Source organism: Arachis hypogaea, chromosome 7, assembly GCF_003086295.3.
Source record: "Arachis hypogaea cultivar Tifrunner chromosome 7, arahy.Tifrunner.gnm2.J5K5, whole genome shotgun sequence".
Lineage (NCBI taxonomy): Eukaryota > Viridiplantae > Streptophyta > Magnoliopsida > Fabales > Fabaceae > Arachis > Arachis hypogaea.
In genome coordinates, this window is record NC_092042.1 from 55,122,250 (window position 1) to 55,266,428 (window position 144,179).

Sequence of the window (144,179 nt, forward strand, 5' to 3'; positions counted from 1 at the left end):
AACAACAATACCATTTAATTTTTAAACTAAGGAAATTAAGAAATTCGGTTAAAAAATAAATTTGATTTAATATCTTTAAACTTTAAATTCATTAATTTTTTTCCTTTTAAATGGTAAAGAAACAATAAATATCTTCTTCAACCTAAATTGTTATAGCCTCCAACGGTTTACGTACGTGTCTCTATGCACATAAACCGTTAGTGCTAGCAGTGTTTTAAGGCCAAGCATTGATAAACAGAAATCACGACAGCTTCTTGCGGTTTCTGTGTTCCCCATTTGCATGTAATCCGTAGCTGACTATAGCGGAATATGTGTTTATGTAAACCGCTATTGGCAGTAGCGATTTCTAAAGATATGTGAAAAAAATGTATTTGCGTCTTCATATTGGAATAAGATATTTTTAAATAAATTTAAAAAAAATTACACTTAATTTAAAAGTCGAGTGTATTTTTTAAATGTGGCCAACATTATGTAGATTGGAAACAAATTGAATTTCGTTAATTTAAATTTGATTTGTACAAAATTCAATATTTGAAATTTTAATTTTTGAAATCTTCTTAATCATTAGCCCTTATAAATTCGGAGCACCTGGATCTAATCTAGTCAAAAGTTTTTATAGTTTACGTATTCGTACAAGAAAAACCTTAGTTAATTTAAGCTTGAATTAACTATTATCACAAAAACATGTCTTCGAGGGGAAGAGTTAGGAGGCCGAGCAAGGAAAGAGCTAGATCTACCATCAATGTAACAAGCGAATCGACAGAGCCTTGTATAAACAGCATGGACAAGAAAAGGACAAAGCAGAGGAAAAGAACACTAAAACAAATAATAGATACATCATCAAAGTAACTGGTCCAATTTTGTTATAAATCTAAATATGGTCGTTATATTATGATCAGTTTATTTCAATAATAGATCTAAGTCCAATTTTGTGTCTCTCTTAACATTAATTTAATTTTTAATTACTATCCCGTATTGTTTAATATAATACCAAAAAGCTGTTTTATTATTTATTAGTACATATCTTTAGTACAAGATTTTAAGCATTTTCTGAAATTTTGTGGATTGTTTTTAATTACAATGTTTAAAACATAAATCATTCTTTCCTATGTAAATAATTATTCTGCACCAAAACTGATGAAAAAATGTATCAGATTAATATTTTAGCATATGTTTTGTGAACAACGATGTAATCATTTTTTCAACTTCAAAAAGCTACATTATTTCTGATAAATTTTTTAAAGGAATTAATTTTCATTAAATTTTATGTACTATTTAGAATACAATGTTAACGTTTATTAATTATTTAGTATATGTTGATACTTTAAATATATGTTCATAATTTGTGTGTTATGTGCAACATTTAAAATACAGCTTTCATGGAAGTTTAAATACAGGTAACAAAAAACAAAAGGAGGTGAACTCGCCCCTTAACAAGAACCATTCTCAACACGTTGAAACTCACTCACCACCTACCTACAACCAGTACCACCACCAGCGTGAAATTATCTTTACTAATGCAGTTGATAAGATGACAACAGCCATAACCTCTCTGACGAAAATCCTCGAATAACAAAACCGAATGGCTTATCCATTGTACACCGTTAATAGAACTGGATCGGACAATCCGTACATAGAAAAGTTAGCTATTAATAATACAACGAATATTAATAATTCAAAAATTGATAACAAAGTTGACATAGATAAAATAATGAACAAATTCATTCAATCTCAAGAATGTCAAAAAACAGTTGTACAACCTACCCTACACAAATTCTCCTCTATCAACAATTCTGATAACCACGTAAATGACTTTACTATCAAGGAGCTCTTCAAACCAAATATCTCCCTACAAAGATCATCTAGATTAGATTTGAATTCAAATACGGGAATATATATTGGTAAAAAGGGTACCTCATCATTTGTGCTGCCGCGGCGTTCATGTGGCCCAAAAATTCCACAGATATGTGTATAAAAACATGAACTTGTATTGTGATGACTTTGTTTAGTATTACTGTTTTTAATTTTATTGTTTAATTACACATGATGATGGTTTCGTGTTTGCAGTGGATGCCTATTAGTTTTAGACCACCGGAGGACATGATTCTAACGACGGATGAACTTGCTTGTGCCGCTTATATTTTTTGCCCGAATTTAAAGTTTCAAGTTAATCGGTAAATCCTTATAACACTATTCGATTTGATGCAAGTCTTATTTATACTTTCGTAACAACAATTTTCTGAGCTAAATATTTGCATGTGTATTCGTAAAGGGATGAAGTACTGGTATCAACTCAAACCGCATATGCAAATAGAGAAAGTTTAGCCACGTTAATTCTAGGAGAACAAGTCATCCAAGATGTAAACATTTATTTTTTATTGTATAACATTAAAAAGGTACAAAATGTTAATGTGATGTATCATAAAATTAAAAATATACCAATGTATTCGTTTGTAGGTTATAGATTCCCTTGCTTGCATTCTCACACAAGAGCATAAAAAGTTTAACAAATTGCCATCCATATGGTTTCTGCCAACAACCTTTTCGGTAAGTTTCAGTAAAAAAATTACCCAAAAAAAATCTGTATTTGATATTTTGTTTGGATTAAGTTTCAAGCAGTATATGAATAATTTGATGTATTATTTTTTTTATGACAATATAACCAGCAACTAGCACTTACATGGTCCAGACCACCCAATCAACTAAGGGAACAATATGCATATAGCTACATGTATAAGATTGAGTATTTGTCAAGGGTAAGTCTTTTAATTTTTAGTAAATAATATATGATTTATTTAATCCAAATTGTATGTTTATCTTAATAGCATCGATTTACAATCCTCGTTATTTTGTAAATAAGTAGATTTTTGTCCCCATCAACGACTTCAATGAGCATTGGTTCCTGAGGATCATAGACATGAAAAAAGAAAAGATCTTTGTGCTTGATTCTTGTAAAATACCAGACAGAAATTATGGTAGGCTATTATTAGTTGAAAACATGGTAAGTGGTCCAGTTTGATTTTGTGTATAGTAAAATTAGTTTTTCAACTTTTATTCTCTATTAATTTTGAATGTTTTGTATATAACAAAAAAAATACGACATTGTTTGAAATTACGATTTAAATTTGTATTTTAAGATCATTGTTATATTCGGTTTGTAGGTGATTTAGTAGTTTGTTTAATTTGAAATGAAGATTCATTTGTTAACATTAATATCGAATTAATAATTTTTAAATTTTTTATAATCTATCCATTTTAGACAGGTAATAAAAATTAACACGTTACATTGCTTGTACTACATAGTATCCAACCATGTTTTATGTCACACAAGCTATATTCATCAAACGAATGTTAGAACACAACTCTTTCTACAATTCTAATGAAATCAATGTACCTTGTATTTCTAAGTTTCCTATTGTAAAACCGTCTGACCTGCCACAACAGAGAAAAGGCTCGTAAGTAATATTAATTTAATTTTTTTTGCTGTCATGTCTATTGAGTTTGTTACGTACGAATCATGTGTTCGGTTAAACTGATGATGTAGTACAATAACACATTTAACTAAACAGTAATGAATGCGACATCTGGGTTGTTCAATGGATGAAAGAGTGCGGGTGGACTGATGATTTTGGCATCACGGTAACTAACTTTATTCATTTTCTAAATTTTTTATTATTATTAGAAAAAATGTAATATGTATCTAAGTATATATATATTATTCTAATTGATTCGTACTTTTTAAAATTATTAGGTCTATGACAGTGATAGGATGAGGCTAGCAATCGACTTGGTTAGCAAGGAATTCAATTTGAAGAAGTCGGAAGTTATGGATAAGGCACATGCATATATGAAAGATATTCTACAAAAACAGTCACGACTGCAAAATGATATATAATTTATTTTTTTCCATCATATTTTATATTTGCCGAGACACGTCATATTTTGTTATGCACCTTTTAGCTTAAGTGATTCTTTTATTATATGATATTTTGTTCTCTAATCGAACCTATTGTTGAGTCATTTGATGTTTATTTCTTTGTTATGGAAAATAACTAATATCATTTAACTTTAATTTTTAGCTTTCAAGATGAATCCAAAGATATAACTTTTATGAGCTGTTTTTTATGAGCTATTTTTTATTAACTTAGTTCGAAATAATAAATTGTGATATTGTTTTATAGGATTACTGACATCAAATTTTGATAATTTAGCCAAAAATTATAATGCTTTGTGTCTTAATTTTTCCAGCAAACCTTCAACAACTCATAGAAATTAACAGCATAGATGGTTGTAGATTATAGTGATAAACAAGGGTAAAAGTTGCGATGATAATACGTGGTGATAATTTATAACGATCAGGTGAAGAGAAAGTAACAGGAAAAGAAAAAAAGAAAGAAAGAAGGCCAATGTAATTTAATAAATAATAATAGGTATGTGTACAGAGATTAGTATACAGTAAGAAAAAGAATATTATTTAATATGGTGAAGAGATGTTACAAAAAATGTATATTAATGTTTTAAAGAAAATAATAAAAATAAAGATAATTTAAAAAATTAAATATAAAATTTAAAAATATTTTTCACCAATTGATATTATGTATGAATATAAAGAGACTTTTGAATATGAATTTTTATCTCTACTTCAAATCATATACTATTAAAAATAAATAAGTAAAGTTAATAACGTTTATAAATAGTTAATTATTTATAATGTTTATAAATCTTTAATTGAATTTTGTTATACATAATAACAACATAATAAATTTATTTAATATCTTATTTGTATAAAATTTATAACTTTTATACAATATAAATTAAAAAACTTTTATACATTTTTCTAATGTTTTTATTTTTAGTGTTTAAATTATTATATCCAATTAATAAGATTAAAATAAAAATTAAAAAAGTTAATATTTTAAAAATCTAGTGAATATATTAAACTGCTAATATAAGATTTAAGCAAGTCAGTCACTAGACTTGAGTAGTGTTTCATCCAATTTAAAATTATTGTGCATTACAAAAAATGTTTTATTTTACCGGTATTATTTACCATGACTTTTTATAAATTCCTGCAATATTGATAAGAGAAGTCCTTTTTTCTTTTTCATTTTTTGGAATTTAATTTACATGATTTTCTATTTTTAGTCTACAGAAGTTTTATAAACCCCTTTAAAAAATTTTAAATCTTGGGTAAATAGCCGCCTCTTTCAATTTTTCCCAAAATTTGGTGCAAAAGAAAACCTAAACCCGCCCAAACCAAAATATTCTTCTCAATCCTTCCCTAATCCATCATATATGCTTCTCACCAGAATCTCTGTTTTGCTGAGCTTTTGTTCCCTAAACCCATCGTCTATCCTTCTCTAAACTCATCTTCTCGTCAAAAACTCTGTTCCTTGGCTGCTGCTGCTAATGGTTGCGTTGCTGACGCTTTTGCTTGCTGTTCGCCTGTTGCCACACTTCTGTCCTTCTTCCTTTGTGTTTATTTATCCTTGACCACTGAGCCACAACCTACCGCACCCGTCGTTAACTGCCACTACTTCCTCTTCGTCAACCCTCCTTGCACAGCCACTACCAGCGTCATTCTAGCAACCTCTATCGCGCCACCGCATTCATCCCCTCTATGCATTGCAATTGCTAGTTGCTCCAATTCTGAGTTCAACTAGCATTCTCCTCTCCTTGTAACTCATTTTGTCAATTCGCATCAGGTTTTATTTTCTTTTTTCTGATCTTGTAGTTGATGAAATTTCTCTATGTTAATTTTGATTTTGTTGTTTGGATTTAATTTGCATTTAATTAAATCTGAATTTTTAGGTTTAGCTTACTTTGAATTAGGATTTTCACATTAGAATTAGCTTTAGTTAGTGAAGTTGGAACATGTTGTTTTAGTTCTTGAGTTTGGTATTGTTAATGATTTGGATGATAATTCTTGATTGATTTTGGACTGCTGTACTCAAAATTGAAGAATTTGTACATTTGATTTGTATACTTCCTAATTCACAATATATTTCCTGATCTGATTAAAAACACAATATGTGCCCTAATATGATTATGTGCGAGTGTAACTACTTTCCCAGAGCCTGTGAGGCTAAATTTGCACAGGCTTTTAGGATGCTGGCATAGGTAGCTGCATCTGCTGTCTTTTCAGCTCTTTGCATATCAATTAATAGCTTTATACCTTCTTCAGGGTGTCCCTTCTGAACATTACCCGAGATCATGGCTGTCCAAGGAACTGAACTTTGAAGAGCCCAATTTGCAAAAATCCTATTTGCTTCCCCGAATCACATTTAGCATACATGTCAACCAAAGAATTAACTTGGACAAAATTTATTTGAATATTCCCTAATTCTCTCTTAGTTACTCATATTGGGTATTTTTACTTTTTCTTATTAGCTTGTGTTCCTTTTTTTTTTAATATTGATGCCTTTAATATCGAGGAAAGTACAATTGCGATTGCAAGGGCTTCTATGTTAAGTTCGTAATTTTTTTCATTAGTATTTTCACGGTGGCGTTGACTTGAATGTATTGTTATTTACGTTTGTTACTTGTTACTGATTTTTCATGAGAATTTGTTGAGGAACAGAGTTTTTGAATTTAATATGTGTGAGTTGTTGTATCAGTTTAAGGAGTGTTGTTCTGTGCGGCGTTATTGTTATTATAGTTTCAGAGGTGTGAGATGGTTCCTACACTGCTTAGCTTGGGGGTGATTACAATATCTTCAATGTGTTTTTGAATCCCTAAATTCAATCCAATTCTATTATCTGGAGCTCTGTTGAGATTGAGGGTTTTAGGTAGGAGAGAAAGAGATAGAAACTAGAATTATATCAAAATTATTACGTTGAATAGGTTGGATTAGAAGTTTGTGCATTTTAGATCAAATCTATAAAATTCATATCAATCTAAAATCATTAGACATACTCTTTTATATATCAAAACTGATGGTAATATATAAGAGTTTCAAATATGCATGAATATGAGTTGTCAGTCTTATTGATGTTCAATTTTCACAAAATTCAATGCAAATTAATGGTATAATTTTGCTTAAAATAACACTGATGTGATTTGATCATATATAAAGTAAATAACAAAATTGATTCTATGCTATCTTCACAAATATGCCTTGATATTTTATGATATCTTCTTTATCTCTAATCACAACTGGAAAATGGATTAATACAGAAAAATTTACAGACAGATTTAGTCTTTATTACAGACGAATTTTTAGTTACCGACGGATTTTGTCCCGCTGTAAAAGCCTCGTCGAAAAATATTTATCGACGGATTTTTTCCGTAGAAAAATTACCGACAGATTTTTAGCAGTTACCAACAGATTTTTCCTCTGTAATTTCTACATCCATTTTTCTGAGGCGTTGAACTTTCCGACGGATTTTTCGTCTGTAATTACAGACAAAATTTTTTATGGATTTTCCATCTGTAATTACAGATGGATTTTCCATTTGTAACTACAGACAGATTTTCCGTCTGTAATTACAGATAGATTTTCCGATGGATTTTTCGTCGGTAATTAGCAACAGATTTTCCGACAAATTTTTTGACAGATTTTTCGTTTGTAATTTGAACCTTGGAAAATCATCTCACACTCTGAATACAAACAAAAAATCCATCTGTAAATCCATCAGTAAGGTAAAATAGAATTTTTTTTTAATTTTTCCATTGCAAAATAAATATTTTAGGTTTATTTTTAAAATTTTCTCCATCAAACCCACTGTAAATTTAAAAAAAGAGCAAAAATCATATAAATAAACATAATATTCATTACATGATACCTATAAAATTGGATGTTATTTTTCAACATCATTGGCCAATATCTCACTATCTCAATAAAAAAATACCCAAAAAAATAAGATGACCATCCTAATGTTACATGGATCATATGAGAGAATACAACCAGATTCTTTAGCGATTTGCAACGTGGCAAGATGAGCTTACTTGCATGGATCATGAATCAATGTATTGGAACCATAATGGAATATTTTAGCCTGCCATCAAGATTAGTATTAGTATGCTGACTAAAACCAAAATTCTTAGGCTAAAATTTTATGAACACAAACATAAATTAAGAAAACACCTTATGTATGAAATGTTTGTCAATCTCTGACTCATGAAGAAGCTAGTAACACTCCAACCACTGTTGGTACAATGTCTATTAAATAAAGTATCTGAATAAATAAATCTGATAGAGTGAAATTGCTTATGGCTATAATAAAAAGAGTGAAAGAAACTGTTACATGTCCATATTTATTGCCACGAAGAAGATACAGGAAGAAGAAACAGAACCCAACTAAAAGCAATACCCCCAATTTCAACCAAGGGAGACCAAATTTTCTATCCTCTTCAGTAGCAAGAAGAGGCTTAAGACTCTTCAACCCTTTTTCATTCTCTTCTTTGTTCTCTTGAACTAGCCTCTGACCTTCTTCATCAGCAGCATTATCCCTATTCTTAACTCCCTTAAACCCTTTCTTCCTAATCTCTTCTGACTCAGCCTTCCAAAACAGTACCCCATTTACAAGGGAAGTCTTTCCAGCATTTTGGAGTCCTATCAGAGATAGCTCCATTTCCTGCTTGAAGAATAGGTTGCAATTATATTCATAATAACATAGTAAGCTCAAACATTTCAGATAAAGTGATCCACTATTAGAGTTCAAATTAGATGATGCATCATACTAAAATATGAATCAACTTAAACAGGTTTATTGAAAACAAAAGACATTGCAACAAATAACATGCGAATAAATGGACACTTTAAAACAAATTCAGAAGTGCTATGTAAAGATCAAAAGGATGATCACCAATGCTGTGTCAATTATAAAGTCTAGTGTCTTTGTTAATCCCTACATGTATACATATATATAGCAATATTAGTCAACATTCAATTTTGAAAAAATAAATAAACATGAAATAGGTAATGCTTTTTTAATTTGTTATGCTTACTTTCATTTGGTCTTGATCAAATGAAATTACAGTTATATGCACTAAGCAAATTGAGGGCTTCATCTTCCTTAGATATGCTGGTGCTAAAAACTGTATTCAAACCAAAAGCCTTTCCAAATTTAACAGCCATGTGACTAAGTCCACCAAGGCCAATCACTCCTAGAGATTTTCCCGACTACTCATTCATCTTGTGGCAAATCATTGGTGAATAAACAGTATAGCAACTGTAAAGGCTCCTAAACAAGTAAAAACATTCCCGTAAGACTTCTTTCAAGTATGAAATATAGCAATTGCAAAGAAAGTAACCATAATTAAGAGACTTAAAATCTAGAACTCAGTCATCATGTCATGAGGTAGAAATTGTTTAAGATATTTTGTTTAAGTTCTGAAAAATCAATTTTCTGTAGGCATATGTACCTTTCTTTTTATAACAATTATCTCTTTTGTATAAATATAAGTCATTCAATGATGACTCTGTTCCTAACCTTGAATCCATGGAGACAGGAGTACTCTTATGTCATTCCTTCCTACAGATAAGAAAATCACCCGTACATCCAACTTACCTTCTTGGTCCAAAGAGATGCTTCGAAGGGAGAATGATAATTGGAAACATCTAGCCAAAACCCTATAATTGGATGCCTGACAAAGCAATTCATATCACCATTAAATTATAAAAATTAATTAAAATATGAAAACAGATTTGGATAAATAGATTTTAAAGCTAACGGGATTAGTTAAAAGGCTATGAATAGCATTTTTTTCATTTCTGTAAAGATAAATTTTGCTGTCAAAGGCTATGAAATATTCTTTTTAAGTTGCTGAAATAGCTAATTGCATTTCATAATAAATTGGAACTTGGAGGCTTTTATGGTAACCAATGTATCTGCAAAATAAATTAAAAAAAAATCATGACACTTGATATACATCAATCTCACCTTAGAACGAGTAAACAATAAAGAGATGCTAAAAGTGTGTGCCATTGCCTCAAAATTTGCAGGGCCATTTTCTACAGCGGTTGCCTGAACCCAGATGGAAGAAAGCAACAGACTCACTTGGTGACTGCTCAATCTAAGAGAACCTAAATCCTGAAAAGAATAACCCCATGGTTAGGAACAACCAAGGGTATCCATTGTTGGACAAGAAAAAATAAATGACCAAACCAACTGATAGATGTATGTAATAAAATTGAATCCAAGAAGAATCAATAAAATTTAAATATGATCGACACAAACTCCATCATATCATATGCTCGCACTATGGCACAATTAGATAATACAATTAATACCGATAAGTAGAAAATGTCATACCTCTTTTCTGTAAAACCCGGTTAATTAACGACTAATTAACCCATAAATGAGAATTTATTCTAGAAAGCCCAAAATGTGATTTTTATGGCTAAATGTGATAGAGGAGACTGAGACAAGAATTTCGGTACCAATTTTATAGAAATCGGACCAAGATTGGACCGAACGGGCCAAACCGGGCTAATCGGACCCAAAGTGGGCCCTTGGCCCAACATAACTAGACCAAAACCCTAGTTTTCAGCATTCTCTCTCCTCACTAAACACACTCACATGCTGAAAATGGAGGCCATGGAGGGAAGAACACTCTCTCAAGTTCTTTCTCTCACTTGATCTTTAAACCACCATAACTTTTAATCTAGAGCTCCGATTGCCGCACCGTTTGCGGCCACGCTTTCACCGCGGAGAGCTCTAAAAAACCCATACAATTAATCTTAAGGTAAGCCACGTTTTGCTCTTCGAAATTCCAGCCTTGTTTTCGAGTTTTATGAGCAAAAATGTTGAGATTTTGGGCTCTTTGATGTTATAGGACCCAACTCTCTTGAAGGAGAAGGTTAATCTTGTCTCCTTGGACCTTGGGTGTGGTAAGATTCTCAACCCTAGTATAATTTTATTGTTCTATGATGTTTGGGTATTGAGATGTTGTGTATGGGTATGATGATTGTGGCTTAGGTTATGTATATGTGAATATTGGAGCTTGATTGGTGATTTTGAAAAGCTTGAAAAAGGGATTTGGTGGTGAAAAATCTGTTCTTAGAGGTATTGAGGCCTTGAGAGCTTGTGGATAAGTGGTTTGGAAGTGCTCCGATTGAGCTTGGAAAATCGGCTAAGGTATGGTTTCGGTTTCCCGTATCTAATATGTAATGTGGTAGGAAATACTTAGGCTAGAGGCCCTAAGATAGGCATTGAATTGTTGATGTTATTGAATTGTTGATATATATGATGTGGTCATATATGTGATGATGATTAATGATGCCTTGATGGTATGATGTATGAGAAATATGCATGTTGTGATATATGCTTGATGATTGGTTATGGTTGAATTGTGGGTTGAACCATGTTGATGGTGAGTATGATATTGATTGTGTACAATGATGATTTAGTGGAATTGATGTTGTTGAGAATTGGCATGAGGAAGAGTATATGATATGTCAATATATTTGAGTTTGAGCCACTTGGGTAAAGTGGGTTAAAATGATGAGATAGTGGTTTTGATAAATTGCGGTAAAGTGTCAATGTGTGAGTTGAGGAGGCTTGATGTTGAAATTGATATATTTTGATTGATTTCAAAGAAAAGGGATGAAAATGGCATGTTTTGATTGATTTTGAAAAGAGTTGAATATGGCTTGTTTTGAAAATGGCATGTTGTGGTTTTGTATGAAAAACATGGTTTTTGGGCATACTTTTACGGGACATAACTTGGACTACGGATCTCTGTTTTGTGCCAAATCTATTTAGAAATGAAATTGGATCCGGGATGTCCATGCCGTTCGAAGAACGGGTGAAAAATGATTTAAAATGAGGAAGTTATGTCCGATGGAAGATTGGGGTTTAAATCTATGAATTCTGCAGCTTTTAACTTAGAAAATTTTTAGTAGAATGACCCCTCGCGCGTAGGCGCACTTGGCGCGTACGCGCCGTTCTTCCAGAAAATGCCATCCACGTGTGCGCGTGATGTGCACGGGCGGGCCGATTGTGCTGCACCCAATGCCCAGCCATTTTCCAGAGAGTTGTGCGAAAACTGTGCCAGCTTTGTGCCTGGGGCACGAGAGTACCCACGCGTACGCGTGGTTGACGCGTGCGCGTCGTTTGGCTATTTTTCAATCCACGCGTTAGCGTGCATGACGCTTACGCGTTGATGAGTTTTTGAGGCCATCCACGCGTGCGTGTGGAGTGCGCGTACGCGTGGCCCTGTTTTCATCCCAAAGTTGATTTTTGAGTTTTAAAAGCCAAATCTCATACTTCTAAGCCTCCGATCTCACCACTTATATCTTAAATCATTATGATATGTCTAGCTATGAGAAGAAAGGCTAGTGAATGTGGTAACTTGCGAGTGAAGCAAGGGAAAAATGAATGATCAATGAGGATCAAGCATGATTATGTGAGATGCGGAGGATGGTGGTGGAAGTGCTTGTTATGCCATAGGCCGAAAGGCTGTAATTGTTAATGAAACGGCTGGTTATGGATTTAACCGTGAGTCGGATGGCTGGATTATTTCCGTGTTACGGCGGAGCCATGATTATGGCTATGTATAAATGCATATATATGTTGTTGAATGAATTGTGAATGTTGCATTTCCATTATCGGAGATGAGAGTTTCCATAGGAGAAAGCAGTGGCTAGCCACCACGTGCTCCAGGTCGAGACTTGAAGCTCTTTTGACCCTATGTCGTCAGCGTAGCCGGGCACTGTGAAATTCCCGGACGAGCTCACCCCCATAAATATTCACCAGTGATGGTGATGGATAAATATTCACCAGTGATGGTGATGGATAAATATTCACCAGTGAGGGTGATGGATATGGATCATGATTATGATCAAGTTTATTTTGAGTATGACTCAAGTTGGGGAGACACGACAGAGGGACAGTCCAATGGTTAACTGCCAGGACTTGTCGGGTTGGCTCTATAACCGACAGATGATATCATCAGCCACTAGGGACAAGCATTCATCATATGCATACTATATGAATTGTTTGAAATTGCCTATTTGACTGCATATTACTTGCTAATTGTCTAAATGCCTTACTTGTTCCTAATTGTATATTTCTTGCTTGATATAACTGTGTTTGCTACATTATACTCCTGCTGGTGGTTGGGAGGTCTGAAGGAATTGGAAAGGGAAGTATTAGTTAGACTGAAGAATCTTTAGTCAGATGCCCTTTATGGTTTAGCCTGTTTATAAGCTTTGATATTATCTGGAGGAAGTTCTAGGATTGCCTTTGGCTTTCCTCCATTATTATGTATTATATATGTGGAAGCTGTTACCATGCTGGGGACCTCTGGTTCTCACCCATGCGGATTTTGTGGTTTTCAGATGCAGGACGTGAGGTTTCCCGCTGAGGCATGCTGGAGACTTCTATAATTGCGAAGATCCTTTGTTCTCGGGGCTATGTTTTGGTTTATATGCTTTGCTTAGATACTTTTATCTCCATTAAATAATACAACTGTGATGACTCCTCTTATGGGAGATTTTGGAGAATAGGTTTTATGTATTTGTGTCCCTTTGGGTTTCCTTTGGGGTTTTCCTTATTTTTATCATATGTATATATTGCTATGCTCGGACCGGTTATCTTCGTAGCCGGATTTTGAGTATTGATATTCCTGTTTTTGACACTCCTTTGTATATATATAATCACGCGTTAGTTATCCTTGTTCGTTACGTTATCGATCGGAGTGTTGCGCTTTCGAGTTGCGATTTTTGTTTACCCTTTTTTTCTACAAAGGGCTCCTAGTTATAATCAATCATTCATACTACTGTACGTACTAAATTTTTATTTTAGAGGTTGTAATACCTTGCCATCTCTGAATTATGACTTAAGCATAAGACTCTGTATGGTAGGGTGTTACATTTTCCATCAGTTAGTGCACGAGTAAAGCTATAACCACGATATGGATGAATAGCATTTTTATCCCCAGTAACTCCTTCAACCTTCTAGCAGTTTCCCATTTAAGTGTTCTGCTTCAGAGAAACTATCATGCTGAATGTGGAAGCTATTACTCTGTACCTTCATAGCCATCTTTGTTTTCTGGTCCAACCAAGGAGAAACCATTGATGGCATAAGCACCATAAAGAAGACACCATGTGCTCCAATTTGTGTTTCACGGTCCGGATGAGCCATGGCCACAAGCAATTGATAGAACAAGGCATCAAGGAAAGCCTGGAATAAGTCTAGAAAACACCCTATGTCTTTAGATAAATGAATAAAGCTGAATAGGTAGAAATGTTATTTTCAGTCTATGTAGGAATGCTTGCCTTCTTCTGATATGACACATTAGGGACAAAACTGATTAATTTTGCAGTTTGATAGACAGCAGAGATTGTTGTTCTGGCTAGGAGGGTAGAAGTAGAAATATTCTCTAAAACCACAGCCATCAAATCAAGACTGGGTCCTACATCCCCAACCTGTTCTACAAAGCACACTACTTCAGGAATTACATTACATCAAACTATTGGCAGTTCAGTATTTTAACAATCAGATTCTAAGCATGAGATCTGAAAAGGAAATAGAGTCACTATCACCTTCACAGTTTGAAGAAAGTCACTAAGGAATAATTCCTGTGTTGCCTTGAACTGGTGACTGTAGGCCAAGATTTCCATCATATGCTTGACAGCCACATCATACATCCCAAGTGAAGCATACCACCTATAATAATGAAAAGTAAGAAAGTTTAAAGAATCTAGATGCATATGTTCTACATTATTAAACAACCAGAATATGCTATTATTGAAGCAAGTCAAACTTACTGTCCTATATGAAAATGAACATGATCATTGATGTAGCTCCAAGTAGAAGGATCACTATCACACTGCAGCAAGAAGCAGCAGCAAAAGAAAAAGAGAGTGCAGTGAAAGGAAACACCAAAAATTGAAAAACCATGAGGAAAATCAATTTTATTTAAGATATGAAAAATCATCTGTAGTATTCTACATTACAATTGGCTTCCTGAAGATCCATCAAAAATGGCTGCTTCAGTAGCTGCTTTTGGATTCAGTTGACAGCCAAGGGCAGGTGCTAGTATAGTATGTATTACATAATACTCTGCAAAGTCATACAAGAAATGATGGATGATGACCACATTCCTGGATTTTCTTCTAGTAATTAATCGCTAAGTAGCATACAAGTCTATAGAAAAAAAAAATCAACTGCTCACCTGATGAATCAAAATGGAAGATGTTATAATTTATTAAGTTATTTATTGTAATCTCTGTTACCCTAATCTATCCTTTCAATGAACATATAGAAATGAGGGAAATGAACCCAAAATCGTGTTTTACTAATGGATAATGTAACGGTTCAATTCTGAAATCTACAAGTTCCCAAGTAATGAGTACTCTATAAAGATTGGAACAATAGCAGTTCATTAGATCATAAGAAGCAGATAAGATGGTTCTACTAACCAGTGGTCAGCAATTCCAGTAAAAGCAGAAACAAGATATACTAAGATTGCATGGCTGCCAAAAGAAAACAAGATTAATTCCACCACTTACATAAGCATTGTAAAGAAACACAAATTCACATATTTATAAAGTGAATTACACAAATTAGACTAACAAAACCAAAAAGTGAATAGAATGGAGGATACTTAAATAAAATACATGTCATATTTCAGATTTAAATTAGGATATCCCAACATGTTTCCTTCATTTTGATAGCCATGATGTACATAAATAACCTTGACAACCCAGTGATAACCAACAGGTGCAATGGAGCACCGCCATAAGCATTAAAATAAGAAAGGAGGGTCAAAAAGCATCGTTCCTTATCAAGAATACCTCTCAAAAAGCTTCAAGTTTCCATGAACAATAGCCAGAACTTTCTTCAGAGGGTTTACTTCTGCAATGACATCAAACAGCGCATGTAAGAAGTAGAGCGGACAACACCAACTATTGCAACCAAATTGTACAAGAAATATAAGACATGTTAGATAGAAATTTGTTGAATCAGCAGAGCAGAGATAATAGACACCAACAAATAGAGATAGATAGATAGATGGATAAATAGATAACTATTGCAAGAACTTATTGGATTCCCAGCCTCAGCAACCTCTCTCTCACACCCCTGCACAAAAACTCGAGTTATAAAAAGCAGCAAAGGAATAGTAAAAAGACAAGGAGGTTTTAATTGAGTAAACAGTTCTTATAGCATACCTCATAAATTGAGATTCTTGCAACATGTGGTCTATTATGTTCCAAAAGAAGTTTCTTTTTTTTTTTGGAGAAGAGAATATCAGTCTCAGAGAAGAAATACTACTCTATAGTAAAAGGAATTGAGTAAACTAATATCACAGCAAACGAAACTCAAGTTCCTATAATAAAAGGAATGATGAATGAAAACACAAAAATCAGCACTGAATATCAGTAGCAACAAAGCATAGAATTCAGGGTTAGTTGAAGAACCTGGCATGTATGAGACAAAGCCACCTCTATTCTCAATGCTGCCCCGCTTAGTATTAGGTTCATGGTCAGTAGTCATCTGTACAGCCTCCCCTCCCCTTGACAGAACTTGCAACATAAAAATAATTAATTAAGAGTGAAATAGCAAGAATAAAGATACATATTACTACTTATGTACACATAAAAGAAAAGCAACAAACATTTGATGTGCATGTTAGGTCAAACCAACAAATAAGCAAACCATCGAACACTTGGTGTGCACAGTGAAATTCATAGAGGGGAGGGAAGAAGAAAAAGAAAAACTCACAAGTGTTTCTCTGAATTCTGTTTGTTCAACAATCTAGATTAACAATCTAAACATTTCTCAACAAATAAGCAATTTTGTTTGTAAAATGTGCACACCTGAAAACCAAGCTCTCATAATCATTAGTAGACAACAGAATGCAAAAAATCAAGAAATGAATTTGATTTCAGGAACAAGCAACAAATTATCCACAACCCTATTTCCACAAATCACAACATTTATTTGTTAAAAAATAAAAGAGGAACAAATACTAGTGATAAATCAAAGTGATAATAATAATAATAATAATAATAATAATAATAATAATAATAATAATAATAATAATAACCTTAATTTTCTAGAGTAGTCTAAAGTTACGTCTAAGAGAACAACCCAGCATCTTCCATTGTGGCTCTAGAATCCTTATCCTCAACTGCATCAGCATCAATTTCGAAAGAAGCTTCGACAACCGAAAAATCTTTCGTCTTTGGCTTCTTTGAGGGAACATCAACAAGATCGTCGCCTTCCGAATCAGCTTCGCGCTTTTTGGGTTCAACTTCCATCGTGACGGTTTTGCCCTCTGTGATTTCGTCCATTTTCGCTCTTACAAATTCCAATCATGACAACAAAGGGTTGAAGGTTAAAATCGTTGGAAAGTGAAAACCCTAAGCCTACTACAATGATCTCTAATATCTCCTAGTCACCTATAGTTTATAGTAGTAATAATTAATAAAAGATGAGAGAAGGAGAAGGTAGCTACGGTGGTTAGGGTAGCCGACGGTGGCATTGTGGGTGAGAAAAGGAGAAGAAGAAGCTCGTCGACGGAGAGGGGAATGCTAGGTTGAGCTCCTTTGATTTGGTGATGGGAATGAATAGAGCTTGGGCACAATCCATCATAAAATGCACGATATAAGATTTTCAACGGAAAATTTTAAATTGTCTGTAACTATTTTTCAATAAAAAAATTAATTTTTTCGACGGAATTATCGATAGATTCTCTTTTCCGTCTGTAATTTATGCTAATTCATTTTTTTTGTTTTCCGAAAAAAATCCCTCTAAAATTCTGTCTGTATTTCCGTGGGATAAAATATGTCGAAAATATCCGTCTATAATAACTAATTTTCTAGTAGTGAATGGGGGCTTCAACATCAACATTTTGATCCTTTTTTTGCTTTCCTTTATTGGATTAGTGTGTTTATCAGTGAGGGTTTGATTAGCTTTCTTCACAAGTTAATTAAATTTATAATGTTAACATACTTTTTCGTTAAAAGAGCGAAAATGCTGACCTTTCATCATTTGAACTTCCAAAGACAATGAATATCTACATGCTTCATCTCCCTCCCTCGTTCAAGATAAATGGTAAAACTGATTTTAAATATTTATGTTGTTTTAGGTGATTACATTCTTACTTTATATAATCTTGGTAACATATAAGCTTCGTTTCTCGTCTTATTTTTTCATGTTATTTTTCCTTATGCATTTCATCACTTGTTTTATCTATCAAACTGTGATGATGCTAGGAGTCATCATTTGGTGGCCTTGCACTGTGGTCGTTCTATACTTTTAGAATTTTCTATTTCTGGTTCTAGTTTGTTCATATAAACTGAAGTAAACAACATTTACAAAAATTGGGTAGAGGATTGATATTTGGAAAGGGGCATAAGCAGCTGGATTTTCAGAATAATGAGAGAAGAAAAAAGATTAGGAAGTTCAAATCAGCTTGGAAATGTGTTTATTTTCTGTCAGCAGAAGTTTTTGCTCTTTCCGTAACTTATGATGAACCTTGGTGTTCATACCCTGGCCCAATAGTAAAGGCTCAGGTCCAAACAAAAGGCCTAATCCCACGGACTGAGCCTCACCCGGCACCGACCTTCGTCTTACGAAGTCGGCACTCACCACGACCTGTTCTAAAGAAGTCGGGAACGAGGGTTAGCTGGCAGATAAGCACTCATTCAGATGGGTAACTGCCCCTAAAATCTCTCTAACCACTTCCAATATCCATATCTTAACCTCCACAAGATAAAGGGACGGTTAGCACCCTAAAAAAGTGGCACTACTCCAACGGTGGTTATTGGTTCACCACTATAAATGCACTGACATTCCTCAGGTATCTCTAAATTCCAATACATTCTAAACCTGCTTAACCCCACGCTGACTTAGGCATCGGAGTGTCTTTGCAGGTACCACCCCCCATTTTTTCACATACACAACTCGGAGGCAGCTCCCAGACGTAAATCAAGTCGGAGACCACCCTTCTCCAATGCTTGGGCCTCACAAACAAGCCCAACCACCGTCCGATTCTAGGTAAGCCCCGAAACATTGGCGCCGTTGCCGGGGAACCGAGAGGTCAACCAGTGATGGCGGACAGATCCCCCGAAGAGGGTCATGTGGAATCAGATTCTGAACAAGAGAATCTGGACACCGGAAACAATGACGCAGACTTGACCCTTCACCAGGAAACCAACGATCAGCACAGAGAAGGTACCTCCGGAGTCAAAAATCCGAAGGCGAATTCTTCAGAAGGGCGCGACTCGGAGAAAGATGGACCATCCCACGCAACTGAACTCATGGGACTAGTCCACGTCCACCAAAGTCGCTTGGAACAGTTAGAACAGGAGCGGGAGCTACAAAGGGAGACTGAGAAGAACCTAAAAGAGGAGATGGAACGACGAAAAGAGTTAGAAAGAAAACTCTTGAAGTTGGAATCCTCCCTCAAAGGCCGGAACTCCCGCGACGAACGAGAAGAGCCGCCCATAGAAGGGGAGGACCCTTTTAGTGAGGACATCATGAGGGCAAAAGTTTCAAGGAACTTCAAAAGCCCCGATATGGACCTCTATGGCGGAACCACGGATCCAAAGCATCACTTAAGCAATTTCAAAAGTCGGATGTACCTGACTAATGCTTCCGACGCTACGCGATGCAAAGCTTTCTCGACTACCCTATCGAAAGCAGCAATGAAGTGGTTCGACAGCCTCCCTCCAAGGTCGGTCACCAGTTTTGAAGACCTCTCAAGGAAGTTTTTGATGAGGTTCTCTATCCAAAAAGACAAAGTGAAACATGTGCCAAGCCTCCTGGGAATAAAACAGGAGGTCGGAGAATCCTTACGAGCCTATATGGAAAGGTTCAACAAAGCATGTTTAGAGATCCAAGACCTGCCCACCGAGGCAATCATAATGGGGTTAGTCAATGGGCTTAGAGAAGGTCCTTTCTCACAGTCCATATCCAAAAGACACCCCATCTCTTTAAGTGATGTATAGGAAAGAGCTGAAAGGTACATCAACATGGAGGAGAATGCTAAGCTGAGAGATCCAAGTTGGCGACCCGGACACCTTCCCTCAACAAAAGAGAGGGAGAGGGAGCCCAGGAAAAAGGAAGAACTCGGCCTCGATAGACCAAGGAAATATCACTCTTATACTCCTCTAAAGGTTTCTATAGTGGATGTATACAGAGAAATTTGCAATACCGAAAGGCTGCCACCTCCCAGGCCCATTAAAAATAAAAAAGGGGGGAGCCGCAGCGACTACTGTGAGTACCATAAGATATATGGTCACTCCACAAACGACTGTTACGACCTTAAAAATGTGATAGAAAATCTGGCTAGAGAAGGTCGGCTTGACAGATATCTCATAGAAAGGTCGGACAGTCATGGGAAGAGAAAGCGAGACGATATGGATAGAAGAGACCCACCACCGCAGACTCCGGAGAGACATATCCATATGATCTCAGGAGGGTTTGTGGGAGGGGGACTCACCAAATCCTCTCGTAAAAGGCATCTCAAGAGAGTCTACCAGGTCGGAGGAGAATCATTCGACCTCCCTACCATTTCATTCACAAAAGAAGATGGGCAAGGAATAATCCCTGGACACGATGATCCAGTGGTAATAACTATGATCCTAGCAAATGCCCATCTCCACAGAACCCTAGTAGGCCAAGGAAGCTCAGCGGACATCCTTTTTAAGCCCGCTTTTGACAAACTAGGGTTGGAGGAGAAATAATTAAGAGCTTACCCCGACACCTTATACGGATTAGGCGACACGCCAATAAAGCCACTGGGATTTTTACCCCTCCACACCACTTTTGGAAAAGGGGAAAAATCAAAAACTCTGAGTATAGACTTCATAGTCATCGATGTAGGGTCAGCATATAATGCTTTAATCGGCAAAGCTACCCTTAATCGACTCGGAGCGGTGGTATCCACTCCCCACCTTTGTATGAAATTCCCGACCCCAGCGGGGATAGCAACGGTAAGGGGAGATCAGAAATTGGCAAGGAAATGCTACAATGAAAGCCTAAACCTGAGAGGAAAAGGCAGAGAGATTCACACAATAGAACTCGGTGGTGCAAGGGCTAGAGAAGAGCTGCGACCACAGCCAGGAGGAAAAACCGAGGAGATACAGGTAGGCGAAGAGGAAGGAAAAAATACTCACATAGGAGCCAACCTAGGGGAAACCCTAAAACAAGGGTTGACTAAGCTTCTAAGAGACAACTCCGATCTCTTTGCCTGGAAGGCCTCCGACATGCCCGGGATAGACCCCGAGCTCATGTCCCACAAACTCTCGATCTACTCGGGGTCCCGACCCATGCAACAAAGAAGGCGCAAGCTCGGCCCAGAACGAGCCCTAGTAGTAGAAGAACAAGTACAGGCGCTCCTAGAAGCCGGCTTCATCAGAGAAGTCAAGTACCCAACATGGCTAGCCAATGTAGTGCTAGTCAAAAAACAAAATGGCAAATGGAGAATGTGTGTCGACTATACCGACTTAAATAAGGCCTGTCCTAAGGACCCTTGTCTACTACCAAGTATTGATACCCTAGTAGACTCCAGCTCGAGGTATCAATACTTGTCGTTCATGGACGCCTACTCGGGGTATAACCAAATCCCGATGTATGAGCCAGACCAGGAAAAGACATCCTTCATCACACCTAGAGCAAATTTTTGCTATGTGGTCATGCCATTTGGATTAAAAAATGCAGGGGCCACATACCAAAGGCTGATGAACAAAGTGTTTGCTCCCCACCTTGGGAGCCTAATGGAAGTATACGTCGACGACATGCTGGTGAAAACCAAGAAAGAGGTCGACCTCTTGTTAGACCTCTCGCGAGTCTTTGACACCATAAGGTTACACGGGATGATACTAAATCCCGCAAAGTGTGCCTTCGCGGTAGAGGCGGAAAAATTTCTAGGGTTCATGCTGACACAAAGAGGGCTTGAAGCCAATCCCGATAAATGTAGAGCTATCCTGGAAATGAAAAGCCCGACTGTTTAAGAGAGGTCCAGCAGCTAAATGGCCGACTCGCAGTCCTCTCCAGATTCTTGGTGGGATCAGCACTAAAATCCCTTCCACTGTTCTCCTTATTGAGAAAGGGATGTCAATTCGAATGGACTCCTGAATGCGAGGAGGCATTTCAGGAGTTCAAAAGATTCTTGAGCCAACCTCCGATTCTGACCCGACCTGTAGCTGGAGAAGACCTCGTCCTATATTTATCTGTAGCAGATAAGGCTGTCGCGTCAGCCCTGATAATAGAAGACGAGGTCGGCTAGTGACGTTAGGATTTTTGCCAGTAAAGAATGTCATAAAAATAGTCGTGTTGTAGATATAGTCTCTAAACCGACAGAAATCCCTTCGTACAAACGTTTTGGTTGTCACAAGTAACAAACCCCTTTAAAATTGATAACCGAGTATTTAAACCTCGGGTCGTCTTCTCAAGGAATTGCAGGGAGGTATGTTGGTGCACGAAATTGCAATCACACTTTTGTAATTCCGCACAACTAACCAGCAAGTGCACTGGGTCGTCCAAGTAATACCTTACGTGAGTAAGGGTCGATCCCACGGAGATTGTTGGCTTGAAGCAAACTATGGTTATCTTGTAACTCTTAGTCAGGATATCAATAATTATCAGGATTAATTGTGAAAAGTAAAAGAACATGAATTACGTACTTGTTTGCAGTAATGGAGAACAGGTTGAGGTTTTGGAGATGCTCTATCTTCTGAATCTCTGCTTTCCTACTGTCTTCTTCTTCATGCACGCTGGGCTCCTTCCATGGCAAGCTGTATGTAGGGTTTCACTGTTGTCAATGGCTACCTCCCATCCTCTCAGTGAAAATGTTCAACGTGCTCTGTCACAGCACGGCTAATTATCTGTCGATTCTCAATCGGGTTGGAATAGAATCCAGTGATTCTTTTGCGTCTGTCACTAACGCCCAACCCTCAGGAGTTTGAAACTCGTCACAGTCATTCAATCCTCGAATCCTACTCAGAATACCACAGACAAGGTTTAGACCTTCCGGATTCTCTTGAATGCCGCCATCATTTCTAGCTTATACCACGAAGATTCTGATTAAAGAATCCAAGAGACATTCACTCAATCTAAAATAGAATGGAGGTGGTGGTCAGGCACACGTTCATAAGCGAGAATGATGATGAGTGTCACGGATCATCGCATTCATCAAGTTGAAGAACAAGTGATATCTTAGAATAGAAGCAAGCGTGATTGAATGAAAAACAGTAGTAATTGCATTAATCCATCAAGACACAGCAGAGCTCCTCACCCCCAACCATGGGGTTTAGAGACTCATGATGTAGAAGATACAATGAGAAACGTGTAAAGTGTCATGAGGTGTAGATACAATGTCAAAAGATCCTATTAATAGTGAACTAGTAACCTAGGGTATACATAAATGAGTAAATGACGTAAAAATCCACTTCCGGGGTCCACTTAGTGTGTGCTTGGGCTGAGCATTGAAGCTTTCATATGTAGAGACTTTTTCTGGAGTTAAACGCCAGCTTTTATGCCAGTTTGGGCGTTTAACTCCAATTTTTATGCCAGTTCCGGCGTTAAACGCTGGAAATTCTGAAGCTGATTTGCAACGCCGGTTTGGGCCATCAAATCTCGGGCAAAGTATGGACTATTATACATTGCTGGAAAGCCCAGGATGTCTACTTTCCAACGCCATTGAGAGCGCGCCAATTGGGCTTCTGTAGCTCCAGAAAATCCACTTCGAGTGCAGAGAGGTCAAAATCAAACAGCATCTGCAGTCCTTTTCAGCCTCTGAATCAGATTTTTGCTCAGGACCCTCAATTTCAGCCAGAAAATACCTAAAATCTCAGAAAAACACACAAACTCATAGTAAAGTCCAGAAAAGTAAATTTTAACTAAAAACTAAAAAAATATAATAAAAACTAACTAAAATATACTAAAAACATGCCAAAAAGCGTATAAATTATCCGCTCATCACAACACCAAACTTAAATTGTTGCTTGTCCCCAAGCAACTAAAAATCAAGATAGAATAAAAAGAAAAGAATATACTATAGACTCCAAAATATCAAAGAAACTTAGCTCCAATTAGATGAGCGGGACTAGTAGCTTTTTGCTTCTGAACAGTTTTGGCATCTCACTTTATCCCTTGAAGTCTAGAATGATTGGCATCCATAGGAGCTCAGAACTCAGATAGTGTTATTGATTCTCCTAGTTAAGTATGATGATTCTTGAATATAGCTACTTTATGAGTCTTGGCTGTGGCCCAAAGCACTCTGTCTTCCAGTATTACCACCGGATACATACATGCCACAGACACATACTTGGGTGAACCTTTTCAGATTGTGACTCAACTTTGCTAGAGTCCCCAATTAGAGGTGTCCAGGGTTCTTAAGCACACTCTTTTTGCCTTGGATCACAACTTTTATTATTTATTTATTATTTTATATATATATATGTATAAATTTTTTTTTGAATTTTGTATTCACCGCTTTTTCTTGCTTCGAGAATCAATTTGATGATTTTTCAGATCCTCAATAACAGTTCTCCTTTTTCATCAATCTTTCAAGAGCCAACAATTTTAACATTCTTAAAACAACAAATTCAAAAGACATATGCACTGTTCAAGCATTTATTCAGAAAACAAAAAGTATTGTCACCACATCAAACTAATTCAACTAGTTTCAAAGATGGATTCGAAATCCTGTACTTCTTGTTCTTTTGTGATTAAAGCATTTTTCATTTAAGAGAGGTGATGGATTCATAGGACATTCATAGCTTTAAGACATGAACCTTAAATTTTATTAATCATGAATTAAGAACAAGACTCAAAAATAGATATAAGATAAGAATAATAGTAATAGAAAACAAAAATTCAAATAGGCTCCTAATGATAGAGGTTATCACAGAGTTAGGACTCAACAACCTTGATTTTGAGAAGTGAATGCTCCTTCAACTTGAGGGGAGAACTTTTGGCGTTTCAACTCTTGAAGTTCTCGCCCCTGCTTCTCTTGTTCCTTCGGCAATTTACAGAGCATGCAGTTCTGATTCTACTATTCTTCCTTAAGTTGTTCCATAGTTTCTTGCAACTTGGTGATAGATGCTTCTAGGCTGGCCCAGTAGTCAATTTCAGGAAATTCAGGGAGGAACTCCTGCGCCCTCTTTTTGATAGAGTTGTCTTGCATTTGTCCTTCCATTGACTTCTTGGTGATTGGATGTTCAATTGGTATGAATTCATCTACTCCCATCTTCACCCCAGCCTCTTTACAGAGCAAGGAGATCAAGCTTGGGTAAGCCAGTTTGGCTTTAGTGGAATTCTTGTTTGCAATTGTGTAGATCTCACAAGCAATCAGATGATGAACCTCCACTTCTCTTCCAAGCATAATGCAATGAATCATCACTGCTCTCTTGATAGTGACCTCAGAATGGTTGCTAGTGGGCAATATGGAACGCCCAATAAAGTCTAGCCAGCCTCTTGCAATTGGTTTGAGGTCTCCCCTCTTGAGTTGGTTTGGGACACCTTTTGAATTGGTTATCCACTTAGTTTCAGGGAGGCAAATGTCCTCTAGAACTTGATCCAACCCCTTATCTGCTCTCACCATTCTCCTATTAAGGATTCAGGATCATCTTGCAGTTGAGGCAATTTGAAGACCACTCTTATTTTGTCCAGATGGAAGTAGATAACTTTCCCTCTGACCATGGTTCTGTAAGTATGGAAAGCAGTTCCAGTCATTCTTTGCTTATCTGTCAGCCACAGATTTGAGTAGAATTCCTGAACTATATTTCTTCCAACCTTTATCTCAGGATTGGTTAGAACTTCCCATCCTCTGTTTCGAATTTGCTCTTGGATCCCTGGATATTCATTTTCTTTTAGATCGAATTTGACTTCCGGGATCACTGACCTCAGACCCATTATTTTGTGATAATGGTCTTTATGTTCTTTGGTTAAGAACTTCTCTTGATTCCAAAGACTCTTTGGATTATTCTCTTTCTTGCCTCTTAAATTGGTTTGTTTTCCCTTAGGAGCCATGATCTTGATGAATCTTGGCTTAGTGATCACGGAAAAGCACACCAAACTTAGAGGTTTGCTTGTCCTCAAGCAAAAGAAAGGAAAGAGGGGAGAGAGGAGGAGAGCAAATTCGAATGGTGGGGAGAAAGGGATGGCCGAACATGTATTTATAAGGGAGGGGGAGAGAGTTCGAAAATTTTGAAGGAAATTTGAGAAGATATGGAAAGAATTTGAGAAATATTTGAGTTTTTGAAGAAGATTTGGGAAGGATTTGAGAGAGATTTGAAGAATGATTTTATTTTTTTGAAAATCTGAGGGTGAATGATGAAAGTTTGAAATGTGTTTATGTAGAAAATTATGGATCAAAACAGGAAAGTTTGAAAAAATTTTAATTAGAAAGCAAAATCTCTGTCCCCCACCTTTCTGGCGTTAAACGCCCAGAATGGTATCCATTCTGGCGTTTAACGCCCAAATGTTGGCCATTGTGGGCGTTTAACGCCCAGGTAGGTACCCTGGCTGGCGTTAAACGCCAGAATTCCCTTCATCACTGGGCGTTTTGCTAAACGCCTGACAAACCCCAATTTGACGGTTTATCTTGTATTGATTTTAGGGGATTTTATAACCTTTTACCCACATTTATTCAATGAAATAGCATGGTTTTGTAACTTCTCCCTTAATTGTGCTTAAGAGTGAAAACATGTTTTTTAGGACTTAAAATAGCTAAATCTAATTCTCCTTGATTCCATTAGATGCCTTGATATGTTTGTTAAGTGATTTCAGATTTAGGAGGCAAAGATTGGATCAAGGGAATGAAGAAAAAAAGCATGTAAAGTTGGAGAACTCATGAAGAAATGAAAGAACCGGAAAGTTGTCAAGCCGACCTCTTCGCACTTAAACGAACATAACTTGAGCTACAGAGGTCCAAATGATGCGGTTCCAGTTGGGTTAGAAAGGTAACATCCGGGGCTTCGCAACGATATAATATTTTCCATAGTTGCTACACGTATGGTGGCGCGCACGCGCATAGTACGCCCACGCGCCGTTGCTGCCACCTAGTCCACTTGAAGCAAAACGTGGCCAGCGATTTTAGAAGCCTTGTGGGCCCAATCCAACTCATTTCTGATGCTATTTAACCCAAGGAGTGAAGAGGGAAACACATGTTAGTTACCATTAGTTTAGTTTTAGTTTTAGAAGTAGTTTCTAGAGAGAGAAGCTCTCACTTCTCTCTAGAATTAGGATTAGGATTAGGATTAGTTCTTAGATCTAGGTTTTAATCTTTGCTTTCTTCTACTTCTACATCTCAATTCCTTGTTGTTAGATTCATTCTTCTTCCATTCTTTTGTTGTAATTTCCTTTATGTTGTTCTTATGCTTTGTTGTAGATCTACTATTGTTCCTTCCATTTTCTTTCAATTCAATAAGAGGTAATTCACAATAATTGTTCTTCTTTACTTTTCTATTGTTGATCTCTTGTTTTTGTAGTTGTAGATTCCTTTAATTCTTGCATTTAATAATGTTCACTTCTATTGCACTTTATGTGTTTGTTGAAATGTCTCTTTTAGTTTTAGTGTAGAATTTGTTCCTCTTGGTCTAGGTAGAGTAATTAGTGACACTTGAGTTATCTAACTCCTTTGTTGATTGATAATTGGAGAGATTGCTAATTGGTTTGGAGTGCACTAAAGCTAGTCTTTCCTTGGGAGTTGGCTAGGACTTGTGGCTCAAGTCAATTCATCCACTTGACTTTCCTTTCTTTAGTAAGGGTTAACTAAGTGGTAGCAATGAACAATACTCATCACAATTGAGAAGGATAACTAGGATAGAACTTCTAGTTCTCATATCTTGCCAAGAGCTTTGTTAGTTGTTAGTTTATTTTCATTGCCATTTACTTTTCATGCTTCTTATCCAAAACCTCAAAACACATCACAACCAATAATAAGACACTTTATTGTAATTCCTAGGGAGAACGACCCGAGGTTTGAATACTTCGGTTTATAAATTTTAGGGGTTTGTACTAGTGACAAACAACTTTTTGTATGAAAGGATTATTGATTGGTTTAGAAACTATACTTGCAACGAGAATTCATTTGTGAAATTCTATACCATCAAAAATCTATTCGTCAAAATGGCGCCGTTGCCGGGGAATTGCAATGGTGTTGTGTTATTGGTTATTGTATATATGTGAATATTGTGAATAGCTTGATTTTTGGATTGCTTGCTAGTTTTTGCTAGTCTTAGTATTTTGTTTCATTATTTCTTATTAGTTTTTGTTCCTTATTTTCTCTTTCCATTATGAATTCTCATTTTGGCTATGAGTGTGATTACAACTATGTTGTAGGTGATGAGGACTATAATGGAGATATGTATCAAGGATGGGACAACCAAAGGTGGGAGGAGCCATATGCATATGATCAATATTCTTGGCAACAACCTCCACCAATGAACTATGAAGAAGAGCCATTCCATGATGCATACCAATCAAATGGCTATGGTGAATCTCCTTGTGACTTTCAAGAACCACCACCATATGCTTATGAGTCATATCCTCAACATGACCCTCAACCACACTCACAAGCCTATTTTCAACAAACACCTCCATATGACCATGATCCTTACCCACCATACCAACCTCCTTTTGAACCATATGAGCCATACATGGAACCACAATTCCAAGATTACTACTCCCAAGAACCACCTCAATACACACCACCACCTTACCAAGAAGAACCACCTTCCTATAATGAACCCTTTCTCCAAAATGATGAACCCTCCCATCCACCCCAATCTCTAATGGATGAAACCCTCGGTGTTCTTCTTCAAGGACAAGAGGAGATGATAAGGGATGTGCAACAATTCATGACCGCCTTGGATGAGGTGGTAAACCGGCTAGCATCCAAACTTTTGGACACTCAAGAAACTCCCATAGCTACATGTGGAGAATCTAAAGAGGAGCATAGCTTAAAGGAGAGATTGGAAACTTCGGTGGAAAAGGAGGAATGCTACTTTGTGTTAGAACAATTGGAGGAACCTATGACCATTGAAGAAAAGGAAGAAGTGGTTGAAGACTTAGGAGATGCGGAACTTCCATGGGAGCCTAGAGTTATAGAAAACCCCTCCAAGAAGATTGAAGTTGATGTTGAGGAGGACTGTGCACAACCTCCAAGGCATATCCCATATGAAGACTTGGAAGGAGTAAAGCAAGAATTGAGTTCCCTTGGTGATGAAGATCATGCATCCAATCTTCTTGGTGAAGAATCCTTTGAATTTGAAGAACCTTCTCCCAATGAATTTGAAAGTGATGTGGAGGTAGATTTCTCTCAACCTCCCATTTATGACTTGAGTTATGGAGAAGAGTTAGATGAAGTTGATGAACAAAGGATTGAGAATGAAGAAGTTTATGAAGAGGTGGAGATTGACAAGGAAGCAAACAAAGGAGTAGAGCTTGCAAGCACATTGGAAATACCTCTCCCCAAGCCACCACCATCCACTCTCTCATTCAAGTGGGTAAATTCCTTATACTCAAGCTTTATTATTCCCCTTGAATATGGTTTGCTTGAAACGGATGGTCAACTTAGATATATTTGTCGCTTTAAGAGTAAAAAGGAGATGGTTAGTGGTTGGAAATTCCATCCTAGGTTCACCATGGTTACATGTCCAAAGCTTGATAGCAAAGGTTGGTGTATAACTAAAGTACATGGGTCTAGAAGGATGTTTTGTCACTTTGTTGAGAATTCACCTTACTCACCACCCACATGGATTAATGATAATCAACTTGGAGATGGGTGTGAAGACAAAATATGGGATCCGGGAACACATGAGGATCAACATTGGGAGCCCATGGTTTGTGAAGAACTCCATCAAAGCTTGGAGATATTAATCTTGAATGATGGAGCTTATTGGAAGTCCAAGCATTGGTGGAAGTTCCAAGATGAGTACAAGCACAAGCCACCTTGAGAGGAGCTCCCCATAAGTCCAACTTAAGGACAATAAATAAAAGTGCTAGGTGGGAGACACCCCACCATGGTAAAATCTTTTCATTTTCTCTTTTGAATATATGGGTAGAATTAGTTTAATTCCATGTTTTGGTAGTTTGTTAAGTGCATTTGATAGTTTAGTATGTTAAATAAGGTTTTATGGTGTTTTGGTAGCTATTTGGAAGTTTGGAATGCTTGGATTGGTGTAAAAACATACCAAAAAAATTTTTTTTTTTGAAAAACAGAGCACCATCCACGCGTACGCGCACTGCACGCGTACGCGTACATTGAGCATTTTCGACCATCCACGCGAGCGCGCCATGCACGCGTACGCGTGGGTTGAGAAGTTCCACCTTCCATGCATTAACCCGAGAGTTAGGCCCGCACTGTGCGCGCGTCGTGCCTTTAGCACAACCCCACTTGCGCGTACGCCCACATGACGCGTACGCGCCACTCTTGAAATAAGCCATTGACGCGGGCGCGCCATGTGCGCGTACGCGTGGATGCCCTTCCTTCACTACATTTCTTTTCTTCTCATTTATCCATTTCTTTCCTTCTCCTTTCTTCTTTCCTTCTTCTACCCCTCATCTAACACTTCCAAACACCATGGATAACCATTTATTTTAGTTAGTTAATTAGTTAGTTTTAGTTTTGTTTTCATTTTATTTTCTCTCCTTTCATCATAAGTGTTGGATTATTGACTTTGTTTACTACACATTGTTGCCTCCTTATTGCCTAAATGCTAATTTAGAATTAATGTTCTTAGATAATCTTTGTTGGATCCTATGATTGAGGTTATATTTTGCTACTTGGTCTTGAGTTTTTCATGCTTATCTTTTGAAAAATACCAAGTGATAAGAATTGCCTTCGAGCTTGTAACTCTTCTTGAATTACATGATTTGGCCACCATGTGATTTGAGCCTTATTTTGTGATTAGGCAACCTCTTGATGATGGATGATGATGTGCATTTACTTTAATGCATGGTATTTAATGATCATATGCATCCATATACTTTAGCTTGAATGCTTCCATGCTTCTTTAATGCTTGTTTTACCTTACAAGTTTACTTAAAGCATCTCAAGCACACTAGAATGAGTAAAGTGCATGCTTCTTTTGTGACATAACTTTTATGCTAATGTGTGTTCTAAACCGCGCAATTTAGAATTCACACACCTAATATTTCTTAATGTCACACTAATTCACTCACTCAATTCTAGTGATTTACCTCACTCCAACAAAGTATGCTTCCTTGATTTTGTATTGTCTCATCTTATGGTGTTATATTTTTGTTTTTCATGACGAATGCACCACAAGCAATAACGGAAGCAAGACTAAGAACACGTAGTAATCCGGAGAGTCGCCGTACCCCCTTGCTCATCTTTGAGTGCACCGAGGACGGTGCAAACTTTTAAGTGTGGGGAGGTCGTCCGACCGTTCGGCGATTTTGGGGTGACGAGTTTCTAATTCCAACACTTTTGCATTTCATTTTAAGATTTTAGGATTTTTACTTGTTTTCTTAATTTTTGCATATGTATACACAATAAGCATAGTCAAAATAATGAAAATTTTCAAAGATTTCTATCTATAGGGCACCAATTGATTTGAGTGAAAACTTTTCATAGAACTTGCTTGAAATATATATATTGTGGATCATATTTTTGAGCTAAGAACACAAGCTTGTGAGTTTTGAGCCTAATGGTGTGGTTACACCTTATAACCACTTATTTTCCATTCTTGTGTGTATTATTCTCTTTCTATGATTGTAATCTTTGATTTGTTTGATTCTTTATGTCCATTATTTTGTGTATTCATGCATTTATATGATTGAGGCCATCATTTCATTTAGCTCACTTACCCAAATAGCCTTACCTTTGATCTTCCATTGTTAGCCAATTTGAGCCTACGCTTAACCCACTTTGTTCTTATTTTAGCACATTACAAGCCTAACGCGGAAAACAATAAAAGTCCTTATTTGGATCTTTGATTAGCTTAGGCTAGTGTGTGTGAGTATCATTCAAGTGTGGGAATCTTGGGACATTGGGTGAATAAAAGGGTGTATTTTGTATTATTATTGGAAATATTGGGAATTGGGTACATACTCATGTATTAATCAAATGTAAAACCTTATGCATTGAGGTTCTTGTATATAGAAAAAAAATGAGAAAAACAAAAGAAAAAAAGAAAAAAATAAATATGGAAAAGAAAAAAAATATAGAAAAAGAAAGAAAAAGAAAAAAAAGAAAGGAATAAAAAGGGGACAAAATGCCCCAAATCAAAGTATAGTCCAATAAAATCAATGCATAGGTGTTGTGAAATTAAAAAGGAATACATGAGTATGTGAAAAAGTGAGGAATGGGTAGTTAGGTTAGAACTTAATTGTATAGGATGTCATAGGCTAGGTGGGAAGTTTAAGCTTATCAAAGATTCAAATTCCAAGCTCACTTAACCAAATATGCATCCTACCTTGACCCTAGCCCCATTACAACCTATGAAAAGACCTCATGATATATGTATGCATGCATGAAATATTTGTTGATTGTTAGAAGAAAAACAAATCTTAGAAAGCATGATTAGGAGAGAATTGAGAGAATCGACCCTAAACACTTGAGCGAATAGAGTGCAAACACTACCGGTGAGGGTTTGAAGCTCAATTACATGTTTTCACCTATGAGCATCTCTTTTCATGCAAGTTTGTAAAAATATTTAATAACTCTATTCAATTGTGGAATAGACTTGCTAGTCCTTAGCCCTTGTGCATATATGCTTCTTGGAAATTGATTTATTTTGACCAAGCAATTGCATTCATGTAGATAGTTGCATATAGGTAGATTGCATTTAGTTAGTTTCCATTGAATAAATGCCATACCCTTACTTCATTCTTGGTTTAAGCATGAGGACATGCTTGATTTAAGTGTGGGGAGGTTGACAAACCCCATTTTGACGGTTTATCTTGTATTGATTTTAGGGGATTTTATCACCTTTTACCCACATTTATTCAATGAAATAGCATGGTTTTATAACTTCTCCCTTAATTGCGCTTAAGAGTGAAAACATGATTTTTAGGACTTAAAATAGCTAAATCTAATTCTCCTTGATTCCATTAGATGCCTTGATATGTTTGTTAAGTGATTTAAGGTTTAGGAGGCAAAGATTGGATCAAGGGAATGAAGAAAGAAAGCATGAAAAGTTGGAGAACTCATGAAGAAATGAAAGAACCGGAAAGCTGTCAAGCCGACCTCTTCACACTTAAACGACCATAACTTGGGCTACAGAGGTCCAAATGATGCGGTTCCAGTTGGGTTGGAAAGCTAACATCCGGGGCTTCGAAACGATATAAGATTTGCTATAGTTGCTACACGTATGGTGGCGCGCACGCGCATAATACGCGCACGCGCCGTTGGTGCACGTGGTTCACTTCATGCAAACTCGTGGCTAGCGAATTTACAAGCCTTGTGGGCCCAATCCAACTCATTTCTGATCCTATTTAAGCCAAGGATTGAAGAGGGATGGACATGTTAGTTACCATTAGTTTAGTTTTAGCATAGTTAAGTTTTAGAAGTAGTTTCTAGAGAGAGAAGCTCTCACTTCTCTCTAGAATTAGGATTAGGATTAGGATTAGTTCTTAGATCTAGGTTTTAATCTTTGCTTTCTTCTACTTCTACATTTCAATTCTTTGTTGTTACATTCATCTCCCTCTATTCTTGTGTTGTAATTTCCTTTATGTTGTTCTTATACTTTGATTGTAGATCCACTTTTGTTCCTTCCTTTCTCTTTCAAATCAATTCAAAGTAAATCATAATAATTGTGTTCCTTTTGATTTGTGTTGTTAATTCCTTTCAATAATTGTTGTTAGATTTTGTTCTTGTTGTTGATTTACTATGTTTCCCTTTTATGCCTTCCAAGTGTTTGATGAAATGTTTGGTTGGATTTTAGAGTAGGATTTTATACTCTTGGCTTGGAAAGGTAACTTAGGACCTCTTGAGTTACTAATGTCCAAGTGATTGATGATTGGGAGCCATTGACTCTAGTTCTCACTAATTGAATTAGTGGAGAGTTAGGACTTATGGACTAGGATTGATATAGCTCATTTGACTTTCCTTTACTACTAGTTAGAGGATGATTTAATGAGATTAATCCTTGCCAATTCTCATATTGTGCTTAGTGATTAGGATAGAGATCCTTGACCACCAACCCTTGCCAAGACATTTTTAGCCATTAGTTTACTTTCTTGCCATTTATCTTTCATGTTTCTTATCCAAAACCCCAAAATAACTCATAACCAATAACAAGACACTTTATTGTAATTCCTAGGGAGAACGACCCGAGGTTTGAATACTTCGGTTTATAAAATTAGGGGTTTGTTACTTGTGACAAACAATCTTTTGTATGAGAGGATTATTGTTGGTTTAGAAACTATACTTTCAACGAGAATTCATTTGTGAAATTCTAAACCATCAAAAAATCAATTCATCAAAATGAATAGATTTTTGATGGTATAGAATTTCACAAATGAATTCTCGTTGCAAGTATAGTTTCTAAACCAATCAATAATCCTTTCATACAAAAAGTTGTTTGTCACTAGTACAAACCCCTAAAATTTATAAACCGAAGTATTCAAACCTCGGGTCGTTCTCCCTAGGAATTACAATAAAGTGTCTTATTATTGGTTGTGATGTGTTTTGGGGTTTTGGATAAGAAGCATGAAAAGTAAATGGCAATGAAAATAAACTAACAACTAACAAAGCTCTTGGCAAGATATGAGAACTAGAAGTTCTATCCTAGTTATCCTTCTCAATTGTGATGAGTATTGTTCATTGCTACCACTTAGTTAACCCTTACTAAAGAAAGGAAAGTCAAGTGGATGAATTGACTTGAGCCACAAGTCCTAGCCAACTCCCAAGGAAAGACTAGCTTTAGTGCACTCCAAACCAATTAGCAATCTCTCCAATTATCAATCAACAAAGGAGTTAGATAACTCAAGTGTCACTAATTACTCTACCTAGACCAAGAGGAACAAATTCTACACTAAAACTAAAAGAGACATTTCAACAAACACATAAAGTGTAATAGAAGTGAACATTATTAAATGCAAGAATTAAAGGAATCTACAACTACAAAAACAAGAGATCAACAATAGAAAAGTAAAGAAGAACAATTATTATGAATTACCTCTTATTGAATTGAAAGAAAATGGAAGGAACAATAGTAGATCTACAACAAAGCATAAGAACAACATAAAGGAAATTACAACAAAAGAATGGAAGAAGAATGAATCTAACAACAAGGAATTGAGATGTAGAAGTAGAAGAAAGCAAAGATTAAAACCTAGATCTAAGAACTAATCCTAATCCTAATCCTAATTCTAGAGAGAAGTGAGAGCTTCTCTCTCTAGAAACTACTTCTAAAACTAAAACTAAACTAATGGTAACTAACATGTGTTTCCCTCTTCACTCCTTGGGTTAAATAGCATCAGAAATGAGTTGGATTGGGCCCACAAGGCTTCTAAAATCGCTGGCCACGTTTTGCTTCAAGTGGACTAGGTGGCAGCAACGGCGCGTGGGCGTACTATGCGCGTGCGCACCACCATACGTGTAGCAACTATGGAAAATCTTATATCGTTGCGAAGCCCCGGATGTTACCTTTCTAACCCAACTGGAACCGCATCATTTGGACCTCTGTAGCTCAAGTTATGTTCGTTTAAGTGCGAAGAGGTCGGCTTGACAACTTTCCGGTTCTTTCATTTCTTCATGAGTTCTCCAACTTTACATGCTTTTTTTCTTCATTCCCTTGATCCAATCTTTGCCTCCTAAATCTGAAATCACTTAACAAACATATCAAGGCATCTAATGGAATCAAGGAGAATTAGATTTAGCTATTTTAAGTCCTAAAAAACATGTTTTCACTCTTAAGCACAATTAAGGGAGAAGTTACAAAACCATGCTATTTCATTGAATAAATGTGGGTAAAAGGTTATAAAATCCCCTAAAATCAATACAAGATAAACCGTCAAATTGGGGTTTGTCAACCTCCCCACACTTAAACCTTAGCATGTCCTCATGCTAAACCAAGAATGAGATAAGGGATATGACACTTTATTCAAAGCAAAGAAACTATATGCATGCAACTAAATGCAAAATGATTCTACCTACTTGGTTAAAAATAAATCATTCTCCAAGACATACATGCACAAGTAGGGCTTAAGATCATATAACGATTCATGAATCCTACCAATTGAAGTATAAATATGAAGTTCACATAGACTTGCAAGAAGAACGCTCATGAAAGCCGGGAATCAAGGATTTGAGCATCGAACCCTCACCGGGAGTGTTTGCACTCTAGCCGCTCGGTGTTTGGGGTTGATTCTCTCAATTCTCCCCTAATCATGCTTTCCAAAATTTGTTTTTCATCTAACAATCAACAATTATTTCATGCATGCATACAATTATCATGAGGTCTTTTCTTTAGGTTGTAATGGGGCTAGGGTCAAGGTAGGATGCATATTTGGTTAAGTGAGTTTGAAAATTGAATCTTTGATAAGCTTAAACTTCCCACCTAACCTATGACATCCTATACAATTTCAAAGCTAACCTAACTACCCATTTCTCACTTTTTCACATACTCATGCAATTTCTTTTCATTTCACAACACTTATGCATTGATCTTTATTGAGCTTCGCTTTGTTTTGGGGCATTTTGTCCCCTTTTTATTTCTTTCTTTTTCTATATATTTTTTTCTTTTCCTTTTCCATATTATTTTTCTTTTCTTTTCTTTTCTTTTTCTCATTTTTTTCTTTCTATATACAAAAACCTCAATGCATAAGGTTTTACAGTTGATCAATACATGAGTATGTACCTAATTCCCAATAATTTCAATAAAAATACAAAACTACCCTTTTATTCACCCAATGTCCCAAGGTTCCCATACTTGAATGATACTCACACACACTTGCCTAAGCTAATCAAAGATCCAAATAAGGACATTTATTGTTTTCCGCTTTAAGGCTTGTAATGTGCTAAATTAAAGAACAAGTGGGTTAATCGTAGGCTCAAATTAGCTAACAATGGAAGATAAAAGGTAAGGCTATTTGGATAAGTGAGCTAATGAAATGATGGCCTCAATCATATAAATGCATGAATACAAGGAATAATGGGACATATAGATTCAAACAAATCAAAGATCACATTCATAAAAAGAGAATAATGCACACAAGAAGGAAAATAAGTGGTTATAAGATGTAACCACATCATTAGGCTCAAATCTCACTTGCTTGTGTTCTTAGCTCAAAAACCATGTTCCAAAATACATTCTTTCAAGCAAGTTCAACAAAAAATTTTCAAATTGGTAGGTTGCCCTAAAACGGTTTCTTGGGAAAGAAATCATCACCCTAACCAAGTAGTCCTAATAAGAAAGAAGTGGCAAAAATATGTACAAATTCTAACTAACATGCAACCTATCATGCCATGCAATAACTAACTAACATTGGTGTTGAAAAAGAAAATTGTTACCCATGGAGATCGGTCGACGACCTCCCCACACTTGAAGATTGCACCGTCCTCGGTGCATGCAAAGAAGAGCAAGGTGGACGGGTTGCTACAATTGATGAGCTCCTTCAAAAGGTTGTGCGTATGACTTGTTTGTTGCCCTCTTTAGAAACTTTCCTTTCCTTCCGTATTGGTGGCCAACCTAAAAGGATAGAAAAGGAAAGGAATATTGAGCCTATGACAAAGATATCAAAGCAAATAGAACATAGGCGAGGGCTAATGCCAAATAAAGGTGTGGTTCTCTACTACATGGTAGCTACAACATGTAGAGGAGGAAACAATAAGAGAAAATGGCATATCAATGATACTTGATGCAAGAGTAAAGTTAAAGCATGAAGAGTGTATTGAGCATCAAGTTCAAATGAGAAGAAGTGGGTCATGAAAGACAATATGAGGTCATATCAATGCACAAAGACACAAGAGTCATACAAGATGAGGCATTGATTTAAAAGTTTCATCACCCAACAATATCAAACAAGTCAAGAGGCACCAAAATAATGCAAGAATTTCTCAACAATTGAGGGTAAGAATCCAACACCATTATTGAAATGACACTTAGAAAAAAAACGGAAAACATGCTATAGAAACAAAATGAAAATGGAAAGAGAAGAAGTATGCGAATGCAGTGAACAAAAGAAAATGGAAGATGAGAGAAAAAAAAAACTCTTTTTTTTTACCGACGCGTGCGCGTCATGCGTGCTTACGCGTCGATGGGTATATTGGTCGAAGGACGCGTCCGCGCCAGGTGCGCGCACGCGTGCGTCGAGTTAGGCCGGAGGCATAGTGTCGGCCCAAGTCTGGCACAACTCTCGGGTAAAAGTACCGGGGGTGCAGATTGTGCAATCGATGCGCACGCGCACAGTGTGCGTGTGTGTGCATTGCCAATTTAAGATCATATGCGCGTACGCACCAAGTGCGCGCACGCGTGCATAGACTTATGCCTTAGGCCCAATGTTCGCACAGTGCAGGCCTAACTCTCGGGTTTTTGGCTGGAGTCGAATTTTTTGCATCCACGCGTACGCGTACAGTGCGCGTCCGCGTGGGTGGCAAAACATGCTCGGGTGCGCGTACGCGTCATGCGCGCGAACGCGTGGATGGTGTTCTGTTTTTCAAAAAAATTTTTCCAAGTTCTTGCACCAATCCAAGCATTCCAAACCTCCAAACAGCTACCAAAACACCCTAAAACCTTATTTATCATATTATACTTCTAACTAAACTTAACAAACCAATAAAAACATGAAATCAAACTAATTCTTACCAATATTTACAAAAGAGAAAATGAAAAGATTTTTACCATGGTGGGGTGCCTCCCACCTAGCACTTTTGTTTATTGTCCTTAAGTTGGACTTATGCGGAGCTCCTCTCAAGGTGGCTTGTGCTTGTATTCATCTTGGAACTTCCACCAATGCTTGGTTCTCCATTGTGCCCCAAGATTCTTTATGGATTGAGCCAAGTGTTGATGGAGTTCTTCACAAGCTTGGGGCTCCCAAACTTGATCCTCTTCTTGTGATCCGGGATCCCACACTTTATTTTCACACCCGTCTTGAGGTTGATCATCATTATTAGTCCATCCGGGTGGTGAACAAGATGAATTCTCTATGAAGTGCCCAACAATCCTCCTAGACCCATCTATTTGAGCACTACTCCAACCTTTATATCTCATGTTTGATGCATCAACCATAATGAGTCTTGATTTGCAACGCCAACCACAAAACATCTTTTGCTTACGCTTCATCCCACAAAGCATCCTAAGTTGACCATCCGTATCAAGCAAACCATATTCAAGTGGGATAATAGAGCTAATAGAAATGAACTTCACCCACTCAAATGAAGGTGTAGATGGCAACCTAGGCAAAGATGATTCCAAGGTTCTTGACAAAGCATATTCCACCCCCATCCTCCTTTTTCTAAGGATCTCCACCTCTTCACAAGATTTCTCTAATTCAATCCTTTGTTCATCAATACTATCTAAGCCTTTTTCCTTAATCAAACTATAATTGGGAGGGTGAAAGAAGTTTACTTCCATAACATTTTCAAATGCACCGGGAGAATGTTCTTCAAGTTCAAAGGATTCTCCACCACTAGGACTTAATGCTTGCTCTTCATTGCCATGGGAACTCAATTCTTGCTCTATCCTATCCAAGTCTTCATATGGAATATGCCTTGGAAGGTGTGCACTTTCCTCCCTAGCATCAATTTCAATCATCTTGGAGGGGTTTTCTTCAACTCTATGTTCCCATGGAGGCTCCGCATCTCCTAAGTCTTCTACCACTTCTTCCTTGTCTTCAACAATTAAAGCTTCCTCCAATTGTTCCAATACAAAGCAACTTCCTTCATTTCCCACTGGAATTTTCAATCTCTCATTCATGCTATGTTCTTCATTTAATTCTCCACATGTAGCCATGGGAGTTTCTTGAGTGTTCAAGCATTGGGATGCTAATTGATTTGTTACCGCATCCAAGGCGGCCATGAAATTTTGCACATCCCTTTTCATCTCTTCTTGCCCTTGAACAAGAACACCAAGGGTTTCATCTATTAGAGGTTGGGGTGGGTGGAAGGGTTCCTCATTTTGGGGGAAGGGTTCATAGTAAGAAGATGGTTCTTCTTGGTAGAGTTGTGGTGGTTCAATATTCTCCACTCTTTCCATTTGTTGCACAACACACTCCATGGTTGCTTGAAATTGATCCAATGCTTCCTTGAGACGATCCCTTGACTCTTGTTCCTCTTGGATATCATGAGTAGGACCATAAGGCTCTTGGATTGAAAGACATGAATATTCTTCCATGGGAGGTTGTGGTGAAAGGTAGAATTCATCTTGTGGTTGAAAATTTTCATATATTGGGGGTGGTTCATCTTGGTAATAATATGGAGGGGGTGGCTCTTGAAAATGTTGATGTTGGAATGGTGGTGGCTCTATGTGTGGTTCATATTGCTCATATGGTTGTTGGTAGGATGGATATGGATTAGGGTCATATGAAGGTGGTTGGTGAAAAGGGGCTTGTGAGTGTGGTTGGGGGCCATGTTGAGGAGGGGGTTCATAAGCATATGGTGGTGGCTCTTGAAAGTCACAAGGAGATTCACCATAGCCATTGGATTGATATGCATCAAAAAATGGCTCTTCTTCATAGTGCATTGGTGGGGGTTGTTGCCATGAAGATTGATCATATGCATATGGCTCCTCCCACCATTGATTGTCCCATCCTTGATGCATCTCTTCATTGAAGTTCTCATCACCTACAACATAGTTGTAATCACACTCATATCCAAAATGAGAATTCATGGTGAAAAGAGAAAATAAAAACAAAAACTACTAAGAAATAATGAAACAAAGTCCTAACTAGCAAGCAATCCAAAAAAAAAATCAAGCTATTCACAATATTCACATATATACAATAACCAATAACATAACACCATTGCAATTCCCCGGCAACGGCGCCATTTTGACGAATTGATTTTTTGATGGTTTAGAATTTCACAAATGAATTCTCGTTGAAAGTATAGTTTCTAAACCAACAATAATCCTCTCATACAAAAGATTGTTTGTCACAAGTAACAAACCCCTAATTTTATAAACCGAAGTATTCAAACCTCGGGTCGTTCTCCCTAGGAATTACAATAAAGTGTCTTGTTATTGGTTATGAGTTATTTTGGGGTTTTGGATAAGAAACATGAAAGATAAATAGCAAGAAAGTAAACTAATGGCTAAAAAGGTCTTGGCAAGGGTTGGTGGTCAAGGATCTCTATCCTAATCACTAACCACAATATGAGAATTGGCAAGGATTAATCTCATTAAATCATCTTCTAACTAGTAGTAAAGGAAAGTCAAATGAGCTATATCAATCCTAGTCCATAAGTCCTAACTCTCCACTAATTCAATTAGAACTAGAGTCAATGGCTCCCAATCATCAATCACTTGGACATTAGTAACTCAAGAGGTCCTAAGTTACCTTTCCAAGCCAAGAGTATAAAATCCTACTCTAAAATCCAACCAAGCATTTCATCAAACACTTGGAAGGCATAAAAGGGAAACATAGTAAATCAACAACAAGAACAAAATCTAACAACAATTATTGAAAGGAATTAACAACACAAATCAAAAGGAACACAATTATTATGATTTACCTTGAATTGATTTGAAAGAGAAAGGAAGGAACAAAAGTGGATCTACAATCAAAGTATAAGAACAACATAAAGGAAATTACAACACAAGAATAGAGGGAGATGAATGTAACAACAAAGAATTGAAAGGTAGAAGTAGAAGAAAGCAAAGATTAAAACCTAGATCTAAGAACTAATCCTAATCCTAATTCTAATTCTAGAGAGAAGTGAGAGCTTCTCTCTCTAGAAACTACTTCTAAAACTTAACTATGCTAAAACTAAACTAATGGTAACTAACATGTCCATCCCTCTTCAATCCTTGGCTTAAATAGAATCAGAAATGAGTTGGATTGGGCCCACAAGGCTTGTAAATTCGCTAGCCACGAGTTTGCATGAAGTGAACCACGTGCACCAACGGCGCGTGCGCGTATTATGCGCGTGCGCGCCACCATACGTGTAGCAACTATGGCAAATCTTATGTCGTTTCGAAGCCCTGGATGTTAGCTTTCCAACCCAACTGGAACCGCATCATTTGGATCTCTGTAGCTCAAGTTATGGTCGTTTAAGTGCAAAGAGGTCGGCTTGACAGCTTTCCGGTTCTTTCATTTCTTCATGAGTTCTCCAACTTTTCATGCTTTCTTTCTTCATTCCCTTGATCCAATCTTTGCCTCCTAAACTTAAATCACTTAACAAACATATCAAGGCATCTAATGGAATCAAGGAGAATTAGATTTAGCTATTTTAAGTCCTAAAAAGCATGTTTTCACTCTTAAGCGCAATTAAGGGAGAAGTTATAAAACTATGCTATTTCATTGAATAAATGTGGGTAAAAGGTGATAAAATCCCCTAAAATCAATACAAGATAAACTGTCAAAATGGGGTTTGTCAACGCCCTGGATGCTGCACACCTGGCGTTAAACGCCCAGAATGGTGCCCATTCTGGCGTTTAACGCCCAAAATGACACCTTTACTGGCGTTAAACGCCCAGAATGGTGCCCATTCTGGCGTTTAACGCCCAAAGTACCCCTTACTGGCATTTTTTCGCCAGCAAGCTCTTTTTCTATGCTTTTTGCACTGAATCCTTCTGTAACTCTGTGAATTCCTTCAATTTTGATAATTGCCCTTTGAGAATATGTATCAAACTTTGATTAAACAAGACAGATAACCTGCTAATGACTGGATTGCCTCCCAACAAGCGCTTCTTTATTGTCTTTAGCTGGACCTTCACTGAGGATCATTCAAGCCTCAGTTTTGAGCATACTTGCTCAAAATTGCTTTTAAGATAATGCTTGATCCTCTGTCCATTAACAATGAACTTTTTGTCAGAATCAGTATCCTCAAGCTCAACATATCCATATGGTGACACTCCTGTAATCACATACGGACCCCTCCACCGGGATTTAAGTTTTCCTGGGAACAATCTGAGCCTAGAGTTAAAGAGCAGAACTTTTTGTCCTGGCTCAAAGACTCTGGATGACAACTTCTTGTCATGCCACTTCTTTGCCTTTTCCTTATAAATCTTTGCATTTTCAAAGGCATTGAGTCTAAATTCATCTAGCTCATTTAGCTGGAGCAATCTTTTTTCACCAGCTAACTTAGCATCCAGGTTTAGGAATCTGGTTGCCCAGTAGGCTTTATGTTCCAGTTCCACGGGCAGATGACAGGCCTTGCCATACACAAGTTGGTATGGAGAGGTTCCTATTGGAGTCTTGAATGCTGTTCTGTATGCCCACAGAGCATCATCCAAGCTCTTTGCCCAATCCTTTCTTCGGGCAATTACAGTCCGTTCTAGGATTCTTTTTAGCTCTCTGTTAGAGACTTCAGCTTGCCCATTTGTCTGTGGATGATACGGGGTTGCCATTTTGTGGCTAATTCCATATTGGACCATAGCAGAGTAGAGCTGTTTATTGCAGAAATGAGTACCCCCATCACTGATTAGGACTCTGGGAACACCAAATCTGCTGAAGATGTGTTTCTGGAGGAATTTCAGCATGGTCTTAGTATCATTAGTGGGTGTAGCAATTGCTTCTACCCACTTAGATACATAGTCCACTGCCACCAGAATGTAAGTGTTTGAGTATGATGGTGGGAACGGACCCATGAAGTCAATCCCCCATACATCAAACAATTCAATCTCTAAGATCCCTTGTTGAGGCATGGCGTATCCGTGAGGCAAGTTACCAGCTCTTTGGCAGCTGTCACAGTTACGCACAAACTCTCGGGCATCTCTATAGAGAGTAGGCCAGTAGAAGCCACATTGAAGGACCTTAGTGGCTGTTCGCTCACTTCCAAAATGTCCCCCATACTGTGATCCATGGCAGTGCCATAGGATCCTTTGTGCTTCCTCTCTGGGTATACATCTGCGGATCATTCCGTCTGCACATCTCTTAAAGAGATATGGCTCATCCCATAGGTAGTACTTGGCATCTGAAATTAATTTCTTTCTTTGCACCCTGCTATACTCCTGGGGTATGAACCTCACAGCTTTGTAATTTACAATATCTGCAAACCATGGAGCTTCCTGAATGGCAAAGAGTTGCTCATCTGGGAAAGTCTCAGAGATCTCAGTAGAAGGGAGGGACGCCCCAGCTACTGGTTCTATTCGGGACAGATGATCAGCTACTTGGTTCTCTGTCCCTTTTCTGTCTCTTATTTCTATATCAAACTCTTGCAGAAGCAACACCCATCTTATGAGCCTGGGTTTTGAATCCTGCTTTGTGAGTAAGTACTTAAGAGCAGCATGGTCAGTGTACACAATCACCTTTGATCCCACTAGATAGGATCTAAACTTGTCAATGGCATAGACCACTGCAAGTAACTTTTTTTCTGTGGTTGTGTAATTCTTCTGTGCATCATTTAACACACGGCTGGCATAATAAATGACATGCAGAAGCTTGTTATGCCTCTATCCTAACACTGCACCAATGGCATGGTCACTGGCATCACACATTAGTTCGAATGGCAAGGTCCAGTCTGGTGCAGAGATGACTGGTGCTGTGACCAACTTGGCTTTCAGGGTCTCAAATGCCTGCAGACACTGTGTGTCAAACACAAATGGTGTGTCGGCAGCTAGCAGGTTGCTCAGAGGTTTAGTAATTTTCGAAAAATCTTTTATAAACCTTCTGTAGAATCCTGCATGTCCCAGAAAGCTTCTGATTGCCTTAACATTGGCAGGTGGTGGTAATTTTTCAATTACCTCTACCTTTGCCTTATCCACCTCTATTCCCTTGCTTGAAATTTTGTGCCCAAGGACAATTCCTTCAATCACCATAAAGTGACATTTCTCCCAGTTTAAAACCAGGTTAGTCTCTTGGCACCTTTTCAGGACAAGTGCTAGGTGGTTAAGACAGGAGCTGAATGAGTCTCCATACACTGAGAAGTCATCCATGAAGACTTCCAGGAATTTCTCCACCATATCAGAGAAGATGGATAGCATGCATCTCTGAAAGGTTGCAGGAGCATTACATAGACCAAAAGGCATCCTCCTGTAGGCAAACACGCCAGAAGGGCAAGTGAATGCTGTTTTCTCTTGGTCTTGAGGATCTACTGCAATTTGGTTGTAACCTGAATAGCCATCCAAAAAGCAGTAATAATCATGACCAGCTAGTCTTTCTAGCATTTGGTCTATGAATGGTAAAGGAAAATGATCCTTTCTAGTGGCTGTATTGAGCCTTCTGTAGTCAATACACATACGCCACCCTGTAACTGTTCTTGTAGGAACCAGTTCATTTTTTTCATTATGAACCACTGTCATGCCTCCCTTCTTGGGGACAACTTGGACAGGGCTCACCCAGGGGCTATCAGAAATAGGATAAATAATTCCAGCCTCTAGTAATTTAGTGACCTCTTTCTGCACCACCTCCTTCATGGCTGGATTTAGCCGCCTTTGTGGTTGAACCACTGGTTTGGCATTATCCTCCAATAGGATCTTGTGCATGCATCTTGATGGGCTAATGCCCTTAAGATCACTTATGGACCACCCAAGAGCTGTCTTGTGTGTCCTTAGCACTTGAATCAGTGCTTCCTCTTCCTGTGGATTTAAAGCAGAGCTTATGATCACAGGGATGGTGGTAATGGTTTGAGCTCGGGTTTGGGAGGTTTCTCCTCTTCCTGAGGGATTTTCAGAGGTTCTATTATTCTCTCTGATTCCTCCAAATCAGGCTGAACATCTTTGAAGATGTCCTCTAGCTCTGATTCTAGACTTTCAGTCATATTGATCTCTTCCACCAAAGAGTCAATAATGTCAGCGCCCATGCAGTCATTTGGTGTGTCTGGGTGCTGCATAGCTTTTACAGCATTCAACTTGAACTCATCCTCATTGACTCTCAGGGTTACTTCCCCTTTTTGTACATCAATGAGAGTTTGTCCAGTTGCTAGGAAAGGTCTTCCTAGAATGAGAGTTGCACTCTTGTGCTCCTCCATTTCCATCACTACAAAGTCAGTTGGAAAGGCGAATGGCCCAACCTTGACAATCATGTCCTCAATTATGCCTGATGGATATTTAATGGAGCCATCAGCAAGTTGCAGGCATATCCGGGTCGGTTTGACTTCTTCAGTCAACCCAAGCTTTCTGATAGTGGATGTAGGTATTAGATTGATACTTGCTCCAAGGTCACACAGGGCTGTTGATGATTGGATTTTTGACGGTTTAGAATTTCACTAATGAAATCTCGTTGAAGTATAGTCTCTAAACCAATCACTAATCCTCTCATACAAAAATTTGTTTGTCACAAGTACAAACCCCTAAAATCTATAAACCGAAGTATTTAAACCTCAGGTCGTTCTCCCTAGGAATTACAATAAAGTGTCTTGTTATTGGTTAGAAATGTGTTTTGGGGTTTTGGATAAGAAGCATGAAAAGTAAATGGCAATGAAAATAAACTAACAACTATAAAAGGCTCTTGGCAAGGTATGAAAATTAGAAGTCCTATCCTAGTTATCCTTCTCAATTGTGATGAGAATTGTTCATTGCTACCACTTAGTTAACCCTTACTCAATAAAGGAAAGTCAAGTGGATGAATTGACTTGAGCCACAAGTCCTAGCCAACTCCCAAGGAAAGACTAGCTTTAGTGCACTCCAAACCAATTAGCAATCTCTCCAATTACCAATCAACAAAGGGATTAGATAACTCAAGTGTCACTAATTACTCTACCTAGGCCAAGAGGAACAAAATCTATAATATATCTAGAAGAGGCATTTCAACAAACACATAAAAGGCAATAAAAGTAAACAACATAAATTGCAAGAATTAAAGAGAGATCTAACTACAAAGGCAAGAGATCAACAATAGAAAAGCAAAGAAGAACAATTATTATGAATTACCACTTATTGAATTGAAAGGAAATGGAAGGAACAATAGTAGATCTACAACAAAGTGTAAGAACAACATAAAGGAAATTACAATAAAAGAATGGAAGAAGAATGAATGTAACAACAAGGAATTGAGAAGATAGAAGTAGAAGAAGATGAATTAAAATCTAGATCTAAGAACTAAACCTAATCCTAATCCTAATCCTAGAGAGAAGTGAGAGCTTCTCTCTCTAAAAACTACTTCTAAAACTAACCTATGACTAATGGTCAAACGCATGAGAGTATGTTCATTCCCCCTTCAATCCTTGGCTTAAATAGCATCAGAAATGAGTTGGATTGGGCCCACAAGACTTCTAAAATCGCTAGCCACATTTTGCTTTAAGTGAACCAGGTGGCAGCAACGGCGTGTGCGCGTACTATGCGTGTGCGCGCCACCATACGTGTAGCAACTATGGAAAATCTTATATCGTTTCGAAGCCCCGGATGTTAGCTTTCTAACCCAACTGGAACCGCATCATTTGGATCTCTGTAGCTCAAGTTATGGTCGTTTAAGTGCGAAGAGGTCGGCTTGACAGCTTTCCGGTTCTTTCATTTCTTCATGAGTTCTCCAACTTTTCATGCTTCTTTCTTCATTCCCTTGATCCAATCTTTGCCTCCTAAACCTTAAATCACTTAACAAACATATCAAGGCATCTAATGGAATCAAGGAGAATTAGATTTAGCTATTTTAAGTCCTAAAATGCATGTTTTCACTCTTAAGCACAATTAAGGGAGAAGTTATAAAACCATGCTATTTCATTGAATAAATGTGGGTAAAAGGTTATAAAATCCCCTAAATTAAGCACAAGATAAACCCTACAAATGGGATTTATCAACCTCCCCACACTTAAACCAAGCATGTCCTCATGCTTAAACCGAGAATGAAGTAAGGGATGGCATTTATTCAATGAAAACTAACTAAATGCAATCTACCTATATGCAACTATCTAAATGAATGCAATTGCTTAGTCAAAATAAATCAATTTCCGAGAAGCATATATGCATGAGGGCTAAAGGACTAGCAAGTCTAATCCACAATTGAATTGAGCTATTAAATATTTTTTTTACAAACTTGCATGAAAGGAGATGATCATAGGTGGAGATATGTAATTGAGCATCAAACCCTCACCGGATGTGTTTGCACTCTATTCGCTCAAGTGTTTAGGGTTGATTCACTCAATTCTCCCCTAATCATGCTTTCCAAGATTTGTTCTTCTTCTAACAATCAACAAATATTTCATGCATGCATACATATATCATGAGGTCTTTTCATAGGTTGTAATGGGGCTAGGGTTAGGGTTGGATGCATATTTGGTCAAGTGAGCTTAAAATTTGAATCTTTGATAAGCTTAAACTTCCCACCTAACCTATGACATCCTATACAATTTCAAAGCTAGCCTAACTACCCATTCCTCACTTTTTCACATACTCATGTATTCCTTTTTATTTCATAACACTCATGCATTGATTTTATTGAGCTACACTTTGCTTTGGGGCATTTTGTCCCCTTTTATTTCTTTCTTTTTCTTCTTTTTTCTTTCTTTTTCTATTTTTTTTCTTTTTCATATTGTTTTTTTTCTTTTTCTTTTCTTTTTCTCATTTTTTTTATATACAAGAGCATCAATGCATAAGGTTTTACATTTGATCAATACATGAGTATGTACCCAATTCCCAATATTTACACTAATAATACAAAACTACCCTTTTATTCATCCAATGTCCCAAGGTTCCCACACTTGAATGAAACTCACACACACTAGCCTAAGCCAATCAAAGATCCAAATTAAGGACATTTATTGTTTTTCGCTTAATGGCTTGTAATGTGCTAAAATAAGAACGAAGTGGGTTAAGCGTAGGCTCAAATTTGGCTAACAAGGGAGATAAAAGGTAAGGCTATTTGGATAAGTAAGCTAAATGAAATGATGGCCTCAATCATATAAATGCATGAATACACAAAATAATGGACATAAAGAATCAAACAAATCAAAGATTACAATCATAGAAAGAGAATAATGCACACAAGAAGGAAAATAAGTGGTTATAAGATGTAACCACACCATTAGGCTCAAATCTCACTTGCTTGTGTTCTTAGCTCAAAAATATGATCCACAATATATATATTTCAAGCAAGTTTTATGAAAAGTTTTTACTCAAATCAATTGGTGCCCTATAGATAGAAATCTTGAAAATTTTCATTATTTTGACTAAGCTTATTGTGTATACATATGCAAAAATAAAAAATGCAAGTAAAAATCCTAAAATCCTAGAATGAAATGCACAAGTGTTGGGATTAGAAATTTGTCACCCAAAATCGCCGAACGGTCGGACGACCTCCCCACACTTAAAAGTTTGCACCGTCCTCGGTGCACTCAAAGATGAGCAAGGGGGTACGGCGACTCTCCGGATTGCTACGTGTTCTTAGTCTTGCTTCCGTTATTGCTCATGGTGCATTCATCATGAAAAACAAAAATATAACACCATAAGGTAGGGTAATACAAAAGCAAGGAAGCATAATTGTTGGAATGAGGTAAATCACTAGAATTGAGTGAGTGAATTAGTGTGACATTAAGAAATATTAGGTGTGTGAATTCTAAATTGCGCGGTTTAGAACACACACTAGCATAAAAGCTATGTCACAAAAGAAGCATGCACTTTACTCATTCTAGTATGCTTGAGATGCTTTAAGTAAACTTGTAAGGTAAAACAAGCATTAAATAAGCATGAAAGCATTCAAGTTAAAGCCTATGGATGCATATGATCATGAAACAAAATGCATTAAGGTAAATGCACAACATCATCTATCAAGAGGTTGCCTAATCACAAAATAAGGCCCAAATCACATGGTGGCCAAATCATGTAATTCAAGAAGAGTTACAAGCTCGAAGGCAATTCTCATCACTTGGTATTTTTCAAAAGATAAGCATGAAAAACTCAAGACCAAGTAGCAAAATATAACCTCAATCATAGGATCCAAAAAAGATTATCTAAAAACATTAATGCTAAATTAGCATTTAGGCAATAAGGGGGAAGCAATACATAGTAAACAAAGTCAATAATCCAACACTTATGATGAAAAGAGAGAAAATAAAATGAAAACTAAACTAAAAATAACTAACAAACTAACTAACTAACTAATTAACTAACTAAAATAAATGGTTATCCATGGTGTTTGGAAGTGTTGGATGAGGGGTAGGAGAAGGGAAGAAGAAAGGAGAAGGAAAGAAATGGAAAGAGGAGAAGAAGAGAAATGAATGGAAGAAAGGACATCCACGCGTACGCACGCATGGCGCGCGCGCGTCAATGGCTTATTTCGAGAGTGGCGCGTACGCGTCGTGTGTGGGTGCGCGCGAGTGGGGTTGTGCCAAAGGCACAACGTTGGCGCGGCATAGGCACAACTCTCTGGAAAATGTATGGAATGTGGAACTTCTCAATCCACGCGTACGCGCCATGTACGCATGCGCGTGGATGGTCGAAAACGCTTGATGCACGCGTACGCGCACGGTGCGCATACGCGTGGATGGTGCTTTGTTTTTCAAAATTTTTTTTTGCTATGTTTTTGCACCAATCCAAGCATTCCAAACCTCCAAACAGCTACCAAAACAACATAAAACCTTATTTAACATACTAAACTACCAAATATACTCAACTAACTAAACAAAACACGAAATTAAACTAATTTTACCAATATTTACAAAAGAGAAAATGAAAAGATTTTACCATGGTAGGGAGTCTCCCACCTAGCACTTTTATTTATTGTCCTTAAGTTGGACTTATGGGGAGCTTCTCTCAAGGTGGCTTGTGCTTGTACTCATCTTGGAACTTCCACCAATTCTTGGACTTCCAATAAGCTCTATCATTCAAGATTAATATCTCCAAGCTTTGATGGAGTTCTTCACAAACCATGGGCTCCCAATATTGATCCTCATGTGTTCCCGGATCCCATATTTTGTCTTCACACCCATCTCCAAGTTGATTATCATTAATCCATGTGGGTGGTGAGCAAGGTGAATTCTCAACAAAGTGACCAAACATCCTTCTAGACCCATGTACTCTAGTTATACACCAACCTTTGCTATCAAGCTTTGGACATGTGACCATAATGAACCTAGAATGATGCTTCCAACCACTAACCATCTCCTTTTTACTCTTAAAGCCACTAATTTTTCTAAGTTGACCATCCGTCTCAAGCAAACCATATTCAAGGGGAATAACAAAGCTTAAGTATAAGGAATTTACCCACTTGAATGAGAGAATGGATGGTGGTGGCTTGGGGAGAGGTATCTCCAATGTGCTTGCAAGCTCTACTCCCTTGTTTGCTTCTTTGTCAATCTCCACCTCTTCATAAACTTCTTCATTCTCAATCCTTTGTTCATTAACTTCATCTAACTCTTCTCCATCACTCAAGTCATAAATGGGAGGTTGAGAGAAATCTACCTCCACATCACTTTTAAATTCATTGGGAGAAGGTTCTTCAAATTCAAAGGATTCTTCACCAAGAAGATTGGATGCATGATCTTCATCACCAAGGGAACTCAGTTCTTGCTTCACTCCTTCCAAGTCTTCATTCAAAAGTTGCCTTGGAGGTTGTGCACTCTCCTCCTCAACATCAAATTCACTCTTCTCGAAAGGATTTTCTATGATTTTAGCTTCCCAAGGAGGTTCCGCATCTCCTAAGTCTTCAACCACTTCTTCCTTTTCTTCAATAATCATAGGCTTCTCCAATTATTCTAATACAAAGTGGCATTCCTCATTTTCCACCGGAGTTTCCAATCTCTCCTTCATGCTATGCTCTTTAATTGATTCTCCACATGTGACCATGGGAGTGCTTTGAGTGCTCAAGCATTGGGAGGTTAAAATGCTTACTACCTTGGTCAAGGTAGCCATAAATTCTAGTGTCTCCCTTTGCATTTCTCCTTGCCCTTGAAGTATAAGGCTAAGGATTTCATCCATTAAGGATTGGGGTGGATAAGAGGGTTCATTGTCTTGGAGAAAGGGTTCATTATAAGAAGGTGGTTCTTCTTGGTAAGGTGGTGGTGTGTATTGAGGTGGTTCTTGGGAGTAGTAATCTTGGAATTGTGGTTCCATGTATGGCTCATATGGTTTAAAAGGAGGTTGGTATGGTGGGTAAGGATCATGGTCATATGGAGGTGTTTGTTGAAAATAGGCTTGTGAGTGTGGTTGAGGTTCATGTTGAGGATACGACTCATAGGCATATGGTGGTGGTTCTTGAAAATCACAAGGAGATTCACCATAGCCATTGGATTGATATGCATCATAGAATGGCCCTTCTTCATAGTGCATTGGTGGAGGTTGTTGCCAAGAGGATTGATCATATACATATGGCTCCTCCCACCTTTGATTGTCACATCCTTGATACACATCTCCATTATAGTCCTCATCACCTACAACATAATTGTAACTACACTCATAGCCAAAGTGAGAATTCATGATAATAGGAGAGGGCAAAAACAAAAAATAGGAACAAATAAAGAGAACAAACTAAAAACTAACAAAGAAGCAAAAAGCAAACATATTCACATTATTCAAATATATACAATAACCAATAACACAACACCATTGCAATTCCCCGGCAACGGCGCCATTTTGATGATTGGATTTTTGACGGTTTAAAATTTCACTAATGAAATCTCGTTGAAGTATAGTCTCTAAACCAATCACTAATCCTCTCATACAAAAATTTGTTTGTCACAAGTACAAACCCCTAAAATCTATAAACCGAAGTATTTAAACCTCGGGTCGTTCTCCCTAGGAATTACAATAAAGTGTCTTGTTATTGGTTAGATATGTGTTTTGGGGTTTTGGATAAGAAGCATGAAAAGTAAATGGCAATGAAAATAAACTAACAACTATAAAAGGCTCTTGGCAAGGTATGAAAATTAGAAGTCCTATCCTAGTTATCCTTCTCAATTGTGATGAGAATTGTTCATTGCTACCACTTAGTTAACCCTTACTAAATAAAGGAAAGTCAAGTGGATGAATTGACTTGAGCCACAAGTCCTAGCCAACTCCTAAGGAAAGACTAGCTTTAGTGCACTCCAAACCAATTAGCAATCTCTCCAATTACCAATCAACAAAGGGATTAGATAACTCAAGTGTCACTAATTACTCTACCTAGGCCAAGAGGAACAAAATCTATACTATATCTAGAAGAGGCATTTCAACAAACACATAAAAGGCAATAAAAGTAAACAACATAAATTGCAAGAATTAAAGAGAGATCTAACTACAAAGGCAAGAGATCAACAATAGAAAAGCAAAGAAGAACAATCATTATGAATTACCTCTTATTGAATTGAAAGGAAATGGAAGGAACAATAGTAGATCTACAACAAAGTGTAAGAACAACATAAAGGAAATTACAATAAAAGAATGGAAGAAGAATGAATGTAACAACAAGGAATTGAGAAGATAGAAGTAGAAGAAGATGAATTAAATCTAGATCTAAGAACTAAACCTAATCCCAGTCCTAATCCTAGAGAGAAGTGAGAGCTTCTCTCTCTAGAAACTACTTCTAAAACTAACCTATGACTAATGGTCAAAAGCATGAGAGTATGTTCATTCCCCCTTCAATACTTGGCTTAAATAGCATCAGAAATGAGTTAGATTGGGCCCACAAGACTTCTAAAATCGCTGGCCACGTTTTGCTTTAAGTGAACCAGGTGGCAGCAACGGCGTGTGCGCGTACTATGCGCGTGCGTGCCACCATACGTGTAGCAACTATGACAAATCTTATATCGTTTCGAAGCCCCGGATGTTAGCTTTCTAACCCAACTAGAACCGCATCATTTGGACCTTTGTAGCTCAAGTTATGGTCGTTTAAGTGCGAAGAGGTCGGCTTGACAGCTTTCCGGTTCTTTCATTTCTTCATGAGTTCTCCAACTTTTCATGCTTCTTTCTTCATTCCCTTGATCCAACCTTTGCCTCCTAAACCTTAAATCACTTAACAAACATATCAAGGCATCTAATGGAATCAAGGAGAATTAAATTTAGCTATTTTAAGTCCTAAAAAGCATGTTTTCACTCTTAAGCACAATTAAGGGAGAAGTTATAAAACCATGCTATTTCATTGAATAAATGTGGGTAAAAGGTTATAAAATCCCCTAAATTAAGCACAAGATAAACCCTAAAAATGGGGTTTATCAGCTGTCTTGGTGCAAGCACCTTCTAATTTGCATGGTATCATAAAGCTTCCTGGATCTTGAAGCTTTTCTGGTAAGCTTTTCAAAATGATTGCACTGCATTCTTCAGTGAGAAACACTTTTTCAGTTTCTCTCCAATCCTTCTTATGACTTAAGATCTCTTTCATGAACTTAGCATAAGAAGGTATTTGCTCAAGTGCCTCTACAAACGGAATCTTTATTTCAAGAGTCCTTAAATAGTCTGCAAAGCGGGCAAATTGCTTATCCTGTTCCGCTTGGCGGAGTTTCTGAGGATAAGACATCTTGGCTTTATATTCATCAACCTTAGTTGCTGTAGGTTTATTCCTTACAGAGGTGGTTGGAGAAGCCTTTATAGAGGGGTTACTATCAGCACTCTCAGGTGTCTGATTCCCCATTGGCGTTTGAACGCCAGGATTGGGTGAAGAATGGGCGTTTAACGCCAACTTTTCCCCCTTTTCTGGCGTTTGAACGCCAAAACTGGGCAGGGAATGGGCGTTTAACGCCAGCTTTTCCCCCCTTTCTGGCGTTTGGACGCCAAGAGTATTCCTCTCTGGGCTCTTACTGTCCTCAGAGGGATTTTGGACAGTGGTTTGGTTATCCTCTGTCAATTATTTCTTTATTGGCTTCTTGCTATTTTGAGCAGTGTTATTCAATGTCTTCTCACTCCTCAGTTGAACTGCTTGGCATTCTTCTGTTATCTGTTTAGATAACTGCTGTTTTGCCTGATTCAACTGTGATTCTATGTTCTTGTTAGCAATTTTAGTTTCTTGGAGCATCTCTTTAAATTCTGCTAACTGTTTTATCATCAGGTGTAATTGCTGATTAAGCTCAACCATCTATTCTTGAGGATTAGGATCAGTGGCTACCGCCATAACTTCTTTTTTTGTAGAGAACTCATTGCTAGAGTACAAATATTGATTTCTAGCAACAGTATCTATAAGCTCTTGAGCCTCTTCAATCGTCTTCCTCATATGTATAGATCCACCAGATGAGTGGTCTAGAGACATCTGAGCTTTTTCTGTAAGCCCATAGTAGAAGATGTCTAACTGTACCCACTCTGAAAACATTTCAGAGGGGCATTTTCTTAGCATACCTCTATACCTCTCCCAAGCATTATAAAGGGATTCATTATCCTCTTGTTTAAAGCCTTGGATGTCCAGCCTTAGCTGTGTCATCCTTTTTGGAGGGTAAAATTGATTCAGGAAATTGTCTGATAATTGTTTCCATGTCTTTATGCTTGCTGTAGGTTGGTTATTCAACCACCGCTTAGCTTGATCTTTTACAGCAAATGGAAACAGTAATAGTCTGTAGACATCCTGATCCACCTCTTTATCACGTACTGTGTCAGCAATTTGTAAGAATTGTGCCAGAAACTCAGTAGGTTCTTCCTGTGGAAGACCGAAATACTGGCAATTTTGCTGCACCATGATAATGAGTTGAGAATTTATCTCAAAGCTGCTTGCTTTAATGGGAGGTATACAGATGCTACTCCCATATGCAGCTGTAATGGGGTTAGCATATGACCCCAGAGTCCTTCTGGACTGTTCAATTCCACTTAGGTCCATGATGGAGAAAGGGAATATGATATGAATTCACAAGTAAAGCAAAAAAAAAATTTGACAATTTTTTTTATTAAAGGTGCACGAAAACTAAAAAATAAGATCAAAACAAATTGAAAACTAAATCAATTAGTAAAAAAAAAGATTTTGGAATTAGCAATTGAAAAGATATGATTGAAAATTATTTTGGAAAAGATTTAATTTTTGAAAAGAGGAAAGAGAAAAACAACAAAACGACACCAAACTTAGTATTTTTAAGGATCAAGACAGGACTAAGGACATGCAAATACAAAAAGTAAAAGAAAACAAAAGCATGCAATTGACACCAAACTTAAAATATGAAACTAGACTCAGATAAAAAACTCTAAACCAACAAAAATAAAACAGTCCTAATCTAAGCAACAAGATAAGCCGTCAGTTGTCCAAACTCGAACAATCCCCGGCAACGGCGCCAAAAACTTAGTGCACGAAATTGCAATCACACTTTTGCGATTCCGCACAACTAACCAGCAAGTGCACTGGGTCGTCCAAGTAATACCTTACGTGAGTAAGGGTCGATCCCATGGAGATTGTTGGCTTGAAGCAAACTATGGTTATCTTGTAACTCTTAGTCAGGATATCAATAATTATCAGGATTAATTGTGAAAAGTAAAAGAACATGAATTAAGTACTTGTTTGCAGTAATGGAGAACAGGTTGAGGTTTTGGAGATGCTCTATCTTCTGAATCTCTGCTTTTCCTACTGTCTTCTTCTTCATGTACGCTGGGCTCCTTCCATGGCAAGCTGTATGTAGGGTTTCACTGTTGTCAATGGCTACCTCCCATCCTCTCAATGAAAATGTTCAACGTGCTCTGTCACAGCACGGCTAATCATCTGTCGGTTCTCAATCGGGTTGGAATAGAATCCAGTGATTCTTTTGCGTCTGTCACTAACGCCCAGCCCTCAGGAGTTTGAAGCTCGTCACAGTCATTCAAGCCTCGAATCCTACTCAGAATACCACAGACAAGGTTTAGACCTTCCGGATTCTCTTGAATGCCGCCATCAATTCTAGCTTATACCACGAAGATTCTGATTAAAGAATCCAAAAGACATTCACTCAATCTAAAATAGAACGGAGGTGGTTGTCAGGCACACGTTCATAAGCGAGAATGATGATGAGTGTCACGGATCATCGCATTCATCAAGTTGAAGAACAAGTGATATCTTAGAATAGAAGCAAGCGTGATTGAATGAAAAACAGTAGTAATTGCATTAATCCATCAAGACACAGCAGAGCTCCTCACCCCCAACCATGGGGTTTAGAGACTCATGCTGTAGAAGATACAATGAAAAACGTGTAAAGTGTCATGAGGTGTAGATACAATGTCAAAAGATCCTATTAATAGTGAACTAGTAACCTAGGGTATACATAAATGAGTAAATGACATAAAAATCCACTTCCGGGGTCCACTTAGTGTGTGCTTGGGCTGAGCATTGAAGCTTTCATGTGTAGAGACTTTTTCTGGAGTTAAACGCCAGCTTTTATGCCAGTTTGGGCGTTTAACTCCAATTTTTATGCAAGTTCTGGCGTTAAACGCTGGGAATTTTGAAGCTGATTTGCAACGCCGGTTTGGGCCATCAAATCTCGGACAAAGTATAAATTATTATACATTTCTGGAAAGCCCAGGATGTCTAATTTCCAACGCCGTTGAGAGCGCGCCAATTGGGCTTCTGTAGCTCCAGAAAATCCACTTCGAGTGCAGGGAGGTCAAAATCCAACAGCATCTGCAGTCCTTTTCAGCCTCTGAATCAGATTTTTGCTCAGGACCCTCAATTTCAGCCAGAAAATACCTGAAATCTCAGAAAAACACACAAAATCATAGTAAAGTCTAGAAAAGTGAATTTTAACTAAAAACTAAAAAAATATAATAAAAACTAACTAAAATATACTAAAAACATACTAAAAACAATGCCAAAAAGCGTATAAATTATCCGCAAATCATATGTTCTTATTATTGGCTATGAAAAAGGTAAAATTGGGGTTTTGGAAGTAAGGTGCGAATATATTATATGACAAGTAAAATAAAATAATAATAGCTGTAAAATAAACCTTTGGCAAGGTATAAGAACTGGAGGTCCTTTCCTAGTTATCCTTATCAATTGTGATGAGAATTGGATTTTTCTCCAACTTTGTTAACCTCTAACTATGAAGGTAAGTTTAGTGGATGAATTCTAATTTTCAATCAACAATGAGTTTGATAACTCTAGAGTCACCAATTATTTAACCAAGGACAAAAGGGGAAAAAGTAAAATTGCTAGAGTGAAAATATCCTCAGACGGGAAGCAACAATAACATAAATCAAAGAGAGCAATAGTAAACTGAAATACCTCAATTATCATTAAATAAAAATGTCAATTCTAACACAGAAAATATCAACAGCCAATTGGGCAACATCAATCAAACATAATAAAAGCTTCAGAGTAATCAAAATATAAAAGAGAGATTTAAATAGAAAAAGGAATATTGAACCTGGATTGAGAGTCACTCTAGAATGCTAAGAGAAGTCCTAAATCCTAGTTTCTAAAAATCCTAATTTCTAATCCTAATCTTAATTCTAAGAGAGAGAGGAGAGAACCTCTCTCAAAACTAATCTAAATCATGAGAAGTAAATTATGAAAAGCCCTATTATGAATGGATGCATTCCCCCACTTTATAACCTCTGGTCTATGCTTTCTGGACTTGGATTTGGGCCAAAAAGGGGTTTAGAACTCGCTGGGGCGTGTTCTGTAATTTTCTGGTGCGTGGCCTCTGTCACGCGTCCGCGTAGGTCACGCGGTCGCGTCATTCGGAGCTTTTCCTTGCCACGCAGTCGCGTCAGTCATGCGACCGCGTCATGTGCGATCTGCTTAAGGCGCGCGGTCGCGTTAGTCATGCGGCCGCGTCACTGAATCTTCGCTTCTGGCACGCGATCGCGTCGTCCATGCGATCGCGTGAACACCAGTTTCCTTAAAGCTCCGTTTTGCTTTCTCCTTCCATTTTTGTATGTTTCCTTTTCCATCCTCTAAGTCATTCCGCCTTAGAAAATCTGAAACTACTCAACATACTAATCACGGCATCGAATGGAAATAAAGGTAATTAAAATAATTAATTTTTAAAGCTTAGGAAACAAGTTTTTCACAATACGACATAATAAGGAAGGGAAAGTAAAACCATGCAATTAATGTGAATAAGTAGGTGAAGGATTATATAAATCACTCAAATTAAGCACAAAAGAACTCACGAAATATGGGTTTATCAGCCAGCATCCAGTGTATTTCATCAGCAAAGTTCTACAAGGACCCAAGCTAAGATACCACAAACTAGAAAAGTTTGCCTACTCTTTAGTAGTAGCCTCACGAAGGCTACGGCCTTACTTTCAAGCTCATACAGTAAGAGTTTGCACGAACCCACCCATGAAGCAAATCCTCCAAAAAACGAATGTCGTAGGGAGAATGGTTCAATGGGCAATAGAGCTCTCCGAGTTCGACTTGAGGTATGAAACGCGGACGGCGATCAAAGCCCAGTGCCTCACCGACTTCATCGCAAAATATGCAGGAGATCAAGAGGAAAACCCAACTACATGGGAACTCTATGTAGATGGATCCTCAAATAAAAAAGGAAGCGGTGCAGGCATAATATTGGTGGATGAAAGAGGAACCCAAATAGAGGTTTCCCTCAAATTTGAATTCCCAGCTTCAAATAATCAGGCCGAGTATGAAGCCCTGATTGCTGGATTGAAGCTGGCAGAGGAAGTCGGTGCTACAAAGGTGATGATATACAGCGACTCACAAGTGGTGACCTCCCAGATAAGTGGAGAGTATTAGGCAAATGACCCAAATATGAAGAGGTACTTGGAAAAAACTCTGGAACATCTTGGATGCTTTGCGGAAACCGAGGTCAAACACATAACTCGGGATCTGAATAGCAGAGCAGACGCCCTATCCAAGCTAGCAAGTACCAAGCCAGGAGGGAATAATAGAAGCCTGATCCAGGAAACTCTCTAGGAACCCTCCGTGGTAAAAGAAGACAAACAAGAGGTCCTTGAGGTAGCCGGTTCAAACCTCGGATGGATGAACCCCTTGGTCGAATACATGAAATTTGACATCCTTCCCAAAGAGGAAAAAGAGGCCAAGAAAATCCGGAGGGAAGCACAACATTACACTTTGGTGAGAAATATTCTCTACAGAAGGGGGATATCAACACCATTGTTAAAGTGCGTACCGACCTCAAGAACCACCGAGGTGTTAGAGGAAGTTCACAGTGGGATCTGCGGAAATCATCTTGGAGCAAGGTCACTAGCCAGGAAAGTGATCCGAGCTGGATTCTACTGGCCGTCCTTGCAGAAAGATGCCACAGAATTTGTGAAAAAGTGTCAACCATGTCAGATGCATGCAAATTTCCATGTGGCTCCCCCGGAAGAGCTCATCAGTATCACTTCTCCATGGCCCTTTGCAAAATAGGGAATGGATTTGTTAGGTCCTTTTCCCCAAGCGCCAGGACAAGTCAAATACCTGATCGTGGGAATAGATTACTTCACAAAGTGGATAGAAGCAGAACCATTAGCCACCATCACCGCTCAAGGAAGTCGGAGGTTCCTCTACAAAAATATCATCACAAGATATGGGATACCTTATTCCATTACTACAGATAATGGAACCCAATTCACCGACTCTACCTTCAGAAGCCTAGTAGCCAGTATGAAAATCAAACACCAGTTCACCTCAGTAGAACATCCGCAAGCCAATGGACAAGCTGAGGCAGCCAACAAAATCATACTGGCAGGACTGAAGAAAAGATTACAAGATGCAAAAGGAACCTAGGCTGAGGAGCTCCCGCAAGTGCTATGGGCTTACAGGACAATCCCCCAATCCGCCACTGGAGAAACACCCTTCCGACTAGTCTATGGCGTAGAAGCCATGATACCAATAGAAATCAATGAACAAAGCCCAATGGTGACTCTCCATGACGAGATCGGAAACATACAGGGGCACAAAGAGGAGCTCGACCTGCTCCCCGAAGTTCGAGAGCAAGCCCAGATAAGAGAAGCAGCGTTGAAGCAAAGGATGACTAGAAGATACAACAAAAAAGTTATTTGAAGAACATTCACCCCAAACGACTTAATCTTGATCAGAAACGACATTGGAGTCAACAAATCAGGGGAAGGAAAGCTCGCTGCTAATTGGAAGGGACCATACAAAGTCAATGAGGCCTTAGAAAAAGGTTATTATAAAGTGACCAACTTGAACGGCACCGAGTTATCGAGGTCGTGGCATGCTTGTAATATGAAAAGGTACTACAGTTAAAAGCGAACTCTACTCCCTGGTGTACTCTTTTCCCAACTTCATGATTTTTTCCCAAAATCAAAGGATTTTTTCTGGAGAAGGGTTTTTAACGAGGCATCATAGTAGGGGCTAAGGGAAATAGATTGGCAAAAACCCTTAGTAGCAATAAAGTACCCCCCAATAAATAAAGATCTTTTCATTTTACAAATATCTCTTATAAATTCCTTTCTGTTTTCTCTTTCTTTCGATGAAACGCGCCGACTTAAGCTCGACAAAACGTGAAAATCCCATGAACCGACCTAGATGGTCGTCAGGATAAAACGACGAAGTACAAGTCGGTGTAAAGAGGTTATAGAAGTTGATCGTAATAAACTTGGAAACATACCGACTCATAAATCGAAATGAGAAACCGAGTAAAACAAAAACGAATCACAAAAGTAGCCTAAGTCATAAAAGCTCAATAAAACAAAGTTGAGTACAAGGAATAACCAAAAAGAGATCAAAAAACCTAGGAGAAAAGCTTAAAAGCTGTCCTAAAGAAAACCTTGAAAACCAAAAAGCTTAAAAAGACAGACAAGCCAAGAGCTTTCAGAAAAGATCAAGGGAACTTCTGAGAATCAAAACCAGAAAAGTACGCACGCATAAGCCTTAAAAGGCCAAAAAGAAAATTGTTCAGTAAACCACCAACAAACAACAAATAAAAGAGTTTAAAAAAGGGGGGACCCACAAGCCGGGCCCCCATATAGCCAACAAAATCATTTTTTCACAGGAGTAGACGGATCACCACCAGAGGGAGTAGTAGGAGCAGCATCAGGACCAGGGAGAGGGGCATCCATAGGAGATGAAGAGGAAGTCGGAGGAACTACGGAAGAGCTCGGAACTTCTTTTGGGTGAGGAGGGGACTCAATGATCCTCTGCCCCCGAGTCTTCAATTCTGACTCGGAAACGATCACGGGAGCAGGAGGATCCACTATGGCACCGTCGATAACGACTTTATCAGGATCCAAAGGAGAAAGATCCAAGTCAGGAGCGATGACTCCGACTTGCTCCTTAAAAATCCTCCAAGCCTCCTCGGCCCCGTCAGCAATTGAGTCCTCCAACTCGGCATATGCATTCCGAGAATTCAGCAGATCCTTCCTCACAGACACAAGATCTTCAAATAAACTTTGATAACTCTCCTGTGCTGTTTTCCTCAAGCCCACCTCTATGTTGCATTGGGCTTGCAACTTACTCTCCTTCTCCCGGAGATTATCTCTCTCCTCCCTCAGCTTGGCGACTTCCTCCTTCAACTCCCTCTCATGCTCTTGATATATAAGAAGCCTTCCCTCCAGCTCTTCAACCTTCGAGGTTAAACCCAAAGAGCTAAGAGGAGTCTTCTAAAAAATATCTAAGAGTTTACCACAAACACCCGCCGCCCTGAGACTCTCCTCAGCCAGAGTGGTAAGGTGGTTTCGAACAGAAACATCATCCATACTTATACGAGTATGGGGGTAGATATACCTTCGGACGAATGCAAGAGCATCCGCTTTAACCTCACCTTCAAAAGAAGAGCCAGACTCTAAAGTCTTGCGCTTCTTCTTCTCTAGCTCAGGAGGAGGTCGGGCGGAGAGGAGCGGCCGAGATGAAGCTGAAGAAGAAATCACAATGGGATGAGAAGGAGTCCCCGTATTTCGGAGAGGAGGAGGGGGAGGAGATATAATCGCCTTGGTGCTACCAGTCCTGGCTCGAGACCTTGCCTTGGCCTCCTGGACTCTCTGGTAAGATTTCTGAGCGTTCTTCTTCGCCATCTCTGTACAAGAAATCACGAGTCGGAAGCAAATTAGAAAAACAAAAGCTACCTAGTTGCGCCTGGATAAAAGTCAGAGACCCCTGAAGGAATTTCTTAGTGTCCAGATATGGGGCCCTCCCCCACACTTCTCGGAAGAACCCCACAACGGCCGCCTCCACTTCGTCTAGGTCGTCCAGACCATATTTCTCACAGGGGGAAGCCTCCAACCAATACAGGGGAAAGCGAGGAGAAGAAAAAGGGGTGGTGACCCTCTACAGCTTGAACTTTGAAAAAATAACTTTTAAAGTCATGGAAGGATTCGTCAAAAAGGGTGAAAACTCTCCGACTTTGTATGGCCCAGAAAGACACCCACTGTTGCTTATTATTTAGCCCACTAAAGGGTTTGGTTATATGAAAAAGATAGAAAAAAATCTTCAGAGAGGTCGGGAACTCCAAAGCCTAGCTGATAAATTGATAAATTTTCAAAAAACCCCAAGAGTTAGGGTGAAGCTGAGTAGGGGCAACTCGGCAGTGACGCAACACAGACATCTCAAAATTTGAAAAAGGAAGAAAAACACCCAAACGGGTGATCATACATTCATACATAAAGAAAAAATGAGGGGCCGTTTCATTGGCCCTCCCAAAGCAAACCCGCTCTTCTGGGCCCAGGACTACCAACTCATACTTCGGCTCATCCACCTCAGAAGTACAAATTCTGTGGCGAGTACGAAGGTGGGTGATAAATTCAGTATCGACCGAGGGTTCCTCCCCTAAGACTGTAACATCAACCCACTGGGAAAGGATATACACGGAAGACATTTCTTTTCTTAAAAGGTGACAAAAACCTACAAGGGAAAAAGAAAAGAAAAATAAAAAAAAAAGCACGGTCTCTAAAGGGAGGGAATACGGAACCAAACAGAAATCTACATACCAACTTATCTATTTACAAAAATAAAGGCATGCAAATAGAAAGCATGTTACAGAAGAAGAAAAAGCTAACCTTTATCTGAAAATCAGGATTGGAGGAAGTAAAGGCCTTCGAACACAAGAATGCAGCACGAACAAATGAAGAAGAAATTTGAAAATCGCAGAAACGAAGCAACGAAAGAGAGGAAAAGTATTTATAAACATGCTAGGGGCACAATGGTAAAAGCGGGGCAGTCATTAATGAGAATGCACCATTACCAAGACCATCAATCACTACGCACATCCCTAACGGACGCGACGTTTGATTAGACGTAACTGTCAGAACCAAAAGGTCACGAAGAGTCACGTCGGTTTCAGACCATCACGTCAGTCCTCCAACAAGTCGGCTACGACCCCGAGTAGAATACTCGAATCCAAATCTTGAAAAGAAAATTGGGCTCGAGTAGGGGCACTGTTCAAACCCGGCCCAATAGTAAAGGCCCAGGTCCAAACAAAAGGCCTAATCCCACGGACTGAGCCTCACCCGGCACCGACCTTCGTCTTACGAAGTCGGCACTCACCATGACCTGTTCTAAAGAAGTCGGGAACGAGGGTTAGCTGGCAGATAAGCACTCATTCAGATGGGTAACTGCCCCTAAAATCTCTCTAACCACTTCCAGTATCCATATCTTAACCTCCCCAAGATAAAGGGACGGTTAACACCCTAAAAACGTGGCACTACTCCAACGGTGGTTATTGGTTCACCACTATAAATACACTGACATTCCTCAGGTATCTCTAAGTTCCAATACATTCTAAACCTGCTTAACCCCACGCTGACTTAGGCATCGGAGTGTCTTTGCAGGTACCACCTCCCATTTTTTCACATACACAACTCGGAGGCAGCTCCCAGACGTAAACCAAGTCGGAGACCACCCTCCTCCAACGCTTGGGCCTCACAAACAAGCCCAACCACCGTCCGGTTCTAGGTAAGCCCCGGAACACTTGGTTTACTAATAAAAGAAATTTTTGGGTGGGGCCAGGGAGCCAGGTCTGGCCAGATCAAAAGATTAAGTAAGATTATTTGCTTACAAACCCAGTTATTATCATTATCCAGTTGCAATGTTTAATATCTTTTTGCAATCATTTTCCCCTGCTATAAATTTTGTGTTCAAATTAAGTCTTGTGATAGAGTTGTAAGCTCTAAACATTTTCAGGTTGAAATTGAATGCACTCTACATGTATGCTACTGGATTTTATTCTTACTCCATCTTTGCTTTAATATTTTGTAAGAACACGGTGCTCTGACTTTGGGGTGTCCATGGGTCACCATGTGGCTACTTTTATTCTCATTGTGCTGCCTTACATTTTTAGGTGTGTTAATTTCTTATTGTCTTGTCATGCAAGTTTTTTTTTAAATTGTAATTTTTGGAGATACAAATCTATAATTTTCTTAATTTGTTTGTGTTCATTTATATTTCGCAAACTTCAAACTGAAAGGGTTATATCTGTGACGATTCTTAATTACATCATGCTAATTCCTTTTCATTTTAAAATAATGTCCTCTTTTCACAATGACCTTGTTCATAATGAGTTGAGTTATATGGTGAATTTTAACTTGCTAAGGGAAATCTAAAGGATAATTACTGTATTAAAATCTTAAGCATCAATGGTAAATACAGTCATAGACACCATATTAACCATAGGTTCATAGTAAAACACGAGAGAGATTGTGGTCCTATTGCGCACGCTAGTTCTAATGCTAATTGATATAAATACACTTCGCTTTGATATTTTTATACAACGGTATCATTTTTCTCTTCTATGTTAACACCTTCAGGTTTGCTCGCGTTGAATCTGTTGTTTTAGCTCTTCATGATGCTAGTGATGTGTTTCTAGAGATAGGAAAAATGTCCAAATACAGTGGTGCTGAAACAATTGCCAGCATTGCATTTATTCTATTTGTTTTATCTTGGGTCTTATTGCGCCTCATTTACTACCCATTCTAGATTCTTTGGAGTACAAGGATTGTATTACTTGTTTCTCAATATGCATTAACTTTCCTTCGTCTTTCCATTATAACTTTATGGGACAGACTGAAGTATGAAACACAGTCAGATATGCCTAGGGTCATTGTTTGCATTATTTTGATTCTTTAGCATAGAATTCACCCAAAAACACATGGAACTCCAATTCTGAACAGAATTATAATTATTTTCCGAGGAATAGTTTGTATATAAATCTTGTGCAATCTTATTATATGAACAAGTAAAATAAGGATTTCTCTTCCATGGTATTTTGGTTTATTATTTATTTATTTGTCTCTGAGTATTTGTGTGTGTGTGTGTGTTTTTTTTTTTTTGCAGAAGAAAAAAGAAGAAAAGGGGGTCGGGGTATCATTTGTTTTCCTTTAGCTTTGTGGTTTCTTTTCAGTAACCTTTTATCCTATGTTGTATTTTCCCCTTCCTATCAAATAATAGCTCATATAAAAGATTCACTAAATTAGAAAGAAGATCTTTCCATGCATAAATTTCAACAATTGATTACGAAGTGTAATGCTACAGTTGTTGGTTGTCTGTATAATCTTACTTTTCGATGCTCAGTAGTTTTAAATCTTTCTTTGCCAGCTATGAAGTTTTGCTCACATTGGATAAGGAAAGGCACAAAGTGGAGGGTCCAATATATTATTATGTGTTCAACAGTCTTCTATATTGCTTGCTTGTTCTGCATATATACAGGTAGATGCTGATATTTCGGATGCTTGTTAGACAAATTCAAGTAAGAGGAAAAATTAGTGATGATGTTCGATCTGGTAAGTTGAAAGATCCTGGCTTGATAATGTAAACTCTTGATTCAAAGAGCATTGTTCTATATATGTTTTGCATGCTTAGTGTGTTCATGGAAGTAGACATGCTTTAGAAGTTCTAGCACGAGTTATTAATTTATGTCATCTGAATCTGGTATCTGTATTGATATGGTAGCTAGGTTTTGGTTCACTTATTCCCTTTAAATTGCTTCCTTTAATGTAATTGTATATGATTGTAGGACATCTTTGTGCCTAAACACATTGATGTCTGAAGTTTACTTTTATTCAATAAATCTTGATGAATTTACGTCAACTATATTGCTTTATTTTTAGTAGTAGCTTCAGCCTGTAAAAGTTTCAAAAGCTTAATATAAATTTCTTCCAACTGATTATTTGATTTCAAACTGCTTCATTTCCATTATGCAGATTTGGAAGATGAAGATAGCCATGAAGATTGAGATGGAAAGCAAGACCATAATGTAATCTTAAGGCAAAGGTGAATATTGACTGGTGGCAACTGACAAGTTGTTTCACACTTTGGAGTTCTACAAATATAGTCACATTTTTATGTGGAATCATGTTTAATATAGTAGTTAATTCTATAACATTTAAAAGGTTTAGAAGGGTATTCCACAAGTAAAATGGCTTGAGCCATTGACACTCAACAAGCCATTGCCTCTCTCGTGATGTATGTTTTGAACATTGTGTTTCTCTTTGAGGCAAGATGGAATTCAAAATGTCTATTGTGTTAGGTTTCAATATAAATAGATATAGAAATTATAGGCATCTATATTAGTTTTATTTAATCTTGTGTGTGTTTTCCTTAAACTGAGGTAGATGTTGCCTGGTTTCTTTCTTGCAGAAGAATTGTCTTAGCTTCGAAATTCTTTGGCACTCTTGGCCAGGGATGCTAAACGTTTTTCAAATGTTGATTCAACTTTTTTGAGTTTGTTGTTTGCGGGGGTGGGGGGGTATTCATACTGATTTCAATTCAGGCAATAGATGCTAATTTCAACAGGCAGAAAGTTGGAGAGAATTTTTAATGTTTTAAACTATTGGTTTATGCATTCCACCTCCTCGGATTGAGGTTTAGTGTCTGACATTTTGTTGTGATGATAATGTCTTTCTTTTTACGTGCTTTGATATTTAATTTCCTCATTTTAATTAAGTGTAAAGCACTAGAAACATGAATGTTTGCTGGTTATTTCTTGAAAAAAATTGTTTTAAGACTTGGTTGTCATAGATATTAGTGGTGCTGAACTTGGCCAACATTATGTTGATTTGAATATTATAAATTCTAATTCTAATGAAAGAAAAATAAGTGAAAAATGTTTGGAGCAATGTTACAGGATCAACACGATTTATTGTTTTTATCCAATAATTAGTCAATAATATTTAAAAGTGTGCTTAAAGAGTAAAGACTAAAGTATAATAATCATATTCTGCTTAACAAATATGTTTAGCCAAAGCCTCAATGATGCTACCAAAGAATTTGGAACCTAAAGACAATTTTTCATAACCATTTGTTATTATACCAAGATAATTATGGATTAGATCACTTAAAATATCAAGCAACATTCTAATTGTTTTAATATGAAAGCCGAAAGAACTATATAATCCGAAATGAAATAAATATACTTTTACCAGTCCGATGAGTATGAAGTAAACCCAACTACAGTAGAACAGAGGAAAGGGCAAAATGATGTCATGCAATGGGAGTGTAAATTTGCAAAATTAAATAATCTTATAATCAACTACTGCCTTGTGCGTACAAGTCGTTGGCCAAAAACAAACTCTTAAATGAAACCTTGATTTGTAACAGATTAGTTTTTGGCCTCTCAGATTGAGATAACAGGTTAAGATTAATTAAATCATTATTCAGTTGGGTGTTAACTCTGACGCATAATTCCTAGGAACCATATCAAATATTGACAAAGGTGCCTATCTTTTTTGTGCATTGGAGCTAGGGGGCAGACAAAATCCATCAGATAACTAGGTTATCGAAATATCTACGTATCATAATTCTTTTGTTCAAATTAGGGCAGTTAAAGAAGAAATGCTTGGATCACTCAAGCAACATATAGTACGAGAAAGCCCAAACTAAAGGAATACTAATGCTAATGACATTTGAGGAATTAAAATCCAAAATAAAAATTTACAATTGAAACTCTACAATAAAGGTTCTGATTCCTACTCGATGCTGTGGTAGAGGCGGTCTCTTTTCCAACATTTCATAATGTAGAACAAAGTTATCCTGCAAGGATTTTTTTATTAGAGGCCTAAAATAGGATCAGGGATAAAAGGAAAACAATAAACGTTGGACCACGAGATATCATTTTAAGAACACTACGAATACTATTATGTATAAAGCTAACCTTGCGAACAGTTTCAAATGTGTTTGGATCGAAACAGAGATAAGATCCTCTCTCGTATGTGTTCGTTCTAACAAGCGGCTCCATGTTGGGAACTCTTATAAACTAGAAACGATTGTCTTTGTGATAATACCATCCTCTATTGTGCCTGAAAGCAACAATCACCTACCTTGTTAGAAATTATTAATCAGAGGAAAACAATTTAGATTTTAATTTAGGAGTTCCTGCCAATACAAGTTTTGTTGTAAGAATACTTAAAATCTGTGATTGATAAACAAAGAAAGGTTACCAAGTATTGACTGATTTAACCATTAATTGCTCCCAAATTGCAACAATCCTGACATAATTTGGAAATAAGCCCTAACCACAGAAAAATAAAATATAAATAACAAAAAAAGGATGAATTAGAGGGTATGTGCATACAGCTCATTTAATTTGCAGCATATAATTGTGCTTAGTCTTTGGGCATGCTGCAACCAAGGAAAAAAACTAGTTAATTATAATACTAAGCAAGCCAATTAGAAATCAAGTAAGATGTAATTGAAAACCTGTAGAATATGTAAAACAATGTTTCCACCGGAAACTTTGAAAGGTAACCATGCTGCATCATGCAACAAGCAGTAAGCCTAATGAAGGATTTTCAAATAAAGAAATCGATTCTATGGCATAATTAAAAAACCTCACATGTAAAGCAGGGGGTTGCTTCGCGTAATAACATTATGGCACATTAAACTCTGGATCACCCTTTGCAGGTTCATCGGACCATGGAGACCCAAACGTCTTGTGTAGATTTTCAGATGAATTCAAATTTAATCCAACTGTAGTAAGACCAATCCAAGTGCAAGAGATGTCAAGTCTGAATCACTCATCCTGATCACACTTAAATTCAGAAGATGTCAAGTCTGCTTTGCCCAATGATAGCAACAAGTGTCCCTTCTTCTATAGCATCAGCATCATCAAAGGCAAAATCAATCTACAATGGAGCAGTTGCTAATGATTCTGAACTAAGATTTCAAGTATTAGAGGAATAGAATGAAAAGAAGAAAAAAACCACTTTACTTTACACATTTCCACCTTTTACTTAAATTCATGTTTCAGGCAACCAAGATCCTCTAAAACAAGAAATACTCAACATTAAAGGAAAATGTAGAAGCTAATTATTTTTATGCACACTTGACTACTATCTTAGTAGGTATCTAATGGTATCCCAAACTTTGCTGCCTCACTTGCACTTGCAATAGACTTGGAACAACCGATGCATTAAGGTTCAACAGTTCATTGGTTTGATTGAAATTCCCATTGTATAAAGATATTTCCATTGCAGAAAGTGACCAAAATTCAGAATATGGCTAATTCAAATAGCTAACATCATTAAAACAACATAGTAATGACTAATAATATAAAAAAGGAAGGGAAGAAGAAATGTAAAGTGCCAAAGAGGAAGAACTCACATGGGAATCCCTACTATGTCCTTCAAATTACCGGTACGAAGTTGGCGACCCAAATGCTGAATTGCCATACCAGAAGCATGACCAGACCCCAATCCTACAAACATTCCACTTTTCACATATGTGTCTACCTATCAAACAGCATATCTACAAAATCATTCATCTTCCAACAATATGGAAAATCACTATGCATAAAAAAGGAGTTTTAATCCCAACATAAGCCTAGTAACCCTCAAATCTGGACAACAAAGAGCTGCATACATTACAACACTAGGCATCAACAACAAGAATGCAATACTGTATTAACTAATTCACAGAAAGCAATGACGTTAGAATTTTTGCTAGTAAAGAATTTTGTAAAAATATAGTCGCGTTGTGAGTATAGATTCTAAACCAACAGAAAATCCCTTCGTACAAACATTTTGGTTGTCACAAGTAACAAAACCCAATAAATTTATAAACCAAAGTATACAAACCTCGGGTTGTCTTCTCAAGGAATTGCAGGGAAGTATGATTTATTATTGGTTATGGAAAAACAATGTTTGGGTTTGAAAAAGGTTTTAAGCAAGAGAAATAGATTGCAAGAATTAATAAATTAATAACTAATAGAACTCTTGGCAAGGTATGAAAACTGGAAGTCCTATCCCAGTTATCCTTATCAATTGTGATGAGAATTGTATTTTTCTCCCACTAAGTTAACCTCTAACTATGAAGGTAAGTCAAGTGGATAGAATAAGTTTGGTTCCTCAGGTCCTAGTCTTTCCTCGGAAAAGGCTAGAGTTATTGGAACTCGAGTTAATTCTTGAAGAATTCCAATTTTTAATCAACAATGAGTTTGACAACTCAAGAGTTACCAATTAATCAACCAAGGCCAAAAGGGAAGAAAATCTACTCGAATGAAAATAATTTGGATAAAGCCAAAGTATCCATAACATATAAGTCTGAAATACCTCAATTTATATTAAATAAAGAAAATCCTAACATGAATGGCTCAAAAGCCAAATAGGCAACATAAGTAACACAAGCATTAAAGTATCTGAAAATAAAAGAGAAATATAAAGTAAAAGGAATATTGAACCTGATGAAGAGTTGAAATCCTAAATCCTTTAAGAGGAATCCTAATCCTAAATCCTAAGAGAGAGGAGAGAACCTCTCTCTCTCTAAAAACTACATCTAAACCTAAAATTGAATTATGATCTGATATGAATTCCTTCCTTGAGTCTCTACATGTTTCCTGACTTTAATCTGTGTTTCTGAGCCAAAAATTGGGTCAAAAATAGCCCAGAAGTCACTCCCAGCGCTTTCTGGTCCGTACAGGTCGCGGCAAAGTGACGCGGAGGTGTCGTCCACGCGTTTGCGTGGATTGAAGCTCGCAGATGCAACGCGGACACGTCATCCACGCATTCGCGTCGCTTAACTTCGGGGCAGCTATGGTAAATTACATATAGTTGCGAAGCCCTGGATGTTAGCTTTCCAACGCAACTTGAACTGCATCATTTGGATCTCTGTAGCTCAAGTTATGACTGTTTTAGTGCGAGAGGGTCAGGCTGACAGCTATGCAGTTCCTTCAACTTCTTGTATTCCTTCCACTTTTGCATGCTTCCTTTCCATCCTCTAAGCCATTCCTGCCCTGTAATCCCTGAAATCACTTAACACACATATCAAGGCATCTAATGATAACAAGAGAGGATTTAAATAAAAGAAAATGAAAGGCAAAGAAGCATATTTTCAATCATAGCACAAAATCAGAAAGGAGAATGTAAAACCATGCAAATCATATGAATAAGTGGGCAAAGGCTTGATAAAAACCACTCAATTGAGCACAAGATAAACCATAAAATAGTGGTTTATCAACCTCCCCACACTTAAACATTAGCATGTCCTCATGCTAAGTGATGAGTGGATAATTTATACACTTTTTGGCATTGTTTTTAGGTAGTTTTTAGTAAGTACAAGCTAATTTTAGGGATATTTTCATTAGTTTTTATGTTAAATTCACATTTCTGAACTTTACTATGAGTTTGTGTGTTTTTCTATGATTTCAGGTAATTTCTGGCTGAAATTGAGGGACCTGAGCAAAACTCTGAGAAGGAGGCTGACAAAGGACTGCTGATGCTGTTGGAATCTTACCTCCCTGCACTCGAAATGAATTTTCTAGAGCTACAGAACTCCAAATGGCGCGCTCGCAATGGCGTTGGAAAGTAGACATCCCGAACTTTCCAGAAATATATAATAGTCCATACTTTATTCGGGAATTGACGACGTAAACTGGCGTTCAACGTCAGTTCCATGTTGTTGTCTGGAGTCAAACGCCAGAAACACGTCACGACCCGGAGTTGAACGCCCAAAACACGTTACAACTTGGCGTTCAACTCCAAAAGAAGTCTCAGCTCGTGGATAGATCAAGTTCAGCCCAAACATACACCAAGTGGGCCCCGGAAGTGGATTAATGCATCAATTACTTACTCTTGTAAACCCTAGTGGCTAGTTTATTATAAATAGGACTATTTACTATTGTATTAGTCATCTTTTGGCCATTCAGTCTTTTGATCATTCAGGGGGCTGGCCTCTCGGCCATGCCTGAACCTTTCACTTATGTATTTTCAACGGTGGAGTTTTTACACACCATAGATTAAGGGTGTGGAGCTCTGCTGTACCTCAAGTTTTAATACAATTACTACTGTTTTCCTTTAAATTTCATTTATTCCTGTTCTAAGATATTCGTTGCACTTCAACTTGATGAATGTGATGATCCGTGACACTCATCATCATTCTCACCTATGAACGCGCGTGATTGACAACCACTTCCGTTCTACCTTAGGCCAGGCGCATATCTCTTGGATTCCTTAATCAGAATCTTCGTGGTATAAGCTAGAATTGATGGTGGCATTCATGGGAATCCGGAAAGTCTAACCTTGTCTGTGGTATTCCGAGTAGGATTCCGGAATTGAATGACTGTGACGAGCTTCAAACTCCTGAAGGCTGGGCATTAGTGACAGATGCAAAAGAATCAAGGGATTCTATTCCAACCTGATTGAGAACCGACAGATGATTAGCCGTGCTGTGACAGAGCATTTGGACCTTTTTCACTGAGAGGATGGGATGTAGCCATTGACAATGGTGATGCCCTACATACAGCTTGCCATAGGAAGGAATGAAAGAAAACTGGAAGGAAGAAGTAGGAAAGTAGAGATTCAGAAGGAGCACAGCATCTCCATACGCCTATCTGAAATTCCTACCATGGAAATACATGAGTAAATTTATCTTTATTTTAAGTTTATTATTTATTATTTATTTTAGAAAATCCATAATCAATTGGTTAAATCCGCCTGACTGAGATTTACAAGATGACCATAGCTTGCTTCATACCAACAATCTCTGTGGGATCGACCCTTACTCACGTAAGGTTTATTACTTGGACGACCCGGTACACTTGCTGGTTAGTTGAACGGAGTTGTGTCCATACATAGCAAAGAGCCATTATGATAAATTTCATACAAGTACAAAGAGTCCAACTTTGATGATCACAATTTCGTCCACCAAGTTTTTGGCGCCGTTGCCGGGGATTGTTCGAGTATGGACAACTGACGGTTCATCTTGTTGCTCAGATTAGGTAATTTTCTTTTTATTTTCTTTTCAAAAAGTTTTCAAAATTTTTCTTTTATTTTCGTTTTTCTAAAAGAATATTTTCGAAAAAATAAAATAAAAATACAAAAAAAATTAGAAAATCATAAAAATCAAAAATATTTTGCGTTTCTTGTTTGAGTCTTGAGTCAATTTTTAAGTTTGGTGTCAATTGCATGCTTTAAAAATTTTTCTTGCATTTTTCGAAAAATTCATGTATTCATAGTGTTCTTCATGATCTTCAAGTTGTTCTTGGTAAGTCTTCTTGTTTGATCTTGATGTTTTCTTGTTTTGTATCTTTTGTTGTTTTTCATATGCATTTTTCGTTTGTTAGAGTCCATGCATTAAATATTTCTAAGTTTGGTGTCTTGCATGTTTTCTTTGCATCAAAATGTTTTTTTCAAAAATATGTTCTTGATGTTCATCATGATCTTCAAAGTGTTTTTGGTGTTCATCTTGACATTCATAGTGATCTTGCATGCATCATGTGTTTTGATCCAAAATTTTCATGTTTTGGGTCATTTTTGTGTTTTTCTCTCTCATCATTAAAAATTCAAAAATAAAAAAATATATTTTCCTTATTTTTCTTCAAATTTTCGAAAATTTGAGTTGACTTAGTCAAAAAAATTTTAAAATTAGTTGTTTCTTACAAGTCAAGTCAAATTTTCAATTTTAAAAATCTTATCTTTTCACAATCTTTTTCAAAAATCATATCTTTTCAATTTTATCTTTGTTTTTCGAAAATTTTCAAAAATATTTTTCAAATTATTTTCAAAATCTATTTCTTATCTTTATATTAAATTTTCGAAATTACACTAACATCTAATGTAATTGATTTAAAAATTTGAAGTTTGCTACTTTCTTGTTAAGAAAGGTTCAATCTTTAAAATTCTAGAATCTTATCTTTTAGTTTGTTGTTAGTTAAGTAATTAATTTTAATTTTAAAAATTAAATCTTTTTCAAAATATCTTTTTCTTAAAAATCTTATCTTTTTATCTTATTTAGTTATCTTATCTTTTTATCTTATCTTTTTCAAAATTTTATCTTTTTCAAAATTTGATTTCAAAATATCTTATCTAACTTATCTTCTTATCTTTTTCAAATTTGACTTTAATATCTTTTTCAACTAACTATTTGACTTTTTGTTTGCTTCTTATCTTTTTCAAAACCAACTAACTACCTATCCCTCTCTAATTTTCGAAAATATCTCATCTCTTTTTCAAAAATTCTTTTTAATTGTTTTAAATTTTAATTTTAATTATATATTATCTTTAATTTTCGAAAATCACTAACCACTTTTTCAAAATTATTTTCAAAAATTTTCTATCTCTCCTCTTCTTCTATTTATTTATTTATTTACTAACACTTCTCTTCACTTTTCTTTATCTCAAATCACCACCTCTATCCTTACCCATTCTTCTTCACTCTTCTTCCCTTTCTTCTTCTACTAACATAAAGGAATCTCTATACTGTGACATAGAGGATTCCTCTTTCTTTTCTTGTTCTCTTCTTCCCTATATGAGCAGGAACAAGGAAAAAGACAAAAGCTTCCACCTCTGAGTCATGGGAGATGGAAAGACTCATCTAAAGGGTTTATAGCTCAGTGGTAGAATATTTGACTGCAAATCAAGAGATCCCTGAGATACCTCAGGGGATAAATGGTCCTCCACACAACTATTGCGAGCAACTAAGGATAGGAGCACTAAAATCACTAGGGATCATGCAACAGAAGCAAGGAAGAGACATAGAGGAGCTCAAAAAGCACCATTGGTCCTTCAAAAAGGTGCCACCCTCACTAAGGTGGACTCATTCCTTGTTCTTATATTTTTCTGTTTTTCGATTTTTATGTTACATGTTTATCTTTGTTTTGTGTCTCTACTTCATGATCATTAGTAGTTAGTAACTATATCTTAAAGTTATGAATAATTCTATTAATCCTTCACCTCTCTTAAATGAAAAATTTTTTAATTCAAAAGAACAAGAAGTACATGAGTTTTAAATTTATCCTTGAATTTAATTTAATTATATTGATGTGGTGACAAAACTTTTTGTTTTCTGAATGAATGCTTGAACAGTGCATAATTTTGATCTTGTTGTTTATGAATGTTAAAATTGTTGGCTCTTGAAAGAATGATGAACAAAGAAAAATGTTATTGATGATCTGAAAAATCATAAAATTGATTCTTGAAGCAAGAAAAAGCAGTGAAAAATCAAAGGCTTGCGAAAAAAATGGCGAAAAAAATAAGAAAGAAAAAGAAAAAGCAAGCAGAAAAAGCCAATAGCCCTTAAAACCAAAAGGCAAGGGTAAAAAGGATCCAAGGCTTTGAGCATCAATGGATAGGAGGGCCCAAGGAAATAAAATCCAAGCCTAAGCGGCTAAATCAAGCTGTCCCTAACTATGTGCTTGTGTCATGAAGGTCCAAGTAAAAAGCTTGAGACTGAGTGGTTAAAGTCGTGATCCAAAGCAAAAAAGAGTGTGCTTAAGAGCTCTGGACACCTCTAACTGGGACCTCTAGCAAAGCTGAGTCACAATCTGAAAAGGTTCACCCAGTCATGTGTCTGTGGCATTTATGTATCTGGTGGTAATACTGGAAAACAAAGTGCTTAGGGCCACGACCAAGACTCATAAGTAGCTGTGTTCAAGAATCAACATACTTAACTAGGAAAGTCAATAACACTATCCGAAATTCTAAGTTCCTAGAGAAGCCAATCATTCTAAACTTCAAAGGAAAAAGTGAGATGCCAAAACTGTTCAGAAGCAAAAAGATACAAGTCCCGTTCATCTAATTAGAATTAATATTCATTGATATTCTGAGATTGATAGTATATTCTCTTCTTTTTATCCTATTTGATTTTCAGTTGCTTGGGGACAAGCAACAATTTAAGTTTGGTGTTGTGATGAGCAGATAATTTATACGCTTTTTGGCATTGTTTTTAGGTAGTTTTTAGTAAGTACAAGCTACTTTTAGGGATGTTTTCATTAGTTTTTATGTTAAATTCACATTTCTGGACTTTACTATGAGTTTGTGTGTTTTTCTATGATTCAGGTAATTTCTGGCTGAAATTGAGGGACCTGAGCAAAACTCTGAGAAGGAGGCTGACAAAGGACTGCTGATGCTGTTGGAATCTGACCTCCCTGCACTTGAAATGGATTTTCTAGAGCTACAGAACTCCAAATGGCGCGCTCGCAACAGCGTTGGAAAGTAGACATCTAGATCTTTCCAGCAATATATAATAGTTTATACTTTATTCGGGAATTGATGACGTAAACTGGCACTCAACGCCAGTTCCATGTTGCTGTCTGGAGTCAAACGCCAGAAACACGTCACGACCCGGAGTTGAACGCCCAAAACACGTTACAACTTGGCGTTCAACTCCAAAAGAAGCCTCAGCTCGTGGATAGATCAAGCTCAGCCCAAACATACACCAAGTGGGCCCCGGAAGTGGATTAATACATCAATTACTTACTCCTGTAAACCCTAGTGGCTAGTTTATTATAAATAGGACTATTTACTATTGTATTAGTCATCTTTTGGCCATTCGGTCTTTTGATCATTCAGGGGGCTGGCCTCTCGGCCATGCCTGAACCTTTCACTTATGTATTTTCAACGGTGGAGTTTCTACACACCATAGATTAAGGGTGTGGAGCTCTGCTGTACCTCAAGTTTTAATACAATTACTACTGTTTTCCTTTAAATTTCATTTATTCCTGTTCTAAGATATTCGTTGCACTTCAACTTGATGAATGTGATGATCCGTGACACTCATCATCATTCTCACCTATGAATGCGCGTGATTGACAACCACTTCCGTTCTACCTTAGGCCGGGCGCATATCTCTTGGATTCCTTAATCAGAATCTTTGTGGTATAAGCTAGAATTGATGGCGACATTCATGGGAATCCGGAAAGTCTAACCTTGTCTGTGGTATTCCGAGTAGGATTCCGAAATTGAATGACTGTGACGAGCTTCAAACTCCTGAAGGCTGGGCGTTAGTGACAGATGCAAAAGAATCAAGGGATTCTATTCCAACCTGATTGAGAACCGACAGATGATTAGCCGTGCTGTGACAGAGCATTTGGACCTTTTTCACTGAGAGGATGTGATGTAGCCATTGACAATGGTGATGCCCTACATACAGCTTGCCATAGGAAGGAATGAAAGAAAACTGGAAGGAAGAAGTAGGAAAGCAGAGATTCAGAAGGAGCACAGCATCTCCATACGCCTATCTGAAATTCCTACCATGGAAATACATGAATAAATTTATCTTTATTTTAAGTTTATTATTTATTATTTATTTTAGAAAATCCATAATCAATTGGTTAAATCCGTCTGACTGAGATTTACAAGATGACCATAGCTTGCTTCATACCAACAATCTCTGTGGGATCGACCCTTACTCACGTAAGGTTTATTACTTGGACGACCTAGTACACTTGCTGGTTAGTTGAACGGAGTTGTGTCCATACATAGCAAAGAGCCATTATGATAAATTTCATACAAGTACAAAGAGTCCAACTTTGATGAACAATTTCGTCCACCACTAAGCTCAAGAGAAGCTATAAAGGAGTGAAGACAGAATGGTAGGATGTATGAAATGCAACCTATCTATATGAATGCAACTATATGCAAAATGTTTCTACCTACTTGGTTAAAAGTAAATAAGTTCTCTAAGACAAAAATAATTCAAATTTCACTAATTCAGATCATACAGTGAAAACAAGTAAACTTGTAAGAAAATAGCTCACGAAAGCAGGGAACATAGAATCAAGCATTGAACCCTCACTGGTAGTGTATGTCTCACTCTAGTCTCTCTAGTGTATAGGGTAATCACTCTATTCTTCTCTAATCATGCTTTCTAAACTTTGTTCTTCATCTAACCAATCAACAAATATTCAATGTACCAATGCAAACATCATGAGGTCTTTTCAAGGTTGTAATGGGGCTAAGGTAAAGGTGAGGATATATGTATAAGGCTAAGTGAGCTAACAAAGTGAATCCTTGATTAGTCTAAGATCTCTCCTAACATACACACTTTATATAATTTAAAATGCTTTACCTAGCTACCCAAATTTTTTCCACTTTTGTATTACACGCTCATGTATCAAACTTGTTTTTGAGTTTTGTCCCATGTGCATTGATTCTTTTTATTTTGCATTTGGGGTAATATATTTTTTTTGTATCTCCTTATTTAATTACTTAATAATTTTTTTTATTTTTTTTTATTTTCTTATCAATGCACATGGTAATTTAATTATTTTGATTTCACATGAGCATGCTTCCCAAATTTTCAAATAACTTATTCAATTCAATTCCCTACTTTTTCTATCATCCCATGTTCCCATAAAATTTCCTACACTTAAATTATACACAATATCTATCTTAAGCTAACCAAGAATTCAACTTGGGATTTTTATTTTGTTTTTCTGCTTAAGGCTAGTAATGTGGTTATAAAACAAAAGGGGAGTAAAAAGATCAAGGTGGCTAACAAGGGTGACATAAAATGGTAGGCTTTATTTGGGATAAGTGAGTTAATAATCAAATATGGCCTCAATCATATGCAAGCATGTACATACACTAAATAATGGACATATAGAATGGCACAAAGCAACGATTGCAATCATAGAGAAGAAAACACACAAGAATAAAAATTTATGGTTAAATGATGTAACCATGTAAATAAGCTCAAATCTCACAGGTTGTGTGTTCTTTGGCTCAAAAACCATGTTCCAAATACAACTTTTCAAACAAATTTAACACATAGAAAATTTTAATTTTTAATTTAAATTAGTGAAATATTATAAAATAACGTCTTGAAAAGAAATTTATTACTTCAACCAAGTGGTGGTAAAATATGCACAAAAATCTAACTATAATGCAATCAAACATGCAAATGCAAGAACTAACTACAGAGAAGTTTAAACATTGGTATTGAGTCAGAAAATAACTAACCCATGGAGATCGGTATCGACCTCCCCACACTTAAAGATTGCACCGTCCTCGGTGCATGCTAAGATGTATAAGTGGACGGGCTACTCTAACTGATGCCTTTCGCTATAGATTGTGCAGATTAACTTGTTTGTCTCCCCATTTAGAAGCTTTCCCTTTCCCTTCCTCGGTGGCCATCCTGAAAGAAGAGAAAAAGAAGGAAAGTAACCCATAAGTAAAGATAAGAACATAAATGAAATATGGGTGTTAATGCCAAATAATAAAGGTCTCAATTACATGGTAGCTACAACATATAAAGGAGAAAATAGTGGAAGCAAATGGCATATCAAGAGTGCAAAAATTGCAACAATAGGGAAGAGAGTGGGTAAAGAGAGATAATATAAATTCATGTCAATGCAAAAGTAATACAGGTATAAAAGATAGGCATTGATTTAATTAATATTACCTAACAAGAATAAAACAAGTCACTAAGCACCAAGATAATACCAGAAAAGATACAACAGTTGAATAAGAAAATTTAACACCAATAGAAAAGAAAAAGAAAGTAAGAAATGAGGAAGAAAGAAGAAAAGATAGAAGAAATTAGGATTAGAAAGGAAAAGATAAGATAATTGGCGCTGGTCTGGATAAGCTGTGTGTCGCATATGACGCGGACGCGTGGTGCACGCGGACGCGTGGGGTGTGATAAATTCAAGTGACGCGGACGCATGGGGCACGCGAACGCGTGACTCGATTTGTGCTAGTGGCGTGAGAGTAGCCTCGCGTACGCACAACTCTCTGTTTAAATGCATTTTTGCCAAAAATCTGGGGTGACGCGGTCACGTGGTTGACGCGATCGCGTGGATGGCCTAAATTTGAAAACGGCGCGGACGCGTGGCAAGGCTTGTGCTTCTAACACGAGTCCAGCCCAATTCTAGCTCAACTTTCGGCCATACACCCTTTTTATGTTGATTTGGAGGCACGCGTTTGCGTGGGTGACGCGAATGCATGGGAGGCATTTTTCCCACATGACGCGGACACGTCAGTGACGTGGTCGCATCGGTCAAATTGTGCCAAAGGCATGCCTCCAGCCACGCTCTCGCGTGACTCTCTATTCACATTTCTTTTTTTCCAAACGCACATATGACGCGGACGCGTCGGCGACGCTGTCGCGTCGCGTGCGAAATTATTTTTTTAAATATATGCAAAAATGTAGAATGCAGTATGCAGAATGTAATGCAACGGCACCATTTTGACGTTAGGATTTTTGCTAGTAAAGAATTTTATAAAAATACAGTCGCGTTGTGAGTATAGATTCTAAACCAACAAAAAATCCCTTCGTACAAACGTTTAGGTTGTCACAAGTAACAAAACCCAATAAATTTATAAACCGAAGTATTCAAACATCGGGTCGTCTTCTCAAGGAATTGCAGGGAGGTATGTTCTTATTATTGGTTATGCAAAGGTATATTTTGGGGTTTTAAAAAGGGTTGAACAAGTAATTTAATTGACAAGAAAAATAAATAAATGACTATAAAATAAACTCTTGGCAAGATATGAGAAATTGGAAGTCCTATCCTAGTTATCCTTATCAGGTGTGATGAGAATTGGGTTTTAATCCTACTTAGTTAACCTTTACTAAAGCAAAGGAAAGTCAAGTGGACTAATTAGTTTGATCCTCAAGTCCTAGTCAATCCCTGTGGGAAGACTAGCTTTAGAGCGATCTAGATCAATTAGAATCTGCCAATTTCAACCACTGCTGAGTTTGACAACTCAAGAGTTACCAATTAATCAACCAAAGCCAAAAGGGAATAAAATCTACTTGAATGAAAATAATTTGGATAGATCCCAAGCATCAATAACATAAATTAGAGAAAACAATCATAAGTCTGAAATACCTCAAATTATATTAATTAAGAAAATCCTAACATGAAAAGTTCATAAGCCAAATAGGCAACATAAGTAATACAAGCATTAAAGCATCTGGAAGTAAAAGAGAAATATAAAGTAAAAGGAATATTGAACCTGATGAAGAGTCGAAATCTAAATCCTTTAAGAGGAATCCTAATCCTAAATCCTAAGAGAGAGAGGAGAGAACCTCTCTCTCTAAAAACTACATCTAAAACCTAAAATTGAATTATGATCTGATATGAATTCCCTCCTTTGAGTTTCTGCATGTTCCCTGACTTTAATCTGTGTTTCTGGGCCGAAAACTGGGTTGAAATGCGGCCTAGAAACTCTGCCAGCGACTTTTGTAATTCTGCAGATCGCGCACGTCACGCGGCCGCGTCGTCCACGCGATCGTGTCACTCAACATTTTTCGTACCACGCGTGCGCGTCATCCACACATTCGTGTCATTCGTGCAGCTTCCAGTCCACGCGGTCGTGTCAGGCACGCGAACGCGTCACTCTGATTTCTTCCATTTCGTGCAGTCGCGTGAACCATGCGACCGCGTGACTTCTCGCTGGTCATCTCCTCAATTCCTTGTGTTCCTTCTATTTTTGCACACTTCCTCTTCATTCTCTAAGCCATTCCTGCCCTTATGAAGCCTGAAACACTTAACACACAGATCAAGGCATCGAATGGTAATAAGAGATGATTAAGATTATCTAAATTAAGACCAAGGAAGCATATTTTCAATCATAGAACTAAACTAGGACGGAATTGTAAAATCATGCAAATCATATGAATAAGTAGGTGAAAAGCTTGATAAAACCACTCAATTAAATACAATAAAAACCATAAAATAGTGGTTTATCAACCTCCCCACACTTAATCATTAGCATGTTTTCATGCTAAGCTCAAAGAGACAAAATAAATGAGTAAGGAAAAACAGGACTCATGCAATGCAACCTATGAATGTGAATGCAACTACATGCTAAAATGATTCTATCTACTTGGTGAAAAAGTAAATAAATCCTTCAAGAATAAATATGAACTGGATTTCACTAATTCAAATCACAAAATACAATACAAATAACTTTCAAGAAGAAGATAGCTCATGAAAGCAGGGAACATAGAATTAAGCACTGAACCCTTACTGGTAGTGTATATCATTCAAACTCTCAAGTGTCTAGGGTCAATTCTCTCAATTCTCTACTAATCTTGCTTTCTATAGCTTGCTCTTCATCTAACAATCAACAAAAATTTAATGCACCAATACACAAATCAAGAGGTCTTTTAAAGGTTGTAATGGGGTTAGGGTCAAGGTAGGATTGTATTTGGCCAAGTGGACAAAAATTTGAATCCTTAATTAACATAAACTTTTCCCACCTAACTTAAAACAATCCATATAATCACAATACAAGATCTAACTTCCCATTAACTGTGTTTTCCACATATTCATGCATCCTAAATTTGAGTTCAGTACATTGCATTGATACCAACACTTACTTTGGGGCATTTTGTCCCCTTTTATTATTTGCTTTTTTTTCTTTTCTTTTTCACTTTTTTCTTTTTATTTTTCTCTTCTTTTTTTTATTATTTTTCTTTTATTTTTCTCAATGCATATGATTAAAGTATTGAATGCAATAATATGTGCTCAACTATTATTTTGCACATTTTCACTAAAATATACAACACCCAATTACTCAAACCAAATATTTTCAAATCCAACTTCCCCACACTTAAATCATGAGCACGTTTACTAATCTAAACTAATCAAAGATTCAAATTAAGGACATTATTATTTTCTGCTTAGAGTTAGTAATGAGCTAAAGTAAAGAACAAATTGGTAAAATAAGCTCAAATTGGTTTGCAAAGGATAATGGAAGGGTAAGGCCATATGTGTATGTAAGCTTAGTGAAACAAGGTCTCAATCATATAAGTGCATGCATACATCGAACAGTGGAAATATAGAATTAAGCAAGACAAAGATTACAATTTTAGAGAGAATAACACACACCAAAAATAAAATATTGGTTGATAAGATGCAACCAATTAAATAGGCTCAAAATCTCACTAGTTTTGTGTGTCGAGCTCTAAACCATGTTCCAAAATAATATTTCTTCATACAAGTTTTTTCAAAAAGTTTTATTCAAATTAGTGGAATACTATAAAAATTATCTTGAAAAAGAAAATGTTACTTCAACCAAGTGGTAAAATATGCACAAAATCAAGAAAATATGCAATCAAATATGCAAATGCAACAATGAAAAACAAAAATTAGTGTTGAGAAGGGACTAACTTACCCATGGAGATCGGTATCGACCTCCCCACACTTAAAGATTGCACCGTCCTCGGTGCATGCAACGATGTGCAGGTGGGCGGGGGTTGTGGTTCCTCAGCCAGTGCTCATTGTAGAGTCTTTCTTTTTACCCTTCCTGGTGGCCATCCTGAAAAGGGAGAAGAGAAAGGGACATGAAGTCAAAGGTATAGAGCAAAGGAGAAGGCAGTACGAGTAATAATCATGCCAAAATAAAGAAGAATATCGTTAACACATGGTCGTGACTCCATGAAATTAGGACAACAATGTAAACAGGGCATGATAAATTGAGGTAATTAAATGCAAGATGTTTATTGGCATGCTGGCAAAGGCATGAGTAGCGTAAATAAAGCATTAAAAGCCTTCATGTATTATTAGTCGTGAGAAACTAACAATAACGTTTATATTGACAATTATATTTAATTAATAAAATATTGAAAACGGTTTTGTGAAAAATAGGCATTAGAGTAGAAGGATAGAATAATTAAGAATGCACAATGCCATACGGGCTTTTTCACAAACACAAAGCATGTATATTAAATAAGGTATGGAAAGTATTAAATTGAACATGCAAGCACCCTTAAAAAAATAATATATAATTGTCAAGTAATTTCTTAACAATCCACAAGCAAAATAATGACCCAAATAAATTTCCAACACCAATTAAAAGAAAAAAGAAAGAAAAAGAAAGGAAGGAAGAAAGAAATAAGAAGGGAAAGAAAAGATTTAGATTTGGGAAAGAAAAGATAAGATATTTGACTGATCAGGATAAGTTATGCGGCGCTTGTGACACGGACGCGTGAGTGACGCGTTCGCGCGGATAGTTTTTCTATGAAATGACGCGGACACGTCATCCACGCGGTCGCGTGGATCGATTTGTGCCATTAGCGCGAGGGCAGCCTCGTGGTCGCGCAACTCTCTATTTGAAATGCATATTGCCAAATCTTTGGGTGACGCGATCGCGTGGTTGACACGATCGCGTGGATGGCCTAAATTTGAAAACGGTGCGGACGCGTGGGGCATGCGTGCGCGTGGCAAGGCTTTTGCGGCTAGCATAAGTCCAGCCCAATTCTAGCTCAACTTTCGGCCATACACTCTTATACGTTGATTTACAGGGCACGCGTTCGCGTGGGTGACGCAGACGCGTGGGAGGCATTTTTTCCCACATGACGCGGACGCGTCAGTGACGCGGTTGCGTGGATCAAATTATGCCAAAGGAACGCCTCCAGCCGCACTTTCGCATGACTCTCTGTTCAATTTTGTTTTCCTCCCAAGGCACCTATGACGCGGACGCGTCGCGTGCTCTCTTGTTTTTTTTTTCGTTTTTTTTATGCAGTATGCAAAATGCAAAATGCAGTGAATGTCATGCAAAGATTCAGGTTCAAACAAAATTCAAAAACAGAGCAAAATAGAGAGAGGGAACGATCATACCATGGTGTGCTGTCTCCTACCTAGCACTTTTAGTTAAAGTCCTTAAGTTGGACATTTGATGAGCTTCCTGTTATGGTGGCTTGTGCTTGAATTCGTCCAAAAATCTCCACCAGTGTTTGGAATGCCAACATCCTCCGGGGTCCCAAACAAGGTACGTAAAGCCCTTAGGTGAGTTCACACAGGCTTGCAGACTCCCGGAGTGTTGAATGGTAGAATAGATTCCAGGATCCCAAACTCTACTTTTACACCTATCTTTGTCTTGATCTACATCTTTCCAGCCGGGTGGTGAGTAGTCTGAATTCTCACTGCAGTGACCAAATAGCTTCCGAGATCCTTTCAATTGAGCTTGACACCAATCCTTGCACCTCAAATTGAAGTGCGAAGCCTCATTGAATCTTGCGTACCAGCTCTGAGTGCGAGTCATTTCCCTTTTGCTCTTGAAGCCGCAAAGAGCTATAAGCTAGCCATCTGTTTCAAGTAAACCATATTCAAGTGGAAAATTGAAGATAAAGGTCAAGAATCGTACCCACTTGAAGTTTGTGTTGGGTGGTAATGGCCTTGGGATCAGTGTTTTCAGTGGTTCTGCAAGCTTCACTCCCTTGTGGTCTTCAGTGAATTCCTCCACTTCCTTGCAAATTTTCTCAATTTCAACCATGTCTTGATCAAAGTCACCGATATCTTCCTCATCACTGGAGTCATAATTAGGAGGTTGAGAAAAGTCGACCTCTGCATCATCTTTGTATTCACTTGGGGAAGATTCTTCTGTCTCAAAGAATTCACTCGCGGATGCAAGTTCATCACTAGGAGGACTTGACTGGTGACTATCATCATCAAGGAAACATGCGTCTTGGGTTACTCCGTTCAGTTTTTCATAAGATATCTGCATTGGAGGCTGTGCAACATCCTCTTTAGCGTCAATTGTAACATTCTTGATGGAATTCTCCACAACTCTGGATTCCTGTGCAGGTTTGGCATCTCCTAAATCTTCAACCAACTCTTCTTCTTCTACAATGACAGCGTTCTCTACTTGTTCCAGTACGAAGTTATGCTCTATGCTGTCCACTGGAGTTTCTAGCGTCTTCTTTGTGCTGCGTTCTTCATTGGATTCTCCACATGAAGCCATGGGAATCTGTTGAGGGACTGAACGTCTGGAAGATAATTGATTTATTGCTTGCTCCAGTTGATGAAGGGTTGCATTAAATTGGTTTACTAATTTTTCGAAGTGAACCTATGATTCTTGGCTTGATGGATATGGACATGGTGCATAGGGGGGTGGTGGTTCTTGGGAGTAATTGGATTGGCGTTGGGGCAGATAAGGATCATATGGTGGTGAATGGTGGAAAGAAGCTTGTGAGTGTGGTGGTTCGAAGTTATGTTGAGAGGATGATCTCTGAGCATAGGGTGGGGCTTGTTGGTAGCTACAAGGCGGTCCACTATATCTATCAGCTTGGTATGCATTATAAAATGGTCTTTGTCCATGATATATAGGAGGATGTTGTTGCCTAAAGGGGTGATCAGATCCTCGTGGCTCCATCCATCTTTGATTGCTTAGACCTTAATGCATAGTCCTGTTATAGCTTCCATTCCTTGCAATAAAAGTAGAACCAAACTCAAAGCGAGAGGGGTGAGAATTCATAGTAGTTATTAGAAATAAGGGGGAAAAATAGAAACAAATAAACAAGTAAAAGAGAAATATTTACAATAACCAATAATAAGACACACGTTTGCAATTCCCCGGCAACGGCACCATTTTGACGTTAGGATTTTTGCTAGTAAAGAATTTTGTAAAAATATAGTCGCGTCGTGAGTATAGATTCTAAACCAACAGAAAATCCCTTCGTACAAACGTTTTGGTTGTCACAAGTAACAAAACCCAATAAATTTATAAACCGAAGTATTCAAAACTCGGGTCGTCTTCTCAAGGAATTGCAGGGAAGTATGATTTATTATTGGTTATGGAAAAATAGTGTTTGGGTTTGAAAAAGGTTTTAAGCAAGAGAAATAGATTGCAAGAATTAATAAATTAATAACTAATAAAACTCTTGGCAAGGTATGAAAACTGGAAGTCCTATCCCAATTATCCTTATCAATTGTGATGAGAATTGGATTTTTCTCCCACTAAGTTAACTTCTACCTATGAAGGTAAGTCAAGTGGATGGAATAAGTTTGGTTCCTCAAGTCCTAGTCTTTCCTTGGAAAAGGTTAGAGTTATTGGAACTCGAGTTAATTCTTGAAGAATTCCAATTTTCAGTCAACAATGAGTTTGACAACTCAAGAGTTACCAATTAATCAACCAAGGCCAAAAGGGAAGAAAATCTACTCGAATAAAAATAATTTGGATAAAGCCAAAGCATCCATAACATATAAGTCTAAAATACCTCAATTTATATTAAATAAAGAAAATCCTAACATGAATGGCTCATAAGCCAAACAGGCAACATAAGTAACACAAGCATTAAAGTATCCGAAAATAAAAGAGAAATATAAAGTAAAAATAATATTGAACCTGATGAAGAGTTGAAATTCTAAATCCTTTAAAAGGAATCCTAATCCTAAATCCTAAGAGAGAGGAGAGAACCTCTCTCTTTAAAAACTACATCTAAAACATAAAATTGAATTATGATCTGATATGAATTCCTTCCTTGAGTCTCTGCATGTTCCCTGACTTTAATCTGTGTTTCTGGGTCGAAAACTGGGTCAAAAACAGCCCAAAAGTCACTCCCAACGCTTTCTGGTCCGTACAGGTCACGGCAAAGTGACGCGGAGGCGTCGTCCACGCGTTTGCGTGGATTGAAGTTCGCAGATGCAACGCGGATGTGTCATCCACGCGTTTGCATCGCTTAACTTCGGGGTAGCTTTGGCAAATTATATATCGTTGCGAAGCCCCGGATGTTAGCTTTCCAACGCAACTAAAATCACGTCATTTGGATCTTTGTAGCTCAAGTTATGACTGTTTTAGTGCAAGAGGGTCAGGCTGACAGCTTTGCAATTCCTTCAACTTCTTGTATTCCTTCCACTTTTGCATGCTTCCTTTCTATCCTCTAAGCCATTCCTGCCCTGTAATCCCTGATATCACTTAACACACATATCAAGGCATCGAATGATAACAATAGAGGATTTAAATAAAAGAAAATAAAAGGCAAAGAAGCATGTTTTCAATCATAGTACAAAATCAGGAAGGAGAACGTAAAACCATGCAAATCATATGAATAAGTGGGCAAAGGCTTGATAAAAACCACTCAATTGAGCACAAGATAAACCATAAAATAGTGGTTTATCAAGCAACCCAACAAAAAGAGAAAGGATTTTTGACAAACATTACTAAGTAAAACATGAAACTAGGGATTATGATAACAAAGCTAGTTAATTCTGAATTTGCATGGATTAAAAACCTACATTGATCACACATAGTAAATTGAAAAGTTTCAAACTTTGAAAGATGCAGAACTGGGAATTCAAGTTTTATAGACATACAGTGTATTGAGCTGCTCGGAGAAGTGCGAAACTATCATCGAGACAGGAACGAGTCACCATTCTTAGAAAATCGTGGTTGCTTCTTCTTCTTGTTCTTTTTAGAGGTGTTGAAGAATGAAGAGGAAACTTTGTTGAGAAGAATGAAGATGATGAACAAGTTAAAGAAGCCATTTGATTCATGTTCATCACACTTGGTGGTTATTGCAGAGTGGATAAGGGATTCTGCAACGCAATTTCGTGAGAGGGAAGGATACCGTGAGGAAGGAGGTGCTATTTGTGACGGCGACGGCGGCGATGCTTTCGAGCACGGAGATGGCACGACAGACGGAGAGAATGGACACTCAATGAGGCGGTTATGCTCGGATGGCGGCGATAGTGCCAGAACGGGGAGGAAATACAGAAGATTAGGGTTCATTGTGTGGGAGCATGATTTGGGAAAGAATCAAAAGACTGAATTTTTAATATTTTAATAAATTATATAATTACCCACTTTGCGCTATAATTTAATTATCAATAATTTAACCATAATTAACATAGCAACCAATTAAAAGATGACATGTCACAGAAGATAATATACATGTTATTATAAAAAAGGTAGAATAAAATTTACCTATATATATATAGTTGTCCCACCTTCTCGTCTAGCACTCCCTGTTTCCATCTCCGAGGAAAGCACACTCACTGGTTCATAACTAAAAAATTGAGCCCTATAATTATGTGTATATCTTGCAAATTATATATCTTGAAAATAATTTCTTGGGTCTTTATCCGGCGCCCATAAAATAATGGTGATGAGTAGTTTGCTTGCACAAGAGTAAAACCCTTTCAGAATATGACAAAGTCTCTACCCCGTCCCTTCCAGTGGAATGAAAGCCAAGAAATTCAAAAAAGAATGCAAGAAGAAAAACCCTACAAACGAGATAGAGTTGCTTGTACAATTATTTTATAAATTTTAATTATCATTCCATTCGGATCCATGCATATATATAATAATCGTGAATATCAGAGCTCTCAATCTGAAGTGACAACTACTCTAATGGATAATATGGCGTCTTCAAGGTCCAACAAGAAGAGAAAGAGCTCCGTCAACATTCTAGATGTTCGTCAGGTTTCGGAGCTGCATGCCGTTGAATCCTTTCGCCAAGTTTTGATTATTCACCAATTGCTTCCTCAAAAATATGATGATTACCACATCATGCTAAGGTGCTGCAAATATACGTTTACTATGAATATATAGAGAGAGAGATATGAACTTAAATAATTATTTAATTTATTTGACATACTACATATCCATACATATTACAGATTTCTAAAGGCAAGGAAGTTTGATATTGAAAAGGCAAAGAAGATGTGGAGGGATATGGTGGAATGGAGAAGGGAGTTTGGAGCTGATAGCATCATGGAGGATTTTGAATTCAAAGAGTTAAATGAAGTAGTGAAGTATTATCCACACGGCCATCACGGTGTTAATAAGGAGGGAAGACCTGTTTACATTGAGAGACTCGGAAATGTTGATCCAAACAAACTCATGCAAGTCACAACTCTCGATAGATATCTCAGGTATCACGTTTACGAGTTTGAGAAAGCTTTTGCAATCAAGTTTCCTGCTTGCTCCATTGCTGCTAACACCCACATAGATTCAAGCACTGCCATCTTGGATGTTCACGGCCTCGTATGTTCCTTTTATGATGATCTGAAATTCACTTATTATTACCATACTCATAATAAACATGAGACTTTCAATAATTTTCAGGGCCTTAAGAATCTTACCAAGCCTGCACGAGACCTCATTACACGATTGCTCAAGATTGATGCTGATTATTATCCTGAGGTTTCACACCAGTAGTAGCTAGCTAGTTATTGGAATTTCAAACTATCTTTATTATTTATATTAATTTGTTCATGATACAGACACTATGCCAAATGTTTATTATAAATGCTGGTCCTGGATTTAGGCTGTTATGGAACACTATCAAGTCTTTTCTTGATCCCAAAACAACTTCAAAGATTCAAGTAAGTTTGTAAAGTTGCTGATGACTTCATTGATCACTGCTTGTTGATTCAATTCTATAAAAACAAATTTAGGTTCTTGGAAACAAGTACAAGAGCAAATTACTTGAAGTAATTGATGCCAGGTATACTATACTCACTCGCTCCATTCGAATCTTTGTAATTAATTATTCTTTTCTATAATCAATTCATTATTATATTGTTCTTTTTTCTTTACGTATCCTTTATAGCATATATATATAATACTCAATATTTTGTGCACTTGATGAAGCGAATTGCCAGAATTTCTAGGGGGGACCTGCAGTTGTGTTGAGCATGGAGGTTGCCTTAAATCAGATAAAGGCCCTTGGAGAAACCCTGATATATTGAAGGTTATTTATAGCTGTACATATACGTTTTAGTCACTGAGAAATATTTTACTATTCTTTTGTAATTATTCTAACAGTTAATTGCAGATGATTTTCAATGGAGAAGCACAATTGGCAAGACAAGTAGTCAAGGTTATAAATAGTGAAGATAAAGTCATTACATATGCCAAAGCCAAAACTCGACCTCCATTGGTAATTGGTTGTACTAAGAGGATCCAAAAAGATTTGAAGCATGCTTTCCAATTAACTCTTTCTCACTATCTCCTTTAATTGTATATAGTTATTTTTAATTAATTTTTTTTTTTTTTTTTTTTTACCTTCAACCTTATAGAATGTAAAAGGCAACGATACAACCATAGTTGAATCAAGCTCAGAGGATGAAGATATAACTTGTCCAAATGCCATGAATAACTGCTACTCGAACCTTAGTTTGAAACCTGTTCATGAAGAAGTAAGTGTTCACTAATTGTAAATGCAAGTTTACATTAACTTTCTATATTTGTGTATTCATTTAAATGCATAACTCAACTTACATCTTCCCTTTACACAGGACTAAAATAAATTAAATTTTGTATATAATAAGAAATTATTTAATAAAAAAATTAAAAATTAGTATTAAAATTATTATTGTTTAGTTATTTAAAAAACTTAGTGTTTAATAAAAAATACTACTTACATATATTAACTAATTATTTACTTGTGGTAATTTTCATTAAAAGAATAATACACTCTTTTGTTGAGAAATTTTAGAATTATAAAAGGTTAAATTTCTTATCTTTTGTTTGAGTTTTTTCTATCTTTATAATAAATTTAAGTTTAGAACTTTATAAAACTGATGGTTTCGGTGGCTAAGAGAATGGGGTTGAATCTTAGCCCTCTTTTTACTTGATTACACTTTTTGGTCTTTGAGGAGACTACTTTTCTGTTTTTGTCTCGTCCCTAGCCACGAGACTTTTATTTTTGTCTCGTCACTTGGCACGAGATATTTTTAGTTTTAGCTCCTGTGCAGCAGAAACAGAAATGGAGTAGTAGAGAGAGAAAATTACACCCAGATATATCCTGGTTCAGCTGCTAAGTGCAATGCAGCCTACATCCAGTCTCCATCACAACAATGATAGAATTTTACTATAATCAACCTGATTACAAACTGTAAAGTGCTAACCCAACTTACAAGGGGATTCCCACAGAATCATGAAACACAACATAGACGTACAAAGGAACTCTAAGGACATCTATGGCTTTTTCTTTTAATTTTGCACTCTCTGCCTTTTTCCGCTCTATGGCTTTTTCATACAAACCTCACTGTTTTCTTTTTTCCATGAGACTCAAGACATGACAAAATTAAATAGAAAAATACAAAACAGAATACATTGAAGGAGAAGAAAATTTGTAAGCTTAGGTAGCTATGAGACTTCTGTGCCTTGCACTCTCACTGCTTACTTCTAACTCCTTGAATCAAACCGTGGCTGTTCACCCTTTTTATAGAAGAGGGAAGCCTCCACAGTTGAAACCAAAATCCAAGCTTAACTTCTTTTCCTTCACACAAAACTGGTTCGGCCAAAGAGAGAGAGATGAGGTAATCCATGCAAAACCCAACATGCAAATACCTCTAGTTCTTCCTTAGTCATCACTCTTCATCAATCCGAGCTCTCCATCCTTGGCTTGCTCTCCAAGATGGGTTTCTGGCCCTTGATGCTTCATAATGATGATGACTTCATCTTCTCCAATCTCTACCTCTTCCATCACTTCGCCACTCTAGCTACTTCCTGTGGTGGTTGAGCAGAATCAAAGACAAGCCATGCCTCCAAGGATCTCCTCCTTGCTGGCTGAATCTTCTTCTTTCTTTTTGGTATGAAGAGCTCGAGATTACCTCACCAAATCTTACCATTTTTTGTGAAAATCTCAGCCACAACATACTTTTATTTTGATATGTTTTCTTGCCATCATCATGATGGTCTTCATACTTGCTCTTCCTTTATTTTGGTAGCTCATTTTTGCTTCTATGGTTTCCTGGGTATTGACCGAAAGAAAGAAAGAAATGAGAGAGAAAATGGAGTTTGAGAGGAAAGTAATTAAATGAGTTAAACAATTCAATTGAAAAAGTTACTTTTACTTCCCTGAGTAGCGTGTAGCTTCCAATGCCATCAATCATATCAATGACACACTCTCTCATGTTTCCAATGCTAGTATTAAATTCATTTTAGTGAAATTTAAATTCCACTAGAAATGGATTCCGTTAGAAGCTCAAGGCAAATGGTAACATTTGCTTTCCTGATGGATTTTTGGATCAAGCATTGGATCACTTGGCATAGATCATAATTAGGCTTGGAGCAATAAAATTCATTCTAGCCCAAGTGACATATCTCCCATTCAGCCATAAGAGACTAACTTTATATTAATGCTGAATATTTAACATCGGGCTAACAACATTTTCTTTTTATTTCGGCCCAAATATAAACCTGCATTGCAAAATTATTTTAATAATCATTTAATCCAAAATTAATTTTGCAATTAATTATATTAATAATGTTTAGTCATCACAAATATTAATTTAGAGTTTTCCAAACTCATCAATCTCCCCCTTGATGACAAACATTATTAAAATTGAAATGGAAAGAATTTTGAGATTAGAGTATGAAGTACTCCCTTTGAATTTGAATTTCTCCCCCTTTCAAATTGTCACATGGCTCCCCCTTTAATATGTGCCATTTTTACCAAGGAAAACACTAACATGTAACATTTTAATCAAACTTCAAGTAACAATGTTATTTAGCATATTCATTCCATGATGCTAAATGCTTGATTTATGAGCAGATTTGAATGATATACAAAACTTATTTGCTATCATAAATTTAATTTTCTGCTCAATCTTAATCAACCAAAAATCTTTGAAAATAAATTGCTGTTTAAAATATTTTCCAATCAAATCAGAGTAACATACTTATGGAAAGAAAATATTTTTAATCATGACATGATAACAGCAAATTTTTCAGCATTTATTTTAATACCAAATGCTTAAAGGAACTGCCAAAAATAACTTATTCTGCAAACATATTTACCAAGATGAATCAGAATATTCCTATTCCACTAGTAGTAAGCATATTCATCAAGATAAGACTTTCACAAGAATCAATTAACAACCAGGCAGCCATGATATCAAAACAAATGCATCAAAATAATAATCAACTCAAAATGATAATCAACCATGCACTATCAAGTGTATCATTCTAACAGGAGTGATCATGAATTCTCAAGGAGAATTTCATCCCCTTTCCAGTTTCAATTTTTTTAACATTTATTCTCCCCCTTTTGTCATCAGAGGAGCACCTGCAAAACAGATTTGGATATAGAGAACAAGGTATGCAAAATATAACCCAAGAGTATCACAGAGTATCACAAAGTATCAAAAAGTATCAAACCCAACAAAACATAATATCAGATTAAGCCTACTTAAGCCAATATCCTAAACTAAACAGATAATTAATCATCAGATAGATGAAGGTCAGATTCCTCAGTCCCGTCTTCACTTTCATCTCCCAGATCCTTTTCCAAATTTTTTAACATCAAACCGACCCTGTCCTTGCATCTCATCCAAACTCTTTCACTTTCATATGCCAGTTTGCGTGCAGCCTTGTGAGATTGGACCATGAATTCGGACATAGATAAAAATTCGGTAAGAATTTCTTTGATGGATTCGGTGGTTTTGGATGACTCAGGTCTGCTCTCATAGTCACTCTCCGAAGCCATGGATTTCTTGCTTTTGGTTCCTTTAACAGCTCCACCACCTTTGACCATTGACACTTTGTTTTCCACTGTCTCATTCAAAAGGTCAACTTTAAAAAATTCAAAGATACTGGTTAAGAACATACCATAAGGCAGATTTTCCTTTTTGGTGCTTCTTACTGAGTCCCACATATGGCGGATCATAAGATAACCGAAAGAAATAGGAGTAGAGGTAACAAGTGCAAATAAGATGAGAGAGTCAGAATATGTTACTCTATTGTGAGAGCCACTTTGAGGAGTCAAGATGTGGGTGATGATGCTGTGCAATAGCGAATTGAAGGGACCAAGGGCTTTATGGGTGGAGGTAGTGCCATCCAAGCCTGAGAGATTCTCACATATGTGTTGAAGAACAACTTTATAGGTGACGCCTACTTGTGAGTCCCACCTTTCGGCCATGTAAGCTCTCGACCCTTCTTCTTTATATCCCAAGGCCGTCCCAATGGTGGCAGTGTCAAGAGTGATATGAACTTTCTTCACATATAAGTGGATGGTGCCATCAATGAGTCTCATGTTAGCATAGAACTGTTGGACTAAACCAGGGTAAACCGGTTTTTGAATGTGAAGTAATGGAGTCCATTGAAGCAATTCAAACAGAGGAGACACATTTATTCCTTTGTTGGAGAGATTGTCTAGGTTGACAAGGTAGGTTTGACAAAGATGACGCCTTTTCAGAACATCTTTGTGGAATTCAAATAAGGCGCATGAGTTGAATCTGGCAGGGTCATAGTGGGAATGTGTTTTACTGAACTTGTTCTTGAATTCCATGGATTCCAAGTTGGCAGGTTCGGTGGGGTCGTGTAGTGCAAAACTGTCTGTCTTCTGAGTACTCTTTCCAGGAGTAGCCTTCTTGGGTGGTGAATGCGGTGGTGATGGAATGGAGGATGTTTGTGATTCCTCTTCTTCTTCCTCAGGTTCCTTTTCCTTCTTCCTCCTTGAAGAAGTTTTCTTGGCTATGACTTTTCTTCTCATGGTATCTATATGTTTGGAGGGAGGTGAGGGTGATGATAATGTGGTGGAATGAATGTGTATATGAGTATGAGATTGGGGTGTGGACGGTTTTTGAGAGAAAAGAATCTGTTCGCTTTTCCTAGGGGCGGTTTTCTTTTTCATGGTAGAGAGAATGGAGAAGTGGGATATGAGGAGGTTGGGTAGGAATCGAATAGAGTGAGGGAGGAGGGAAGATAGGAAGCATTAAATGTGGATTGGAGAGAGAAGGTGAAGGAAGTTAATAACCATTAAGAGCACGGTTAATAACCAGGAGATTTCCAAGAATTTGAAAAAGTAGTTTCCTTAAATCAAGGGATTAGTTGAAAGAAAAGATTTGATTTGACACTATGCCTCTTTCAACTAGATTTGATAAGACCACAAAAGATTTTGATTTTCAAAAGATGAAAAACTAACAAAATGGTCATGGTGGGTCAATGAGATTTTGTGGGGCCCATGAAAAATAAGTTCTACGCAGCCTCCCCCTTGATCACAGCCTCTCCAACATGCTTTTATTTTTATCTCGTCCATTCCTATGAGACAAAACTGAACAGAATCAAAATTTCACAAATTTCAACAGAAACAAAATCAATCATTCCCAAGCTTTTTCTTAATGAACAGAATCTGTCTTCACAGAAGGGTTTTGTAAAAATATCAGCAAGTTGATCTTCAGGTTTTACAAATTGAATATCAATAGTACCCTTTTGCACATGTTCTCTAATAAAATGATATTTGATCTCAATGTGCTTTGTTCTTAAGTGCAAAACAAGATTTTTTGAAATATTTATAGCACTCATGTTATCACAAAATAATGGTATACTATTGATCTTTAATTTGTAATCTTCCAACTGCGTTTTTAACCAAATTAATTGTGAACAACATGCAGAAGCGGATATGTATTCAGCTTCAGCTGTGGATAGAGCTATTGTGGCTTATTTTTTGCTTGACCACATGTTGAGTGAGCTTCCAAGAAAGCAACACATGCCGGAGGTGCTCCTTCTATCCACTCTATCTCCCGCATAATCTGCATCACAAAACCCTACTGCGCAAAAATCATCAGATTTTGGATACCACAAGCCATAATCACTAGTTCCCTTAATATATCTAATGATGCGCTTAACAGCCGAAAGATGGGATTCTTTTGGGTGAGATTAAAATCTTGAACATACACCCACACTTTCAACAATATCTGGTCTAGAGGATGTAAGATACATTAGTGAACCAATCATTCCTCTATACCTTGTTTCATCCACATCTTTCCCACTATCATCTTTTTCAAGCTTAGTATTTGGATGCATTGGAGTTCCCATTGGTTTGGAATTTTCTAGGCCAAACTTTTTGATTAATTCTTTAGCATACTTTCCTTGGTGAATAAAAGTACCACTAGGAGTTTGTTTAATTTGGAGGCCAAGAAAGAAAGTTAGCTCTCCCATTAAACTCATCTCAAACTCACTAGTCATGAGTTTTCCAAACTCTTCACACAAGGACTCATTGGCCGATCCAAACACAATATCATCCACATAAACTTGAACTAGAAGTATATCATCATTAGATGCTTTAATGAATAAAGTTGTGTTCGTAGTACCCCTTTGAAATTTATTTTCCAATAAGAAGGCACTAAGCCTTTTATACCAAGCTCTTGGAGCTTGCCTAAGGCCATAGAGGGCCTTTGATAATTTGAAAACATAATTTGGAAAATCGTTATGTTCAAAACTGGGGAGTTGAGCCACATACACTTCTCTATCAATAAAGCCATTAAGGAAAGCACATTTAACATCCATTTGAAACATTTTGAAACCCTTATGGGCAGCATAGGCAAGAAGCAACCTAATTACTTCCATTCTAGCTACCGAAGCAAAAGACTCATCAAAATCTATACCCTCTTCTTGATCGTAACCTTGGGCCACTAATCTAGCCTTGTTACGAACAACTTGTCCATCCTCACTAAGTTTATTTTTAAACACCCATTTAGTACCCATAACTTTCTTACCATCCGGATGAGGTACTAGTGTCCAAACCTTATTCTTGTCAAATTGAGCAAGCTTTTCTTGCATGGCTTTGATCCATGATGGATCTTCAAGAGCTTGTTTGACATTGTTGGGCCCCATTTGTGACAAGAGTGCAAGATTGCTTGGTTCGGATTGTCTTTTGGTTGAGGATCTTGTTGTCACACCTTGAGAGGGATCTCCAATGATAAAGTCATGAGGATAACCCCTCATAGACTTCCATTCTCTAGGCTTCCTTTGAGATGTTGAGCTTTGATGAGCTTCTGTAGGTCTCACTGTTTCAGTTTCTCTTGCTGGCTCAGGAGATAAAATGGAAATGTCTCCTCCATTCTGACGAGACAAAACTGGACTGGCAGATTCTTCATTTTGGACAGACTTGGGATTCTCTTTTCTTGTTCCAGCTTCTTCACAATCTGAATCATTATCTATCACAGTACTGGGAATTAAATTAGAATCACAAAAAGTAACATGTATGGATTCCTCTATGGTTCTATGTTCTTTGAGATAAATCCTATAGGCCTTGCTAGTGGTAGAGTATCCAACAAATATTTCTTCATAAGATTTTGGATCAAACTTGCCAAGATTTTCTTTGTTATTAAGCACAAAATATTTGCATCCAAAAACATGAAGGTACTTAAGATTTGGAGGGGTTCCTTTCCATAGCTCATAAAGAGTTCTTTTCAACCCTTTTCTAATTATTGTCCTATTCAAAATATAGCATGTCGTATTTACGACTTCAGCCCATAGAAATTTAGGAACCTCATTCTCACATAACATAGCCCTAGTCATTTCTTGAAGGCTTCTATTCCTTCTTTCAACAACCCCATTTTGTTGAGGTGTTCTAGGGCATGGAAAATTATGAGTAATTCCAAAGTCATCACAGAATTTTTCAAAGTCTTGGTTTTCAAATTCTTTTCCGTGATCACTTCTCAAATGAGCCACTTTTAAATCTTTTTCATTTTGAACTTTCTTGCAAAGGGTTGAGAAAGCATGGAAAGCATCATTTTTATGAGCAAGAAAAAGTACCCAACCAAATCTAGAGTAATCATCTACCACTACCAAACCATAGTGTTTACCTCCTAGAGTTTGTGTTCTTGTTGGACCAAAAAGATCAATGTGTAACATCTCTAATGGCCTTTTGGTTGAAATTCCATCTTTTAGTTTAAAAGAGGATTTAACTTGTTTGCCTAATTGACAAGCATCACAAGTAAGATCCTTATCAAATTTGATTTTAGGAATTCCTCTAACCAGATTTTTCTTTACTAGCTTAGAAATTTGGTACATGCTAGCATGAACCAACTTTCTATGCCATAGCCACTTTTCAGATTCAAGAGATGTAAAACATGTTACATTTTGTTCTTTCAAGTCCTCAAGAGTTAATCCATACACATTGTTACATCTTTTAACTTCAAAAAGAATATCCCCAATTTTTTCACAAACAACCAAACACACAAATTTTCTAAAAATCACTTCAAATCCTAAATCACACAATTGACTTACACTAAGTAAATTATATTTCAAACCATTTACAAGAAGAACATCATTTATACAAGATGAAACGCTTTTACCAACTTTTCCAACGGCCACTATCTTTCCTTTACCATCATCACCGAAAGTGACAAGTCCTCTATCATATTCATCAAGCTTTATGAAGAAGGTTGTCTTTCCGGTCATATGCCTAGAGCATCCGCTGTCCATGTACCACATATTTTCTTTCCTCTTGGATGCTAGGCATACCTACAAAATAAACTCAAGTGACCTTAGGTATCCAAATCTTCTTGGATCCTTTCACGTTAAACCATCTCCTATGTCCCAAATCATTATGATCAAAAACAACTTTGTAGACTTTATCACCAATCATTCTTTCACCAAAAACACATTGAATGGGAAAATGACAGTTTCGGTTGCATAGCCTACAAAACCTTGGAGTTGCTGTTTTGTTAAAGTAGGTGGGATCTTGAAACCTTGTGTCATTAGAGGAAGAAGCTCTATTTTTAAAAGAAGGTTTCTTATCAGATTTATAAAACCCCAAACCAGGTTTATCAAAGAGTGGTTTTTGACTAGCCAATATTTGATTTAAATTTTCAGAACTTTGAGTAAACTTGGCTAAGTCATTTTCAAGACTTTTAACCCTTTTTAGCAACTCTTCATTTTCCTTGAAACAGTTTACATATGCAACTACCGAATGATCACTTTCACAACCTCTAAGTTGAGCTTTTAACAGCTTATTTTCTTCCACAAGATCACAAGCAGTTTTGGCCTCCCTTAGCTTTTCTTTGAGAAAATTATTTTTAGCTTTAAGAATGTCAATTTGTTGTTCAAGATCTTGATTATCAAGCAGAAAACACCTTATTTTTTCAGAAAGGTGATCTATCATAAGATGAAGGTCTTCAGTGTCAGGGTTCTGAAAGAATACCTGATCTATATGATTTGCCATGAGACACTGTTGTGACTTGGTCTCAGATTCTTCATCACTGTCTGAGTCATTTTCCAAATCTTTCCATGATGCCATCAGACCCTTCTTCTTCCCCCTTTTTTGCTTCTCCTCCTTCTTTAACTTGAGACAGTCAGATTTGAAGTGTCCCATTTCCTTGCAGTTGTAACAAGTTACTTTGCTAAGGTCTTTCTTCATTTTTCTTGAGCTGCTGCCTTTGCCTTTGAACTTTACCATTTTCCTGAATTTTTTGGCAAACAACACAAATTCATTTTCAGAGGAGTTATCACTGGATTCATCATCTAGGGGGTTAGTTACAGAAGAAAAAGTAATTCCTTTCTTTTTTAACTCTTTTATTAAATAAGTGTTTTCAAAAGCAAGAAGATGTCCTCTCAAATCATCAAATGTCATGGAATCAAGACTACTGCTCTCATAAATAATTAAAGCTTTTGTTTCCAACTCTTTAGTGAGACATCTCAGCACTCTTCTCACAAGCACAGAATCGGAATGTGTTATTCCCATAGCATCCAAGCCAACAATGATGGTGTTGAACCGTTCGAACAGTTCATCAATGGATTCTCTTTCCTTCATTGCAAACATTTCATACTCCCTGTTTAACATGTCTATCCGAGTCTTCTTTACAATGGTGGTTCCTTCATGAGTGATTTGCAGTTTGTCCCAGATTTCCTTTGCTGTTGTGCATCGTGACACCCGTCGGTATTCCTCGAAACTGATAGCACAGTTGAGCAGATTTACAGCTTTGGCATTTAGCTCTACTTTCTTTCTATCTTCTTCGGTCCAGCTTGCTTCAGGCTTAAGAGTGACTAGTCCTTCAGCACTTGTGTTGATTGGAAATTGAGGACCCTCCAGGATAATCTTTCATAGTCTGTAGTCTACTGCTTGCACAAAGATCTTCATTCTCTCCTTCCAATAGGTATAGTTTTTCCCATTGAAAAGAGGCGGTCTGTTGCTTGACTGTCCTTCTGTAAGGTTATAGGACACCAGATTTAAGCCAATACTTTCTGCCATGAGGATCTTTTCTCCAAGCTGCAAAGCTTGATCTCTTTGAGACCAAGCTCTGATACCAATTGATGGTTTCAGTGGCTAAGAGAAGGGGAGATTGAATCTTAGCCCCCTTTTGGCTTGATTACACTTTCTGGTCTTTGAGGAGACTTTTCTGTTTTTGTCTCGTCCCTAGCAATGAGACTTTTATTTTTGTCTCGTCACTTGGCACGAGATATTTTTAGGTTTAGCTCCTGTGCAGTAGAAACAGAAATGGAGTAGTAGAGAGAGAAAATTACACCCAGATATATCCTGGTTCAGCTGCTAAGTGCAATGCAGCCTACATCCAGTCTCCATCACAACAATGATGGAATTTCACTATAATCAACTTGATTAGAAACTGTAAGGTGCTAACCCAACTTACAAGGAGATTCCCACAGAATCATGAAACACAACATAGACGTACAAAGGAACTCTAAGGACATCTATGGCTTTTTCTTTTAATTTTGCACTCTTTGCCTTTTTTCGCTCTATGGCTTTTTCATACAAACCTCACTGTTTATCTTTTTCTATGAGACTCAAGACATGACAAAATTAAACAGAAAAATACAAAACAGAATACATTGAAGGAGAAGAAAATCTGTAAACTTAGGTAGCTATGAGACTTCTGTGCCTTGCACTCTCACTGCTTACTTCTAACTCCTTGAATCAAACCGTGGCTGTTCACCCTTTTTATAGAAGAGGGAAGCCTCCACAGTTGAAACCAAAACCCAAGCTTAACTTCTTTTCCTTCACACAAAACTGGTTCGGCCAAAGAGAGAGAGATGAGGTAATCCATGCAAAACCCAACATGCAAATACCTCTAGTTCTTCCTTGGTCATCACTCTTCATCAATCCGAACTCTCCATCCTTGGCTTGCTCTCCAAGATGGGTTTCTGGCCCTTGATGCTTCATGATGATATGACTTCATCTGCTCTAATCTCTGCCTCTTCCATCACTTCGCCACTCTAGCTACTTCCTGTGGTGGTTGAGCAGAATCAGAGACAAGCCATGCCTCCAAGGATCTCCTCCTTGCTGGCCGAATCTTCTTCTTTCTTTTTGGTATGAAGAGCTCGAGATTACCTCACCAAATCTTACCATTTTTGGTGAAAATCTCAGCCACAACATACTTTTATTTTGATATGTTTTCTTGCCATCATCATGATGGTCTTTATACTTGCTCTTCCTTTCTTTTGGTAGCTCATTTTTGCTTCTATGGTTTCCTGGGTATTGACCGAAAGAAAGAAAGAAATGAGAGAAAAAATGGAGTTTGAGAGGAAAGTAATTAAATGAGTTAAACAATTCAATTGAAAAAGTTGCTTTTACTTCTCTGAGTAGCGTGTAGCTTCCAATGCCATCAATCATATCAATGACACTCTCTCTCATGTTTCCAATGCTAGTATTAAATTCATTTTAGTGAAATTTGAATTCCACTAGAAATGAATTCCGTTAGAAGCTCAAGGCAAATGGTAACATTTGCTTTCCTGATGGATTTTTGGATCAAGCATCGGATCACTTAGCATAAATCATAATTGGCCTTGGAGCAATAAAATTCATTCTGGCCCAAGTGACATATCTCCCATTCAGCCATAAGAGACTAACTTTATATTAATGCTGAATATTTAACATTGGGCTAACAACATTTTTTTTTATTTCGGCCCAAATATAAACCTGCATTGCAAAATTATTTTAATCATCATTTAATCCAAAATTAATTTTACAATTAATTATATTAATAATGTTTAGTCATCACAAATATTAATTTAGAATTTTCCAAACTCATCAAAAACAATGATTATTCGTATCAAAGGAACAAATTAGTACCTATGAATTTTTTTATGATTTTTTAGAATTGATTTAATGATTATCTTTTAAATTAGATTTTAATAAATATTGTTACTGTTAACTTATCTTTCGTAACCTATTATCAGTTAATCACCTTAGAAGGAATAAATAAAGGAAAAAATGTTAATATTACGTACTATATATAAATTAAAGGAGGAAGAAGAAAATACTAAATAAAAAAATATATATACCAACTTCATTATTAAAATGATACAGCAATACCTCACAATATTATGTATCTTTCTCTTAATAATATAACAATATTTGATTTTAGCTGTTATATACTATATAAATATATATTATAGACAGATAAGTTAATATGGTTTTTGCCATATTCCAAAAAAATTAATTTGGCCAGGCTAAGGTAGCTGGAACGTCAAGCCATGGCATAAATAACTTGTCTGGGTATGATGATTGCATTATTCCAATGGTGGACAAACTCGTGGATGCAGTTTCGAAGAATCCATCTCAACAAAGTTCTTATACTTTAAAAGGTTTATAATTAAACCTCTTGATTTAAAAATAGAATTCATTTTACTTGTTCACTATGAATTACACATTTTAAAAATGTAGATTGCAAAAATGTACATAGAAACCAAACTAAAATTTGGGATACAGGTAGAGGTACAGATGGAGCTCCAGAAAGGAATGAAGCTCAGATTTGGATAGAGCTAATAACTGTGTTGTTGTTTACTCTATTTACTTGCTTCCGTTCAATTGCACTCCGTTTGAACAAGAGACTTCCTCATATATCATCATCTAATAATGTTGATCATAGTGGTTTAGAGTCCACTCTTGATGCAACAAACAAGGAGCTTCCTATTACACCATCAAGTTCCACAGATACAAAGGAAAATGTTCTTCCTTCCATGTTGGAGAGGACATGTGAGCTTGAAGACAAGGTTGAGATGCCTCGTGACAGAGAAGAATCTTTAAATGCTGCTGTCTCCAACGTGGATACATTGGAAGCAGAGTTAAGTGCTACTAAAAAGGTACAACTCTATGTTGCTATATATATAAAAGATACAAGGACAAAAGAATCAGTAGAGCAGGCTTGTTTGTGCTAAGAATTTGGATTGAATGGACTTTTTCATAGGCTCTGGATGAAGCGTTAATGAGGCAACAAGAGTTGCTTGATTACATTGATCGTCAAGTTGAAGCCAAGTTTCAGGTAAGTTGGCAATGGCATGCATTTCGTTAATAAGTCAATTTTATTAGAGATAATTATCCAAACGGTTTTCAAAATTGGATATTTTTAGTCTCTCATATTTTAAAATATATAAAATAATTTTTAACATTTATTTTTGTTAGACAATGTAATCATTTTTTAATTTAATTGAAAGGGTGAAGTATATAATAATTTTTAAAGAGTTTAGAAAGTAATAAAATGGTTTCTACAAAATTTTAAAATAAAATTTTTAAGAGAAATTATAGGAAGCCAATGGAATATTTGTGCAATATGTATAATGAGGTATAAAAATATTCGATTCAGTAAGATATCAGATGTTTATTATCCCTGGTACTTGTATGGTTATTCTGAATAATATGAGTGTATTGTGTTTGAGAAATTAGTAGTATTTTATCTTGTATGTTCATTTTTTAATTCATATTGGGTCAAATAAATAATTTATTGTACACATTCTACAAATACTCTATTAGCTCCATAATGAGATTCAATTTTAAAATAGTCATTTCAATTTAATGAATCAAATTAAAATAGATTGTGTTGTCTAATAAAGATAAACTATAAAAACTATCTTATTTATTGTGAAATCAAAAAAGGTAAAGTATCCGATATTAAAAACTAGATAAACTGATTTAGATTATTATTCTTTATTTTATTGCAATCTAAATAATAATTCATCTGAGTTACCTCATGCATATAATTATTTCTTTTGTTTTATTGTCTTTTATCAGAAAAAGAAGTTTTGTTGGTGCTGATAGAAAGAGACGTTCCGCCAAACCAGATGCTTCTTTGAGCACACACTTGTTTAAGCATATAAGGAGTATTTGACCTTGCACATGATTTAAATCTTTGTATACTACTCTTAGTTACCACTTATTTTTGTTCCAGTGTACCATGGAGTAAATAATAAAAAATGCATGGCTTCAGTTATATGTATATTTATCCGCTCAATTCTGCTAAGCAACTAACAGAAGTATAGACAATAAGAAGTTAACAGACATGTTTAAATTGCACTCTATACTAATTAATTATTATTAATTATTGATTATTTAAATTTTATTTTTTAACAAATACAAAATTAATGATTATCAATTATCTCTTCTTACTCTAATTCATTTTTTACTATTTATTATGTAAATCCTAATTTTTCTTTTTTAAAAAAAAACACTAAAATATAGTATAACGAATCATCCAAGAAAAAAAATATACAAAACATAAAAAAAAATCATTCAAATCCTAAAGAAAAAAACATACAAAAAAGAATCATTTAAAACTAATAAAAATAATCATCCGAAATTTAGGAAAAAAAACATAAAAAATTAGTTAAAAAGTCATTCAAAATAAAAAAAAAGGAAGAGAAGAAGAAGAGCCGTAGGGTGACCGAACGACATCTTGGACGGCATTGTGTATAGAGTGAGGGACTCGCGGTGGCGCGTTGCAAGGAGGAAGTCACGGAGGTTGCGCATCGCTAGTGGAGGAGTCGCCATGTATCGGAGTAGTTGATCGCACGTTGCGAATGGGATCCGCCAGTGGCTGCATCACAACGGATGGGGCCGCGGCGGTGGTCGGTGGGTGGCAGCATCGAAAACTGCGTGGAGACAGTGGGTTTGTGGATGGAGAGATTTGATTGTTTCCAAGTGAATGGAAAGATATTAGGTTTTTTTATGGATTGTTATTATTATGTATTATAAATGTGATTAGGATAAATGTAGAAAGATTTTTTTTATTTTGAATTTTGATTTTTAAATTTTTATTTTGTTTATAAAATTTAAACTATAATAAAGTTGGCTTATGTTGGCTTGTAGGCTATGATGCACGGACACTAATATGGGCACGGGACACGACACGATATGGGACGCGCCAACACGTGAATTTTAAAATCTTATATAACACAGGGACACACATACGTATAAAATATAAAGTATTTTTTAGACAAATCGTAATATATTTTGATATTTTATTGATATTAAAATATAAATTAAATTTTTTAATTATTTTTAATGTCTTATTTTAATTATATCAAGTATTTAAAATATTTTTTTGTTTTAATAAATAATAATATATACTATATCTAAATTTATTTTAAGAATATATATTAAGAATAAGACGGCACTGACACGTGATGGTATTTAAGTGTGTTCAGACGTGTCTAAACATTTTTTTTTATTTTTTATTAAGACACGATTGAATACAGCAGACACACGTATCGATAAATATCATGCCTAAAATATATCCAACATGCGAACGCGAGAACTCATTAAAATGTCCGTACTTCTTAGCTTGTAGGAGAATTGTTTCCTATACCTTTCCTTATCCACTTGAATCTTACTTGAATACAAAATGTACATCTAGAAATAGTTGTTTATACTAACCTATGAAGCTATGCACTCTAGTCTTACCTAATCTGTGAAATCATGTTTTGTTACTCTATAAAAAATTTTCCGCTTATTATATATTAACTTACACGTTATTTGTTTTGATCTTTTTCCACAATAACTTGGAAAGCAAACAAAACTAATCTTTTTTCTTTTTCACCTAAAAATTGGACATTTTGTTTATGTTATATTTATATTATTATTTTTATACAACACATACACAACTGTCAAGGAATAGGCACACTTCATAATGTACAGACATTTGAGCTGGTCAGGTAATGTATAAAGCTCAAGAGAAAATATTGGTAAAGGAGTAAACTGATCAAAGAAGACATCCTATGACGTAACGAAGCCCCTAACTTTAAAGCTCTGGAGCTCTCAGAGCAACACCACCCCATAGGCATCACCTCACTCACGGTAGCAAAACTGAAAGCAAAAAACCCAAAAGATGTGTATGTGTAAGTGAAAGCACTAAAATAGAGAGGACTTTATACGTTTATATAAATTAAAGCATATAATAAGACGTACCAACTTCTTCAACTTATTTTTCTTCTTCCTTTTCTTGTCTATTTCGGATTGGAGCTCAATTTGTTTAGCAAGGGCTTCATCAAGTGCCTAAACTCAGCAACAAAGGAAGTAAAGCACATGAAGCTATCCATCTAACTAAACATGTCATTTCAATTCAAGTAGTATAAACTATAAAGGAAAGACTATAATCACCTTTTTGGTTGCAGCTAAATCTTGTTCCAAAGTACTAACTCTGCTTACAGCACTGTTTAGTAGTTCCTCCTTTTCAGGTGACATGATTGGCCTTATGCTGAGAGCATTCATTTTTTCTTCTAGTTCAGCCATGCGCTTCATCATGGTCATGTGATCGTTAATTGAGACTTTGGGGGCTCTCATCATAGCACCATCATAGTATACTGCGCCACCATATAGGGCTGCTTCTGTGATTTTCCTTGGCATGTTCCTCGTGAAGCGGACCATTGTTATAAAACTCATGAAAATGGCCATTAGTCCACCAACTAACTGACTAGTAAGTTTAGTTTTCTCAGCTGTTTAAGGAGGAGAAAAAAAACAATGCATAATCTCTGTGTAGCTTGCCTGTTAATGACAAAAAATTGCTGCTTATATTATCAAGAATGAATACCTGTGGAAAGTGTATATTTATTAGTGTCTACTAACTTCTTCAAAGATGGATCAAGGTCTTCATACTTATACACACTGTACTGCTTTAAGGCCTGTCATATATAGAGTGAAATTAATTAATATGATAGAAATTTATTTTCCATTCTATCATGTATTCTACACTGTCCTTTTACTTTCCGATAGGATCACGGAAGCAATTACTGATATAAGCATAGGAAACTTACTTCTGGAAAAGCAGTGTATTCAGATTCCACTATTTTTGAGTATGCAGCGTGTTCAGTAGGAGCTACAAGAACAGATTCTTGGCATCCCTTTAAGATAGATTCTTGGCATCCCTTTAAGATAGATTCTTTGAATCCCTTTAAGATTGTTTTGGCGAAAACACAGAGAGTTCAAAGTAATAAAAACGGTTCTCACAAATGAAATAAATACATAGAGTTTTCAGAACAAATTATTTTCAGTACCTGCTCTTGTGTTACCGCATTTTCTGAAAGTGGTTTCTCATTGATCCCAGATAAGGTTCTTGTATTGTATCTGCCCTTGCCATTTTGTACCATCTAAGTCATTGAAAGGAACAGTTTTTATTGTTTTTTACCCCACCCCTTTATAATGAAATATGAGTAAAGAAATTGATCTTTTAGCAGTGAACTATACCTGAAAGATCATTGGATCATTCCATGGTCCCTTGTCAGAACGCATGCAACCACCTTTATCAGCACAAGTACAAGTGCCACCCAAGAACTCTGGAAGTTCACTGGCAAATACAACAGAAAAACAATCGTGTGTTATTCATGGAAGTGAGTTAGTACTTCTAAATTCTAAAATATGTGACAGAGATTGCCTTTAGCTTGTTTTCTGTAGAAATGAATATGGGATGAAATGATAAATGAAAAAACAATAAAAGAAAAAAGGGGTTAACCTGGCATCAATGATTTCAAGCAATTTGCTCTGGTATTTGTTACCTAGCACCTAAACAATGCATCATAAACATGTTTGAGTTTTCATGAGCTTAGCTAAAATTGTAACATCTTTACTATCAGAAGACAATGTTTAAGTCATGGTATCACTAATAGCAAAGGTATTACGCATATTCACTTATATAATTATATACATATATATAGTAGTTATACAGGTAAGTCACCGTAATATCATCGCCATCAGCAATATCATGACTCAAGCAAGCGAGGATGTTATAAAAATCAATTTTGGTATAAATTAAATATATTAAAAATATTTACATGGATTTTTGAGGTGGTCTTGGGGTCAAGGAATGTCTTAACGGTATTCCACAGGAGCCTAAATCCTGGTCCAGCATTGATGATGAACATACGGTTCAGGGACTATATGTGAAAAGAAACATTTAGTTAGAGGAAAATTTTAGAAGGCTATTTATTTAAGCTAAGGGAATATAAAACAAATAACATGTCTATGTAAATGAAGCAATACCTCAGGATAATTGTCACCATCAATCTTCTGAAGACGCTGAATGAGATCCCTTGCAGCTTTGTTCAGACTTTTGAGTCCCTGAGAAAGCATGCTAAGTTAGCTATTGCATGAAACTTGTTCAGAAAAGCAGAACATATGTAGCAATTACTATTATACATACCACTCCTTGCACATCCAAAATTGTTGTGCTTTGGTCAATGTGCTTTTTTGCAGCAATAGAGCACGCTGGCATTTTAATTCTGAAGGTCCTCTCAAACTCTTTTACATGGTACTTAAGATAACGGTCGATAGTTGTTACTTGCAACAATTTTGTAGAATCAACTTGACCCAATCTTTCAATGTAAACAGGTCTTCCATCCTTATCAACTCCATGATGCCCTTGTGGGTAGTATTTCAGAACATCATCTATTTCTTTGAATTCAAAGTTCTTAGCAACATAAAAATGTTTTTGTTTAGAAAAGTATACACAAATAAATTACATATAGTAGAAAGATATTTTAATTTTTTTGCATATATAAGAATACCTCCATGATAGTGTCTGCTCCAAATTCCTTCCTCCATTTAAGCATATCTGCCCACATCTGTTTTGTTTTCTCCACATCAAACTTTCTTGCTCTCAAGAATCTGAATCATCATGCAAGAAAATTATAAGTAGTTCACTAAAAAAAATAAATAACTTGAAGCACAAGAAACCATGTAGCTACCTTAGCATTGTGTGATGATCATCATGCATTGAGGGCAAGAGCTCTTCCAAAACAAGTACTTGGCGAAAGGCGTCGACCGCCTTCAACTCTTCTGCATCAAGTTCATCGTCGATAGAGACCGACATCACCCTGCTGTGTCGTCGTCCCTTCTTCAAGGAATTCCTATAGTTTTTTGAGGCACTAATTGCCAACTTCTTCACGGAACCAAGCTTTTTCTTCCTTTCTTCATCAGAATACTCACTTTCTGGACCTATGAATGCAGCAAGGGAAACAAAAAACAATTTGAAATTATTTTTTTATTGTGTTTCTTAATCAAAGACAGGATTCATTTATTGAAACTTGAAAGAAAGAAATTCACAAGCTAATTAAAGATCTTCATATGCCTATGATATAATATATGGATCTACAAACCAGAAATTCCATTATGTAAATCAATCTATTAATGATCAAGGCACAAACATTGTTGGTATGGAAATGCAAGAAATGTAATTTAGACTCACCCTGTTTGATTGATCGATCAGAAGGGCATACTATAGTGTTGCTCATGATTTGGGTTCTATGAAAATATGATAATTGATAAGCTAAACACGGATGAGAGCCCCTAAGGCACAACAACTATCAAATGCCCCCACAATATGTGAGCCCTCGCGTGCACCTGCATAGCCATGAATCACATGTTTTCAGAAACACAACAAAGATGAGGAGGAAGAAGAAGAAGATAGAATGATAGGAGATAGATACCTTTCCCTACCAGAATGTAGGAGTTGCAAATGAAGAGAAAAACACAAATATAAGATCATGATCATCCGAACAAATCTGAAAGGATAGTTGGCCAAAACGGGGAGCCAGGTTGGTTGAACCACACACAAGACAATTTTAGACTTATAATTATATTTATTGATTGATATCATTTAATGTGTGTTTGACTCTTGATTTCATCTGATATACTATAAATATTGACAAAGTCATCAGTGTAATAACAAAATTAATTAGTTAGTTTGAACAAAGGCAAAACTGTTTTAGAAGGAGTTGGCGTTGGCGTTGGCATTGGCGAGCGAGATGCATGGCACTCAGTTCTTTCTTGAACAATGACCAACTCATCATATCATCATCATTTTTTAATTATTATACTTTCCATTGCATTGCATTGCACATTTATGCTAAGCACGTATAGGTTTTTTTAGCCAGCTAAAATCTTAGAGGATAACTTGTCCAAATAATGTAATTTTAATTAGAAAATGCTAAAAACAAAATTTTTGTTGAAATTTTGGAGCATTTATCATTATATTAATAAATTAAGCAAATCATATTAGTCATAATTATTATTCTTCTCATTAAAAGAAGGTTCCAAATGTGTCCGAATAATTCCAAAGAGAACAGTTGAAAACACACAAAAACGTACTAACTTTTAAGAGGTGGAGTGAGATGCAATAAGGTCTGTCTTAATTATCGTGTGGGATCCATCTTTCAGGCAATAATGCACGCAGAACACAACGCATACATCACATTTTCAATGGCTATAAGGTGGAATTAGAATAAGTTCTTGAAGTGGGTGTTTCACATGCTTTTAGTCTAGTGGAAAAATAAATAAAAGGCACAAACAAAACAAAACACACACAAAGATGTAGAAGTATTTCTTTTTTTTTTTTTGTGTGGTCTTGACAAAGATGTAGAAGTTAACTTATATGAATGTCACTACCCACTTGGGCCTAGGCTGATTAGCTTGATAACAAGCCTAACATTCAAATCAAACCCATTCCATTTCCATAACAGGTTCAAACAAAAGAATCAGGTAGGATGCTCTGCTCTTTTGGGAAAGTCATGACACGTGTACGGTGGTGCTTCACTCTTCAACTGACTACCAAGTACCAACCATGTGCTTCCTTCTTTCTTTCTTAAAATGCATTGAAGCCCATCCCTGCATCATGGGCCCATGCCTCCTTCCACGCGATCCTCATATTATTCTCGTATATTCATTCATTGTTTTCATTCATCCCAACCATTATTCTGTATATACTTTCTCCCCAGAGCTATTACCATAATCTTTTCTTTATTCTATTGTCAACTATATAATTTGAATCCAATGCAATTCAAATTAAAAATAAAATATACTAATAAGGTAGTTAAACTCCTATTAGTTTCGAACAAAATTTATTTTTTTAGTTAACCACATTATTTTTTAAGTTAAGGACTAATTTGTTATTAATTTAACTATTTGAGCTCTATTCAAGAATTTATTATTGACTAATGAATTGCAGTATGCACAGGACAAAATTTAAATCCTCAATACTTATTTAAACGAACAAATGAAGTGACCAATCGATCAATCCAAATTTATTTCAAACAAAATCTATTAATTAGTTAATTTTAATTATTCAACTATTTGAAATTTTGTATTCAACCGTGCTAAATGATCAAGGTCGCCAGTTAGAGCATTTGTGATGCATGGGATGGTGGGTTGCAGGGGATCCAGAACCATAAACACACTAACACAGATACTATCATGGGCCCACTCACTTTAACGATTTGATTTGGGCCCCACCGGGACAAAAACATTAAAATAGGGAAAAAAAATCGAACTATGATCAACTCAAATGCTCAATTCAAATGCACGGAATTGGAATAAGGTTCCTTCTCAATCTTAATTTTATTTTGAAAATACTTCCATTATAAAACACTTGCAATCAAGCAACTCGATCAGGGCAATTAACCGCTCAATAAATTTGATAATACTAAGAAAACAAAATAAACAATAAACACTTATTTTATTTAATATTTATTAAATAAATTTATTTTATTAAATATTAAATAAAATAAATTTTGACCGTTTATTTTATTTTTTTAATATTATCGAATTTTTTAAACAGTTGATTGTTTTGATTGAATTACTTGATTACAAATATTTTATAATGAAAATATTTTTCAAATAAAATTAAAATTGAGAAAAAATCTTTATTTTAATTTCATGCATTATATTAAATAAGATAAATTATAATTGTTTTTAACTGATTTTTTTTATTATCAAACATTTTTACAATAAATTATCTGGTTGGATGAAAATGATTATACTTATGTTAAGAATTAACATATATGCATAAACATATACATTCGTCTAGTTAAATAACTAATTTTTAACTTAAATAATTAATTTAAATTGATCAAGTGATTAGTTCACTTGTTCAGTTAAATAAGTGTGAAAGATTTAAATTTTATTTTGGATATGCAACAATCCTATATAGATATATTATATATTTATATAAAAAATATGTTTTAAGTAGATGTTGAATTAAAAACATCTCAATAAATACAAAAAATTTAATGATAAAGAGATCATTAATTAATAATTTAATATATTTTTTTTATAAAAATCAATTCTATTTTAAATTATCAACCTACGAATAGAATTAAAATTAAATCCAAATCATATCCTACCTTATATATTGTCATCCCTACCATCTATTAGCCGACCATTAATTATTAAATAGAATTCATATGACAATATATTAAAACGAAAGATAACATGAATAACCAAAAAAAAAAACTTTTAACTTAAATATCAATCAACATCACAACCAATCTTACATCTAACATATGATTAGCTTGGTTCATAATCAAGCTCAACAAAAGTAAAAAATCTCAATCTATCAATGCATAGCTCTAGCTCGCATGCACTGTTGCATACTTGCACATGTGACATGTACAAACCCCACTTTCCAATGGAAATGGTGACACGCGAACGAGTAAAACCAAATAACAACCGTAGGAATTAGAACAAAGATTAATTTATATACGAAAATGGCATTGCATTTCGTCGGTTAATGGGTTGGCCATGTGTAAGAGACGCCTAGAAAATTGGACTAAGGGAATTCAGAGCCATGGGCTATAGTGAAAAAAACAATCAATACGGGTCATTCATTATTTTTCTACTATTGTCTTTTCTTTTAGGGGATTTCACGTTACCAAAACCAGAAGATTTTTTTCCCCCAACCGTATTATATCAAAAAAATAAGTCATCCATTCATTCATTAGTCATAATAAATTAGGGTCTCTCTCCCTGGCTCACAAGCCAATAAAGGCAGCCATTACTAGCCTTCAAAACCACTCGATCGTTCACATTCACATTCCCTCCAATAATTTACCTTCAAAATTCTTAACTATTACCTCTTCTGATTGCTTCTCGGGATCCCCATTTTTTCGTTGTATCAAACTCTTCCTACTTCATTTGTTTGGTTTTTGTTTCATCTGGAGGTTTCTTTTCTGCAATGGCGTCTGCATGTGTGACCTTCCAAGCCAATACCCATTTACCAAACACAGAGAAAGGTGATATCTTTCATCAAGAGAATGGCTTCTTCGGTGAAAGAATCAAAAGGAGCTTCAATAGCAGCCCCTGTGTCGTTAAAGCTGCCCACAAGTGGGTCAAGCCTGGCGGTGTTTCTGCTGTTCTTACTTCAAAAAATTCCACCAAACAAACCCTGGTAAGATCAGTTCTGGAACGGAAAAAAAAAAAAAGATTATTCTTTTGAATGATTGTAGAATTATGTTCTTTGTTTCCTTGGCTGCATTTTTATTTTTATTATGCACTTCAATTTCAGAATCAGACACTACAAGTGCCTTCTTTCCTTAAGAAAAAGGTTGGGGCTGACCCAAACAATGTTGTTTCCATCATACTTGGAGGAGGATCAGGGGCTCATCTTTTTCCTCTCACCAAACGAGCTGCAACCCCTGCTGTAAGCGCAACGATCTTACCCTTTTAATCTTGGCGGTACAACGTTAATTTTGTGTGCATTTTGCAGGTACCTGTTGGTGGATGCTACAGGCTCATAGATATTCCAATGAGTAACTGCATCAACAGTGGCATTAACAAGATATTTGTGCTGACACAGTTCAACTCTGCTTCTCTAAATCGTCACATTGCACGCACCTATTTTGGAAATGGCATCAGCTTTGGGGATGGCTTTGTGGAGGTATGTCACCACCCCTTAACATGGACATTGGGCGGCAACTCTACTAGCTTTTATTGATAGACAAGTAGAAGCCACTAGAGTTTGTTTCTATTCATGAGGACTAATCAAATTCAACTAAGTGCCAAACAGGTTTTGGCTGCTACTCAAACACCAGGAGAAGCTGGAAAGAATTGGTTCCAAGGAACTGCAGATGCTGTGAGGCAATTTACATGGGTGTTTGAGGTGGGGAACTGATTTTATTTGTCAATTGATTATATGCCCTCTCTTCTTTGTATTTTAATAGAATATTTTTTGTAGGATGCCAAGAACAGAAATGTTGAGAATGTATTGATCTTGGCCGGAGATCATCTATACCGAATGGATTACATGGATCTCGTGCAGGTATATATTCAGATTGTTATATCAGGTTCATAATTACTTCATATCATTTTCCAAACTTCTCTGATGTGTCTACAACAAATAAACAGAGTCATGTTGATAGAAATGCTGATATCACAGTTTCTTGCGCTGCCGTGGGAGAAAGGTATTTTGAGTCTTTTGCTGCTATTATAATACAAGTATTTTACTTAAATTTCACTCTAAAGTGAATAGAAGCAACTACTTTTTTTTCAAAATAAAAATTCCAAATTTGTTATTTTTTTTTTCTGTTTAATTGCCATTTGCCTGCTTTCTGTTCAGCCGTGCATCAGATTATGGACTGGTCAAAGTAGATGACACAGGCCGAGTCATTCAATTTTCAGAAAAACCAAAGGATGATGATCTAAGAGCAATGGTAATGCACCTAACATGGCAAAGCTTTGCTAGTATTGACTTAAAACATACACAGATTATATGGGCATCACTTGCAATCTTAAACTTTCATTTGTATCTATGTTTGATTCTTTGCAGCATGTAGATACCTCTTTTCTTGGGTTGTCACCTCAAGATGCATCAATGTCACCATACGTTGCCTCTATGGGGGTCTATGTATTCAAAACAGATGTCTTACTCGATCTTCTGAAATGGAGATATCCTGCATCCAATGACTTCGGATCTGAAATCATTCCTGCAGCCGTGGAGGAATACAATGTCCATGTAAGAGAAATTCTACGAAATGTTTTTCTATCCATTCTACAAGGAACATTATCTACCATTTATCAGGAGCTAACAATGTAAAGTTGAATTTTTGCAGTCATACTTTTTTGGAGACTATTGGGAAGACATTGGAACAATAAAATCCTTTTTTGATGCTAACCTTGCTCTTACCAAAGAGGTGGGTTTGGCCAAGCCATTTTTCTCATTTTCTTATCCTCATTCTGCGATACAATGAACCTGCTAGAATGACAAAATTTGTTTGTTGTAGTTCAGTTTATTAGAGCTAATATCTGCTTTGTGCTACTATCTTGCAGAATCCAAAGTTCGAATTTTATGATCCCAAGAAACCCATTTTCACATCTCCAGGATTCCTACCACCAACAAAGATTGAGAATTGCAAGGTACAATAGTCTATCTTATAGAATCTTAAGTATAAAAAACATCATCATAAGATCTCTCTCTCATTGTATTTGAGTTTTTCTTTGGCAGATTGTGGATGCAATTATCTCTCACGGATGTTTCCTTAGAGAATCTACAGTCCAACATTCCATTGTTGGTGAACGTTCGCGGTTGGATTATGGCGTTGAGCTTCAGGTAAGTTACCATAAATTCTTGACCAAGGACGGTCCAGTCCATGCAGCACAACACTCATTTTAAAACCATGTTTTACAGGACACTGTAATGATGGGAGCAGACTATTACCAAACAGAAGCCGAAATTGCTTCTTTGATGGCAGAAGGGAAAGTCCCAATTGGGATTGGAAGGAACACCAAAATTAGGAACTGCATTATTGACAAGAATGCAAAGATCGGGAAAGATGTCATCATTGCAAACAGAGAAGTAAGCATAGCTACCCTTTTGATCACTTAGCAGTTATTCCGGTCCAGTGTGTGTGTGTGTGTGTGCGCCTAACCGAACCAATGCATTGCTTTCTCTGTATAGGGAGTTGAAGAAGCAGATAGGTCAGCAGATGGGTTCTACATTCGATCAGGAATCACCGTTGTAATGGAAAAGGCAACAATACAAGATAGCACCGTCATATGAACAGAGTTTGGGGGATGGTAGTGCTGCTGTACATGTAAATAGAAGCTTCCCCTTTCCCCCACTCCCTACCATGTAAAATTAATAATAAAAGCAATGAATGAAAATCATGATGCATTCAAGTTAAGTAGTTTGATGAAATGTTTTTTTTTTTTTTTGTTTTTTACAAAAGGAAGCTCGACACATGAGAGTGTAGCATAAAACAAACAGATACAAAAGCAAATCTAAACACAAAAGTTAACAATCTTATGTCATCTCCAACATTGCTATCAACAACCAATAGAATCAATATCAGTCCACTCTTTATAGCTCAAAAATGTCCTGTTTTGTATGACATCAACATTTACTTTTTTATTGTTGAAAATTCTGTTATTGCGTTCTAACCAGACATTCCAAATAATTACAAAGAATCCAGTCAGCCATCTCTTCTGCTCCTCTTTTCTATTAGGCGTGTCATTCCAACTCTCAAACAAGCTTTTAATGCTTCCTGAGATAGCCCAAACTCTATGAAAATATCTCAACCAAACGTTTTACACAAGACACAAATAGTATCATGCTGGTGAATTATGCCTAATCTACTCAATCTTTCTTTAGTATTCACTCTACTCACTAAAACAAACCAACCAAACAACTCAATTTTAGGCGGAACCAACTCTTTTTAGATCGAACTTGTGAAGCTATAACTCGTAATCTCCTCCGAAAGAGTCTCCGATTGCAACACCTGCAAAAAAGAGTTAGTAGAAAAAATATCTTTATTATCAAATTTTCAAACAAGATTATCTTCTCTGTCAGCTGATAGTTTCACTGGTCTTAACCTATCATGAAGTTGGTGAACTAGTTCCAACTCTCATTGAAACAACTCTCTCCTCCAATGAAAATTCCAAATCCACTCTAATCCATCCCAAAACCCACAATCTCCTATCACAAATCCTTGTTGGTTTGAAACAGAAAAGAGCCTTGAAAAACTTGCTTTCAAAGGACCACTCTAGACCCAGTTATCTTTCCAAAATAGTGTCCTTCGTCCATTACCAACTTCCATTGCTAGCCCACTAATAATTTTTTCTTTTACCTGATGTGCTTTTATATTCAACTGACAGATGTCTTTCTAGGGGCCACTTTTTACCGGTAGAGTCTAACTAAAAAGCATAACCTTATGATTCAAATTATTACACGAACAGACAATCTTCTTCCATAACGGACAATCTTCCTTGAAAAACCGCCACCACTACTTAAACAGCAACGCTGTGTTCCTGAGCACTGCATCCTCGACCCCCAACTCCTAGCCTTTTTAGGTGCTTGAACCACTTCCCACTTCTCTGTAAGGCAATCAACTTGTCAGTGACCGCCTTCGACATCTTGTATAGGCTAAGGTAATATACTAGCAGGCTATTCAACACCGATTTAATAAGAACTAGCTTGCCTGCTTTATTTAGAACCTTCGCTTTCCATAAGCTGAGCTTCTCTTCCACCTTATCTATGACTGGTTTCCAAGTCTTTACCAAATGCGGGTTCGCTCCTAGAGAAATTTCGAGATACCTAACAGGTAAAACAGCTTGCTTGTACTCTAGGAGGCCACACACCTGCTCCACCCACTCCTGTTCACAGTTAATTGAGATCAGATTCGACTTATCAAAGTTGATGCTCAACCCGACATTAGCTCAAGACAGCGCAACAACTTCTTATAATTTACAATTGTCTCTGTCTCCGGAGAACAAAATAAAATAGAGTCATCCGTAAATTATAGATATGACAGTTCAATATGATCTCTCCCAACTAGTAAAGGAGTAATACACACATTCCTTACAACTTCTCCCAACATCCTGCGTAGTACATCCACCATAAAAAAACAGAAGAAAAGACAAAAAATTTTATTGTCTTAGACCCCTCTGACATAGTGGCCGTACACACACTCCTTCACCCATATTCTATAACACAATATCCACATAGCTATGAAATGCTTTTTTATAATGAAAAGGCGATTAGTTCAATGGTTGAAACGTGAATGCTTCTCAATGGCCATAAAAATGCCTCGTGTCATGATGAGGGTAACTTGCACTAAAAAGATTGACACGTACTACTTTTGCCTTTGAATAAAACTTTGAAGAGTAATCTTGGCCCCTTAAATGGCGGTGATTGGAAGCGTGAGAGTGGAATATGCAAAATGCAATCAAGGCGAATATCAGAGGTGTTGAGCCTGTCGGAAAACGAGCACACTGCTAGTTGCTCATTCCTCAACGAGAGTGATGAGCGGAAACAACATGATTCAGCCTCAGCACTCCAACAATTTCTTGATCGCGTACCCGTTGGCTCTATATCCGGCATAACAGATTCACATGGTACTTTAGCTTCATATGCGTGTTCTGTTTGAAAGCAATACAATACCATGTATCCTTTACTTACGAATTATTATTAGTTTTGGAAGTGAAAGCTGAAAACACTCTAAAAGACGCGATTCATATGCTGTACGAAAAGGACGTGTTGGGTGCAGTCATTGTGGATGATCATGTATTACAATCAGAGGGCTGCTCTACCATGAGATTCTCTGATCGCTTCATCGGTTTCATTGATTTCCCAAGCATGGTTCTCTGGTGTCTCCGGGTAGCCTATTCACTCATTCATTCATTAGTACTAGAAAATATTTTTCTTTCGATAAATTTAATTCTAAAATTAACTAACCTATTATTTATACGGACATTTTTCGTAAGTACTTATTATTTTGGTGTATACGAATTGTAAATAATCATAAATAAACTTAATACTGTAAATAAAACACTAATCCCAACATATCTGCTCTCTTCGTCCCTCATACATAGAATGTCATAGGAATACGACAAGAAGATGATGGAAAATCCCACGCAAAAGGATATAAAGAGCGGTGGGTTTTTCTCCATCATTCTAGAGCAAATTCACGAGATTGGTCAAACCAAGATTGGCGAGTTGGCCAAGTCATTCCTATGGAAACCATATTTCCCAGTGCGCATGGATGACTCCGTTATGCACGCGCTGCTGCTTCTTTCGAAACATCGCCTCCATGTTTTACCAGTCATTCAGCAAAAGCATTTTGATCCTACACTCATCGCTCTTGTTACACAGGTATGTATCTATCTCCCTACTTTTGTGCTGTGAATTTTGTTTTAAGATACTTATGGTTGATGATGAAGGGCATATTTGGCTTTGTGCTAGAATGCTCTAGTCCAATTTCTTCTTCAATCGAATGGACTAGAGTGGTTCGATAGCATTGCAGATAACAAGTTTTCAGATTTGCGGTACTCTCACAGTCCTTACACGCATATATGCTTCTTTAAGTGAAATGGATTGGTCCATCATGTTGTATGTTGCTATTTTGGTCCACAGAGTTGAAGATCAAGAACCTCCTATTTGTGTATATGGGAACCAAACTGTTGCAGATGCTTTCAAGTTGCTATGGGAGAACCATAATACTTGTGCAGTTGCAGTTGTAGATCAACAAACTAAGAAGATTATGGGTAATGTGAGGAACAGTGACGTTTATCATCTCCTGAAGAGTGATGAAATCCTCAAAAATAGAACGTGAGTACAAAACTTGTCCTGTTTCTTTTTCTTACTTTCTCAACGTGAAAAAACGCGGGCTTGTGCGCTGTTGTATGACAGGATTTTAACTTTGAAAGAATTCATTCACATGGAGAGTGAAGCAAGAATGGAACCAGCAGTAACCAACAGGGAAAACGAAACAATGAAGCAAATAATGGAGCACATGATTGAGAGGAACAGCAGTTTCAGCTTTCTCGTGAATGAGAAGGAACAAGTCGCAGGTTTAGTGACGCTGAGAGACATTATTTTGCAGTTTGCACCACCGTGCGTGGATTCTAGCATTGGTGGAGGTGGTTTCTTCGAATTGGCGTTGGAACAGAGTGGTTGTTGTGTGAAAAATGGAACTATTGTTCCCAATTCAAGTAATACTAATTGACGAGGCAATATGCCAATAATGCCCCCACTTGCCTCCCTCGCCAAACGGAACCTTTTTTTATTGTAACTTCTTACCACATTATTTTAAGGCCAAGTTCATCCATTACTTACTTTTTGTCCTCCTTTCTACCATTAAATTATTCAAAAATGTTTGGTAGCAAAAAATAATTAATCAAAAACATTTAAAATTTATTTATTTAATATTAAATAAAGTAAATTTTGACTTTTTTTTAGCAATATCGTAAATTATTATTATTAGTTTATTATTCGTAGGGTCACACTCACACACTGTTTATAAAACAAAAATTAGTTATTTAATCAATCATAGTGTATTTTTATATTTTTATATATATACAAATCTGATATAAGTTAGTCACTCATCTCATATGTTACCTGTGCGTCGAATCACTTTTTTAATTCCAGTAAATACTTTTGTAGATGCACACTCATCTAATGCTCAATCAAAAATTCAAATCACTCTAGTTGCATTATCAATCCTGATTCATTGTATCGTGCTTTTTTCACTTCTCATCACGTTGAATTTTCTTCATCGTATCTTATTATCTTCTCTTCTCAATGTATTATGAATCATCATCGAGTCTCATCAAGAGTGTGATTCTCTTCATTTGAGCCGTTCTATTTTTTTGATAATATCATAATTTCAATTTTCATTCTCTGTTTTTCTTTTTAAATTTATTTTTTCTGTTTTTATTGTGTTTTTTATTCTATTTTGATAGTAGAGTTTTGATTTTTTTTTAATTATGCAATTTGGCTAAAATTGTAGTGCAAGGCTATGTAAAAGAAGGGATCTATTGTTAAAATTGATTCTTGTAACACCCTACTCTATAAAACTTTACACCTAAGATGTAAACTGAAAGTGACAAAGTGCTACGACTTCTAAAAGTATATATATATATATATATAGGAGCCTTTGAAGGAAAGCTAAAGTAAAAGCGTTAAACCGAGAAGCGCAGTACTCACAGTACTCACGTAAACGTTAATGTAACTGAAGCAAGCTAAGAGTAAACTAAGCATGAATATATATAAGAGAGTTTCAAGATACAAATAACAAGGCTTCTGACTCCGCTTGCGAAGTTGAAACCGGACAGAGCATATAAACATATATACATATAGAACTTGTTTATAGAACCTGTTTTTCCGAATCAACCTCTAAGATGGATAAAACATAATATATACAAAGGAGATTTAAAGTATCTATATATACATCAAAACAAAAATAAAATCCCAAAACACAAAGATCTTCGCTTTCAGAAGCTCCCAGTATGCCTCAACGAGGTGTCTCACGTCCTGCATCTAAAAATCACAAAATATGTATGGGTTAAGAACCAGAAGTCCAAGCATGGTAATGGTACTCACATAATTAACATATAATGTCTCAGAAAAGGCACAGGCAATCTTAGAACTTCCGACAATAGATTCAAATTTAAAACTAACATTTGAAACCATAAACAGGGTGAGGTATCTAAGGATTCTAGATTCCATCTCAATTTCTAACTTAACCCCTAAGTTCATCACCTTTCTTCCAATCCTCCGAAACACCGATGCACAGACAAACAATGCATACAAAGAAAATACAAGTAGTTTATAGTTACAGCAAACAGAACATATAGCAGTTAAGCATGAATATCAATTACGCAAATCCAAGAATGCAAAACCAAACAAGTCACTCAAATGCATATGATGCTTGCCTTCCCTACTGGCCGTGAGCTCATGTGTCGGTTACTTTGCCAGAATCCGACACATCCAGTAGATAACCCGGATATTATCCTCTTGAAAATTGGTGGGTGGTACACCACCACGAACCCCACCTGGCTGGCGGTACACCACCACAAATCCCACCATTGGGAGCGGTACACCACCACGAATCTCGCAAGATCTTCAGTTGGAAAAACATCGGCGGTAAATCACCACGAACCCACAAAACATTTTCTTTTAAAAATATACATGGGCGGTAAACCACCACGAACCCCACAAAACATTGTCATATCAAGTTCGTTATCAGTACAATCTAGTGTTTCAACACTTCTTATTCATAATTCACCACTTCTCAAACTTTCTTCATCTCTAAGTTTCCACTCCCCTTACATTTTTCTCACCACGCAACATACAACTAAGGTTTAGGGGTTAAAAGAATAAAAATAAGGATTTCAAAACATAAAATTCACTTTGTTGAAAACAGAGGTCACGTGTACGCGTGGGTGCGTTTTTCCTTGCTCGCATATGCGAGACACCAAACCCAAAGGGAATGGCCGCATCGCATGCGAGGCTCGCGTACACGAGTTATGCAGGGTGGCCAAAATGGTAAATGCTGCAGAATTTTAGTTTTACACATCAAACTTCCGACGCGCATAACTTTTTCTTTTTAAAATATTTTTCATCCGTTCTTTGAACGATATAAACCTTTTAGATTAAATTTTCTTTCTAGACAAGTGTGATAAAAATTGGAGGTACGGAGGTCAAGTTATGCTCTATCAAAGTTGGTAAAAAATTCAGAGTTTTCATTAGAAATACTAAACCTCAATTTTTAAAACACCTCTATTTCAACCTTTTCAAAGCTTACCATAACCCCATCAAGCCAACTCCAATCATTCCTCAATACACCATTTTATTCCATACTACACCAATTTCACAATTTCAATCATTTCTACACAATAAGTCATATCCAAAGCATCTTTATACAAAGTTATCAACAACATGCATATACACTTCATCATTCTCCATAAAATTGCATTATTTCTCCAACAACACCCTTAATTAGCTAAGCCTCATAAATACCAACCAAATCCAAATCATAAATAACATCAACATTTCAATAACATCATCATTACCACTTACCAATTTCAAGCATCAACAACACAAATAATTCAATCTTATCTTGCGGTCAACTAACCTAAATTTTCACGACACATTACATTTTAGTTACAAGAAATCAAAACCATACATTGGCCAATTTATCCCTATTCTCTAATGCTCGAAACACCACAAATTATCGTCGTTTTGCAAATACCCAAAGCTCCAAACCTCTTTCAAACAGAAATTCAACAACAATTGTCTGACCTCAAGCTTTTAACATCGTCAATTGACCACCAATTTCATCAATTTACCTCCATAACATATAATTCAATCTAATATCACATATATATCATTAAATCAACACTCCATATTATATATGAATAATTTCAAAAGGGTTAGAGGTTTCTTATCTTACCAACGGAAGCTAGGGACAGAACCAGTAAATCTACAAAGCTAATTTGCTCTTAAACACCAAAATTTAACAAATTCTCAAACCAAAGCTCAACAACTTTCGAAATTGAGATGAGAAAATCTGGGTGAGAAAACTCAAGTTTTTTTTACCAAATTGTTATAGAGGATTTCGATACAAACGTGTGGCCACTAACGACTCGTCAATTAGAACTTCAGATAGAAAGATATATGAATTTGAATGTGTGGTTAGGGTTTGGAGTCTTTTCTCCCCCATTTCCTTGTATTTAGTGTATGTGTGCTTGAATGGAGAGAGGAAATGACTGAGGCTATAAGTGAGGGTGAGTTTGCGTTGGGCCTTGGGCCCAAAGTGGGTTTGGTCTAATCGGTTCAGCCTGACGGTCTAATTTTAGGCCAAAAAAATTAAAATTAGTGTTAAAATTTGTATTTTAATTATTTTTATTTTTCTAAACTATAAAATTTAATTTTTTAATTTTTCGAATAATAATTAATTTATTAGTTAATTATTCATTAATTACTCGGTGTTTACATTAAGATTGCAAAAGAAATGTTACTATCTAAGAAAATATTACCATTCAAAAAATTTTAAAAAAATTTAAAATTTAAGTTTACCATCGAATTCACTAGGGGATTAATCCAACGGTAACAAGCTCAATTTTGCTAAATGAAAATTTATATCTGCAGCTAAATTCGCTGGTAGTTAGCGACAAACAAAAAAATTTGTCGGTAAATAATTATCGGTGAGGTTTATATCATCGAATTTATTCTGCCACTAAATCGATGGTAAACATATGACTGTCAGATATTTTTGGTAAATCCGTCGATAAATCTAACGGCATTCGACAAATTTCTTATCGTTGTCCAACATTTTCCTATTGATTTTCATTTACATAATTTACATTATTTGTAGACATTTTTATTCATTGCATTGTGTTTTTAAAGTTTCTTTGCAATATTGTTTATGCAAAAAATCATTTACCAAGGATAAGATTGAGATTACATCAAATTATATTTTATACAAACTTTTTTCTTTTAATATTCAAGTGAAATTTGTAAAGTTGAATGACAAAAAACATATATTATAATATTATTGTATAATAATTGAATTTTCAAATTTGATTTTAGTTTTGGAATTATTGATTATACTATATATTTATAGAATTCTCTAGAATTTTTATCTTGTTTCATAAAAATAAATATTTAGATATTATGATGAAGAATTCTAGAAAATAAGTAAATAAATTAAGTAACTAGAAAGATCTAGGAAGATAATATCTAGAAATATCTATAATATCCAAGAACTAGAATTATCTAAAAATTGTAATGAACCCAACTTGTGAAGCCTATAAATAGGCATCATTAAACTCATTGTAATTAACTAACAAACACAAATTATACTAGTCTTTATACTCTCTCCTTAATCCAACAATAATATAACTATCAATTTTTTCAAACTATTCATCCAAACTACTTATTCATCAAAACTATCCTTGCTACAATATTCAAATCCATAATACACTAAACCAACATCAAACTATTTCATAAAACTAACAGTGGCATCAGAGCTACGTTCGGTCATCTACTGGACATAAAATCTTTCTTCCTAACCTATCAACTATACATATCTATCAGATTATAATCCACTAAAAAAAATTATCTTTAACCATGAAAATTTCAACTATAAATATTCCGTTTTCATATTGTCAGAAGATAATTATGAGGACTGAAATTCTCAAATGAAAACCTTTCTATAAGTATAAGACTTGTGGGATATTGTCCACGAGGGTTCATCATGCCAGAGAATCAATCACACTTTCGCTACAGAAAAGAAGAAGTTGAAGGAAGAGCAACAAAAAAATTATATTGCTCTATGCTTCCTCTAACAAGCTATAATGAAAAAAATCTTCCCAAGGATAAGAGAAATATCGTCAGCTAAGAAAGTGTGAAAAAACTTGGAGCAAGTGTCCAGAGGTGACACAAAAGTACGCACAATCCTCCTTCAATCTCTAAGGAAGAAATCTGCAAATATGAAAATGAAAGATTTTGAGAAAATAAAAAATTACGATACAAGATTAATGAGCTTAGTAACTGAAATGAAAGCTTATGGGGAGAATTTGCCCGATGAAAAGATAATGAAAAAATTACTTATTGGTTTGCCTTCCAAATTTGATCATAAAGTGTCTACAATTGAAGAAACTAAGAATTTATCAACGCTAATAATATCAGAGTTAATAAGCTCATTACACACTTTTGAATAAAGACTGGCAAGTCAAGATGATGAAGATTCAATAGAAAATAAATTTCAGTCTAAGATAAATATAAAATCTCATAATCTAAATAAAATCGGAGAAAAAAAATTCTAGAAGTTCAGCCACTTCAAAAAAATAGAAAATAAAACTGATTATAGAAAACATATTGTCTATGTGGTATATGCAAGAAGACCAACCACCTAGAAAAAGGTTATTTGCATTGTGGAAAATCACAATGCCGTAATTGTAAAAGGTTTGGGTATATGAAGAAAGACTGTAGGATGAAGATCAATCATTGCGCAAACTTCTCTAAAGAAAAAGAGGGAGAAGAGTGTCTCTTCTATGCATCATCTCAAGAAGAGTGCAAGAAGAAAGATGACATATGGTATTTTTGATAGTGGTTGCAGTAATCACATGACAGGTGAGTAAAACCTATTTACTGACATCAATAAATCTGTTCGATCTGGCATCAGACTTGGAGACAGAACGATTGGTGCACGGAATTATGATTCACACTTTTCACAACTCCGGTGCCACTAACCAGCAAGTGCACTGGGTCGTCCAAGTAATACCTTACGTGAGTAAGGGTCGATCCCACGGAGATTGTCTGCTTGAAGCAAGCTATGGTTATCTTGTAACTCTTAGTCAGGAGATTAATGATAAAAATGATTTTGTTTCAGAAGACTAAATAACATGAAATAAAAAGTACTTGTGATTCAGTAATGAGGAACAGGTTGAGGTTTTGGAGATGCTCTGTCTTCTGAATCTCTACTTTCCTACTGTTGTCTTCTTCATGCACGCAAGACTCCTTCCATGGCAAGCTGTATGTAGGTGGATCACCGTTGTCAATGGCTACCATCCATCCTCTTAGTGAAAATGGTCCCCTACGGTTTCCCGCATGGCTAATCATATGTCGGTTCTTACTCGTGCTGGAATAGGATCCATTGATCCTTTTGCACATTGTCACTGCACCCGGCATTTATGAGTTTGAAGCTCATCACAGTCACCCCTTCCCAGATCCTACTCGGAATACCACAGACAAGGTTTAGACTTTCCGGATCTCAAGAGTGCTGCCAATTGATTCTAGCTTATACCAAGGAGATTCTGGTTTCACGGATTTGAACATTCTGTTCTCAGGAGAATCAACCAAACTCGTGAACCAGGAACCCAAGAGATACACACTCAATCTAAGATAGAACGGAATTCGTTGTCAGGCACGCGTTCATAAGTTGAGAATGGTAATGAGTGTCACGGATCATCACATTCATCATGTTGAAGTGCGAATGAATATATTAGAATGAAAACAAGCGTGATTGAATAGAAAACAGAAGTAATTGCATTAGCCCATCGAGACACAGTAGAGCTCCTCACCCCAACCATGGAGTTTAGAGACTCATGTTGTAGAAGATACAAAGACAGATGTAAAATGTTATGAGGTGCTGAAAACAATCTCTAAAAGTAGTTTTTATACTAAACTAATAACCTAGGTTTACAGAAAATGGATAAACTAAGATAGATAGTGCAGAAATCCACTTCTAGAGTCCACTTGGTACGTGCTTGGGCTGAGCATTGAAGCTTCCATGTGTAGAGAATTTTCTTGGAGTTAAACGCCAGGTAACTGCCTGTTTCTGGCGTTTAACTCCATTTTTTATGCCAGTTCTGGCGTTAAAATCTAGTTTGCGTGATCTCATATCGGGTAAAGTATGAACTATTATATATTGCTGGAAAGTCCTGAATGTCTACTTTCCAACGCAATTGGGAGCGCTCCAATTGGGTTTCTGTAGCTCCAGAAAATCCATTTCGAGTGCAGGGAGGTCAGAATCCAACAACTCCTGCAGTCCTTTTTCACCCTCTGAATCAGATTTTTGCTTAGGTCCCTCAATTTCAGCCAGAAAATACCTGAAATCACAGAAAAACACACAAACTCAAAGTAAAGTCCAGAAATGTGAATTTTGCATAAAAACTAATGAAAACATAATAAAAAGTGAATAAAATATACTAAAAACTACCTAAAAACAATGCCAAAAAGCGTATAAATTATCCTCTCATCACAACAACAAATTTAAATTGTTGCTGGTCCCCAAGCAACTGAAAACAAAATAGGATAAAAAGAAGAGAATATACTATAAATCCCATAATATCAATGAAGCTTAGTTCTAATTAGATGAGCGGGGCTTGTAGCTTTTTGCTTCTGAATAGGTTTGGTATCTCACTTTTTCCTTTGAAGTTCAGAATGATTGGCATCTATAAGAACTCAGAATTAAAATAGTGTTATTGATTCTCTTAGTTTAGTATGTTGATTCTTGAACACAGCTACTTTATGAGTCTTGGCCGTGGCCCTAAGCACTTTATTTTCCAGTATTACCACTGGTTACATAAATGCCACAGACACAAAACTGGGTGAACCTTTTCAGATTGTGACTTAGCTTTGCTAAAGTCCCAAGTTAGAGGTGTCCAGAGTTCTTAAGCACACTCTTTTTGCTTTGGATCACGACTTTAACCACTCAGTCTCAAGCTTTTCACTTGTACCTTCATGCCACAAGCACATGGTTAGGGACAGCTTGATTTAGCCGCTTAGGCCTGGATTTTATTTCCTTGGGCCCTCCTATCCATTAATGCTCAAAGCCTTGGATCCTTTTTACCCTTGCCTTTTGGTTTTAAGGACTATTGGCTTTTTCTGCTTACTTTTTCTTTTTCTTTTTTTCTTTTAATTTTCGCCACTCCCTTTTTTTTCGTAAGCTTTGTTATTCACTTTTTTTTCTTGCTTCAAGAATCAATTTTATGATTTTTCAGATTATCAATAACATTTCTCTTTTTCATCATTCTTTTAAGAGCCAACAAATTTAACATTCATAATCACCACTATAAAAAATATGCACCGTTCAAGCATTCATTCAGAAAATAAAAGTATTGCCACCACATCAATATAATTAAACTAATTTCAAGATAAAAATTGAAATTTATGTACTTCTTGTTGTTTTGTAATTAGGAACATTTTTCATTTAAGAAAGGTGAAGGATTTATGGGACATTCATAACTTTAAGGCATAGACACTAGACACTAATGATTATGTAGTAAAGACACAAAACATAGTCAAACATAAAGCTCAAAACTGAAAACAGAAAAACAAATAGACAAGGAGATTAAGGAACGGGTCCACCTTAGTGAGGGTGGCGTCTTCTTCCTCTTGAAGAACCAATGGTGCTCTTGAGCTCCTCTGCGTCTCTTCCTTGCCTTTCTTGCTCCTCCCTCATGGCTCTTTGATCTGCAGTCAAATGCTCTACCACTCGACTATAGGGGTGGAAGCAACTGCCTTCCTTTTTCTCTTTCTAGAGGTTTCTCCGGCCTTAGGTGCCATAAATGGTTATGGAAAAATAGAAAGTAACACTTTTTTCCACACCAAACTTAAAAGGTTTGCTCGTCCTCGAGCAAAAGAAGAAAGAAGGGAGTAGAAGGAGAAGTGGAGGAGATAGAGGTTTGTGAATGGGTGGGTTTGGGAGGTGAATGGTTTAAATTTGAATGGTGAGGTAGGTGGGGATCCTGGGGAAGAGAGAATGAGGTGATTGGTGAAGGGTATTTAGGGAAGAGTGTTATGAAAAGGTGTGAGGGAGAGAGAGAATGAGTTGAGGTTGGTGGGGATCCTGTAGGGTCCACAGATCCTGAGGGGTCAAGGGCTTCTCATCCCTGCTCCATTTAGGCGTGCAAAACGCCCTTAGAGTGCAATTCTAGCGTTAAACGCCAGGTTGCAGCCTGTTTCTAGCATTTAACGCCAACTTTTCTTCCCTTTCTGGCGTTTAACGCCAACTGAGTGCTCTGTTCTGGCGTTAAATGCCAGCTTTTTGATTATTTCTGGCGTTAAACGCCTGGAATGGTGCCAGACTGGGCGTTTAACGCCCATTCTACTACTCTTACTAGCGTTTAAATGCTAGTAAGTCTGTCTTCCACGGTGTGCTATTTTTTATGCTGGTTTTGATTCTGCTTTAATTCTGCAGCTATTTTTATGACTCCACAAGATCATCAACCTAAAGAAAACATAAAATAAAAATGGAAAATAAAATGAAAAAGTAATTAACATAGATAATTAAGATTGTGTTGCCTCCTAATAAGCGCTTCTTTACTGTCAATAGCTTTATAGTTTGCAATGTCTGCAAACCACGGAGCTTCCTGAATGGCAAACAATTGCTCATCTGGGAAGGTTTCAGAGATCTCAGTAGGAGGGAAGGACGGTCCTGCTACTGGTTCTATCCGGGACAGGTGATCAGCTACTTGGTTCTCTGTCCCTTTTCTGTCTCTTATTTTTATATCAAACTCTTGCAGAAGCAACACCCATCTTATGAGCCTGGGTTTTGAATCCTACTTTGTGAGTGGATATTTAAGAGTAGTATGGTCAGTGTACACAATCACTTTTGATCCTACTAAATAGGATATGAACTTGTCAATGGCGTAGACCACTGCGAGCAACTCCTTTTCTGTGGTTGTGTAATTCTTCTGTGCGTCCTTTAAAACACGACTGGCATAATAAATGACGTGCAGAAGCTTGTCCCGCCTCTGTCCCAATATTGCGCCAATGGCATGGTCATTGGCATCACACATTAGTTCAAATGGTAATGTCCAGTCTGGTGCAAAAATGACTGGTGCTGTGACCAGCTTAGCTTTTAGTGTCTCAAATGCCTGTAGACACTTTGTGTCAAAGACAAATGGCGTGTCAGCAGCTAGCAGATTACTTAGAGGTTTCACAATTTTTGAAAAATCCTTTATAAACCTCCTATAGAATTCGGCATGCCCCAAAAAGCTTCTGATTGCCTTAACATTGGCAGGTGGTGGTAATTTTTCAATTACTTCTACCTTAGCTTGATCCACCTTTATTCCCTTGTTCGAAATTTTGTGCCCAAGAACAATTCCTTCAGTCACCATAAAGTGACATTTCTCCCAGTTTAAAACCAGGTTAGTCTCTTGGCACCTTTTCAGAACAAGTGCTAGATGGTCAAGACAGGAGCTAAATGAGTCTCCAAATACTGACAAGTCATCCATGAAGACTTCCAGAAATTTTTCTACCATATCAGAGAAGATAGAGAGCATGCACCTCTGAAAGGTTGCAGGTGCATTGCACAAACCAAAAGGCATCTTTCTGTAGGCAAATACTCTAGATGGACATGTGAATGCTATTTTCTCTTGATCCTGAGGATCTACTGCAATTTGGTTATAGCCCGAATAGCCATCCAAAAAGCAGTAATAGTCATGACCTGCTAGTCTTTCTAGCATATGGTCTATGAATGGTAAAGGAAAATGATCATTTCTGGTGGCTGTATTGATCCTTCTGTAGTCAATACACATATGCCACCCTATAACTGTTCTTGTAGAAACCAGTTCAATCTTTTCATTATGAACCACTGTCATGCCTCCCTTTTTGGGTACAACATGGACAGGGCTCACACAGCGGCTATCAGAGATAGGAAAATAATCCCAGCCTCTAGTAATTTAGTAACCTCTTTCTGCACCACCTCCTTCATGGCTGGATTCAGCCGCCTTTGTGGTTGGACCACTGGCTTAGCATCATCCTCCAATAGGATCTTGTGCATACATCTGGCTAGGCTAATTCCCTTAAGGTCACTTATGGACCACCCAAGAGCTGTCTTGTGTGTCCTTAGCACCTGAAGTAGTACTTTCTCTTCCTGTGGCTCCAAGGCAGAGCTTATGATCACAGGAAAAGTGCCATCCTCTCCCAGAAATGCATATTTCAGGGATGGTGGTAGTGGTTTGAGCTCAGGTTTAGGAGGCTTATCCTCTTCCTGAGGAGTTTTCAGAGGCTTTTCTGTTTCCTCTGGTTCCTCCAGATCAGGCTGAACATCTTTAAAGATGTCCTCTAGCTCTGATTCGAGACTCTCAGCCATATTGATCTCCTCTACCAAGGAGTCAATAATATCAAGGCTCATGCAGTCTTTTGAGGTGTCTGGATGCTGCATAGCTTTGACAACATTCAACTTAAACTCATCCTCATTGACTCTCAAGGTTAATTCCAATTTTTGAACGTCAATAAGAGTTCGTCCACTTGCTAGGAAAGGTCTTCCTAGAATGAGAATTGCACTCTTGTTCTCCTCCATTCCAGCCCTACAAAGTCAGTGGGAAAGGCAAATGGTCCAACTTTGACAATCATGTCCTCAATTATGCCTGATGGATATTTAATGGAGCCATCAACAAGTTGAAGACAGATCCGGGTTGGTTTGACCTCTTCAATCAAGCCAAGCTTTCTGATAGTGGATGTAGGGATTAGGTTGATACTTGCCCCAAGATCACATAGAGTTGTCCTTGTACAAGTACCCTCTATTGTGCATAGTATCATAAAGCTTCCAAGATCTTTAAGCTTCTCTGGTAAGCTCTTTAGAATGACTGCACTGCATTCTTCAGTGAGGAAGACTTTTTCAGTTTCCCTCCAATCCTTCTTATGACTTAAGATCTCTTTCATTAACATAGCATAAGAGGGTATTTGCTCAAGTGCCTTGATAAACCACTATTTCATGGTTTATATTGTATTTAATTGAGTGGTTTTATCAAGCTTTTCACCCACTTATTCATAGGATTTGCATGATTTTACAACTCCTTCCTAGTTTAGTTCTATGATTGAAAACATGCTTCTTTGGTCTTAATTTAGCTAATCTTAATCCTCTCCTATTACCATTCGATGCCTTGATTTGTGTGTTAAGTGTTTCAGGCTTCAAAGGGCAGGAATGGCTTAGAGAATGAAGAGGAAGCGTGCAAAAATGGAAGGAGCACAAGGAATTGAGGAGATGACCAACAAGAAGTGACGCGGTCGCATGGCTCACACGACCACGCGAAATGGAAGAAATCAGAGTGACGCGTTCGCATGCCTGACGCGACCGCGTGGATTGGAAACTGCACGAACGACGCGAATGCGTGGACGACGCGCACGCGTGGTACAAAAAACGCTGAGTGACGCGATCGCGTGGATGACGCGGACGCGTGACATGCGCGATCTGCAGAATTACAAAAGTCACTGGCAGAGATTCTGGGCCGCATTTCAACCCAGTTTTTGGCCCAGAAACATAGATTAAAGTCAGGGAACATGCAGAGACTCAACATGCTTTTCATAATTCAATTTTAGGTTTTAGATGTAGTTTTAAGAGAGAGAGGTTCTCTCCTCTCTCTTAGGATTAGGATTAGGATTTTTAGAACTTATGAATATTTTTATCTCATCTTTTTATCAGGTTTAATATCTTTTTATTTCGACTTCTCTTAATTGTTGATTATTGATGTTGCTTATTTGGCTTATGACTCTTCATATTTGGATTGATTTTATTTTATTAATGCAATTGAGGTATTTCAGACTTATATGTTACTAATGCTTGGGCTCTATTCAAATTATTTTCATTCAAGTTGATTTTATTCCCTTTTGGCTTGTGTTGATTAATTGGTAACTCTTGAGTTATCAAACTCATTGTTGACTGAAAATTGGAATTCTTCGAGAAGTAATTCGAGTTCCAATAACTCTAGCCTTTCCCAAGGAAAGACTAGGACCTGAGGAATCAAAATTAATTCATCCACTTGACTTACCTTCATAGTTAGAGGTTGACTTAGTGGGAGAAAAATCCAATTCTCATCACAATTGATAAGGATAACCGGGATAGGACTTTCAGTTCTCATACCTTGCCAAGAGCTTTATTAGTTATTATTTTAACGACTTGTTATTTTGTATTACTTGTTCAACCCTTTTGAAAACCCCAAAAATATACTTTTTCATAACCAATAATAAGAACATACCTCCCTGCAATTCCTTGAGAAGACGACCCGAGGTTTAAATACTTCGGTTATCAATTTATTTAGGGGTTTGTTACTTGTGACAACCAAAATATTTGTAAGAAAGGTTGATTGCTTGGTTTAGAAATTATACTTGCAATGAGAGTTTATTATAACTTCTAAACCATCAATCTTCAGTTCTTCAAAATGGCGCCGTTGCCGGGGAATTGCAAACGTGTGCCTTATTAGTGGTTATTGTAAATATTTTTCAAAATTTTTTTTCAAAAAATTATATCTTTTTCAAAATACTTTCTTTTTGTTAGTTTCTATTTTTATTTTCTCTCAATACTATGAACTCTCACCCCTTTGGCTATGAGTTTGGTTATAACTATGTTGCAGGAAGAGGAAGCTATAACAGGAATATGCATCAAGGTCAAAGCAATCAAAGATGGACGGAGCCAATAGGATCTGATCAACCCTTTAGGCAACAACACCCTCCTAGATATCACAGACAAAGACCACTCTACAATGTATACCAAAATGATAGATATCCTCAACATGACTTTGAACTACCACACTCACAAGTCCCTTTCCGCCACTCACCTCCATATGACCCTAACCCATATCCACCATACCAACCACCCTATGAACCGTATGAACCATATGTAGAACCACCTCGATTCCACCCCAATTACTCCCAAGAACCACCACTGCCAATTTTTGGATCGACCCTAGAATCACAGGCTCGCCTCAAGGAATCAGTAGATCAATTTCATGCAACCCTTCATCAACTGGAGCAAGCGATAAATCAATTAGCTTCCTGACGTTTGGACACTCAAGGAACCCCCATGGTTTCATGTGGACAATCTAATGAAGAACGTAGCATGAAGGAGACATTAGAAACTCCGGTGGACAGTAAGGAGCATGAATTTGTATTGGAACAAGTGGAGGAAGCCGGAATTATTGAAGAGGAAGAGGAAGCAGTGGTTGAAGACTTAGGAGATGCTAAACCTCCATGGGAAACTCAAGTTATAGAGCCTCCTTCAAAGACGTTTGAAACTGATGTTGAGGAGGGTGTACAACCTCCAAAGCATATCATGGTTGAAGACTTTGAAGGAGACGATCAAGAGATGGATTCAATCATTAATGAATTCTTATCTACATTTGAATCCTCTCCCATTGGACTTGACATGGAGATTAAAGAAGAAGAAGCACAACCTCCCATGCCCTTGGTGAACAATGAAGAAGAGATTGAATTGGAAGAAATCCACCAAGAGGAAGAGGTTGAAATTGAAGAAGCTTGCAAAGAGGTGGAAGATGTCAAAGAAGAGCACAAGGGAGTGGAGCTTGCACATTCATTAGAAACACCTCCCCCTAAGTTGCCATCATCCTTCACAACATTCAAGTGGGTAAAATTCATATCCCTTAGCTTTCTAATTCCACTTGAATACGGGCTACTGGAGACTGATGGTCAACTTAGAGCTCTTTGTGGCATTAAGAGTAAGAGGAAGATGGTCAATGGTAAGAATTATCCTGAAAAGTTCATTATGGTTGGAAGCTCAAAGTTTAAACACAAAGGTTGGTGTAAAGCTCAATTGAATGGGTCTAGGAAGTTGTTTGGCCGCTTCAGTGAGAATTCAGACTGCTTGCCACCCAGATGGAACAATATTGCTCAACAAGAAGACGGGTGCAAAAGCAAGATTTGGGACCCCGAAATTCAATCTAGAAATCAACACTCTTGGGGCCTTGTCACTTGCTTTAACTTAATTGAAGGCTTTCTGCGCCTAGTTTGGGACCCCGGAGGCTACTGGAACTCCAAACATTAGTGGAGATTTCTGGATGAGTTCAAGCACAAGCCGCCATAACAGGAAGCTCCTCAAATGTCCAACTTAAGGACTTTAACTAAAAGTGCTAGGTGGGAGACAACCCACCATGGTATTATCGTTCCTCTTTCAGTTTTAATTCTAGTCTGTTTTGTTTGTTTTTGAGTTTTGATTGAACCTGGAATCATGCATACTTGTATAGCATTCATATTAAGCATTGCATTCTGCATATTGAATTATAAAAAAAAATATTTCGCACGCAATGCGACAGCATTGCTGACGCGTCCGCGTTGTAGGTGCATTAGGGAGAAAAGAAAAGTGAACAGAGAGTCACGCGAGAGCGTGGCTGGAGGCGTGCCTTTGGAACAAATCATCCCATGTGACCGCGTCGATGACGCGTCCGCGTCATGTGGGAAAAATGTCTCCCACGCGTCCGCATCACCCACGCGAACGCATGCCCTGTAAATCGACGTAAAAATGGTGTATGGCCGAAAGTTGAGCTGGATCGTGGCTGGACTCGTGCTAGAAGCACATGCCTTACCACGCGGACGCATGGCTGACGCGTCCGCGTCAGATCCTTATAATGGCCACTCACGCAATCGTGTCGACCACGCGACCGCGTCACCCTGGAATTTGCCAATAATGAATTTTGAACAGAGAGTTGTGCGAACGCGAGGCTACCCTCGCGCCAGTAGCACAAAATGCGTCACGCGTCCGCGTGACCAACGCAACCGCGTCGATTAATTTAAGCGCAAGTCGCGCGACCGCGTCCCCACGCGTTTGCGTCGCTTGCACCGCACAACTTATCCAGAGCAGCCAAAAATCTTATCTTTTCTTCCCTATATCTAATTCTTTTCTTCTTCCTTCTCTTACTTTCTTCTTCTCATCCCTTTTCACTTCTATTTAAATTATTTGCATAATTTCATTCATTGCATTATTTTCATTGGTGTTATAAATTTATTTATTTTGCTTGTGGGTTATTTAAAGAATTGTTTGACAATTATATAACCTTTTTTAAAAAAAAAAGGGCTGCTTGCATGTTCAATTTAATACTTTCAATAACGTATTTACCATGCATGCTATGTGATTGTGAAAAAGCCCGTATGGCATCATGCACTTTTCTACATTATTCTATTCTACTATTCAATGCTTGCTTTTCATAAATTTCCTTTAGTATTTTATTAATTAAATATAATTGTCAATACAAACGTTATTGTTAGTTTCTCACGACTAATAATACATTAAGGCTTTTAATGCTTGATTTACGCTACTCATGCCTTTGCCAGCATGCCAATAAACATCTTACATTTAATTGCCTCAAATTATCATGCTATGCTTCCATTGATGTCCTAATTTCATGGAATCGCGACCATGTGTTAACGACATTCTTCTTTATTTTGGCATGATCATTACTCGTACTGCTTTCTCCCTTGCTCTATCTCTTTGACTTCATGTCCCTTTCCTTTCTCCCTTTTTCAGGATGGCCACCAAAAAAGGGTAAGGAGAAAGCCTCTAACAAGCCACCGGCGAAGAGCGGAACGACAGGAGCACCAGCTGAGGAACCACAACACCCGCCCACCTGCACAGCTTTGCATGCACCGAGGACGGTGCAATCTTTAAATGTGGGGAGGTCAATACCGATCTCCACAGGTTAGTTAGTCCATTCTCAACACCAATTTTTGTTTTTCATTGTTGCATTTGCATGTTTGATTGCATGTCTGTTTTATTTGTGCATATTTTACTATTTGGTTGAAGTAATATTTTCTTTTTCAAGAAATTTTTATAGTATTTTCACTAATTTAAATTGGAAAATTTTTTTTTGTTAAATTTGTTTGAAGTTGTATTTGGAACATGGTTTTTGAGCCAAAGAACACACAACCTGTGAGATTTTGAGCTTATTTATATGGTTACATTATTTAACCATAAATATTTTATTCTTGTGTGTTTTCTTCTCTATGATTGCAATCTTTACTTTATTTCAATCTATATGTCCAATATCTAGTGTATTTACATGCTTGCATATGATTGAGGCCATTACTTGTTTTTGCTCACTTATCCCAAATAAGCCTACCCTTTTATGTCATCCTTGTTAGCCAATTTGAGCTTTTTAATCCCCTTCTGTTCTATAACCACATTACTAGCCTTAAGCAGAAAAATAATTTAAAAATCCCAAGTTGAATCCTTGGTTAGCTTAAGATAAAAATTGTGTATCAACTAAGTGTGGGGAAATTTATGGAAACATGGGATGATAGGAAAAAGGTATTAAAGTGAGTAAATTATTTGAAATTTGGGAGCATGCTCATGTGAAATCAAAATAATTAAAACACTTTGTGCATTGATATATTATTCTTATATTTTTAAAAAAATTTTATTAAGTAATTAAATAAGGGGACAAAAATTATCGCAATGCAAAAATTAAAGAATCAATGCACATGGGATAAAATAAAAAATAAAACTGATGCATGAGTATGTAACACACAAGTGGGAAAATTGGGCAGCTAGGCAATATTTCTAGATTATATAGAGTATGTATATGTTAAGTGACAACTTAGACTAATCATGGGTTCAATTATTAGCTCACTTAGCCTTATATATATATACTCTTACCCTTACCTTAGCCCTATTACAACCTTGAAAAAGACCTCATGATGTTTGTATGTATACATCAAATATTTGTTGATTGGTTAGATGAAGAACAAAGTTTAGAAAGTATGACTAGGGAAGATTAGAGTGATTACCCTATACACTAGAGAGACTAGAGTGATATACACTACCAGTAAGGGTTCAGTGCTTGATTCTATATTCCCTGCTTTCATTAGCTATCTTCTTACAAGTTTACTTGCTTTTTATTGTATGATTTGAATTAGTGAAATCCAGTTCATATTTATTCTTGAAAGATTTATTTACTTTTTCACCAAGTAGGTAGAATCATTTTAGCATATAGTTGCATTCACATTCATAGGTTGCATTGCATGAGTCTTGCCTTTCCCTACTCATTTATTTAGTCTCCTTGAGCTTAGCATGAGGACATGCTAATGATTAAGTGTGGGGAGGTTGATAAACCACTATTTCATGGTTTATATTGTATTTAATTGAGTGGTTTTATCAAGCTTTTCACCCACTTATTCATAGGATTTGCATGATTTACAACTCCTTCCTAGTTTAGTTCTATGATTGAAAACATGCTTCTTTGGTCTTAATTTAGCTAATCTTAATCCTCTCCTATTACCATTCGATGCCTTGATTTGTGTGTTAAGTGTTTCAGGCTTCATAGGGCATGAATGGCTTAGAGAATGAAGAGGAAGCGTGCAAAAATGGAAGGAACACAAGAAATTGAGGAGATGACCAGCAAGAAGTGACGCGGTCGCATGGCTCACGCGACCGCGTGAAATGGAAGAAATCAGAGTGACGCGTTCGCATGCCTAACGCGACCGCGTGGATTGGAAGCTACACAAATGACGCGAATGCGTGGACGACGCGCACGCGTGGTACGAAAAACGCTGAGTGACGCGATCGCGTGGACGACGTGGACGCGTGACCTGCGCGATCTACAGAATTACAAAAGTTGCTGGCAGAGATTCTGGGCCATATTTCACCCCAGTTTTCGGCCCAGAAACACAGATTAAAGTTAGGGAACATGCAGAGACTCAACATGCTTTTCATAATTCAATTTTAGGTTTTAGATGTAGTTTTTAGAGAGAGAGGTTCTCTCCTCTCTCTTAGGATTAAGATTAGGATTTTTAGAAATTAGGAATATTTTTATCTCATCTTTTTATCAGGTTCAATATCTTTTTATTTCGACTTCTCTTAATTGTTGATTATTCATGTTGCTTATTTGGCTTATGACTCTTCATATTTGGATTGATTTTATTTTATTAATGCAATTGAGGTATTTCAGACTTATATGTTACTGATGCTTGGGCTCTATCCAAATTATTTTCATTCAAGTAGATTTTATTCCCTTTTGGCTTGGGTTGATTAATTGGTAACTCTTGAGTTATCAAACTCATTGTTGATTGAAAATTGGAATTCTTCAAGAATTAATTCGAGTTCTAATAACTCTAGCCTTTCCCAAGGAAAGACTAGGACCTAAGGAATCAAAATTAATTCATCCACTTGACATACCTTCATAGTTAGAGGTTGACTTAGTGGGGGAAAAATCCAATTCTCATCACAATTGATAAGGATAACCGGTATAGGACTTCCAATTCTCATACCTTGCCAAGAGCTTTATTAGTTATTATTTGAATGACTTGTTATTTTGTATTACTTGTTCAACCCTTTTAAAAACCCCAAAAATATACTTTTTCATAACCAATAATAAGAACATACCTCCCTGCATTTCCTTGAGAAGACGACCCGAGGTTTAAATACTTCGGTTATCAATTTATTTAGGGGTTTGTTACTTGTGACGACCAAAACGTTTGTAAGAAATGTTGATTGCTTGGTTTAGAAATTATACTTGCAACGAGAGTTTATTATAACTTCTAAACCATCAATCTTCAGTTCTTCATGCCTCTACAAACGGAATCTTTATTTCAAGAGTCCTGAGATAGTCTGCAAAGCGGGTAAATTGTTTATCCTGTTCCGCTTGGCGAAGTTTTTGAGGATAAGACATCTTGGCTTTGTATTCTTCAACTTTAGTTGCTGCAGGTTTATTACCTACAGAAGTGGTTGGAGAAGCCTGCTTAAGGGGTTGTTATCAGCACTTTCAGGTGTCTGATCCCTTATTGGCGTTTGAACGCCAGAACTGGGTGCTTTTTGGGCGTTTAACGCCACTTTTCCACTCTTTTCTGGCGTTTGAACGCCAGAGTTGGCTGTCCACAGGGCGTTTAACGCCAATTTTGTATCCTTTTCTGGCGTTTGAACGCCAGAATCATTCCTCTCTGGGCTCTTACTGTCCTCAGAGGGATTTTGGGCAGTGGCTTAGTCATCCTCTATCAGTTGTTCTTTTCTTGGCTTTCTGCTGCTTTAAGTTGAGGCATTCAATGCCTTTCCGCACCTCAAATGAATAGCTTGGCACTCTTCTGTTATTTGTTTAGATAATTTCCGCCTTGTCTGATCCAATTGTGCTTCCATATTTTTGTTAGCATTTTTAGTATCTTGTAACATTTCTCTGTTAGAAGAAGTATTTGCTGGTTGAGTTTCGCAGCTTGTTCTGGAGGACTAAGGTCAGTGGATACTGCTTTAGCCTCTTCTTTTATGGAGGACTCATTACTTAAGTACAGATGCTTATTTCTAGCAACTGTATCTATGAGCTCTTGAGCCTCTTCAATTGTTTTTCTCATGTGTATAGATCCACCAGTTGAGTGGTCTAGAGATATATGAGCTTTTTCTGTGAGCCCATATTAGAAGATGTCTAACTGCACCCGTTCTGAAAACATTTCAGAGGGGCACTTCCTTAACATCTCTCTGTACCTCTCCCAGGCATCATAAAGGGATTCATTATCCTCTTGTTTAAAGCCTTGGATGTCCAGCCTTAACTGTGTCATCCTTTTTGGGGGGAAATATTGATTCATGAATTTTTCTCACAACTGTTTCCATGTTTTTATGCTTGCTGTAGGTTGGTTATTTAACCACCTTTTTGCTTGATCTTTTACAGCAAATGGAAACAGTAATAATTTGTAGACATCCTGATCTACTTCCTTATCATATACTGTGTCAGCAATCTGTAAGAACTGTGGCAGAAACTTAGTAGGTTCTTCCTGTGGAAGATCGGAATACTAGCAATTTTGTTGCACCATGATAATGAGCTGAGGATTTAAATCAAAACTACTGGCTCTGATGGAGGGTATATAGATACTACTCCCATATGAAGCAGTAGTGGGGTTAGCATATGACCCCAGAGTCCTTCTGGACTGTTCATTTCCACTTAGGTCCATGATGGAGAAAGGGAGATGATGTGGATTGCAAATAAAATATATTTTTGTTTTTTATTTTATTATTATTATTATGATTTTTAAGGATAAACCGAATTAAAAGAAAAGAAAATAAAATAATTGGAAAATAGAATATAAGTTTCGAAAACTAAAAGAAAAGGAAAATAAATTCAAAAACTGAAATGATTAATTAATTAAAAAGATTTGAAAAAATTTGGATATGATTTTCAAAAATTGAGGAGAGAGAAAGTGGTTAGGAAGTTTTGAAAAAGATATATCTTAAAATTAAAGATACTTGTAAAAAATAAAATAAAATAAAATAAAATAAAAGATTTGAAAAAGGTATGACTTTAAAATTTGAGATTAGAAAAGATAAGATAAGGTTTTGAAAAAGATATGATTTTTGAAAAAGATTTAAATTTTGAAATTTTAAAAACTAAGATAAGATAGAATAAAAATTTTAAAATAAAAATCTGAATTTTTAAAGGTAATTTAGAAAATTCAATAAAAATTAAGAGAAAAGATATTTTTGAATTTAATGAGGAAAGAGAAAAACACACAAAGGACACAAGACTTAAAAATTTTTAGATCTAATGCTCCTTGGTTTCGAAAATTTGGAGGGAAAACACCAAGGAACACCAAACTTAAAAATTTTAAGATCAAAACACAAAGAAGACTCAAGAACACTTTGAAGACTCACAAGAACAACAAGAACAAAATTAAAAGACTCAAGAACATAAAAAGAAAGAACACCAAACTTAAAATTTTTAGAAAACCAAAATAAAATTTTCGAAAATTAAAGAAAAATTAACAAGAGAACACCAAACTTAAAATTTGACACAAGATTTAATCAAAGAAAAATTATTTTTGAAAAGAAGATACCAAAAACATAAGCCAATGCTCTAACCAACTGAGTTATGAAAGAAAAAGTATTTTCTTGAAAAATCTTTTTGAACTTTTCGAAAATCACAAGAAAAACGAGGAAAGACACAAAACAAGAAAAACAAGGAAAGACACAAAACAAGAAAAACTAAAGATCAAACAAGAAAAAATAAACAAGAACAGCTTGAACATCAAGAAAGAACAATGAACACAAATTCAAAAATATGAAGAACAAATGAGGACATGCAATTGGCACCAAACTTAAAACATGAAACTAGACTCAAACAAAAGACTCAAAGAAAAATTAAAAATTAATGAAGAAAAATAATATTTTTGAAAGGAATAATATAAGATGCAATCCTGGTGACTTTAAACCAAAAAGATAAATTTTTCCTAGTCTAAGTAACAAGATAGACCGTCAGTTGTCCAAACTCGAACAATCCCTGGCAACAGCGCCAAAAACTTGGTACACGGAATTGTGATTCACACTTTTCACAACTCGAGTGCCACTAACCAGCAAGTGCACTGGGTCGTCCAAGTAATACCTTACGTGAGTAAGGGTCGATCCCACGGAGATTGTCGGCTTGAAGCAAGCTATGGTTATCTTGTAACTCTTAGTCAGGAGATTAATGATAAAAATGATTTTGTTTAGGAAGACTAAATAAGATGAAATAAAAAGTACTTGTGATTCAGTAATGAGGAACATGTTGAGGTTTTGGAGATGCTTTGTCTTCTGAATCTCTGCTTTCCTACTGTTGTCTTCTTCACGCACGCAAGGCTCCTTCCATGGCAAGTTGTATGTAGGTGGATCACCGTTGTCAATGGCTACCATCCATCCTCTCAGTGAAAATGGTCCTCTACGGTTTCCCGCATGGCTAATCATCTGTCGGTTCTTACTCGTACTGGAATAGGATCCATTGATCCTTTTGCACACTGTCACTGCGGCCTGCATTTGTGAGTTTAAAGCTCGTCACAGTCACCCCTTCCCAGATCCTACTCGGAATACCACAGACAAGGTTTAGACTTTTCGGATCTCAAGAGTGCTGCCAATTCATTCTAGCTTATACCACGAAGATTCTGGTTTCACGGATTTGAACATTCTGTTGTCAAGAGAATCAACC

General features: G+C 36.7%; 5 protein-coding genes and 1 pseudogene across 7 annotated transcripts; 4 read left to right on the forward strand and 2 right to left on the reverse strand.

Annotated features, from left to right (window-relative positions):
• The first annotated feature begins 17,962 nt into the window (after positions 1-17,962).
• Positions 17,963-65,597, forward strand: LOC112701483 (ceramide synthase 1 LOH3-like; annotated as a pseudogene).
• Positions 65,598-69,652: 4,055 nt separating this feature from the next.
• LOC112701484 (probable ribose-5-phosphate isomerase 4, chloroplastic) lies at positions 69,653-88,935 on the reverse strand. The gene is made up of 4 exons (XM_025752232.1): positions 88,876-88,935; positions 70,232-70,345; positions 69,993-70,115; positions 69,653-69,739 (listed from the first exon to the last, which is right to left on the reverse strand). The coding sequence occupies exons 1-4, from the start codon at positions 88,933-88,935 to the stop codon at positions 69,653-69,655; spliced, it is 384 nt and encodes a 127-aa protein (XP_025608017.1).
• A 929-nt stretch (positions 88,936-89,864) lies between these two features.
• LOC112703124 (phosphatidylinositol/phosphatidylcholine transfer protein SFH6) lies at positions 89,865-105,468 on the forward strand. 2 transcript variants are annotated; one of them, XM_025754443.2, is made up of 12 exons: positions 89,865-90,078; positions 90,181-90,547; positions 90,629-90,706; positions 90,787-90,888; positions 90,961-91,010; positions 91,157-91,256; positions 91,341-91,445; positions 91,585-91,704; positions 103,705-103,840; positions 103,965-104,338; positions 104,443-104,517; positions 105,264-105,468. In XM_025754443.2, exons 1-12 carry the CDS (start codon positions 89,912-89,914, stop codon positions 105,285-105,287), a joined length of 1,698 nt encoding a protein of 565 aa, XP_025610228.1. In that variant the 5' UTR covers positions 89,865-89,911; the 3' UTR covers positions 105,288-105,468. The 2 variants fall into 2 exon arrangements, with proteins under 2 accessions (XP_025610228.1, XP_072055596.1); XM_072199495.1 differs by having other exon boundaries at positions 90,181-90,435; positions 90,831-90,888.
• Positions 105,469-107,081: 1,613 nt separating this feature from the next.
• LOC112703125 (phosphatidylinositol/phosphatidylcholine transfer protein SFH3) lies at positions 107,082-111,305 on the reverse strand. Of its 2 annotated transcripts, none has more exons than XM_025754448.3 (15): positions 110,948-111,305; positions 110,707-110,861; positions 110,207-110,456; positions 110,027-110,126; positions 109,663-109,929; positions 109,503-109,580; positions 109,295-109,396; positions 108,976-109,025; positions 108,711-108,810; positions 108,521-108,613; positions 108,281-108,415; positions 108,058-108,148; positions 107,628-107,962; positions 107,436-107,522; positions 107,082-107,333 (listed from the first exon to the last, which is right to left on the reverse strand). In XM_025754448.3, exons 2-15 carry the CDS (start codon positions 110,750-110,752, stop codon positions 107,316-107,318), a joined length of 1,752 nt encoding a protein of 583 aa, XP_025610233.1. In that variant the 5' UTR covers positions 110,753-110,861; positions 110,948-111,305; the 3' UTR covers positions 107,082-107,315. The 2 variants fall into 2 exon arrangements, with proteins under 2 accessions (XP_025610233.1, XP_072055597.1); XM_072199496.1 differs by having other exon boundaries at positions 110,958-111,069.
• Positions 111,306-114,016: 2,711 nt separating this feature from the next.
• On the forward strand, positions 114,017-117,412 carry LOC112703126 (glucose-1-phosphate adenylyltransferase large subunit 1). The gene is made up of 13 exons (XM_025754449.3): positions 114,017-114,681; positions 114,799-114,933; positions 115,000-115,170; positions 115,300-115,392; positions 115,468-115,551; positions 115,638-115,693; positions 115,849-115,942; positions 116,059-116,244; positions 116,342-116,422; positions 116,559-116,645; positions 116,734-116,838; positions 116,917-117,084; positions 117,187-117,412. The coding sequence occupies exons 1-13, from the start codon at positions 114,469-114,471 to the stop codon at positions 117,286-117,288; spliced, it is 1,575 nt and encodes a 524-aa protein (XP_025610234.1). The 5' UTR covers positions 114,017-114,468; the 3' UTR covers positions 117,289-117,412.
• A 1,966-nt stretch (positions 117,413-119,378) lies between these two features.
• LOC112703127 (SNF1-related protein kinase regulatory subunit gamma-1-like) lies at positions 119,379-121,336 on the forward strand. The gene is made up of 6 exons (XM_025754450.2): positions 119,379-119,621; positions 119,699-119,883; positions 120,109-120,378; positions 120,469-120,551; positions 120,640-120,834; positions 120,916-121,336. Exons 1-6 carry the CDS (start codon positions 119,447-119,449, stop codon positions 121,229-121,231), a joined length of 1,224 nt encoding a protein of 407 aa, XP_025610235.1. The 5' UTR covers positions 119,379-119,446; the 3' UTR covers positions 121,232-121,336.
• Positions 121,337-144,179: the final 22,843 nt, after the last annotated feature.

What these genes read in the sequence shown, in the direction of transcription:
- LOC112703127 (XM_025754450.2), top strand. Translation starts at nt 119,447, where the DNA reads ATGCAATCAAGGCGAATATCAGAGGTGTTGAGCCTGTCGGAAAACGAG. An exon ending in TCATCGCTCTTGTTACACAG is followed by an intron (nt 120,379 to 120,468) that starts GTATGTATCTAT and finishes GCTTTGTGCTAG; the next exon opens with AATGCTCTAGTCCAATTTCT. An exon ending in GAAATCCTCAAAAATAGAAC is followed by an intron (nt 120,835 to 120,915) that starts GTGAGTACAAAA and finishes GTTGTATGACAG; the next exon opens with GATTTTAACTTTGAAAGAAT.
- LOC112703124 (XM_025754443.2), top strand. Translation starts at nt 89,912, where the DNA reads ATGGATAATATGGCGTCTTCAAGGTCCAACAAGAAGAGAAAGAGCTCC. An exon ending in GATTACCACATCATGCTAAG is followed by an intron (nt 90,079 to 90,180) that starts GTGCTGCAAATA and finishes TACATATTACAG; the next exon opens with ATTTCTAAAGGCAAGGAAGT. An exon ending in AGTTAAGTGCTACTAAAAAG is followed by an intron (nt 104,339 to 104,442) that starts GTACAACTCTAT and finishes ACTTTTTCATAG; the next exon opens with GCTCTGGATGAAGCGTTAAT.
- LOC112701484 (XM_025752232.1), bottom strand. Translation starts at nt 88,935, where the DNA reads ATGGTGACTCGTTCCTGTCTCGATGATAGTTTCGCACTTCTCCGAGCA. An exon ending in CCGGTAATTTGAAGGACATA is followed by an intron (nt 70,116 to 70,231) that starts GTAGGGATTCCC and finishes TATTTGAATTAG; the next exon opens with CCATATTCTGAATTTTGGTC. An exon ending in CAAGTCTATTGCAAGTGCAA is followed by an intron (nt 69,740 to 69,992) that starts GTGAGGCAGCAA and finishes GCTCCATTGTAG; the next exon opens with ATTGATTTTGCCTTTGATGA.
- LOC112703125 (XM_025754448.3), bottom strand. Translation starts at nt 110,752, where the DNA reads ATGAGCAACACTATAGTATGCCCTTCTGATCGATCAATCAAACAGG. An exon ending in AGACCACCTCAAAAATCCAT is followed by an intron (nt 109,026 to 109,294) that starts GTAAATATTTTT and finishes TGCATTGTTTAG; the next exon opens with GTGCTAGGTAACAAATACCA. An exon ending in TAAATATACACTTTCCACAG is followed by an intron (nt 107,963 to 108,057) that starts GTATTCATTCTT and finishes CTCCTTAAACAG; the next exon opens with CTGAGAAAACTAAACTTACT.
- LOC112703126 (XM_025754449.3), top strand. Translation starts at nt 114,469, where the DNA reads ATGGCGTCTGCATGTGTGACCTTCCAAGCCAATACCCATTTACCAAAC. An exon ending in ATGATGATCTAAGAGCAATG is followed by an intron (nt 115,943 to 116,058) that starts GTAATGCACCTA and finishes GATTCTTTGCAG; the next exon opens with CATGTAGATACCTCTTTTCT. An exon ending in CAAAGATTGAGAATTGCAAG is followed by an intron (nt 116,646 to 116,733) that starts GTACAATAGTCT and finishes TTTCTTTGGCAG; the next exon opens with ATTGTGGATGCAATTATCTC.